This window comes from Hemitrygon akajei, unplaced genomic scaffold (genome assembly GCF_048418815.1).
Source record: "Hemitrygon akajei unplaced genomic scaffold, sHemAka1.3 Scf000127, whole genome shotgun sequence".
Classification (NCBI taxonomy): domain Eukaryota; kingdom Metazoa; phylum Chordata; class Chondrichthyes; order Myliobatiformes; family Dasyatidae; genus Hemitrygon; species Hemitrygon akajei.
The window spans coordinates 1,410,827-1,555,005 of record NW_027332013.1 but is presented as its reverse complement, the minus strand read 5'-3'; the positions used below and the strand labels follow the sequence as shown (position 1 = coordinate 1,555,005).

General features: G+C 44.6%; 1 protein-coding gene across 1 annotated transcript; it reads right to left on the bottom strand.

Annotated features, from left to right (window-relative positions):
• Window positions 1-50,812: 50,812 nt before the first annotated feature.
• On the bottom strand, window positions 50,813-107,294 carry LOC140723703 (zinc-binding protein A33-like). Its single transcript, XM_073038260.1, has 6 exons — window positions 107,253-107,294; window positions 102,958-103,185; window positions 101,278-101,300; window positions 101,072-101,190; window positions 92,220-92,538; window positions 50,813-50,894 (listed from the first exon to the last, which is right to left on the bottom strand). Exons 1-6 carry the CDS (start codon window positions 107,292-107,294, stop codon window positions 50,813-50,815), a joined length of 813 nt encoding a protein of 270 aa, XP_072894361.1.
• Between the last annotated feature and the right edge of the window lie 36,885 nt (window positions 107,295-144,179).

The following is a 144,179-nucleotide window of genomic DNA, read 5'->3' as shown; positions in this document are numbered from 1 at the left end:
ACCACTCTCTCTCTCTCTCTCTCTCTCTCCTCTCTCTCTCTCTCTCTCTCTCTCTCTCTCTCTCTCTCTCTCTCTCTCTCTCTCTCTACTCTCTCTCTGTCTGTCTCTCTCTCTCTCTCTCTCTCTCTCTCTGTCTGTCTCTCTCTCTCTCTCTCTCTCTCACCTCTCTCTCTCTCTCTCTCTCTCTCTCTCTCTCTTCTCTCTCTCTCTCTCTCTCTCTCTCACGATACATCAGCAACTGCCTCGACCTAGACTAAACTGAACTGAACTCTGCACCATCGTAAGACTATCCATTTACCCCTAGACTTTGAAAGAGCTTGGTTTTGATTCCTATTTTCACATTTCAGTATAGATCATTGCTAAACTGTTTCATATATTTGCATTTTACAGTACTGTATTACTTAGTTTACTAATAAACACTATTAGTTGAAGTAATTCCAGACTCCAACGTGTATTCCATTTCTGCTGGGTCGCTAACCCAGTCACGGGGTACATGACAGCTGGTTGATCGTCTAGCAACAAAAGCTGTTACAATTTCAACAGAGGATAGAGACATTCCACTTATCAAATCAGAAGCAGAGAGGTTGCTGGGGTTAAGAATTAGGGGTCTAGGCAAGACTTGAGAGATAATCGGCGTTAGGGCAGACACCTTCTCAGAAAACAGAAAACTGCTGGGTTCATGGCAAAAGGAGGTAAAACGAGAAGGGAAGGAGTTCTATTGACACGACTTAGAATTGGGCATACTGTGCTTTTTCATTCCTTATGTCTTGTTGGGTAACATCATTCTAGATTGTGCATTATTATGAAAAAATTCAACACATACTATTACAAGGTGAGGCATATAAATCTGTAAGAAATCCAAAGCAGGTTTCAGTACAATCTTTGGGGGCTGAGTATTTTCAAGTAAAAATACTATTAAATTGTGGATGTTAGTTTAATTTAATTTACAGTATCGTGCTTCATTATAAACAGATCTTAGGGCTTCTTGGGGTAATTCCATTTGTGAAAAGAAGTAGTACATGTTTTATTCCAGTTACCTGCACCACACTACATTACATTAAGTCGCGCCTTTAAGTTGTTGTGTGTACACCCATTTATCCAGCCCCCGTCCCTATTTCTTCACATTAGCTAATCAATCAAGAGGGTGGCTGACACTAGTGTGATTGACATTGGATTAGCTAACCAGCATCAGACTAAAAACCTGCCGCCCATTGCAAACGTCGGACTGAAAGGTTAGTGGGACTGAACGGTAACAGTGGACTGAATGGTATTCTGGAGTAGTTCTATGACTGATATCTGGGGGGGGGGGCATTGAGTGCCAGGACGGTGCTTTCTACATCAACCACCCACTCCGCCCGGACGTCTGCCCAAATACAAACACTCAGCTGCTTCCGGAGCAGACGGTCGATAGTATAGTACTCTCGCGAATAACACCTGGGAGATCAGGCGCTGGATCCCGGACTGACACTACGGCCAATTATGACTCAGGAACGTCTTTATTAATGAACTGAAGCACCGAGGTGACCGGATATTTCACCGCGCTGATCACCTGCTCCCTGAATTTCGACTGAGTCACTGCGTAATAAATGTGTTCGTGCAGCAGCTGAAATTTCTCATCAAAAACCCGACGAGGTGAAAGATCCATTCAGAATTACTGAAATAGAACCCTTCTCCAGATACAGATAATATATGACATTTACTACGTATGTCATCCACAGGAGGATGAAGCTGCCGGAGAGGGTGAAGAGTAAAACCACAGGACCTCCTCCTGCTCTCCATCTCCGGGTCACTGCGGTTCTCCCCCTTGCTCTGACCCTTCAGCCCCTTACGACCCGACTGCCCACTAATATGTGCCTGACTGTCAGAGCGTTGAGCAGCAGGATCCCAGCGAAAGGGAGGAATGGAGTTAAAACCGTATCTAACCAGTCATATCCTACCCCAGCCGGGGTCAGTGAAATAATTGTCGATGAGTTTACAGAACCATGGTATTCTGTCGATTATCTCTCCGGGTTCCCGTGTGAAGTAACGAGGAACGTTTTTCAGACAGAACAGTACGCCGGTTGTTGTTAGAACCACAGCTGCAGTTCTCCCGGTGCAATATTTTGTTTTCAGCTTCTGCAGCAAATGGCGACAAACCGATCAAAGGTGAAAGCGACGGTGAACCAGACAGAGCAGTCTGTGGCTGTGAACCTCAATACAGCGATAACACTGCACACATGGGGTGATGTCCAGAAAACTCCACGGGAAGTAAGTACCAATTGATTCGATACAAAAATGACGCTGGTGACAACGGTCAGTAGATCCGCCACTGCCATGGCCACCAGGTAGCGAGTGGTACAGGTAGAGAGGCCGCACTTTCCCCGTGACAGGATCACAATCGCCACTACATTCACTGGAGAGAGAAGGAGAAAGATGAGACACTGGGCTTTACTGAACAGATTCTCCAGGAATTAACGCGGGATCCGGTTTCAGATAGATCTCATGAGCGCTCGAGTCTATGAACTGCGGCTGATCTAACATCAGACATGGGCCACATTATCTCTGACCTGCCTTCTTCAGTGTCCAGAAAAGATGATGTGTGGCGAACCGTCATCGATGAAAACGAGCTACATGAAAAATAACGATCGGTGCTGATCGCCGTTCAGTGGCTGATGGGGCGGTTACACTGATTGAACCGTGACTGACCAGGCGTCTGGAAACTCAGAATCTGACGCGGGTTGGAAAAGATACAGAAGGAAACAACTCGCAAAAATACCGGAGGAACACAAAAGGTCCGCAGCATCCATGGAATTGAACAAATTCTCGTTTCGGGCCGAGACCCTTCATCAGGACGAAGTGGTGCCCCAGTTTACGACGCGTCTCAGTGGGGCCGCAGGGACAATTTAGTAACCCGAGATTGAGTGGCTCCGTTAATGGATTAATTCCACAGCACAGTTCAATACAAAATGGGAATGAGAGTGGAACACAGAAAGTACTGGAGGAACCCAACAAGTCAGACAGCATTCATGGAAATAAACAAACTCTCGTTTCTTTCCGAGACACTTCTTCCGGAGAAGCGGTGCCCCGATTTATGACGGGACTCAGAGGGAAAGCGGGAACAATGCAGTAACCCGAGACTAAGCGGATCTGTTACTGGATTAATTCTACAGCGCAGTCCAATTCGATAAGTCTTGTGAGCAGATCCGTGGACACTGGTTCAGGCGATCAGAACCAATTATTGACCGACAGGCGGTGGGATCCGACTGTGACAGTCTGTAGACAGGGAGACGTGAAACACGGGACCAGGGGTTCTCTCTGATTATTATATCTCAGCAACAGTGAACTTCAAAATATAAAATCCTCCCAGTCTCACCTTCCCGGAATGATGCCTGTCTCCAGGAGTGGTCTAACTCTGGAGAAGACCCGTTAAAACAATCCCAGTCTCATTTTCCGAAGAACCCGCTGTCCCCAGCACTGGGACAGCTCTGGACAGGGTTTCATTAAAGGCAAGAACAACGTTCTAGTCTCTCCCGTGAGTTAGAGGAGAGGCAGAGTATAAGTTTCGTTTGTCATTAAATATGAGAAATCAGATTATTGAATTTATAGGATCGATATCTCTGACGGATATTTTTACAATGACCATCAAGTTAGAATCTTGAAAAATGATCATAAACAGGTTCACAGCGGTTAACACACAGAAATACTAAACATGAATTGCTCTGTTCACTCACCAGCAACTCCAATCACGGCAATGAACACGTATAGTATTTTCTCCACACTCAAGTACACATCCAACATTGGAGACATTTTCTGTGTCCAGTAAACTACCCTTCCGTGTTACACGCGATCTATCTGAATGAAATGTTAAGGCAGCACATGCCTGCGGTTTTAAATACCATTTAGCGACTCCACAGAGACAGATTTCAACAGATTTAAAAATAAAGATTTTTTAAGTATTTAAGAAGCGATTGCGTCAAACAAGGGCAGTCCCCGTGGTATCAGATTGTGATTAATTTAGTGAATTAATTTTTAGGCCGTTTGTGGGAAGTTATTTGTCCCAACAACGGTGACTGGACCTTCCAAGGTGTCCAATCAATTAAATGTGCTCCCTCTGTAAACATGCACTTCAATGGAGCCATTTGAGAGACACAGAATATTGAAGTAAATTATGTTACTGTAGCTTCTAAATTTGTACTGAATCACTTACTGCTACCATTCTCCTGAAGAGTATAAATTCTTGATGTCGATTTTCTTTTGGGGAATCCACCGAGAGGATCGCCAGAAAACTGTTTGTGATGATGAATAAACGGTTTCATATCCACGAACCACTCCAATATCTTCAGCGCCTTACTCACAGTCAGAATATCTGGGGGCTTGTCTGGACCCCCCCGTAACCCTAATGCATGTCCATCAAGCTTAGTAGCCCCTGTAAAGCAACATAGCAAAGTGTTGTTGTCGTTGTGTGTGTGTATATGTGTGTGAATGTGTGTGTGTGTGTGTGTGTGTGTGTGTGTGTGTGTGTGTGTGCGTGTGTGTGTGTGTGTGTGCGTGCGTGCGTGTGTGTGTGTGTGTGTGTGTGTGTGCTGTGTCTGTACTTTTTGTGTATTTGAGTGTGTTTTTGTTCCAGCTCAGGTATCAGACAGCGCTCAGTCTTTGTCGAGATGACGGGGCTACTGAGAACCCTTGACCAGCGTGGAAGAAACCCTTGGACACCAGAGGGATGAGTGTACACTGGTTTGGAGAACTATACAGCATTGGTTTGTTTGTACGGGATACAGCAATATCATAGGTTTAATTCTGAAGAGAGGAGAGCTGAGAGAGTGTCTGATCAATACATTGGAGGAAGTTGAAAAGGAAATGAAACAGTGAACCTGTGACGAGTGTTTGATGTCTCCGGGCCTGAACTTGTTGAGGTTAGACAAATGAGGGAGAAATTGAATGTAAAACGACCGAATATTGAATGTACACAGAACACAGTGGAGACCTGGGGAGGCAGATGTGAAAATATAGCTGCATTTTGTGTGTGCGTGTGTGTTTCCGTCTGTTTCTACGTGGGAGTCTGTGTCTGTATGTTATTGTGTGTGTGTGTGTGTGTGTGTGTGTGTGTGTGTGTGTGTGTGTGTGTGTGTGTGTGTGTGTGTGTGTGTGTGTGTGTGTGTGTGTGTGTGTGTGTGTGTGTGTGGGTAGACCCAATGTCTCTGCCGGGCCTGGTCCAACTGAACTCATGTCCGTGTACATCGAATTTAGTTTATCGACCTTGATTCAGTCCCTTCGTATCACCATTCGGGAACTTCCCATGCTCACGAACTCTTCAACAACCTTAATATTCCCGGCCCTGAGCTCCTCATTATGACCATGGATGTCCAGTACCTATACACTTCTATCCACCTCCTCAAGAAGGCCTCAGAACATTCCATTACTTTCCCGACAACAAACCCGGCCAGTTCTCCATTGCCTGCATTTTATTTGGAGTCAGGGAGCATCTAATACAGAAACAGACCACTCTGCCCAATTGGTCGGTACGGAACTGTTATTATGCCGAATTCCGTAACAGCACCTGGACCACAGGCCTCAATAACCCTTCCACCCATGTACTTATCCAAACTTCTCTGCAATGCAATGAAACCCACATCCACCAGTCTGATACTCGCACCACACCACCCTCTGAGTGGAGGAATTCCCACTCAGATTCTCCTTTCATATTTCACTTTCCACTCTGAAACTGCAATTTCTAGTTCCAGTCCAACCCAAAACGCCTGCCTGCATTTACCCTATCTATAACATACATAATGTTGTCTACCTCTGAAATTTCCCAATGTTTTCCTACTTTCAAGGGAATAAAGTCCTAACCTATTCAATCTTTTCCGACTCCTCACCGTGTCTGTGCGCATCCACTACCCGCTGAAATCCCTACCCGCAAATTATATTGCCCCAGAGCAAGAATCATTGCGAACAGTTCACAAAATAACTTCCTCCATCTTAAACAATAGCATGAGCAAAGTTCAGAGTGCATTTATTATTAAGGTATCGATAAATGAAACAAGCTTAAAATTCGACAAACCTCCAATTCCACAGACACCCCGAAATCCAACGACACCTCAAATTTTCGCAACCCTAAATCCGCGTGCACGCCACATTAGCCGGCAATGGCTGTCCCATCACTATAGAACAAGAATGCGTTTGAAATTTCAAAATTTAATGGAAGGGTCTATGAATAAAAGAACGTTGAGACACGTCACAAATCCAAATCTGTAGACACCAGGAATCTGTGTCAATGCCGAAATTCTTAAATTCTTAAACCTACACACCCCTAAATCAATGCGCATCCCCGAATCAGTATACACCTCTATATGCGACCAGATACCGCTAATTCTGCACACAACACCAGATCCATGTGCACCATCGAATCCGCACACCTCCACAGATAGGATAGATATATAGGAGCGCACACAAAAAGCCATGTGCACCCCAATCCCGCAGACAACCCCACATGCACAAAAGATTATCACAGACTGAGAATAAACAGTTCAATAAACCCATTGTCTCGACATTAAAAACCCGCACATAGCCCAAATTCCGTGTGCAATTTCAAATCCGCAGACACACCCATAATCGAGAACACATCCCTAAATCCATGTGCACCACCCAAAACCGTGAGAACCTTCATACTGGCCGACACACATCGAAATCTGCGCAATCCGCAAATCAGTGCCCAGCCCCATATTCAGAAACATACCCCTAAATCTGTTAAGTTAAAGTCTGTCCCGAGCCTTATCGGCTCGTCAGGCCGGTGCTTACGCCGGTTTCTGTGGCGTGAAGTGACTCACTTCTCCCACCAATAGGACGCCAGTTTATCTCGAGGTTAACCCCCAGCATTTTGCCGGTAACCATTTTTCAGCTGGGTGGATTGGAGCAGAGTGTGGTTAAGTGCCTTGCTCAAGATTTCAAATCGCTGACTCGGCCTGGGCTCGAATTCACGACCAACGGATTGCTAGTCCAACGCCTTAACCACTTGGCCACGCGCCACACAAACCTGTGCTAAACCTGTGCTCATCCTAGAATCCATGTGCAACCCCAAAACCGTGTGTACCACCATTTTCTACGATACACCCCAACATCTGCGCAATCCCCAATGCAATCCGCACCTCAACCCCTTTGACACATGCACATGCTCATAAATAAGAGCACAGCTGAAAATGCATGTGCACCCCAAAAATGCGTGCACCCCCACGTGCACATTAGTTTATCCCAGACCAAGTATAATTTTAAACAGAACACAAAACGTATCATTAAATATCGTGTGCAAGTTCAAATCCGGTAACACAGACAGATCTGTGCGCATCCCACACACAACTAAATCTGCGCGGAAATCAAATCCATGAGCATCAGCCGAAACCTCAAAATCCGTCTACATCCCAAGATATACCGACACAGCCAAATCTCTGAGCAATATCATTCGCAGTGCACCAAAATATTCGGCACGTCCTCAAATCTGGGCGCATCATTAAATAATTGTGCACCTCGTATTTGGCTTCCATGCCCCCAATCTGTGCGCGCCTTCAAATATGCAAACAATCCCTCAAAGACATGCACACCCAATTCCACTGATATCCCAAATCCAAATGCAACCCCAAATCCATCTGCCCACTAGCCCCCACAAAACCCCCACATGCGCGTTCGAGCTCACAAAGAACCTGCCTCAATAAAGCCACCTTACAATTCGTCATACTTCCAAAATGACCTAACCTTGATATTCGTCACAGCCCCCAATCTTAACTTCAACACCCCAACTTCGCATGCACACCCAAATTGGTGTTGAACCACAAATCCGCTCTGACACCGGAATCTCTGGTCAACCACAAATCTATGTGCACCCCAAACCCGCCACCACCAGTAGCAAAAAGCAAGAATCATTTGAGCAAAATGGCTGCCTACACTATTAAATAACAAGAATACTTTTGAAAGTTTAAAGTATTATGAAAGTATCTGTACCTGAAACAACCTTGAAATACGTCACTAGTTCAAATCCGCAGACACCAGATATCTGTGAGACGCTGAAATCCGTAAACCACGATATTGGTCTACACGCCCGTACATCAATGCGCATCCGCAAATCAGTGTGCACATCGATATACAAAAGCACACCGCTAATTCTGCACATATCACCAAATCCGTGAGCACCCCAAATTCGCGCAGTCCTCAAATAGAACGCACCCCAAAATCCATGTACATCCCAAATGCGCCGATAACCCAAGATGCACACTAGATTATCCCAGCCAAAGCACAATTTCAAACAGTTCACAAAATGGTTGCCACGACATTCAAAATTCGTTTGCAATTTCAAATCTACCAGCCGTGTGCACCCCATATTCGGCAACAAACATCAAATCTGCGCACATCACCAAATCAGTGCGCACTCAGACACTTTGACATCCCCACATGTTCATTAGATTATCTCTGAGCGAATAATTTTAAACAGATTTGGAAATGTCTGCTTTGACATTAAAATTCCGCACGCAGCCCAAAATTCGGGTGCAAATCTTCATCCGCCGACAAACCCAAATCTTTGTGCAGCCCCATATCCTTGTGCGCCCCCATATTCGAAAACGAACCCCAAAATCTGCGAACATCGCCAAATCTGAGCGCACCCCAATATTCGACAACACACGCCTAAATTTGTGCGCATCCCAAATCCCATGAACACATCTTCAAAGAAGAGCGCACCCCGACATCCATGTGCACCACAAACACAGTGACAATCGCACCGGCACAAGGAAACCATTTAGTTTCGCCCCAGAGTAAGGACCATTTCAAATTATTCTCACAATGGCTGTCTAAACCATAAAACTGACCACTGTTGGTCCGATATATCGGCCTCCACACTACACGACTGCTTTGATGACGTTGACCGGAATGTATTCCATGATGTCTCCGAGTTCAGGGAGGGGTTTCTGCTTTCCTCCGGAAGTGCATCGAGGATGTTGCCCTCCAGAAATCGGTCAGACTCTATCCAAACCAGAAACCATGGATCAACATTTCAGTGCAAGCAGAACTTACCGTGTGTCACAGAGCTTATGTTGCTGGTGTAGGGCTCTCAGTACCTGTAACTGCGGTGCGACTGTTCAGGCTAACAAAATGGCTTCTCTGTATTGTTATAATGAAATGGCTTCTCTGCAGTGTTACTTAATGCTGTAATGGGTTTCTGCATCCAGAATGTTTGGGTTATAACTGCAGATAAGGGGGGAAATAACCAATGGAGAATTGTTATGCTATCCTGTATGTGTAAGCTGAGCGGGAGTTCGCGGTCTTTTTCGGGAAGCGAGCGAGGAGGATGGATGTGTGAGGAGAGGACAGCCGTTCCAGAGCGGCGGATACTGGACGTCGCCGGTTTGGACGGTGGCGGAAGGCTCGGAAGGTCGTTGTGGATGGAACCGGAGGCGTGAGCTCCAACGTATTAAAACATTACGTGCACAAACTGATAAACGTACTGATTTGGCGCCTTTAGGTTATCTGTTTCTCCAAACCCATCACTAGGAAATTACTAAGGAATGACTATAATGTTGCAATTATTTACTCGCCATTGGTGTATTGTCTGTAATCGGGGAGAGGCATAACGCCGTATTTACACCAAAGTATTGTACTATTGATGGGGCGACGGCGGTTCACCCTGGACGAAAGGGATGCCCGGATTGGAGGCCCGCATGCTACATTTGTGGGGGCTTGTCCCGGATTTGAATTTGTCAGATAGGGTGTAATTCGCCCCGGGTTAAGCGAGGAGAGATGGATTCGGATAAGGCTAAACTCTGGTGTAAGATCGAGGAAGTACCGGTTAGATATGCCTGCATATTAAGTGGGGTGAACATGCGTATCTCGGACGGAGTGTTAATTCGACGTTACTACGGTTACACCTATCGGTAAGGTCGACATCGTAAGCAGAAAGATTGGCAAAATGGGGGGTGGGGGGTGGTTTAGGCTTCGTGCTCGCGCAGACTCGTGCTGACATCACAGCGGTGGGACTGCCACCGTCTATTGGTGACCTCAGTGAGGCGGGACCATGGGGCGTGCACCTTGTCATGGAGGAAAGGTTTGACGTGTCTGGTGGGGCGCCAGAGGGGTTGCCAGCCGCTGGGGGCGGAGATTTCCGAGAGCGGGTCCTATCGTTTTTGAAGGCTGAAGGAAGGGAGTGGTCAGATTTGCAAAATTTTTATTAGTTCTTCTCTCTCACGGTAGGCGGAATGTTTGGAGTTGGCCTCAGCCTTGGTGAACCAGGCGGCGGGTCCTCAGCGGAAGTTAAGAATTTTCTCAGGGAGGACTACCCCCCCCCCCCCGAAGGGGAGGATGATTTTTAGACTTGAATGGAACATGTCTCTCGGCTGCTGGGTCAGTGGCAGAGTTCGGAGGAAGAGAAGCGGCAGAGATTGGTTGACAGTTTGAGAGGGGTGGCTGCTGAGGTACTAAACGGCGTGAAAGGTATTCCTTGGCTCACTGAAAGGATTATCTAGAAGCATTGGAGGAGGCTTTTGGTCGGAATGAGGGCACGGTGGAGCTTTTAGGGGGGCTTCGGACACGGGGGGCTTACGTCAAGAGAAAGGGGAAAAGCTTTCTGAGTATCTTTTCCGGGTAGAGAGAAGGCTAAATTTTTAAGGCGACGTGGGGTCATTTCGGACACGGAGGTGAATCAGATTAGGATAGACCAGGCAGCCCGGGGCGCCCAGACGCATGAAGTGATTGCTACGGGTCTCCGGCAGTCCCGTAGATCGCGCCCCCACTTTTGTTCCGTTGCTCAGAGAGGTGAGGGAGGAGGTGGACGCATTGGAGCCGAAAGAGGGCTCCGTCAGTACGGTGCAGTCCTCCCTAGTAGCCCCTTGTGGTGAAGTAACAGGGGCCAGCTCCAATCGGGAGATAGTGAGGGGGGTCGCGAAAGGCGGGGTCCATCAGCGTGTGGGGACTGGCAGAGAGGGACCCTCCCTGAAGGGACGGAATGCACAGAGGCCCGGAAGACGCCGAGGTCTCGGGGAGCCGAGGTGTGTGTGTGATAACTGTGGGGAAGAGGGCCACTTCAGGCGGGAATGTGACCGGAGGGAGACTCCACGGGTGTCCCAGCAGGAAGGGTGGTCGGGAATCTTAGAGGAGACCCAGTGAGAGAACAGCCTGGAGTCTCTGGGATAACATGTTCCCAGTAATGTGCCAGAAGGATTGGTGGGACGCCGATCCAGTGTGTCGATCCGGATAGAGGGAATAGATGCAAAAGCCATACTCGACACTGGGTCGCAGGTCACGCTATTGTACCGGTCGCTCTACGGTCAGTATTTGTCGTATTTACCCTTGACGCCTTTCAGTGCCCTGGAGATTTGGGGTATCACTGCTGGTGATTACCCATACGATGGTTATTTGTCCCTGAGGCTGGAGTTCCTCGAGGCCGAGGTGGGAGTGTCTGAGGCTCATGAGGCCTTGGTGCCGGTTTGCCCGGACCCAGTTGCGACTGGAGGTGTGTCAGTTCTGATAGGGACCAACACCCCTATTGTGCGGAGACTCCTGGGCGCCTGCATGTATAAGGCTGTTGAGGACCTTCTGGAGACCCAGAGTTTCAAGCTGCCTTTGAGGAGGTGTGTGTGGTGGCATGAAGCGGGACACGGCATTGGAAGGAGGAACTGTGTGGTGTGCCCAGTCGAAGCCCAGGCTGGTACGACCCGGTGAAGTAGCGAGAGTGATGGGGATCCCCAGATACTCCGGAGTGCCGGAGGGTGAAGCCTTTTTAGTGGACACCCCAGAGGATCCCGAGGGGGAATCGAGATTCCCGGCTGGGTTGCTGGTGAGACCGGAGATGCAGAAGCTCCCGGTGGTAGGGACACGCCGGGTGGCGGTGAACATCAGGAACACCACGCAACGGGAGGTCACTTTTAAACGAGGGATTCCCCGGCGGATTTGTTCCCGATGACATAGTTCTCCCGTGAGGCTTGCTGGGGGAGGGCCATTGGAAAACAGGGATAAGTTGACCGCTGGGGCGTTTAACTTTGGGGCCTCGCCTGTGCCGGCGGGTTGGAGGCTGAGGATGGTGGAGAAGATAGTAATGCTGAAAGATCTTTTTTTCCTATAGGAGTTTAACGTGGTCTGTTCCAGGAGCACTCGCCACACTATCCGGGTGAGTGAAGATACCCCGTTTTGAGAAAGGTCGCGGCGACTGGCCCTGGCAGACGTGGAGGATGTGCGGCAGCATTTGTGTAGGTTGAAGGAAGATGGGATCATTACGGAGTTCCACAGCCCTTATGTGTCCCCGATAGTCGTGGCCAGGAAGAAAATTAGGAAGATTCGTATGGGTGTGGGCTATAGGACCCCGAATAGCGACCAGTGTGCGGTCCGCAGGGTCGAAGACTCGCTGGCCTGTCTGAGTGGGGCGAAGTGGTTCAGTGTGTTTAATTTGAGGAGTGGATAGTACCAGATCCCGATGAGAGAGGCGGGCCTTTATATGCCCCCTGGGGTTTTACCAGTTCGGATGGATGCCCCAGAGGGTTCATGGAGAAGACCGTGAGGGCTATGAACCTGCTTGAAGTGCTGGTATAAAACCTTCCCTGGACAAGTGCCAGTTTTGCCAGACGTCTGTTAGCTATGCTGGATATATAATCTCGCGGAACGGAGAAGCTACAGACCCGGCTAAGATCGAAGCAGTGACCACCTGGCCGAGGCCCCAGTCTGTGAGCGCTCTGCGCTCGTTCTTGGGGTTCTGTGGATACTACCCGAGAGTCGTGAAGGGCTACGCCAAGGTGAGCCATCCCTTGAACCTGCTTCTGCGTGGCGACCCTCCTCTGGGACAGAAAGGGAAAAGGAGAAGAGGAAGGGAGGCTGGAGAATATTTGGACCCGGCAGAGCCCTTCGGACAGAGATGGGATGACCAATGTGAAGCGGCTTTTCAGTCCCTGACGGAGATGCCGACTCGGGCGCCGTGTCTGGCTTCTGCGGACCCCCGATTGTCCTCTGTGGTACACATCGATGCCAGTCAGTGGGGTTAGCGGCCGTCTTGTATCAGGATCAGGGCGCCGGGCTGAGGCCGGTAGCGTTTGCCAGCCGGAGTTTGTCACCCTTCCGAGGGGAACTGTCCCACCCACAATTTGGAGTTTCTGGCGTTGAAATGGGCGGTGGTGCATAAGCTGAGTGACTATCTCTACGGGGCCAAGTTTGAGGTGCGGACGGACAACAACCCGCTTACCTACAGCCTGACCTCGGCGAAACTGAACGCCACCGGTCATCGGTGGTTGGCCGCACTGTCTGCATATGATTTTAGCCTGAAGTGCCGGCCGGGGAGACGGAGTGACGATAAGACACTTCGTCTCGACGGCGGCATGAGGACCTGGAGAGGGACGAGGAGTGGGAGAGCGTTCCTGCATCCGGGGTGAAGGGCATGTGTCAGTTTTCTATCACCCCGCAGGCCGAGGAAAAGGAGAGGCCAGACCGTGCAGTGGACCCATCTGGGTTGCCTCCAACCTGACGTCATGCTTTAATTCAGAATATTAGTAGACATAGTACATTCGATTCAACGTTTCTGTGCATTTCGCGTTTTAATGACGGGGAAAAGTAACACAAAAAGAAAGTCTACAGCTGCATTTCTGATACAAACTCCTCTCAGTAGCCTTTGACAACATTACCGGCGAAGCGTTGGGAAGAATTGTTTTGCACGCCACAGCTGCCTTTCTGATACCATCCCCTCTCAGTCTGAGGGGATGCTACACATCTCCATTGATGGGACAGACTGGGGCGTCGTGCAGTTTTAACTTCCCATTTAGGAAGAGACCGCCTGCTTTTTGAATGAAAAGGCAGTAGTCACATATTTTGCTCTGTTTCAATGGAAATTGTAGGTAACCGAGCTCACTGTATCGTACACCAGTTTTCCAGGTTTCAGGAATATTCCTCCAGTTGCCACACAGATCCCTGGAATGATCTATAGTCCAGTGAATTAGAATAGAATTCTACCAGTGTAAGGAAAATCATTGGCCCATATTGTCATTGATGCAAAATTCTGAATACAATTTCTGTCAGTGTCGCGATCACATCTCTGAGTTTTGGTGTTCCTTGCGCCGCACAATTGAATTATTTTTTCTGGCTTCAATGAAAGCCGCAAACTACCAACATTCGCTCACCTGGCTGCAGGAAATTTTATCAGACATATATGTGACATGGAAATGCTTTTGAACTTCCTTCAAAGCTTACAACTCGATTTCGTTTCATCTGCAGAGCCGAACACATACCGTAACCAGATATTTGACTCCACATTTCAGCTCCTGCCTGAATTTTCTCTGTGACAGAGTGTAGATACACGTGTTGGTGCAGGTGGAGAGAAACTGCAACATGAACCCAGACTGTTGTAAGATGTACGTCGGGGTGTTCAAATATCTGTCAGTGTAAGAGTAATTCTGAGCTTGCCAGTTCATAATATATACAATATAGGGGATCCACAACAATATGAAATTGGCCGATAGAGCGAACAACAAAATTATTGACTTTCTCCGGTTCGACACCTCTGGATCATTCTTTTTCTCTCTGCTGTTCCTGAGCCCCCGGCGAACTCTGTTTGCCGCGATAATATGACTGACTGTTAAAGCGTTAAAAAGTAGAATCAAACCGATCGGCAATAAAGGTGTATTGATAGTGTTAAACAACTGGAATGCTTTCCACGCTGGTAAAGTTCGGTAATCCATTGTCAAAATGCACCGCCAGGGTATGTTGTCAATGATAAGGTAAGGTTCTACTACAAAGTAGAATGGAACACTTTTCGCACAACATCCTAAACACACAATGGCTAACACAATAGTCGTTGTCCTCTCGGTGCAGTATCGTTCCCGCAGCTTCTGACTGCAGATTGCAATACAGCGATCGAACGTGAAAGCCACCGTGAGCCAAACAGAACAGCCCACGGTTGCGGCCCTCAGGACTAGCGTCATGGCACAAACCGGCGTAATGTGCAAAGGAAGGGCATAAACATAAATATTATTGATCCGATCGATTATAACAGAAATAATAACAACCAGTAAGTCAGCTGCTGCCATTCCCACCAGGTAACGGGAGATGCATTTAGAGAGTCCGCAGTTTCTCAGAGACAGGATCACAATCGCCATTAAATTAACTGCAAGGAAGCAAAGAAAAGGTTAGGTTTATCGATCCACTCATCTAGACAAATCCATCATTGTAGCGGAGAATGCCGAGGATTTTATATATTGCGGGAATAAAATGGACTCAGAGAGACTGTTTCTTCGGCGATAACATTTTGGAGTGGAAGATCGGCAGAGCTAAACGAATGTTTCGATGTACAGGTGGCAAATAAACTTGAATCTTGTACATTGCGACGGAAACGCAACATAAAGGCTTTTACCCTCTCATGTCGTGAGATGGATGTACGAGTTAAAATAAATCTCACCTTATCTGATCTTATCTCAATTAAAACTGTCCAACGAAGAAGAACACGCTAAAACGGAAAAGTTCCACGCGGTACTGTGGCAAATTCAGAGACATTTCGACAAATAAGTACAGAAAAACAAGTATCTTCAGTTGCATTAAGACGGAGCGGAAAGAACTGTTTGTTGCCGAGAAACCGGGGAGCAGCAGCGATACTAAAGATTTTGTTTTCATTTTAGTAAACATTTGAGTTCCACATTGATGCAGAATCAAATTTGGAACAATGTCTGATGGAAGGCCGAGTAAGGTAAAATGCTAGAACAGTATCGATCTTAACACTCAGTCAATTGATTATATTGACAAAATTGGTAGGACATGAGAACGAATTAATAATTCCAGAGAAAATGGAAGAATAAAATAAACTATATACTTAAACCTGAACAGTTTTAAAACACTCATCAGATGAAGCACCATCTGTAACAAATGCTACAAGAACAGAACTCACACATACAGCAGTAACCAATTCCAGTTACTTACCAGGGATACCAATCGCTGCCAGTACAGGATAGTAAATACTCGTGATGTAGAAAACTGCTGGATATCCCATGTTCTGTCTAAATTGGTGATCAGTTCAAAATAGTCTAACTGCTGGTATCTACTGTTGATTGATTTGCAAGCTCTTATACAGAAGAGGAATGGGCACTCTGACAATCAATCATATGACATGTTTAGCCACATTAGTGACAGCCAGCTAAACAAACAGTTCAGGATTATTTTCATTTATATTAATTGAGTCATCGTGCAATTAAAATCTCTCCCTCGAAGGAATAACAAAAATAACAATTATTTTACTCTCAAATAATCATCAATTATAACAATAGGCGAAGCGCATTAAGATTCTAAGGTTAAGGAAGGGGAATTAGTTTGATTGTTCAATTCAATAATCTATTCCCGGAAGGGGAATGTTCACACCTCCTCCTTGCTTTCAGATTGGTTTGGTGCAACAATAGTTGTCAATCTGGATGAGAACTAATTTCGTAAACGATTAGATTAGTTGCGTATCTCTAAGGTCATCTTAACATCTAACCTGATATGGGAGTAGCGGGTCATCTATCATTTATGTAAGAGGTCTGTTTCATGAAACTACCTTTAAAAATGGAGAGATTGAATATCATTTTTTTTGCACAGAACTGTATTGTTTAACACGAAGTAGTTGCAACATACATCCATTTCTCCATTGATATTTTTTGCCAATTCTTGTAGGTGTGATATTTTCATACATTGTTCACTGCATTCTGTTTTTTTAACTTGTAAATTGTACACAGCTCGAGGTGTCTCTTGTGGGAAGGCAAATAACATCTCAGACTGTGCTTTATGCATAGGTGACGCGCGCTCCATATTTCCCTCACTGGATTCAGACACGTTGCATTTAAGTCTAATGATTTAATATCCGCCACAACAAAGTGACTAAAATGACAATAAGTTATACTCGCGATGTACCTGTGTGTATAGAGGTCCCATTCTTTCATTATATATCCAATAAATCATGTCGGAACGGTTTTGTTGTCTCCATTCCCACGCCTTGATTATATCTAAGCAATGATAGAACGATTACCGTAGATAGTGTCTATGTCGCAGATTGCATCTTTCGAACAATTTGGGGCTGTATAACATCAACGACAACTCTACAAGTTTTTTTCTCGGTGAACTCTGCTTTTGACTTCGGACAGGCAGGTCTGTCCATCGCAAATGAGAACTCGTGTCCAAACCTCACCTCAAATTCGTTGTTGATAATGAAATTTTCCCCTCTCGGGTTCTTTCACGAGTTTCAATATTCAGACCAAAAGACATGGGATTTAGGGGCAGGATTTGGCCATTTGTCCCATCGCGTCTTCTCCGCCATTTCAGCAAGGCTGATCCAATTTTCCTCTCAGCGCCAACCTCCTGCCCTGAGCAATCAAACTGAGCTTCTCATAAACCAAACGAGTTGACTTCAACAACTGCATGAGGCAAAGAAGCCCACAGATTTGGCCAGAGAAATACATTTTCACCTCCGTTCAAAAGGATGCCCTTCTATCCTGAGGCTGTGCCCTCTGGACGTAGACTGTCCCACCACAGGGGACTTCCTATTGAACGTCTCACGCCTTGATTATATCCACATGAAACACCGTACGGCCGGTCATGTTCTCCAAAGAACAGCATGAGTACATGAGAAATAGCAGCAGGAGTAGGACTCCTGGCCGTCCGAGCCTGCTTCGTCATTCAATAAGATCGTCACTGATCTGACCCTGTATTCACGTCCAACTACCCGCCCTTCCACCACAACCCTTAACTCCAACTACTACGCAAAAATCGATCGAACCGACTCTTAACTCTATTTACTGAGGTAGCCTCCACTCCACTCTATCCGGTTCATAATTTTATATGTTTCTATACGATTTCCCCTCATCGTTCTGAATTCCAGAGACTGAATCTCTCCTCATAGTTTAACCCCCTCGTGTCTGGAATCAAACTGGTGAAACTCCTCCGCCAGTATATCTTTCCTCAAGTAAGGAGACGAGAACTTCACACAGTGCTGCAGGTCGGGCCTCAACAGTACCCTGTACAGTTGCAGCATAACCTCTCTGTTCTTTAATTCAATCCCTCTAGCAATGAAGAACAACATTCCATTTGTCTTCTCGATTGCCTTCTGCAGCTGCAAGCTAACATGTTGTGATTCATGCACAAGCATTCACAAGTTCTCCTCCACAGCGGCAGGCTACAACCTTTTACCACTTAAACAATAGACTGAACTTCCTCTTTTCCTTCTAAAGTTAGCGATCTCGTATTTACTGCCATTGTACTCCATCTGCCAGACCCTTGCCCACTCGATTAACCCATCTATATCGCTTTTCGGACTCTCCGTATCCTTTGCACAACTTGCTTTCCCACTCAATTTAGTGTCATCAGCAACCTTAGATACACTACACTCAGTCCCCTCTTCCAGACCGTTCATGTATATCGTGAACAGTTGTGGCCTCAGCTCCGACCTCGGGGCAAACCGCTCACTGCTGTTTGACAACCACAGTAACACCCATGTATCCCAATCCTCTATCCATGCTAATAAGTCACCCCAAATCTATGCATCCATGTCTTACGGAAACGAGTTGTTTATGTGACACATTATCGAACGCCCTCCGAAAGTAAAAGTAAATAACACCTGTCTGTTCCCCTGTAAACTCTCCGCTCGTTGTAGCCTCAAATAACTCTTGTAACTTTGTCAAACAGGGCTTGCTTAAGCCGGATCCCGGCAGCATCTGCATGATGGATCCATTTGTTTCGAGACGCTTTGCTATTTCTTCTTTACCGATAGCTTCATGCATTTTCCCATTACAGATGTTAAACTAATTGGCCTGTAGCTACCGACTCATTGTCTACAGCTTTTCTTCAAAGATGACTTGACATTTACTTACTTCCAATCCGCCGGGATCTGCCGAAAGACCAGAGAATTTTCGTAAGTTATCACGAATGAAAGATGGACCCGCAATTCTACGCATTTCCGAAATATTTCAGGCCCAAACGGGAAGTTTAACAATTATCAATTCTGGAACGCTTGGATTCTAAACTAACCACTGACAACATGAAATCAGAGGAACTGGAACCATTCTGAATTATACAGCCATTTGTTCAAGTCAATTTGTTAAGCTTTGTCTCTGCTGGAATAACTTTTCATTTCTTAGTGTCTAACTTAACTGCAATTATCTCGGGGAACATGAGGAATTTCGAAATGCATCACCCGGACCAGGTGGAAATGTCTTTGATGCGATTATTTAAGCATATTCGATCTTTTCTTTCCTTTCTTTTTAAATCTTTTTATTAATTTTTAAGCAAACATAAATGAAACATGAATACAGAGAGTTTGAGACCTCCCAAACCCATGGTATTTATGAACAAAAGAAGTAAAAAAAAACCAAAAATAAGAAAAAAAATAACTAACCAACATGGGCCATAGCATTATGGCAAATATATACAGTAGTGCCAATAACTCCGAACCTCCATCCAAATAATTAAGGATAATAAAAGTGAGGTTTAGGAAAAGACAATTTAACTCATATGAAAATGTTGAATAAATGTTCTCCAAGTTTCTTCAAATTTAACTGAAGGATCAAAGACAACACTTCTATTTTTTTTTTCTATGCTCAAACAAGAGATAGTTTGAGAAAACCAATGAAACATAGTTGGAGGATTAATTTCTTTCCAATTCAATAAAATCGATATTCCAGCCATTAATGTAACAAATGCAATCATCCGTCGAGATGAGGGGGATAAACGACTATTATCCGCCATTGGTAAACCGAAAATTGCAGTAATAGGATGCGGTTGGAAATTGATATTCAGAACTGTTGAAATAATACTGAAAATGTCTTTCCAGTAATTTTGCAAACAAGGGCAAGACCAAAACCTATGGGTCAATGAAGCAACATCAGAATGACATCTATCACAGGTTGGATTAACATAACAAATAAAATCGAGCAAGTTTATCCTTAGACATATGAGCTCTATGTACAACCTTAAATTGTATTAGGGCATGTTTAGCACAAATAGAAGAAGAATTGACTAATTGTAAAATTTTCTCCCATTGCTCAGTGGGTATAAGACAATGAAGTTCTTTTTCCCATTCCTTCTTAATTTTTTCTGATATTTCTGGCTGTATTTTCATGATCATAACAGCTACTAAACCCTTCTGACAAGGATTCAGAGCTAATTTTTTTTTCTGTAATGTCTGATGGACATAGTTTCGGAAAAGACTGCAACTCATTATTCAAAAAATTTCTAACTTGCAAATATCTAAAAATGAGTTTTAGGTAAATTATATTTATTAGATAGCTGTTCAAAGGACATAAAGCTATCATCTAAAAATAAATCACGAAATCTTTATTCAATCATAGATCTTATTCAATTTAGATAAAGAAAAAGGAAGTGAAAATCCTAAAATTGAAAACAATGAAAAGTCCTGTACAGATTTACATTCCAAATTTACCCATTGTGGGCAAGTTGCTATAGTCGATTCTTGTGTCCAAAATATTAAATATCGTATATTAACTGCCTAATAGTAAAATCTCAAGTTTGGCAAAGCCAAACCGCCCTCCTTCTTAGGCTTCTGTAAATATGTTTTGCTCAGTCTAGGATTTTTATTCTGCCACAGGTAGGAAGATATTTTGGAGTCAATGATATCAAAAAAAGATTTAGGAATAAAAATTGGTAATGTTTGAAATAAATACAAGAATTTGGGTAATACCATCATCTTAATAGCATTAATTCGACCGACCAATGACAAAGATAATGGACACCACCTGGTAACAAGTTGCTTAATTTGGTCAGTTAAAGGTAAGAAATTAACTTTAAATAAATCTTTAAGTTTTCTGGTAATTTTAATACCCAAACAATTAAAATAATCTGTGACAACTTTAAATGGTAAATGTTTATAAATTGGAACTTGCATATTTAATGGAAATAATTCGCTCTTATTAAACTTCAATTTATAAGCAGAAAAGTTATTAAACTGAGCAAGCAAGGACGAAATAGCAGGAATAGATCTCTCAGGGTCGGATATGTATAGTAACAAATTATCCGCATATAATGATAACTTATACGTCCCTTCCCCACAAGTAATACCCAACATATGAGGTGGTTCACAAACGGCTATAGCTAAAGGTTCCAAAACAATGTCAATTAGTAAAGGACTTAAAGGACAGCCTTGCATTGTACCACGGAATAACTAAAAAAAAAGGAGATCTTTGATTATTGGTAAAGACCGAAGCCAAGGGTTTATAGTATATTAATTTAATCCATGATATAAATTTCGAACTAAAATTAAAATGCTGCAACGTATTAAATAATTATGGCCATTCAACTCTATCAATTGCTTTTTCAGCATCTAAGGAAATGACACATTCTGGTAGTTTTGGTGAAGGAGTATAAATAATATTAATTAATTTTCTAGTGTTAAAAGATGAGTAGCGGTTTTTAATAAATCCAGTCTGATCTTCAGAAATAATTCGAGGTAATATATTTTCTAATCTAGGGGCCAAAATTTTACTAAAAATCTTAAAATCCGTAATCAGAAAGGATATAGGCCGATAGGATGCACAATCAGTAGGGTCTTTATCTTTTTTAAGAATTAAAGAAATAGAGGCTTCATAAAAAGATTGTGGCAATTTACTTACAGTTAACGCATCTTTAAAAATTTTACAAAGCCAAGGAGAAAGTATAGAGGAAAAGGATTTTAAAAAATCTACAGTATAACCATCCGGACCAGGAGCATTACCGGAATTCATTGTAAAAATAGCCTTTTTTATTTCAGTTTCCGTAATAGGTGTATCTAGTAATACACTATCCTCGACTGTTAATTTTGGGATATTCAATTTTCTTAAAAATTCATCTATTATAGAAGAATCCTCAACAAATTCTGATTGATATAAAGAATTAAAAAATCTTGAAAGGCTTTATTTATCTCCTTATGGTCGATCGTCAGAGTGTCATCTTGTTTACGAATCCTAGTAATCTGTCGTTTAACTGAAGCAGTTTTCAATTGATTAGCCAATAATTTGCCAGACTTATCTCCATGTACATAAAACTGGGTTCTAGATTTAATTAACTGATTTTCAATTGAAGAGGATAATAACAAACTATGCTCCATCTGAAGTTCCACTCTTTCTTTATAAAGTTCTTTGCTGGGGGGTCACTGAATAAATCTTATCAATTGCTTCGATTTTATCAATCAATGTTAATATTTTAGAATTAGTTCGTTTCCTAACTCCAGCAGAGTATGAAATAATCTGTCCACGAATAAATGCTTTAAAAGTGTCCCATAAAATTCGACTATAGATCTCTGCTGTAGAATTTGTTGAGAAAAACAAATCAATTTGTTTCGATCTTTTATGATTGCTTATATTTTCGCTCAGGCCATTGCACCAAGAGTTGTAAGTAGGGACAGTGCCGTTTGAGTAACAGTGGGCTTCACTTTCAATTGCTCTATCGCAGCTTGTCGACAAACGCTGTGGGAATGAAACTGCACCCGGAGAACAACCACTGTGGTTATAATGATGATGTCGTTCGTTCTGTCAGCCAATTTCAACAAATCTTGTTAGTATCTTCCATCATCTGGCAGTTATCAAACAACAGCTCGCATGTATGTTGCAAATGATGAGTATGGGGGCCAACACGTGTATCTTTGGGCTAATGCAGGCAAAGTTCAGGGAAGAGTTGAAGAATGGAATGAAGTACATGTTTACATTCAGTCGGCTGTTGTACAGATAACACGCGACTCCTGTCGCACGGTGGCAGAGTGTGGGGTCAAAAGCTGTGAAGCATTAGTGCATTTGGCAGGTCTGCCATTTACTCATTGATTCAGAGATTCATAGGATTATAGAGACAGAAATAAACACTTCCGCCCAATTGGTCTTTATGGTCAAGACGCCAATTTTCGCTAATCCCATGCTTGCTTGTCAGCCATAGGCAGCAAAACTGTCTAAATGCTTGTTAATCATTTCAATTTTACATTTCTTTATCGGTTCGTTCAATACATCCAACAACTTTTGTGTGAAAATAATTTTCTTTTCAACATGTTAACTCGTAGTGTTGGCATATTTCAGAGCATCGCTATATGCGGAACGCACCATATTTCCTGTCTTAATACAAAGTAAATAAATTATTCATGAATGTATCCACTTGGCCTTTGGGAAACACTTAGATCCGACGGAGGTTTCATCATTACTTCAGTTAGAATACTGTCTCGCAGGTCTGCCATTTATTCATGAATCATAGATTTGTGGTTTATAAAGACTGAAATAGGCATTTTCTCCCAACTGGTCTTTATAGCCAAAACATCTGTTTACACTAATATCAAGGCGGCTTGTCTGCCTTATCTAGATAAACCTATTCTATCGATATAATTATCCAAATGTCTGTTAATGATGACAGTTTTACTTATCTCTACCGCTTCTGTCAGTTCGTTTCATCAATTCACCAATGCTTCTTTGAAAATACTTGTCTTCTTCACATGATAAATCGTAGTGTTGACATATTTCCGGGCATCGCTATAAGCTGAACGCACCATATTTCCTCTCCATTTCCAACGTAAATATACAAATTCATGAAGGCATCTCTTGTCCATTGCCGTCCTCTTCCATCCGCCGAAGGTTGCATCTTTAGTTTAATTCGGATCGGAAACTGGAACAAACAGCGATGTATTGCCGATATTATTACTGCGTTCACAGAAGCTTATTACAGGAAGGACTTGTCAACTTTAGAGAGGGTGCAGAAGGGATTTACCAGGATGCTGTTTCGACTTTGAAGCTCAGTTAACCGAGCTAAAACTTTTCTTTTCGAACAAAGGAGGATAAGGGGTGAATTGTTACAGATATACTAGATAATGACAGCCATTTATAGAATATATACCCAGTTATTTTTCCCGTTGCGGAAATAACCAATATAAGAGGGCATTATTTTAAGGTAAGGGGAATTAAGTATAATAATGGGTGTCAGAGAAAAGCAGTTTGTGCAGAGTAGTGTCTGCGTGGAACATTCTCCAATGGACGGTGATAGGTCAAGATACTTTCGGGACATTTATCAAAGTGTCCACACGTAAATAGATGATAGCAAAATGGAGTCTATGTAGAAGTGATCCCTTACTGTGCTGTAATCTCCATTCTCTTCATGGTATCCATTCTTCTGCGGCTTTCTGCCTCCTCCAACTTAACTGGCCCTCCTTCTATCTTTCTAAAGTCTCCCTACTTGACCACAAAACCATCAGTGACTTCATCCACATTATTGACATATACTGTGAAAAGAAACGATCGTAACACGAACCCGTGTCGGATACCAACAGTCACCGGCATCAGCCAGAAATGCTCCCTGTGTTCCTGCTATTTGATTCCTGCAAATCAGCCACTGCTTACCCATGCTATTGTACTTCATGTAACAACTTGCGCTCAAAACTTGTTAGGTTTCAAAAGTGTTTTTATTTTCATTCAATCGAGAGTATAATACTTGATTGGAGATATTCGCTCTGCATGTCTGTGACTTGCATGGAGATATGGGTGGTTGCACTTCTGTCCTGACAGAAACGTTAAATGTTTTCTCTTTTCCGTGGACACTGCCTGGCCTGCTGAGTTCCCCCAGCATTGTGTGTGTGTGTTGGTTGGATTTCCAGCATCAGCAGATGTTCTCCTGCCCTGTGTGTGGGTGGAATGCTCTGTCTGTGGATGATACAAAGACTGGTGGCATTATGGATTGTTTAGAAGGGATACAGCAGGATATATTTCCTTTGCGGATATGGAGAGAGAATCACCAGATGGGTTTATTGAGAACACGTCTGTGTCATTGCATCTTTGAAAACCAAATGATAAGAGACAAAACACCGCTGATGATACGACTTTAAACAAATTGACGGACAGAGAAACCTTCGCGTCCAACTCTGTATCCGACTGAAATTGACTCCCATGTTGATGGAGTGACTGAGAAAGCACATACCATGACGGGCTCTGGAGCAGGGAAAGCTGAGGAAAACTCTTGAAACCAGTTTCTGAGACCCGGAGAGTCATAGATTGGGGAGCGGATAGCTGTCATTCTCAGAGAGCTAAAGGGTATCATATCGCAGGCCATGAGCTTGAGGTCAGACGGGTAACTTCAAAGGACATGTGTTGGGCACTAATGTAGTCCCAGGGAAAATGAAAGTCGCCACTGCGGCTACTCTGTTGCTTTTATGTCTTTCCATGCACTGTCTGCATGCAAGTGTTATGCAGTTGCTCCACTGACCCTCGTTGACATTTGGGAGACCTCTGGTACAACCCGATCATTGTCATGACTTACTGCTCGTTCCCCTTCTCTGTTTGTCCTTGGTAACACACAGGTATAGAAATATTCTGCATTGATGCTTTTACCACTCATGCTTGCTAACCCTGAGATGAACTCCGTACCTGGAGTACGGGTTGGCCACTCTTGGTCTGGCCTCTACCGTTTGACGTGTTTGGCAAGGGTGATTATACCCAGAGTCCAAGCACATGTTCCTGACTCCAGCCAGCACAGCTCTCAGCCACACTGAAGCCCGTAACTCTCCAAACCCCTTGTGGTCCTCTTGAAGGTTCACAGATATTTCAGCTTCCGTATCGCTGAACACAAGAAATTCAGTGGATCATCCTGATGTGGTTTTCGGCCGAAACACTCACCATTTATTTCACTCCATAGTCACTGCCTGAACCTGTGGAATTCCTCCAGGAATGCGTGTGTGTGACGTTCCGTATTACAATGCTCCACCGTACGGTGTCATATTGAATGAACCCTCCAGCCTGTCCTCGGTGCCACGTAGAAGATCATGAATAATCCCTGTTGCGCTCCACAAGTTACATCTCTCTCGCTGGAAAACCTATTACAACTCCGTTTTTTTCGCGAGTAGAACAGCCCTCAATCCATGGTAAAACACGTCTAATATTTACATTTATTTTCCTTTTAGTTTATAACCATATATCTCAAGTGGAGACTTGAAATCTACCTTTTGTGAATTGGAGTTCAAGTCAAGAGCTTCAATATAAGAGTTATCTCATGTTCACGCTGCAAGATACCCAGGAGGCAGGAGATTGCTCATGTCTCCTGTCAGTGTTTTACTGATTTCTGTCCTTGAAGTGCTGGTTTTGTACTCGGTTCTAACAGTGGACAAGAGTGCCGAGTGCGAGCTAGTTAGATTGTTGACTGCACAGCGCGTTGCGTTATTTACAGTATGTGTGTGTCTTCATTTGTAGCGTTCATTGCCCTCACAGAAAACCTCTGACTATTTCTGTACTGTTCAGTTTCTGTATGTACGGGTTGGGCGGACTGGGGGGGGGGGGGGGGTGTTGGGTTGGGCGGACTGGGGGGAGGGCTGGGTGTTGGGGTGGGAGGGAGTGGCGGGACGGTGGGAGTTGGGTTTGGCGGACTGGGGGGGTGGTTGTTGGGGTGGGGGAAGTGGCGGGACGGTGGGTGTTGGGAGGACTGTGGGGAGGGGTGGGTGTTGGGGTGGGGGGAGTGGGGGGAGTGGGGGGAGTGGTGGGTGTTGGGTTGGGAGGACTGAGGGAGGGGTGGGTGTTGGACTGGGGGGAGTGGGGGGAGATGTGGGTGTAGGACGGATTGGGGGGAGGGGTAGGTGTTGGACTGGGGGGAGTGGGGTCTTTCTCCTGTTGAAATATTCCGGTGTAAAGCTCCCTGTCCACACTGGGTAGAGAGTGGTCTGTGTTGGGTTGGGACTCCACAATGTAGATTTCGTTTTCCATGTCTTATCTGCACAGCCGAGTGGTTGGTGCTGTGAACGCGCTCTGTGGTGTATCGCTACAGAAATAAACAAACAATTCAGTACTTCCGTCCACCATTATTCTGGCCCCGCTGCAATTCCGTTCAGCGTGACTCGATCGCCCCTTCACCGGCCACTAAATGGTATCTGCTGAGCTGCAGCATCGGTGTGAGACCTGGCCGCACAACTGTAAAATACCAAGTGTTGCCAGCGAGCCCACTGGTTAGGGTTGCTGCGCCCCTTCATCTTAGATGATGCCCCTCGTTATTGTAACGGACCCGCCTGCCTTGGAAGTGAGCCCAATGATCCCCAAAACAGAAAGTATCTCACTGAACCGACTACTCAGCCACACATTTAACTGCAGCACCTTCCCAGGTCTCAGCCCGCTTTCACGCAGAACAGGGGGTAATCCTGGGAACAACACAATAAAGGACATTCTCACTGTGTCTGCTCGGACTTAATCTTAGCACTGGCATCAGTGAAGTAACGCTTCATTCTCAAGGATTACTCATGGCCGCAGTTAAAGCTATGTGTGCCTTTGACTGACTCAGCAACAACACAGAACATCATTGCACATGAAGAGCCCCTCAGCTCACGATGTCTGTCCTGTGCCAAATAAAACTAAATCTCCTCTGCTTGTGTGTCAATATCTCCCAGGTTCCTACATATTCATGTGCCCATCTGAAAGTTCTTAATCACAGTATCGGAAATACTTCCACCAGCGCGTACCGGGCACCGTCTCATCTCAACGTAAAGAAATGATCTCGCACACACACCTTTGAAATTACCCTCTCTCTCAGCTTAATGCTGTGACTTCTGGTAATGGACATTTTCCTAATGCTGAATGTCTACTCCACTGAGGTCTCCAATATTTTATTAAATTCCGTCAAGCTTCTCCTCAAAAGGCTAACCTGCGAGGAAAACAGTCCCCGCCAGTTTAACTGAAACCCTCTCGCCCGGAAAATATCCACGCGAAATATTTGCAGCATGTTCAGATAAATTACATCCCTCCTACGGTGTGGCGACTGGAAATGCACAAGGTGATCCAAGTGCGACCGAATTAATAATTTCGACAACTATAAGACGATATTCCAGCACCGCTGACGCCTCTGTGATGACGACAAGCTTGCTGCGCACTTCCTTCTCCATCCGGTCTGCATGGACCAGAACAGAGGCACGTCCATTCACAAGAGAGATGACCAGGAATTTCTTCAGGCTGAGGGTTGTGAATCTGTGGTATTCATTGCCTCCGGCTTCTACAGGACCTTATATTTTTCGGCTTCTTTGAAATCATGAGATATACGGGCATGCAATCAGTATTTGTTTGAAAATTTGCTGGTTAATGCTGTCGCCAGGGGCATTAGCAGCACCGGACTGACAAGACAGCGGCTAAACTGTCCCCTCCAAGGAAGGCACATCGCTCATTTTACCCATATTGAACTCAGTTCGTGACACTGGCAATGCTATATTGATCACAACTGAAGGAGATAGTGTTTATTATAAAGAAATGACAATGTATAATGATAAAATGTATGTTTAACGATTCGAGCATTGCAAAACAGAGCTGCACTAACCCTCTCCACGGAATATGTTTCGAAACAGCTTTAAATGAATGTCATTCTAATTCTCTTTGAAGAGCTAAATATAAACGACAATGACACAATAAGTAGTTACACTGCGTGTTTGTTCATTGGATTGTGTCTAATCAGACGAATGGGAGCACTAAGTGATTTAAGCGCGGTTCCGACTGGTGTATAAGAACTCATTGAATCAGAGCATGCAGGCATTTGGGACATTTGGTGCAAACAATCGCTGCTTCATGTAGAAAATGGGATACTCCGCAATTTACAACGTCATCAGAATTTGCTACCCGGTGGTTGCTGCACTCGGAATTCCGGGTAATGTTATGTGTTTGTGTTACTCTCGGGGTATCGTAGACTGAAAGAATCTCGATTCATTTGCGGTCCAGTGCACTGGACGGTGAAAAGAAACCTTCAGTCTAATTTATATGTTAATTGTAATTCTCGTTAATTAATATGTCTAATCTTACACTGATATATTATTTGGGTGTTTGATACTGTTTTATACTATCGTGGACACAACTGTATGCCAGAAATGTTTAAGTGTGCTTACAAAACGCGCAGACCGAGACTACCGCACCCACAATGCCGGCGAAACTCAGTCCAACAAGCAGCATTTATGTAGATGAAGAAATGTTCGAGGAAACCCTTCAGTAGGACTTCATCTGATCAGTTTGCAAAGATATCACTTCGCGTAACATCCTGATAGCGACAGTACTGACTTACCAGATCCGGTCAACGCTGAGCCTGCCCTGTGACGTAATATCTTCCTCTGACGTCCGGCTTTCCCGGCACGATTCCTCTCATAAAATCCTCAAAGTTCACTGTAGGGACGAGGAAACGCGATGCACGTCAGTTATTAAATCCCAAAGTATTATTAGCTGTTCCCGCATCTCCCCATGTTAAATTACTTCTTCCTCCCCTGTCATCATAAGCTGAAGGAATTTTATATATATCGTCTATTTGTGCTCCACATGGTTTAGGTTTAAAATCCAAATTAATACATAACCTCTGCAGTATTATTCAGTGAAATAATTAAATGGTTTAACGGTCCCGCGCCCTTGTCTATTTGTTCTGAAACTACATTAAATGTGGCCAACCCTCCGAGGTACCTCGATCCTGAATGTTTCAGTGGAGTTACCTTGGTATCTGCCATTGATGTTCAATCAGCGAACGTGACACTTTCTCATGAGTCCTCCCCGATAGCGGAGAAAACGCAGCCATGCAGATGAAATATGATTTTTCAGAGTAGTCTGTCGGACAATTATTTATCTGTTTCTCCAGACAAGAATAGGATTCTCCTCAAACCAGCGGCTGCGGCCATTACTCCATCACTTTGTCCTTTCCAGCGCGACTGTCTGCTGAAGTGAGGAGTATCATGTGTGTCCTGTTGTATTAACCTCCCGTTCAGTGGCTTCCCCCTTTTTCATTTTCTTTTTAACGATACCACCAATTATTATTGAATGTGCGGTATTTAATGTTCGGGCATTGCTTTCAAATTCATTTTGATTTTTATGAGCATGCGCATTGCCCACGATTAATTCATTGATCACAACTGTCTCGGCAAAGCTCTGTTTAGCTCACCCGTGGTGCCCATTCGCAAGTTTGGCATCTCTCTTCTCGTGGGCATCTAGTATTCAGGACACATCGCTGGTACGTCCCTTGTTCTGACAGAGAGCGTAGCGTGTGAATCTGGATTTAAAATGCATTCATGATCTTTATTCGATGTAATTATGAAAAAAAACATTTTAAATAGAAGCCAATTAAATAATCGCTTTTAAAGAATTGTAATTGCGACATACCGTCTGAAATTAAAATCAATCTGTCCACTATCCGTGCTGCTCTCCGCAAGACGCTTTCCTATTAGGGACAGCTCTTGATAACCTCGCCTGCCCTGACTGGGACACGGCCCGTTACTAACTACATAACAGAGCCGCCTCAGGTTTAACTGCTGGATGTGAAACTGGCGAGATGTAAATCGTGTATTAAGTGGACTGATACCCTGACACCAAACTATGGCCCGTTCGACTATTACTCACAGTAGGCAAATAAAGTCACACGAATCATTCTGCGGTTACCGATGGTATGTTTTAATAATTTATTTCAGTTAATTTAACGGCGATTGTGATTCTGTCCCGCGGGAAGTGCGGTCTGTCCAAATGCATCACTCTCTACCTTGTGGCCATGGCGGTGGCCGATCTGATGGTGGTTATCATTGTTATTATACTACAGAGGATAAATTATATCTATTTATTTGCTAATTTCTTGTTCGTAACTCCGACGTGTTCTCTGCTACTGATCCTGAGTCTCGCAAGCTTGGACTGTTCTGTTTGGTTGACGGTGGCTTTCACTTTTGATCGGTGCGTCGCCATTTGCTGTGAGAAGCTGCGGAACCGATATTGCACCGAGAGAACAGCGGCTGTGGTGGTAGCAACAGTGAGTGCGGCGTGTTGTGCCCCAGCCATTCCATATTACTTTGCAATGGATCGATGGCGTTGTGTTGCTACAGCTGATTACTCCACATCAGCCTTCTGGAGAGCCTACGAGGTATTTGACATCATCTTATCACCGTTACTACCAATATGTTTAATCGTGCTCTTTAATGTTTCAACCGTCAAACGTATCATAGCGACAAACAGAGTTCGCCAGGTACTTCGAAAAAGCAGTGAGAATTGTAATGATCCGGAGATAGCAAACCGGAGAAAGTCAATGATACTGTTGTTCGCACTTTCAGCCAATTTCATATTATTTTGGATGCCCTATGCTGTGCATTCTGTGAACTGGCAATCCGAAAACTATGTCTTCACCGACAGATATTTCAGCTCTCCGACATACATCCTGCAGGTATGTGGGTCGATGTTGTCTTCTCTCAGTTGCTGCACCAACACGTGTATCTATGGCCTGACACAGAGAAAATTCAGGGAGGAGCTGAAGAATAGCGTAAAGTATCTGCTTGTAGCAACGGGAAAGATTTGCAAATAAAATGCAAACACGATTATTCCTTCTTGCAACTTCAAAATGATTAATTAGAATAGTATTTCATTTCAGATTCAGGCGAACGTGTTTTGGTATCTCACTGTTCAAAAGATTTGCGGAAATTAGGCAACAGGGTTTAAATTATTATTATCATCAAGGAAGTTAATTCACTCGGATATCATGAAATTTCAGTCCATTATATTTTATTGCACCGTATTTAAGCATACGAACGGGAATTAATCTCACCCATTTGGAAGAGTATTTAATTTGAGCGCTTCTAAAGTCACAGCACTACATCCTTTCTTTTATATTCTAGTGCTCCTGAAATGAAGGTTAACATCCCGTTTGCCTACTTCATCACAGGCATATTAACCCTTAAAAAAGTGACGGAGGATGCTGCCTTGCCTCCCAGGTTCAAGGGTCTAGATGTACTCGAGCGGCTGCAAGGTGTTCCGAAGGGGAAGAGTGAACAGCCAGAGGTCGTGGTGCATATTGGCACCAATGTCGTCGTAATAAATGGGGAAGGGGTTCTACAGACTGAGTATATAGAGTTTGGAAACAGGGTGAAGAGAAGGACATACAAGGTCATAATTTGTGGATTACTCCCAGTGCCGTGGGCTAGTGTAGCTAGGAATGGGATGACAGTACAACTGAATGAGAAACAGAGGAGATGGTAAAGGGGGCGGTGGTTTAAGCTTCGATCAATGGAACATATTTCTGGGCAAGTTGTGACCTGTAGAAGAGGGTCGGTTTGCAGTTGATCTGGAAGGGAACTAATATGCTGGCTAATGCTACTCGGGAGGATTAAACTGGTACTGCAGGGGGCCGGGAATCGGAACACCAGGTCACTTAGCGAAGGACTGGACACAAAGGTAGTTATCGGTGAATGTACGGTCAGGCAAAATCAAATAAATAGGTATGATGAGATATATAGTTTGTGTAATACACTCCTGGGCAAGGTGTGTATTTGAATGCAGGGAATATTATGGGTAAAGTTGATGAACATAGAACATGGAGCTACAATGCTGTGGCCATTACAGAGATTTGGTTGATAGATGGGCAGGGATGCGTGATTAATCTACCAGGCTTTTGAAGTTTTTCAAAAGGAAGAAGTAAAACAGATGTGAGTTGCACTACGAATCAGAGAGAATATCACAGCCGCACTCAGGGAAGTCATAGTGGAAGGTTCAAACTCTGAGTCCATTAGAGTAGAACTCAGGAACGGAAAGGGTGCAATCAAGCTAATGGGGTTGTAGCACTACCTGCTGTTGGATAATGAGTCTATTCAGATGCCGTCTCAGTGGGTGAGCAGTACGGTGACAGAGACCACAACTCCCTCACTTCCAAGATAGCGACAGATAAAGATCAGATATTTGTAAACTGAGAAACGGCAAATTACGAGGGTATTAGGCAGGAACTAAGAAGATTTAATTGGAAATAGCTTTTCTTCTGGCAAATCCACATCGGACATGTGGAGAGTGTTTAAAGATTAATTGCACACAGTACAGGAAAGGTATGTTCCTGTTAGAGGGATGGACAGCGATGGAAATAGAACAGAATCTTGGATGGCCACAGAAGTGAAGAATTTAGTCAAGAAGAAAAAGGAAAATATGTCAAGTTTTGGAAGTTAGGATCAAATGGAGTAGCTGAACATAGAACATAGAACATAGAACAATACAGCACAGTACAGGCCCGTCGGCCCACAATGTTGTGCCGACCCTTAAACTCTGCCTCCCTAAGCTTAAATTCCTCCATATACCTGTCTAGTAGTCTCTTAAAATTCACTAGTGTATCTGCCTCCACCACTGACTCGGGCAGTGCATTCCACGCACAAACCACCTTCCCTGGAACAAGGCCCAATTGTCCAGAAACATGAAACCCTCCCTCCTGCACCAACTCCTTAGCCACGTATTTAGCTGCATTATCTTCCTAATTCTAGCCGGGGAAGTACCTCTCTTCGGCCATCTGCGGGGTTACTTCGTCCTGTAGCTGTCCCTGGTCGCACATCGCCCTGGACTTCGTCACCGGTCTACCCTTTTCACATTGGAACACCACTGTACTCACCGTGGTAGACCGGTTCTCCAAGGTGGTGAACTTCGTTGTCTTCCCTAAACTCCGTTCCTCTCAAGAAACCGCAGATCTTCTTGTCCGCCACGTCTTCCGCCTCCACGGAATCCCCGCAGACGTCGTCTCCGATCGTGGTCCCCTGTTCGTCTCACGGGTATCGAAGGCCTTCTGTCAAGTCATAGGTGCATCGGTCAGCCTGTCATCCGGCTTCCTCCCCTAGACGGAACGGGCCAAGCAAGACCTGGAGGCGACGCTACGTTGTATAACGGCAAACAACCCGTCGACCTCGACCGACCACCACAACTCTCTGGTGAGCTCTGCCATTGGAACGTCTCAATTCGAGTGTTCCCTGGGCTACCAACCCCCGCTGTTCCCCGCACAAGAAGAGAAGATTGCGGTGCCGTCTGTTCAGGACCATATTGATCGGTGGTTTAAGGTGTTGGAGGAGACACGCACGACCCTGCTCAGATCAGCAAAACGCAATAGGAAGACGGCCGACCGACACCGGACTCCGGCGCCCGAGTACCCACCTGGGCCGATGTTGTGACTTTCATCCAAGGACATCCCTCTCAAGAACGAGCATAGGAAACTCGCCCCTTGCTCCCTGGGACCATTCAAGGTCAAAAGTGTTATCAATCCCGCAGCGGTCCGCCTAAAACTGCCAAGATCTATGCGCATCCATCCGACTTCCCATGTTTCCCAGTTAAAGCCAGTTTCCATCAGCCCCTTGTGTCCCCCAGCTGAGATTCCCCCACCTGCCGGTATCATCGACAACCATCCGGCATACACCGTCCGAAGACTACTGGATGTGTGCTGTAGGGGCAGGGGTCTCCAGGGCAGTCTGGTATACTGGAAAGGGTACGGTCCAGAAGAGCATTCCTGGGTCCCTGCTCCTTCATCCTAGACCCAAAATCCAAGATTTTTATCAGGACCATCCACACAGGCCTGGAGGATCGCCGGGAGGCTCCCATTGAGGGAGGGATAGGGTCATGGTCCCTCCTGGCAATCCCCCACCTGGCTATTCACCTCAGGAATTGGGCCTCAATTACCTCGTTCAGTTCCAATCATTCCCAGGTTCCACTAACTACACAAACCTGCTTTCCATCCGCAAATGCAGTGTAAAATCCCTGTGATCACAACATGGAGCTGCCAGTTCTTTGGTCGACTCCGGTGAGAGTAACTTCGCTTCATGTTTCATAGGGCTGCCAGTTCTAAGTCCAGCATCGCTCCTGGATACCGTCTCTACGCTCGATAAGTCAATAACGCCTCCTGACTCTGTCTCCACACCGTGTTCTGCACTTGATTCGTCCACCGCCATGTTCGTGTAACACATACAAGACATCCAGAAGGTGATTTTATTAGCTGAGTCTGTGGTAAAGAAGGTAAATGCAATGTTGGCATTTATCTCGAGGGGAATAGTGTCAGGGGTAGGTTTTTCACACTCAGAGTGCTGGCTGCGTGAAATGCACTGCTGGCGGTGATGGTGCAACCGGATACAATAGGGTCTTTTAGGGAAATTCTCGGCAGTCTCTAGAGCAGGCTACAGCATTGTGATGGCATAACATTGTGGGCCGAAGGGCTGTAAATTTCTATGTTCTCTGTTCGATGAGACTGCTCCGCCATTCCTGGCCTTCTTGCATCTGGCAAGTCCAGCTGCTGTTGAGACAGTGTCCTGGCAAAAGCTACATCATGAAGACAAAGGAACACTCCAAGCAACTCAGTGAAAAAGGTTATTGAAAAGTAAGTAAATTGGCGCAGCACCAGGACAACAGCTGTTCTCTGTGCAGTTTTGGCTCATCTCAGCCACTGAGGCATTTAACTCTCCCCGAGGTCTCATATATCTCTTGGTGGCCTCCATCACATGTACCTTTCCGGCACGATCTCTCACTTATTGAGGACAGCCTGCTCTTGGCAGATTTACAGCTGTGTCATATTCTTTCCAACAACTTATATCCCTGAACTGAACCCTGTGACGCATCACAAAACATAACCGTCCAGTCTGAGAAACAAATTATCCGGTTATTTCTCCTGGTGTTCATTTCATATAATTTGCAATCAGGTGTGCGGTGGCTTATCTACATAGAATCCAGACCAGATGCACGTTAACAATTTGCAGTCTATTGGCATCGTTTGCACATTTAAGATAAAGGCCGATGTACGAGTTTTAGGCGGTGGTCCTGCACTTGAGGTTAGCGATGAAGCGGCAGGACAGCAGCATCTGGACTAATTCTCCGCCTGAGTTGTTAGTTACGGGATCAAATGGAGCAGAAAGGTGCACCATTTATAGGTGCCTTTGAGCTCGATAATCGCGATCAGCTGACTGCAGGGAACTCTCATTTGATAATCCTCACATTGAATTCCACACAGAGAGGAGCAATTTAAAATATGGATGTCTTGGGAATGACTGTAGACCGGTGATCCTCAACCGTATTTTGGTCACGGCCCCCTCAGGAGCTCTTCTCAGGTTCCAGGGCCCCCCTTTCAAACGGGGATACAACACGAACAGATAGACTGAAAATCATTTACTATTGAACACCAATAAAACTTGAACATTCTGACATTCTGGACAAGATTTCAAAAAGACTGTATGAAATTAAACATCTATCAGGCCTAATGCGATTGTTGAGTGTGGTGCCTTTCTGCAAGTTTCATGGTATCGGGCTCCCAATCAGACGATGACCGTCGGAGGTCTCCTCTGGATTGTGTTCCTGAACTTTGTGGCTGGATTTTGTGAAGGAAACTACCTGGCAGAATCCGCTCTCAACCAAATATGCTGAGGGAAAGGCAATAAAAAAAAAATTTCGGCTTCTTCCCACAGTGTTGTAAATTTATTCGACAGATCATTCTTGATTCAAAAATCTTCTTGAAAGTGACTGATTAAATTGTGCAGCCGAATAAATGCATAGTAATACATATTTCAAATTTCCTTGTCAGATGCATTCGCTAAAATCTACCAAAAATGAAACAAAATTTATTTTGCGTTTTTTTTTCTAGCTAAATTGACAACATTGGCTGGGAAATGGTTTAGGAAGGCTGCCTAAAAGTTTTTGACTTCGGAATGAGAGCACGAAATACAGATATATTACTGACAAAAAATACTGTCACCCGGAGCCAGGAATTTTCTTTTTCGGTGACGTTATATGCAGTATTAAACAAATTTCACAAGCTACATTAACGCATGATATATCCAAACACATATACTTTAAAGTTACTAGGCACAAAAATAGGCCTAGCAAGATACGCTGATCTTCGGAGAATGAATTATGGGATAATGAATGCGAGAACCCTTGATTGAATACATTGACCCGGTGCAGTCTGATTCGTGACTGACTCTGAAGTGAGGCTGTGTGGGAGAAGCTTAAACAATGAATGTACCAGTTGTGCCGAATTCAAACGGTGTGTTGGAAAGATATTATAAATATTGACTCCAGTGAAGTTTGCTGCTTCGGTATTTCATCAGTTCAGTTACCAGGGCCCCCATAAACCCTCGGGGCTCCCCTTCTCACAGTTTTCAGTCGGTGGCCCCCTTCAAATGTGCCAGGGCCCCAAAGGGAGCCATATGGCCCTCATTGAGAATAGATGATGTACACCATTTATAGGTGCCTTTGAGCTAGATAATTGCGATCAGCTGACTGCAGGGAACTCTCATTGGATAATTCTCACATTGAATTCTATGCAGAGGGGAGGAATTTCAAATATTGGTGTCTTGGGAATGATCAAGACACACTAACGTTACTACTGTGGTCAGGGTTAAGGCTCCAGAGGCAACATTATCATCATGGTCAACGGTGCGCGTGGAATAGTAATGACTTCGGCAGCTTGGCCTGCAGTGATATCATCATCTCAGTTCAGTGAGCTGAGATCCAGAGAAGCAATGACGACATCAGAGTGGTCAGTCACGTGCTTTGAAAGTACAGACCATTTTGCATATTGAATGCAAGAGCCCGTAACCGTTCTGCCGTTCCCGCTTCACACTCAATGTGTCTGTTCGTGTCCGCTATCTTGCAGCTCCAATCCAGGAAGTGATTCTCCAGGAGGTCAGAGAGAAGAATCTGAGTGTGACTAGTGGAGATTTTGGGCAGATTCATCAAGTCTGTGTTTCACATCCTTCCCCTTCTGCAGAGAAATCATCGAAGGATGTTTACGCCTATCAGAGCAACAAATAAAATTATTACAAAACCTTTAATAATAATGTGTCCTATTTTCATTTTATACCAACATGTGGTGTATCCCGTATTTCTGCATGCGCTGAACTACAAGGGGTTAACAACATCTATTTCTGACTGATATTCATCTGATTTGTGATGCGCAATAATTCTCTTTGTTGTGCACAGCCTGCTTGGAACAACATAAACCTGAACGTTTGTTTGCAGCATTATTCACAATATTTTTGAGTGTTTAACTACGTTATAAGTATGTTTGCCTCAATGCGCGATGTTTTAACAATTATATTTATTTATTCTGTTCTTGGCAGTCTGCGAGATCAGAAAAAGAAGCAGATGCGTAAAGCTGTAAGTGATGGAGACTCGATATTTTTATGTTCCCCAGTGTGTTTCATTATCCGCATCATTGAACACAAGCTGCACCTCTTTTCATATTGTAGGTTCCTTTTCCACTCCTCCACGGACAATGTCCGGAATTATTTCTGTGTAGGTAGACCTAATAAAATAGACGTAAGGCTCCCCCTCCCACCACTAGCCTGCAGGTTACACCTGAGCATGCTGTAGCCCCTGCTTACTGATGTACACTGGATATGGTGGAAGATCTTTTAGCAGAGTCACAGACTGACTGTGTTGCCTGTCTATGCCCGGGTTCGGGTCGCCTTATCTGCCCTGCAGAGGAACTTGCAGTGAGAGGTGCATGTGGCCACCGGCAACATAGGTCGAACGAGGAAAGAGGATCTTTGCATTACCACCTGAGCGACATGCAAATTGGCATAGGGTCCGGTAGATTAGAGAGTTAAATACCAGTTCATGAAGGCGATTATAGATTACAGGGATACCCTGACCATTTGGGGAAGAGGGACACAGAGTGGCAAATGGATTACAATACAGATATGCACTTTCTGATGAGGCTGATGAGAGCTGGACTGTGCACATCTCTACTCACATCATTCTACAGGGACACAGTCGGCTACACCGAGCCTCAGTGTGTCCCTCAGCATGTACTGCCGCAGCCTGAAATGTGGTAGTAGGAGACAGGGGGGAAATGGCTGGTTTGATGTTTCACGGGATATTAACACAGAACAGTTAAAGGTGCCTGCTCCACCTTTTCCCAGTCCTTTGCCTTCTTTCCCTCCACCGGACATGACGCTGCTTCACTCAGATGGCTGCTCAGTGACAAACTGACTGCTGCTGTCTCCTGTTATACCCAGAGCCTCGACCTGCCCGAGGAAGGTACGGAGAGACAGACTTGGGAGGAGGATGAGACAGAGTCAGAGTGACGGACTGCATAGAGCTGCCCCTCATCTTCCAGCTCCACCTGATCTTTAACCCATCCCCCAGTTTCCAACGGTACATGCACAACAGAACTGAAAGACAGCGCTCTCGTCAAACTCTCTCACACTCCGGGTCCACACTGAAGGATTCCCTGGTTTTACTGATCCCGGCTCCGATCCAGAATTTTAAGAAATAATTTCCCACTCTGCAAAGAAACACTTGAGGGGTCGGTAAAAGTGATGGCAATCCTTCCCTGGGACCGAGAACAGTGCAGCGCGTCCTCCTCAGACACAGCAGCCGGAGGGCGAGGGTACAGCTGGTCTCAGTGTAAAACCAGATTGCGAGGAGAAAATGAAATATGGTCGCAGGAAGGAGCTGCATATACAAGCAGATCTGTGATATTAGAGCCTTATACAGCACAATTGAAGGGATTCAGGAAGCTAAATCGGACTGGAGCCTAATCGAATATAAAGAGAGCAGAAAGACTGGCACAGCACAGAGAACTCGGGGCAGTGGTCTGTGCCCCAGTGGGCATGATGTGCGAAACTGACCACCGTCTGACTGAGAAACATAGAGCAACAGATTCCTGTTTAATCTCTGCCCTCTCGCAATCTCGTGCCCTGTAGTTGCGGATTCCACATCCCTGTTACAAAAGTCTCTATTCATCCACACTATCTGCGAACTTCCTTGTTTCTTACACCACTATAATATTGACCCCATTCTCCCATATTCCAAGGAAAACAATCCTAAACCGCTCATAACTCAGTCATTTGTGACACAACAATGACCTTGTAAACTTCCCCTGATTATTTCCAACTTAATGACATCTTTCCTGTACCTAAACACGATATTTAGTGTTTAATATGTGTTTAAGATGTGATGTAAACTCACATCTTATACAACTGCAACATAACACCCCGACCTCTGTCCTCTGTGCATTGACTGATGAAGGCCAGTGTCCAAACGTTTCATCATCAACTTCCGAGTCTTTGACTCAATTTGAGACCCTGTCAGCTCATTGAGTGAAAGGCCACTCATGTTTGATTAACATGAAAAAGGTTTGTCTAGCTGCTAGAAAAGAACCTATAGATGTGGTTGGATTTTCAGAATGCATCTAACAAGGTGCCACATGAAAGGCTTTTGCGCAACACCAGAAATCACAAGACCAGTTCACAAGAATAGAAGACTGGTTTTTACATAGAAGACAGAGACTCGGTTAACAGGTTTGTTTCAGGATTGGAGGATGTAACCACTGGAATATCCACGGATCAAATCCACCCTCAATTACATACAATCAATATTAAAATTTTGTTGTAGTGGGTGGAGATTTGGTTGGTAAAGGGGTTTCTAAGGGAGTGGGGTAAGTTCAGGGCCGGCAATTATTTACAATCGATATCAATCACCGGACGAGGGGGCAGAGTGTGAGGTGTCCAAGGCTGTCTGTCAATGACATAGGATGTGGTGGGGGTAATGTTGTCATTGGACATTTGGTCTCTGCCACAGGATATAGAGACGCTGGGTAAAAGACAGAATAGTTGGAAAATGGAGTTTAATGTGGTAAACAGCGATGGCGTGTTCAGTGATGGAAAGAATCAAAACGCGGACTATTATTTATATGGATAGAAACAGCACATAATTCAAGTACAGAGGGGTCCAGGTGTTCTCTTGTACAAGTTACACACAAACAGCAGACAGGTGCATAGAACTGTTGATGGACATTTATCTCTGTGTGATTGGTGCAGAGAGACGGAGAAGTGTTGTTACAGTGTCAGACAAATACACAGCGATGGAGTTTGGGAAGGTAAAGCAGGCCAGGACATACACAATGTCATGTGAATTGTTAGTGAACAGAGATCTTGGGATACAGGCACATAGTTCCGGAAAAGTCACAACACAGATTGTCATGGTTGTGAAGTAGGTAAACAGCATGCCTCCCTTTGGCAGCAGAGGAGTTGCATTACAGTTGCACAAAATATTAATTAAATCACAGCTGCAGTAACCTGTGCAATTCTGGTCATCAACATAAGGAAGAAGTGATTAAGCTGGAAAGGTGAAGAAAAGATTCACGGAAATGTTGCCTGGACTGGGGTCTTGTGTTACAGGTAAAGATCAGACACTCTGGGGCTGCTTTCGCTGGAGTGAAGGAGGCTGAGGGGGGACGTGACCGAAGTTTATAAAACTATGCTGTTGTAGATAAGGGAAACAGTCAGAGTCACTTTCCCAGGGTGGAAATGTCAAATTCAAGAAGGCTGCCTTTACAGTGACAGGGTGATCATTTAAAGATGGAGAACATGGCAAGTGGTAGATCGGTTTTATTTACAGAGTGGTGGGGCCCGGTATGGGCTGCCATGGGAAATGATGGAAGCAGAGATGATAGTGACATTGAAGGGAGAGAAGTGATTCCGTTTAATGTGGCATTGTGTTCAGCACAGACATGGTGGGAAGAAGGATCTGTTCCTATACCGCACTGTTCAGTGTTCTGAGTGAGCCTCAGTGATAGAAAACTATTTAACAGGAAGCACCGACAGGGGTATCTGTGGCATCTAGTCGGATCATCAAGAGTGCTAGAGAACAGACAGACCAAGGATTACAAGTACATAGTGCTCTGGAAGTGTAGGTAGGGTGGTGAAGAAGACATTCATCAGTTAGAGTTTGGAGTACAGGACATGGGACTTCATGTTGTGACAGTACAGGTCATTGATGAGACCACAATGTATTGTGGGCAGTTCTGGTGATGCATTTATGGGATGAAAGTCACTAAGCTGGGAAAGGGCAGAATGTTTTGAAAGGGGAAAGATCAAAAGGCAACCTCTTCTACTTAGTTGTGGGTATATAGTACGAGCTGCAAGAAAACGTTGCAGAGAAGACACAGTCACAACATTCGGGCAGGTGAATGGTTAAATGGAATTCTAGGATACACACCGTGGTCAATATGGCCGCGTTTTTGCCCTGTACATTTCTGTAACTGAGGGCAAGATGGACAGCACTAGAGATTCCTCACTCTAGGAGTAGATGGTTCACATGTGACTAAGGGGGAATGTAAAAGATGAGAAGAGGAATGTGCAAAAAACGTTTCTCCCCACGTCCTTTAAATCATTCTCGCCTCACCACGAATCTACTCTATCTAGTATTAGATGATCTTTGTTGTGAAAAAGTCTGCAGCCATTCACTTTATCAGCCATGTCCCTCAGAGTTTATCCACTTCTATACGCTCAACACTCAGCTTTCTACATTCCGGGAGCACAGACCGAGGCTTTCCAGTCTCTCCTTGTAATCAGTCCCAGTCGCTCCTTCTGAATCTTTACTGCACCCTCTCGAACTGAATCACATTCTTTCTGTTGCAGAGCAACAATCCAACTACAGTCTCAACAAAATATTGTATAGTTGTGAGGATACATCCGAACTCTTGTATTCAATGCCCTGACTGATGAAGGATTCTTGCCAGAGGATTTCTTCACCACCCTGTTTACACTGTCACCAGTTTCAAAGACCCACAGACACTGAAACAATAAATGAACAAGTATAATGTTTTGGGTGTTATTGATTTAATTGGATACTCTTTATCTAGATTTAGGATATTGGTGAAGATCTGATCACATTTCGAACATATTCATGCAGAAATAGAGAAGATCCTGCAGAATTCACAAATTTCTCTCACATCTGTATCTGTGTTGTGAGGCATTTGCCACTCTCGCCCTCTTCCCTAACTGATCAGGATCTCTATGCGAATATTATTCACTATCAACAACATGTCCGAACTTACTGATGAAGTCTTTTGCATTTGCATGCAAATACATTGTTAAAATAATGAACAACAAGACTCACAGCTCTGCCCTCTGGAGCAGATCACTAATCCCCAGCCTGCATTCTCAGAAACAGCTTTATTCACCTCTGTTAATAAGATTTTGTTAATCTACAAAAACCTCTGTAGATCCATCAACCACAACCTCCCGCAAACAAAGCCACGCTGACACCTGCTAATCAGACACTGTCCATCCAAATACAGGTGATTCCTGTCCCCCAGAATCCCCTCCAGTAGTGTCCGAACTACTGAAGTCAGGCTGACTGACCTGCAGTTCCCAGGCTTGTCCTTGACAGCTCTTTAAACAGTAAAACAACATTAGCCACTCTTCAGTCATTGAAGCAACCTTCAGTGGACCTCAACAATTTTCTCTCTCCTTCCACTAAGCACTGCGTCAGGCCCTGAGGATTCCTCCACGTTAATGCAGTGTAGGCTGCTCATAACTACTCACTGGTAATATGAATGTCCTCCAAATCAAGTCCACGGGTTTGCATTATCCATTGAGCAACCATGATATTGTACTCAGTAAACACAAAGTAGAAAGCATTGATTGATTCATGATTCCACCCATTCCCTGTGGCTCAAGACATGGAGACCCTGCTGTCCTCTATGGGGCCTCTCTCTCCCAAGCCACACTGTTACTCCTAACATAGCTACAGAACATCTTGGTATTTTCCTGACCTACCTGATCAATCACATAACATTGGCTTGTCCTCCTGGTTTCTCTCTTAAGAGCATTCTTAATAAATTTTATTTTTATCAGGTGATTTGCCCGAATCTGACCTGCTACACCTAGTGTATGCTTCCTTTATTTCTTGGCCCGACCTTTATATCTCTCATTGGCCAAGGTTCCCTCAACTTGCCAGGTTATCCTTCACTCTAAAAGGAACATGCTTCTTCTGCACAGCTGCAATCACACTCATATAAACAAAACTCCCACTTGCCATCTGTTCATTTTCTGTCATACAGATTCTCTCACTCCCCCTCTACTAGATCCAGTCAAATCCACTAAAATTCACCGCTTCTCCAGAATAGATCCCTAAACTGTAAACTTGACCATGCATTCCCATCACTATCTTCAAACCAATAGAAAGAATGAAGAAGGTATTAACAAATACAAGGGTAAGACGCGGGAACACGAAACAATCCTCATAGAGGAATCCGAATAGGAGAGAGTGAGCAGTTTCAAGTTCCTGGGAGTTAGGATCTCTGAGGATCTATCCTTGTCCCAAAATAACAATGTAACTGTAAAGAAGACAAGACAGCAGCTATATTGCATTAGAGTTTGAAAAGATGTGATTTCTCAATGTGCTGTGCAAAATGCCCACCAGCCGCAGCCCTGAAGACCTTCGCGCCATGCTGCTTTCAGCTTATGAGAGACGGCGCGCCACACGATCAAATTTATCTGTGCCTGCTCATGCCTTTTCTGTGCCCAATCCGAGAATCTGCACACTGGATAGAAACTTCCTTCACTGTGCTATCAGAATTGGGATCCGCCTTCCAGATGCCGTGATTGGAAACATCTCCGACGATGGGGTCCAAGCCTTCAAGAGTTGAGTGCACAAACACCTGTCATCTCTGGGAGGGAAGTCACATGCTTCTTCATAAGCTATCATGAAAGGGACCAAGATGGCAATGCTTGGTTGTTAGTAGGTAGGGGTTAATACTTGACTTTCAAGAACACTTGTGAGTTATGTTCCGACTGGACTCAATCCTTAAACTGCTGGAGAACAGTGCTGAAAGAACAGGTGCAGTTTTCTCCCGGTCGGGATTTGTTTTTTCTTTCCAAGAGCTCCTGCCACGTTTTGTCACCCTGCAACCTTGTCCTTCAATCTCTTTGAATTATGAAGGACAGCATGTGTATAAACGTCTCTATCCAGCAGACATCATCATGATCATTATGACTCCAGTATTTCTACTATTCTTTAATGATTCTGAATCGTGCACAGGAATTTTTTGTATTTTATCACTGAGCAGCAGTGAACCATCTGATTGGCCTATCAGAGTTCTCTTTGAGAACCAGGAATGGAAGTCGCTCAAAAACCTCTCTCAATGTACAGTGAAGAGTATTCTAACAGGCAGATTCACCCTTTGGTGTGGATGGGGGCTGTTACTGCGCAGGACCAAAATCAGCTTCCAGAAGTTGTAAAATTAGTCAACTCCATCTTGGGTCCGAGCCTCCGTAGTATCCAAGACATCGTCAGGTAGTGGTGCATCAGAAAATCGACGTCAATAATGCAGGACTTCCATCACCCAGGACATGCCCTCTTCTCATTGTTAAAGGCAAGAAAGAAATACAGAAGCCTGAAGGCTCACACTCAGTGATTCAGGAACAGCTTCTTCCCTTCTGCCATACGATTCCTAAATGGACATTGTATCCATGAACACCACCTCACTTTTATAATATATATATAATATTTGTATTTGCAGCATATTTCAACATTTAAATATGCATATATACTTACTGTTATTGTTTTACTTGTTTTGTTTTTTCCCTTTTTATGTTTTCATGTATTGGATGAAACTGCTGCTGGTAAGTTAACAAATCAGAATCAGGTTTATTAACGCTGGCATGTGTCGTGGAATTTGTTAGCTTAGCAGCAGCAGTTCACTGCGATACATAGTATGGAAGGAGAAAACAAAATAAAATAATAATAACAATTACAGTGTCCAAGGTTTCAATGCCCGTTCAGGAATCGGATTGCAGAGGGTAAGAAGCCGTTCCTGAATCGATGAGTGTTTGCCTTCAGGCTTCTGTACCTCCTATCTGATGGTAACAGTTTCCAAATTTCACAACACATACAGGTGATTAAAAAAACCCCGATTCTGATTCTGATACAAGTGATTCTTGATCAGCTTGTTGAGTAGGCTGAGGAATGGCAAATGGTGTTCAGTCCAGATGAGTGAGGTGTGGCAATTTGTGAAGTCATATCAGAGAAGGACTTTGTGATCTCAGCACTGTCTGTCACAGAAACATTCCTCCCCTCCATTGACTCCAGCTGCATTTCTAGCTGCCCCTGGAAAGCAGTTAACATAAACAAATACCCTTTCCGCCCCGTCATTCTGTCTTCTCACACCTTCCATTGGGCAGCAGACATAAAGGATTGAGAACACACAGCACCAGGATCAAGGACAACATCGGTCCTAATGTTTCTTAATTGTACGCAGGATATTTTGTATTTTACAGCATTTTTAAAAGTATTCATACCCACTTTCAAAGTTTTCACGTTTTATCGTTTTACAACATTAATTCACAATGGTTTCATTTGGCTTTTTGACACCGAATAACAGAAAGACAATTTCGTGTCAAAATTGAAGTGATGTCTAAAAAGTGATATTCACCCCTTGAATATGACAAACCAAATAGTCACTGGTGCAATCAATTTGTTTTAGAATTCATATAATTAGTTAAATGGAAATCACGGTGTGCAGTCTGGATGCTTCAATCAACTGTCGTAAAATGCCAATTGCTGTTGCGTCAGTGTCTTGTGTTCTCTTCCATTTTTATACTCCATGAGCACCTCATTTGTTCCGGCCTGCTTATACCTGCAGTGAACCTCCTTTTATATCTTCACCAGGGCCTCAACATCTAAAAGGACCTAAGATGCCTACATCTTTCAACTTTACCTTTTATTCAGTCAGACATATATAAGAATTTTACTCCCAAAGTTACACTTTTTGAAGCTTCCCACTTCCCAAGTTCACATTTGCCAGAAAACAGCCTTCCCTAATCCACACTTGACAGATAACTTCTGATTCCATTAAAATTGACCTTTCTCCAAGTTAGAATCTCACCCCGCACACCAGACCTAACTTTATGCGTATTTACCGTGAAACAAATGATCTTGTGGTCACTATATGCAATGTGTTCTCTGCACAAACTTTTGCCACTGCCCGCTCTCATTCTCTAATCGCAGATCAATTATCGCACTCTTTCCAGTTGCAGTTATTTCCATGTTCATAACAAAATTGAATCTAACTCAGTTCCTCAATGGCCTGCCAAATGTCAGTCAAAGAACTATTTCGGAATGCCACCGAATACTTGGTCTCTGGATATGTCCATCTATTGCCATTCACGCACAGTGACCTCACAGTCTGACGATTCTGGCCACAAACCCATCCAATGCGTCATCTAAATCACTGAGAGAGAGGTTAAAAAGAAATGATCCCAGCACAGTCACTTCTGGAAAACCACGAGTTACTGGAAGTCAACCAGAAAGGTTTTACATTGTTCCCAATCTCTGTGATAGACAGCAGCTGATAGATGTGTGTAAGGGAACATTTTGGGACCTGCACAGAAGGGACGATTTGCATCTGAACTGTAAGGGAACTAATATCCCACTATAACACCAACCTTATGTTTCTTGCGATCTACGATCTCTCTGCAAATTTGTTCCTCTAAATCCGTCGGGGTGTTGAGTTCTCTGTAATACAGCCCCATGAACGAGGTCGTAGCTTTTTTTACTCATCAGTTCCACGCAAAACGCATCATGGGACGATTTTTCCAGTCTGGCCTGACTGCATTGCCATGGACTCCAATCTTGCTAGGAATTTCCAAATACACCATATCTACTGCACCTCTTTTGTCTATGAGCTTGTAAGTACCTCAGAAATTGTAGTAGGTCTTTATCAGGCTGGATTTTCCTTTCAGGAACCCATGTTACCTTTGGCCTATCTCGTCATGTGCTTCCAGGTACTCCATGATCTTATCCCTAACAATCGTTCCCAACAGGTTTCTAAACACTGGTGTCAGGCTAACGGGTCTATAGTTTCATTTGTGCCACCTTCCACCCTTCTTAAATAGCAGAGTAACATTTGCAATTTTCCAGTCATCTGGTACTTCGCCAGAACCTACCGATTCTGGAAAGATCATTATTAAAGCCTCCGCAATCTCTCAGCTACTTGGTTCAGATCCCGAGCGGGACAAGTTGCCGGACATGAGGCTGCTGAACAAACAGGGAAGATTCCAGCATTGTCTGACTAGCAGAATGCAAAGTGTCTGAAGTAAGGGAGCCTTTTCTCGTTTGGCTGGCGTGCCTGGTGTTGTCCCACAGACGTCTGTGTTGGGACCGATCGCTGTTACATTATATGTCAGTGAATTGGATGATGGCTTTGTCGCAGGGTTTGCGGACGATATGAAGGTCGGTGAAGGGGCAGGTAGCTTTGTCGCAGGGTTTGCGGACGATATGAAGGTCGGTGAAGGGGCAGGTAGCTTTGTCGCAGGGTTTGCGGACGATATGAAGGTCGGTGAAGGGGCAGGTAGCTTTGTCGCAGGGTTTGCGGACGATATGAAGGTCGGTGAAGGGGCAGGTAGCTTTGTTGCAGGGTTTGCTGACGGTATGAAGGTTGATGAAGGGACAGGTTGCTTTGTCGCAGTGTTTGCGGACGATATGAAGGTCGGTGAAGGGGCAGGTAGCTTTGTCGCAGGGTTTGCGGACGATATGAAGGTCGGTGAAGGGGCAGGTAGCTTTGAAGAAGCAGGGAAGCTGAAAAGGTACTCAGCCACATGAGGAAAAAGAGGAAAAAAATGGCAGATGGAATACAGTGCCAAGACGTGTATCATTTTTCAATGATCCAAAAATCTGAAGCTCTCCCACCTGCACCAGCTCCATCGCCACACGTTAAACTGTATACTCTTCATACTTCTGATTTCACTGGTACTGTGGCATGGGTAGCAATCCTAAGGACACAGCCCTGTAAATCCCGCCATTTAACTTTGCACACATCTCCCTGAACTCACTTTGAATAACATCGTCCCTCTTCCTACCCATGGCATTGGTACCTATATGGACCACAGCATCCAGCTGTTCAGCCTTCACAAGACCATAAGATTCTGGAGCAGAATCGGGAAATTTGACCCATGAAATCCGCGTTTTCATCATGGCTGTTCCATTTTCCATTTCAGCCCCCATCTCCTGCCCTCTCACCGTCGCCCTTCCTGCCCTGATTAAACAAGAATTTATAAACCTCTGCCTAGATATACCGAATGACGTCTCTGGCAAAGAATAACACAGATTGACAACCGTGGCTGACAAGAGAAGTCGAAGCCAGCATCAGAGAGGGAATAAAATACAACAAAAATAATTCCAGCAGTAGCTGACTAGCAGGCGACGAAGAATGGGAAGAGAGGGTCCTTTTCCGGCTGGCTGCCAGTGAGAAGTGTTGTTCGACAGACGACTGTGTTGTGATAATTCTTTCACGTTATATGTCAATGATTTGGATGATCTAATTGATGGCATTCTTGCAACGTTTGCAGACAATACGGAGATGGGTGGAGCGACAGATAGTTTTAAGGACGGAGCGAGGCTGCAGAAAGACTGACAGATGAGGAAAATGGACAAAGAAGTGGCAGATGGAACGTAGTGCCAGGAAGTGTATGGTCATTCACACTTGTAGAGGAAATGAAAGGGTTGAGTACTTTCTAAGTGGAGAGAACATGCAAAACACGGACAAGCACAGAGAACTGGGACTCGTTGTGCAGGATTCCCTCAAGGTTATTTCAGAGTTCTAGTGTGTGATGAGGAAAGAAAAGGCGATATTAGCATTTATTTGAAGGTAGATACAATGCAAGAGCAAGGATGTAATGTAGCGGCTTTATAAAGTGCTGGTGTGGCCTCAAACGGAGTATTGTGAACAGGTTTAGACCGCTTATCTTCAGAAGAATGTGCTGAAATTGGAGAGGGTTCAACGAGGTTCACGAACATGATTCCAGGTTCGATGGCTTTCGGTCTGCATTCACTGGGATTAAGAAGAATGAGGGGTGACCCGATTGAAACCTGTCGAATGGTGAAAGTCTCTGACAGAGTTCTTGTGGAGAGGATCATACCTCTGCTGGGAGAGTGTAAGACTAGAGGACAGTCTCAGATTGGAGGGGCATCCATTTAGAATGAGAGCAAGAGGAATATCTTTAGCTGGAGAATGGCGAATCTGTGGAATTCGCTCGTTGTCACGGGCAGCAGTGGGTGCAGTCCTTACGTATATCAAAGGGAGAGGTTGACAGATTCTCGACTGCTCAGGGCATGAACGGATATGGAGAGAAGGATGGAGATGGGGGCCAGTAGCGTACAGTAAATGGATCAACCATGATGAAATGGCGGAGCAGACGCGATGGGACAAATGGCCTAATTGTGCTCCTGTATCTTATAGTTTAATGGTCTCAATCAGGACAGATCAATTTTCAATCATTGACAAAGCATCGCATCGACCCTTGTGGAAGTCGAATCCGGAAACTGCAGGGACCTTAGCCTGTCTCCAGGAGTATTTAAAATGTCTTTCGACACTTGCGAGGTGCTGTAGATCAGCTTCCATTGTTCAAGAAAGGCTCTGACGATGAGCCGGGAAAGTAGAGGCGGATGAGCCTGACACCAGCGGTTAACTTATTGCCAGACATTCTAAGGGAGAGGATATACAAATATTTCAAATGTATCAAATGTGTAGTTAATATAAGAGAAATATATACAATATACATCCTGAAATTCTTCTCTTCGCAACCATCCACGAAAACAGGAGAGACCCAACGAATGAATGACAGTTAAATGCTCGTACCTCAAATTCCCCCCAGTTCACCCCACCCAGGCATAAGCAGTAGCAAAGCAACCATCTCCCCGCCCCCCCCCCCCCACCATTTAAAGAAAGCATCGGCGCCCTCCACCGGGCACTGAAACTTGCAGCAAAGCGTCAATAGGGACACAGACTTGCAGAACCCCAAAGACTACACGTTCACCCGGTAATTCAACATATCACAGCCTCTCCCCCATCTCTCTCTCTCTCTCTCTCTCTCTCTCTCTCTCTCTCTCTCTCTCTCTCTCTCTCTCTCTCTCTCTCTCTCTCTCTCTCTCTCTCTCTCTCTCTCTCTCTCTCTCTCTCTCTCTAATAAGTGAAAAATGGATGCCCCCCGTTTCACAGCGACAGGATGGACATAACAAACAGCTCGCTGATTTAAGATGTTAAATGTCTGTTGTGTTGCTTGTTCCGAGCTCTGTGCCCGAGGAACTCGAGTCTCCGGGCACACAGCCAGCAGCCAGCTCGCTGATTTCGATCTTCCGTCTCCCACGACGGACCGATTTCCTGCAACGGCACCGACCTCGACTCCACCCGCCTCCAGAGCCACGAAGTCCCGGAATACTGAAGGCGCGCTGGTGTTTTAGCCCTCGTCCTTGGTATATCGAATAACGGCCAGTCGTCAGACTCCGAGAACGAGTCCCATTTCCGCAAAGAACCAAAGTCCGTTTGTGATTCCAGGTCCGGGTCTTCAAAAGCAACATGAGAAGGAAAGATAGAGATATTAAATTAGAACGAGAGCTCTTTCCGAAGTTGCAAACAAGGAGTTGCCGTTTGGCGCCATCGTCCTCCTCAGCTCCACGTAACTGTGGATTTCAATGGGAATATGTTAAACTGGATTTGCAGCTGTCACCTGGATACAGAGCATGAGTGGCAGTGAAGCAGATTATCGAATCTTGGAGATGAGTTTAGCAGCTGGATAAATGGGCTGACGGTTTTGCAGCTGGAATGTAATGAGGACCGATGTGAGGTGTTGCGCTTTGCCGGGAACAACAGGGTCGGACTCAGACAGTGACTGGTCGGGGATTGTGGTCTGCGGAGAGCCGAAGGATCCGGGAATACAGTTCCATAGTTCAGGGCAGGGTCATGAAGAGAGCCTTTGGCACATTGGCCTTCATGAATCAAAGTACCGAGTTACACGAATTGCAATGTTATGTTGAAGTTGTAAAGGACGTTACTGAGGACAATCCTGGAGTATTGTGCGCAGTTTGGATCATAGAAAGTAGTTGTGTAGAACTGCCTAGGCTTACCCATTGCCCGCTATTTTTTCTAAGCTCCGTGTATAAATCCAGTGTCACCAATCAACACGAAAAAATATCAAGAACCTTGAACGATTAGAGCGAATATTTATAATGATGTTTCCAGGAGTTGAGGACCTGAGTTGGAGAGAAAGATTCAAAGGGTTTTGTCGCACCGAAGCTGAGGCTTTTCCCCCTCAGTTTGAGTGAGGCCTGAATAAGAGGTCATCAGTCGTAAGTTCGGGGTAAAAGGCAAAATGTTTAAGGGTAAAATGTGAGAAAAATTGTTTACTGAGAGGACAGTGTGAGTGTGGAATGAGACGCCAGTGGAAGTGGAGAAATGAGGTTCCATTGAGACACTTGGACAGGTACATGGACGGGAGGGATGGTCCTGGTGCCGGCCGAAAGGGCCGTCGGGAAACAGACTATCACACTCTGGAGGAGACGGTGGGTATGTTGAAGTGTCAGGAGTTTGATAGCTCTACATCCAATCCCTAAGAATCTTCTCCAGAAACGTGTCTACCCCTAACGTGAGTCTATATTTTCCAGCATTATCCATCCCCCTTCTTAAATAACAGAATAAGATCGATGAGCGCTTTTCTGAGATCTTACTCGTGGCTACAGAGAACACAAATATATTGGTCAAGTCACTAGTGATGTCATTTCTGCCTCTCTCAATAATCTGCAGTATATCCTACCAGGCTCTGAGTAAATAATCCACCTTACTGCCCGATAAGAGACTAAACACTACCTCCTTTGTGGTCCTGTACTGATACAAATTTAAAAGGCTTTGTGATTAAGTACAGGATAGGAAAGGATGAGTCAAAGACTCCTGCTGAAGGGAAAATAACCTTTCAGCACCTGTGCCCATGTGACTATTCAAGCTAACTCATGCCCAGAGGAAATGGCTCACACGCAGGCAGATGGGACAATTTTGGTGGGCACCAGTGCAGCCTGGAAGGGCCACTCTCAATGCTGAAACTGGAGGGTTTCATCCGAAACTTCGACAGTATTCCTCTCAGGAGATTGTGCATGACCTGGTATGTTTCTTAAACTGTTGCATTCTTAGCAAAGTATATTTTGTGCAGGAGGTCTCCAGAGGAGATTCACCAGGGGGGTGGAGGATCGTAGTTCATAACTCCCAGAGTGCCTGCTGCCGGCTGGTGGCGCAATTTTCTCTGCATCGACGGAGGCTGAGGGAGGTCTGGCAAACATCGCCGGAACAGACACTCGGAGGTGTGGACGGAGAGCCACGCCGGTCCCTGTAGATGCCGCGGCCGACGACCACCGACAGCAGTATCGCTGAACTCCGCCATAGCGATAGAGCAGACAGGGAGGGTCTGAGTTTGGGGCAGATTTCCACCAGGCCTATCGTAGTTCAGACCCTTCACTGTCCCTGCTGTCATTGGCAGAGGAACCTGTCGGTCAAATGAGATGATTAGTTGATGTGAATTTCAGTCATGGAGAGAGGTGGGAATGTGCAAACAGCAACTATGTTGCCTTGGGAAAATAGAGGCGGATCAGTTCAACAGGTTAAAGTACAGTTGGGTGTGTCTTATGCAGAGACCTTGCGAAAAGTTAAACCTGACTCTGACTGCTAAACTTAATAAGTCAGAGAATAGACTCTGTACTGGTGGATACAATGGAGTTTGTGATGTCAATAATGGATGTCGTGAATTGTACTGATCAGACATTTCTTCCTACTGGCAAAAACATAAAATGATTGTGAAAGCTGCAGAAAGGTATCTCGGTGTAACCGGTGTTATGTTGGAAGCAGTAAATGAAGATCTGATGGGTGGAGTATCTGCATCCTAGTCTATCCCAGCCTGATTTTTCATCCTCAACACATTAAGAAGTCTGTTTCTCATTTGTCAGAATCCCCCGATGTTTTGAGTAATCGGGAAGAGAGATTATTTTCACAGTTAAGTTATTCTGTGCAGGATTATATTGTCGTTTGGCGTGCATGATCATTTGATAGAGAGGTAGTGCTGACAGTTTTATAAGGAAGGAGGCAGGGTGTAGAGTTGTGAATGTGAATGAACCGTATGTGGGTTTTGCTGTAGAAATATTTGATTCAGCACGTAGTTGTATAAAACTGATTATGGTTTACAACGCTTGTGGAAAACTTTCTACTGAGTTCTCGCTCACGAACAGTTGTCTGCTGCTGAGATTTTAACGCAGTTCACCGAGGGTTTGTTTGCGGATTGATGGTAATGGTTTGATTAAAGAACAGTTTTTCAACTTCTGTGTCTGAATGGGTACGAGATTTAATATTCACAGTAGTTCTAGAACCGCTGCAGAATATTGACGAAGATGTGTATTTTTACAATGAAAGGTTATGTCACTTTATTCAGCAAACTGCGATGGAAGTGATTCCCATTACAAACGGAATTAATAGGAGAAAGGCTGTATCACTGTGGACTGAGGAGTGTGCAGAGGCGATTAGGGAGTGGGACAAGGTGTTTAGGAAAGTGAAGAAGTATCAGTGTCCCAGTAACCTTATTAAGTATAAAAGGGCAGAAGCCGTGGTGAGGAAAGTGGTGAAGATTGCGAAAAGGATTTTCTGTGGACATACTGTGACAATATTGCAGGGGATTGGTAGGTCAGACGTCACCAGGACAGGATGATACATGTTATTGTTTGGTCAGATAAATGGGGATGCAGGCATATTTCCGGATTTGCCAGTGAATCTAGTGGTGCGGATGGGTTTGGCGGAGCATTCAGCCTTGCGGATGTGCTCAGCTTTAGGGGTATGTCAGCGAATGTGTGAGTGCACAAGGATTTCGTGGTGTCGGATGCTTTGGGATGGACACTGATTTGAAGGTTCATTTGGGGGTTTTCTGGTGAGCACAGTTTTGTGGATGCTGACAGATTTGCACAAAATTGGGTGTGTTGGTGGATTTGGGGGTGAACACTAACCTGGGTGAGCCGGGGCATCTGGAGGTGTGTCGAATCTCAATGTGTTTCCGTTTATCCATACTTTAATAAAAATGCAATGTCAACTTTGACCTTTGTTCTTCCTATGTTTTAAATGGAGACAACTTTTTTGTGAACTGTTTGAAATGATTCTTGCCCTGGGAAAATCGAATGTGCATGTGGGGAATCCTCTTAATTTGGAGCTGCGACGGGTCTCAAAATTATTTCATTTGTACATTCATTACTAATAAATGCAATTTGAATTATGCCCTCTGTTCTTGTTTTTTCATTGTTCAGGCAGCCATTTTGTGAAGATTTGGAACTGTGCAGTTTGCGGAGACAGATGAGAAGGGACTAAACCAAGGGGATATAATGAATTGGAGATGGACACGTGTATAGTCCGGCAGGGTCAGGCAGAGACAGTTGGTCTACCCACACACCGACACACAAAGGTTTTTTTGGAGTCGGCTGGAATCGAACTCGGGAACGTTCGCTCCGAAGTCCGGCGCTGATCCCACGACAACACCAGCCGGTGCAGTGTTCGTGATTCAATACAATTTCACAAGCTACAATGGCATAATTTACTTCAATATTTTGAGTCTGATAAATGGTTACTTTAAAGTGCATATTTACACTGGAAGCACATTTAATTGATTAAATAACTCGGACGGTTCAGTCACCTGCGTTGGGACAAATTAGCTCCCAATGGTCTTCATATTAATTGAATAGTTTAATCGCGATCCGTCACCGCGGGAATTTCACGTGTCTGATGTAATCAATTTGGAAATAATATAAAATCTTTATTTTCAAATCTGTTGAAATCTGTCCCTGTGGAGTCACTGAATTGTATTAAAACCCCGAGGCATGTGCTGCCTCAGCATTTCATTCCGAGAGATCGCGTGTAACACAGGGGGGCCAAATCACTGGACGGAGAAAATGTCTGCATTGCTGGATATGTACAGGAGTGTGGAGAAAATATTGTACGTGTTCATTGCCGTTGTTGGAGTTTCCGGTGAGTGAGCAGAGGGATTCATGTTTGGAATTTCTGATTGTTACCGGTGTAAACCTATTCATGATCATTTTACAAACTTCCAACTTGATGATCATTGTACAGATATTCGTCAGAGTTTTCGATCCTGTCAATTCCACCTTCCGATTTTTCATATTCAATGACAAAGGGAACTGAACCTCTGTCTCTCCTCTAACTCACGGGATAGACTCAAACGCTGTTCTTGCCTCTGATGATACCTTGTCCAGATTTGTCCCAGTGCTGAGGACAGGTAGCTCTCCGAGAAGGTGTGACTGGAGGTGGGGGGTTCATTGTCAGGTTCATTGTTTCTGAGTTATTGATCAAAGAGAGCCCCTGGCGCTGTGTTTCGCGTCTCCCTGTCGAGTCTGTCACAATCGTAACCTGCTGCCTTTTGGTCAATAATTTGGTCTGATCACCCGATCCGGTATCCAGGGATCTGCTCACGAGTGTTATCGAATTGAACTGCGATGAAGAATTAATCCGTTAACTGAGCCACTCAGTCTCTGTTTGCTAATACTGTTTCCAGTGTTTTCAATGTGTTTCTCCCCTCTGTGTCTCATCTTGGAAACATCAGATGCTGATTTTCCAGAGTCCTGGTCAGTCACGGTTAAGTCAGTGAAAACGGCCCCATCAGCGACTGGAATCAGGATCAGCAGCGATCGTTGTTGCTCATTCAGCTCGTTTATATCGCCGACGATTGCCCACACATTGCTTTATCTCCACACTGAAGAAAACAGTTCAGAGATAGTGTGACCCGTGTCTGGTGCTAGATTAGCAGCCGTTCACAGACATCTTTAGCTGCAACTCGATCCGGTATTAATTCCCGGAGAATGTGTCAAGCAATGCCCAGAGTCTGTTTCTCTCCCTCTCTCTCTCTCTCCAGTGAATGTAATGGCGATTGTGATCCTGTCCCGGGGAAAGTGCGGCCTCTCTACCTGCACCAATCGCTACCTGGTGGCCATGGCAGCGGCGGATCTACTGACCATTGTCACCGGGGTCATTCTGACTCGAATCAGATGGTATTACTTCCCGTGGAGTTTTCTGGGTATCACCCCTGTGTGCAGTGTTATCGATGTACTGAGCTACACAGCCACACGCTGTTCTGTCTGGTTCACCGTCACTTTCACCTTTGGCCGGTTTGTCGCCATTTGCTGTCGGAAGCTGAAAACAAAATATTGCACGGGGAAAACTGCGACTGTGGTTCTGACAACAACCGGTATACTGTCCTGCCTGAAAAACGATCCCCGGTACTTCATACGGGAACCCCGGGTGATCATCAACAATGTACCGTGGCTCTGTAAACTCAGGGACAATTATTTCACTGACCCCTGGTGGGTGGGATATGACTGGCTCGATACGGTTTTAACTCCATCCCTCCCTTTCGCTGGGATCCTGCTGCTCAACGCTCTGACGGTCAGACACATTTTAGTGGCCAGTCGGGTCCGTAAGGGGCTGAAGGGTCAGAGCCAGGGGGAGAACCGCAGTGACCCGGAGATGGAGAGCAGGAGGAGGTCTGTGGTTTTACTCTTCACCCTCTCCGGCAGCTTCATCCTCCTGTGGATGACACTGGTTGTAAATTTCATATATTATCAGTTCTTAGGAAAAGGATTCGAATTCATTGATTCTCAGTGGATCTTCTACCACATCGGGGTTTTACTGATGGATTTCAGCTGCTGCACGAACACATTTATTTACGCAGTGACTCAGTCGAAATTCAGGGAGCAGGTGATCAGCGCGGTGAAATATCCCGTCACTTCGATGCTTCAGTTCATTAATAAAGCCGCGTCCTGAGCACAAGCCAAAGGCGGTTGCAGTGAGGGTTCCAGCTCCTCACATTCACCCCCTGATCACCCAGGTGTTATTCCCGGCAAGTTGTCGCATCGACTGGCAGCTCCGGGACATTAGGATAGTCTATGTTTTGTGAGGGGCAAAGCGCCGTCCTGGAGACTCAGTACCGCATTACACCTGCCAGAGGTCAGTCAAATACATACACCGGAACGCTGTCCAGCCATTGGTCTGTGCATATGACCATCTGTTCCTTTTGCGGCCCATCAACCTTACAGCCCACAAAATGGCGGGGATCTAGTCGATTACTGGCTGCCTAATCCAATGTCAATCACTCTACGCTCCGCCTTCCCCTTGAATGATTTGCTAATATAATTCGAAATGGGGCGGGGTTTGGTTAAAAGGCGTTTGACAGATCAAATTAAAGTCGGATTCCCGCCACTAACTGGACTGGAGTGTGCTGCAGAGAATTAGAAAATAAAACCTTCACTACTTCTTTTTTGAATTAAATTTTTCCCTTCTTGTTTTAATCCGTTCCCCCATAAAGCTAACAATTATGCATTCTGCAGTGGTGTTTACTTTATGCTCATTATCCAAACAGTCTTGCCATAAGTAACACACACGAAATGCTGGCGGAACGCAGCAGGTCAGGAAGCATCTATAGGGAGAAGCACTGTCGACGTTTCGGGCCGAGACCCTTCGTCAGGACAATCCCAATCTCAATAATTCTCAATCCCACCAACCCCTTAGCTTCTGATTTGCCGGGTGGAAGGTCTTTATCCACCGCTGGAATTGTATCAGCTTTTGTAACTCAACCCCTCCGTGCAGGTTGAGACCCATAAGAAGACCCATAAAAGTCATAAGAAGTGGGCCAATGAGTTTCTAACAGTAAATCTGACCGACCGCTAGAATAAATTGTTTTAAGAATCATCAAAACCGAAAAGGCATGTGAATAAATTAGAGCTTTACACGGACAAATTTCCTCCACCCAGTGTAAGCTTAAAATGATGGCAACAAATTCTTTTCTATGTACTGATATAATGGTTCGTAAGTTGGTTCTTTGTCGTTACCTGTAATTAAGGCACAGAAACAGCTAGAGGAACATCTTAGTTGTTATCTTTTGATTCTTCTGCAGCAGTTAATATATCATAATATTTTTCCAAAATATACTGATGAGCCAACAGACTCTCGGACATTGCAGAATTCTTAGACTTATTCAACTGTGAGCTAAAATCAGCTAGTCAGAGGCAGAACAAGATGGGGTTTCAAAGAACGTGACATTGGGGAATATTGCACATATTCATCCCACATTCCCATCTTCCCAGCGCGATAAGATCCCAGCCACCTAAACTTGAAAACGCTCTTCGTGTGATGTTGCCAACCGTCCTCGAACACAGCTTCAACAGGATGGTATTTTATTTGTCCCGTCTGATGAATCCAGTTTGTTAATATCAACTGCAATCTCCGCAATTACACTTGGCTCATTTCAACCAGTAAAGCTGAAACAGGGGACCACCTTATTGCGCCAGAACACTTCTAAACACTTTAAAATTGAAGATGACGCTGATCTCCAAGTCACACAGCCATAATCAAGAACAGATCCAATTAAACAAATGCACATGACCCACAATGATATTCATGTAGCTCCCCGGAATACCCATATAGACAATTGAGAATATTTAATGTTATTATTTTCTGATATGGCGCTTCCATGCCAGCTGATTATCCATCCACATGCCTGGAAATCTTCCCGATATCACGACTTGAAGAGTTTGACCATATAATTTCAAATCGACTGCATGCCTGTTAATCACATTTATAAAACACAGAACTTGTTCATGAGCGACTGAAAGCTTAAATTCTCATATATTTGCCGACTGTTCAAAATTATTAGCTGCTAATCGGATCCAATATACAGTATACTTGCAATTTATGCCTCTGAGCCATAGAGCTCCATCATCTGCATATAGTGATTTACACACCTCAGTGCCTCTCAGAGAGAATATTATTAATCATAACATTAGATAATAAAGGGTTACAAATACGGCGTTGTGGGTTCCCACCCGTACCAGCACCGACCGTCCAAATATAAAACTCAGACAAAGTCTCGCAGTCTCCTGCTCAATCCTCATTTCCATAAAGCCATAAGACATGGAAGCAGAGTCAGGCCATCCGACACATCGAGTCTGCTCCACCATTCACTCATGGTTGATCCTTTCTTTCCGTCCTCCTCAACCCCAGCAACCGGCTTTCTCCCCTGAACCTTTGATGCCACATCCCATCAAGAAACTATCAATTTCTGCCTTAAATGCACCCAACGCCGTGGGCTCTGCAGCTGCATGTGGCAAGAAATTCCACAAATTCACCACCCTTTGTCTGAAAGAATTTCTCCACATCTCTGTTTTGAAACGGCGCCCCTCTCTCCTGAGGCTATGCCCTCTTTTCCTAAACTCTCCCACCATGGGAAACATCCTTTCCATAATTCAATCCAAAGTCCTTCCGGACTCCGCCTCCCGCTGCGGGCATGTGAGACTTAGTTGCTTATTGTCCGTCTTTAATCTCTCCCTTTTCCGATTCAAACTTTGAAATCTTAACTTTATTCAGTCGAATTTGTATAACAATAGTTATAATTATGGCTATTTCGAAGAGCACCAGACGAAATCCCGACCCCTCTAACGGAAACTCTAAACAAAGCTGACGAGTTCTCGGAAGAAGCCCCTTAGGTCAAGAGATTGGAATCTCGAATCACCGGTATCTGCACTGAAATAACACAACTAAAAGAGAAATTTGAAGAAAAAATTGACTCTCTGAGCCTCGATCTTAAAGAAGTGAATCGAAATGCGGCTGACCTTTCTTCTCGTTTGGAAAAGGCTCAACAACGTATCGTGGATTTGGAAGCTCGATCGCGTCGGAATAAATTTTCGAATTTTTGGATTACAAGAGAAGTCAGAATCTGCCGATAAAATGGATTATTTTAAAAAAATGTTTCAGTCTTTATTTCCGGAGGTTTGTTCGCAATCCCCGGAGATTGAATCGGCTCACAGAACGGGTGCTTTAAAATCTTTTGATGAAGATAAAAACAGGCATGTCGTTGTGCGTCTTCTCCGTCTTAGAGACAAGGAGCGCATTATTAAACTTGCAAGAAAACAAAGATTATTTCAATTTCAAGGTTCAGAAGTTCGTTTTTTTCCAAGATTTTCCACGTGAAATTGTTATTGAATTTGTCTCTTCTATGAAATTAAGAAAGCTCTTTCCATTATTACAATAGACAGTCAAATTAAGGATTTTTGTAAAAAATTCTGGAGCTCGTATTTTTGATGATCCAGCCGAAGCATTGCGTTTTATTAACTCTTTGTCTGACGAGTCCGATGTCGAATCTGAAGTTTGAATAATTTATAATAATTTGACTGTCTCGTGGTGTAAAGCGATGAAATTGGAAGATTTGATGGTAATAGAAAGTTTTTACCTTAAAATATATTCTTAGCTTCGAAAAAGACTGGTTCGGATGGTTTTAACCTGCGAAGATATAGCGGGAGAACTGTTGAAAGACTCGAGATAATTCTGAACCATCTAGTTTTTATTTCTCTGCAGTATTTAAATGAACCACTGGTTTGTTTTTTTTTTTTGTTCTGTATGCTTTTTAAAAGTTTTTTTGTGAAGTAATTGCTTGGATTTCTTTACGTTTTAAAGAAAGACTGGATATTTCAAAGATGGTGATTGTTTTTCCTTTTGAGCAAATATTTCAACCACGACGAGTCTGAAACCTGAACTTTGAATGATTTATAATGGCTTGCGTGTCTCGCGGTGTAAAGACTGATTAGACTGGAAGATCTGGTGTCACAGGAAGTTTTTAGCTTAAAATTCTTTTTTATTTCTGACAAAGACTGATTTGGTCGGTTTTAACCTCAGAAGATATAGTGGGAGAACTGTTGATAGGCTGTAGTTAAGTTTGTACTTCTAGAACTTTTTAGTTTTTGCAGCATTTAAATGAATTAATTGTTTCTTTTTATTCTGTATGCTTTATTGAAGATCTTTGAAGAAATTATTTGATTTTTCTTGTGTTTTAAAGATAGATCGGATAATTTAAAGATGGCGATTGTTTTTCCTTTGTGCAAATATTTCAAGAATTGTTTTGGATGTGTTTTTCTTCCCTTATCTAATACTATGAAGGTTACTTTCAAATTGAAGGTCGTTTTGTTTTATAGGAAAAACACTATCCTTTCAAGTTAACAAATTGAGATATATGTCCACTGTAATGAGATATATTTCCGGTAGAGGGAGACAGAGATTACTCTCTTTATATTCATGTAGGCGAAGCTATAACAGCATCGATGCTTTTCCTGGGGCTTGCGTCGATAGATATCGACTTTTTTTCCGGGCTTTGTAATTTGGTTGTTTTTTTTTTCTTTTTTTACCCCCATTATGGAATCCCGGATTATTGTTATTGTTGTTCATCTCCGCCATTTTCGATCCCTTGATCCTGAAAATATTTTAATTAAAATCATCTCTATGAATCAAACGGGCTTTATTAAAGGCCGTTTTCTCCTTCCCCCACCACCGCTCTGCAATCCACTCTCTCTCAGATCCCATCGTCAGCTCCCGGGCCCTCTTCCTCTCACCCTAACCCTTCCCTCTCCACTGACACTACCAGTGTCACTCACTCCTCTGATCCCGTCTCTCATCCGTGCCGAGTCTTTACCATTCCCTCCGACCTTCAACTCTCTGAGGCAGAGTGCTCTGTCGTCAGTAAGGGCCTCAGCTTTATCCCTCTTCGCCCATACCTCAGCGAGTTCCGCGTACGCCATGACGCTGAACTCATCTTCCGCCGGCTGCGTCTCCGAGCTTATTTCTTTGGCAATGACTCTCCTACCCCCACCGATGACCCGTTCTCCCGTCTTCAACCCTGCTCCTCTTCATGGACACCCTGCTCTGGTCTTCTGCCTGCACTGGATCTCTTTATTGCTAATTGCCGACGGGACATCAACCGTTTCGACTGCACCACACCCTGCTCCAATTCCAACCTAAATCCTTCCTAACACTCTGCTCTCCGCTCCCTCCGGACCAGTCCCAACCTCACTATAAGACCCTCTAATAAGAGGGGAGCTGTTGTTGTCTGGCGGACTGACCTCTACCTGGCCGAGGTACAGCGACAACTCTCTGATATCTCCTCTTATTTACCCCTTGATCATGACCCCACTAAGGAGCACCAGGCCACTGTCTCCTATACCATCACCAAACTTATCAGCCCTGGGAATCTCCCATCCACTGCCACCAACCTCATAGTTCCCACACCCCGCACTTCCCGTTTCTACCTCCTACCCAACATCCACAAACCTGCCTGTGCAGGTAGACCTATTGTCTCAGCTTGCCCATGCCCCACCGAACTCATTTCTGCATAACTTGATACTGCCTTATCCCCCCTTGTTCAATCTCTTCCCACCTATGTTCGTGACACTTCTCACGCTTTGAATTTTTTTCAATGATTTTAAGTTCCCTGGCCCCCACCGCCTTATTTTCACCATGGACGTCCAGTCCCTATATACCTCCATCCCCCACCAAGACGGTCTCAAAGCTCTTCGCTTCTTTTTGGATTCCAGACATAACCAATTCCCCTCTACACCACTCTCCTCCGTCCAGCGGAATTAGTTCTCACTCTCAATAATTTCTCCTTTGGTTCCTCCCAGTTCCTCCAAACCAAGGGTGTAGCCATGACCACCCGCATGGGTCCCAGTTATGCCTGCCTATATGTTGGCTTTGTGCAACAGTCCATGTTCCAAGTCTATACGGGTATCTGTCCCACTCTTTTCCTTCGCTACATCGACGACTGCATTGGCGCTGCCTCCTGCACGCATGCTGAGCTCGTTGACTTCATTAACTTTGCCTCCAACTTTCACCCTGCCCTCAAATTTACCTGGTCCATTTCCGAAACCTCCCTACCCTTTCTTGATCTTTCTGTCTCCATCTCTGGAGACGGCCTATCTATGATATCTACTATAAGCCTACAGACTCTCACAGCTACCTGGACTATTCCTCTTCCCACCCTGTCTCTCGCAAAAATGCTATCCCCGTCTCATAATTCCTCCGTCTCCGCCGCATCTGCTTATCATTCCAGGACGAAGGAGATGTCTTCCTTTTTTAAACAAAGGGGCTTCAAAGGGGCTTCAAACGCATCTCTCCCATTTCCCGTACATCTGCCGTCACCCCATCCGCCCGCCACCCCACTCGGGATAGGGTTCTCCTTGTACTCACCTACCACCCCACCAGCCTCCAGATCCAACGTATAATTCTCCGTAACTTCGCCACCTCCAACGGGATCCCACTACCAAGCACATCTTTCCCTCCCCCCCCCCCCACTTTCTGCTTTCCGCAGGGTTCGCTCCCTACGCGACTCCCTTGTCTACTCGTCCCACCCGCCCCCCAGCCCTTCCCACCGATTTCCCTCCTGGCACTTATCCTTGCAAGCGGAACAAGTGCATCACCTGCCCTTACACTTCCTCCCTCACTACCATTCAGGGCCCCAGACAGTCCTTCCAGGTGAGGCGACACTTCACCTGTGAGTCGGCTGGTGTGGTATACTGCGTCTGGTGCTCCCGGTGTGGCTTTTTATATATTGGTGAGACCCGACGCAGACTGGGAGACCGTTTCGCTGAACACATATGCTCTGTCCGCCTGAGAAAGCAGGATCTCACAGTGGCCGCACATTTTAATTCCATGTCTCATTCCCATTCTGATATGTCTATCCATGGCCTACTCTACTGTCGAGATGAAGCCATACTCAGGTTGGAGGAACAACACCTTATATACCGGCTGGGTAGCCTCCAACCTGATGGCGTGAACATTGACTTCTCTAACTTCCGTTAATGCCCCTCCTCCCCTTCTTACCCCATCCCTGACATATTTAGTTTTTTTTTCTCTCTCTGTCCATAACTCTGCCTGTTGTCAATCTCCCTCTGGTGCTCCCCTCCCACTTTCTTTCTCCCAAGGCCTCCCGTCCCATGATCCTTTCCCTTTCTCTACCTCTGTATCTCTTTTGCCAATCACCTGTCTGACCTCAGCTTCCCCCCACCCCCTCCGGTCTTCTCCTATCATTTCGCATTTTCCCCTCCCCTCCTACTTTCAAATCTCTTACTATCTTCCCTTTCAGTTAGTCCTGACGAGTGGTCTCGGCCCGAAACGTCGACAGTGCTTCTCCTTATAGATGCTGCCTGACCTGCTGTGCCTACCAGCATTTTGTGGGTGTTGATTAATTTTCTAGCATCTGCAGATTTCCTCGTGTTTGCATACTATTGAGTTTGGCTTTGCAGTAAGTAAACCCTGTCAGAGCTGCTGTACATCCGATGTCGCCTTAATTCTCGTTCGAAATAGTCTCTTCTCGCTCTAAGTAGCCCTGCGCAAGTCATACCCGGTTTTGTGGTACAGACCTGTCTCGGCGGATTTGGGGTGCGCACTGAAATGGGGATAGCACACATTTAGGGATTTGGGGTGCGCACTGAAATGGGGATAGCGCACATTTAGGGATTTGGGGTGCGCACTGAAATGGGGATAGCGCACATTTAGGGATTTGGGGTGCGCACTGAAATGGGGATAGCGCACATTTAGGGATTTGGGGTGCGCACTGAAATGGGGATAGCGCACATTTAGGGATTTGGGGTGCGCACTGAAAATGGGGATAGCGCACATTTAGGGATTTGGGGTGCGCACTGAAAATGGGGATAGCGCACATTTAGGGATTTGGGGTGCGCACTGAAATGGGGATAGCGCACATTTAGGGATTTGGGGTGCGCACTGAAATGGGGATAGCGCACATTTAGGGATTTGGGGTGCGCACTGAAATGGGGATAGCGCACATTTAGGGATTTGGGGTGCGCACTGAAATGGGGATAGCGCACATTTAGGGATTTGGGGTGCGCACTGAAGTGGGGATAGCGCACATTTAGGGATTTGGGGTGCGCACTGAAATGGGGATAGCGCACATTTCGGGATTTGGGGTGCGCACTGAAATGGGAATAGCGCTCATTTAGGGATTTGGGGTGCGCACTGAAATGGGGATAGCGCACATTTAGGGATTTGGGGTGCGCACTGAAATGGGGATAGCGCACATTTAGGGATTTGGGGTGCGCACTGAAATGGGGATAGCGCACATTTAGGGATTTGGGGTGCGCACTGAAATGGGGATAGCGCACATTTAGGGATTTGGGGTGCGCACTGAAATGTGGATAGCGCACATTTAGGGATTTGGGGTGCGCACTGAAATGGGGATAGCGCACATTTAGGGATTTGGGGTTGCACACGGAAACAGGGTGTATTCTCGAATATGACTTTGCGCACTGATTCGCGAATTGTGCTGTGTCGTCTAATATGGAGTTGCACATGTGGCTGTACACGGATTTTGAGTGACACCCAGAATTGGATGTGTCGGCCGATCTGGAGTGGGGATTTTTAATACTGAGACCGCCATTTCCTGAACTGTTTGAAATAATTCGTGCTCTGAGGGTTATGTTTGCGGGGGGTGTCAGCATGTGTGGGTGCGCACTGAGTTGGTGATTGAGCTATGGATTGGTGGTTTGTAGGCACATGACTTTGTGGGATGCATACGGATTTGGGGGTGTGCGCAGAATAAGGGGTTGTGTCGTGTCGTCGAACATGAGGCCTCTCCACTCAGCCTTAGATCTCTCGGACAATAACAATACACAAGTCAGGCTGCTGATTACAGCTCAGCGTTCAACACAATCAGACCCTCAATTGTAATCAACAAGCTCCAAAACCTGGGCCTCTGTACCTCCTTCTGCAACTGGATCCTCACCAGGAGACCACAGTCTGTGTGGATCAGAAATAACATCTCCTCCTTGCTGACAATCAACACTGGCACACCTCAACGATGTGTGCTCAGCCCACTGCTCTACTCTCTCTACACCACGTCTGTGTGTCTAGGCTCATCTATAAACTTGCTGACGACACAACTATTGTTGCTGGAATTTCAGACGGTGACGAGGAGGAGTACAGGAGTGAGATAGATCAGCAAGTTGAGTGGTGTCATAGCAACAACCTTGCACTCAACATCATGAAGACAAATGAATTGATTGTGGATTCAGGAAGGGGAAGTCGAGGGAACACACACCAGTCCTCATCGTGGGATCAGAAGTGAAAAGGGTGAGCAGTTTCCATTTCCTGCCTGTCAACATCTCTGAGGAACCATCCTGGGCCCAACATATTGATGCAGTTACAATGAAGGCAGAACATCGGCTATATTTCATCCGGGGATTGAGGGGAATCGGTCTGTCATTAAATACACTTGCAAACTTCCACAGATGTACTGTGGAGAGCATTCTAACTGGTTGCATCACTGCCTGGTGTGGAGAGGCCACTGCACAGGATCGGAAAATGCTGCAGAAAGTTGTAAACTCAGCCAGCTCCTTCATGGGCACTGGACTCCACAGCACCCAGGACACATTCAAAAGATGATGCCACAAAAAGGTGACATCCATCATTAAGGACCCCCATCACCCAGGACCTGACCTCTTCTCATTGCTACCATCAAGGAGGATGTACAGGACCCTGGAGACACACTCACCGGTTCAGGAACAGCTTCTTCCCCACCATCAGGTTTCTGAATGGACAATGAACCCACGAACATTCCTCAGTATTTTCCCTCTCATTTTGCACTAACATTTCAATTTAATTTTATACATACTTACTGTAATTTATAATTTTTATTACTATGCATTTCAATGTACTGCTGTCACAAAACAACAAATTCCACCACACATGCATGTGATATTAAACCTAATTCTGATACACAAACACACACAGCTGGGCTCAGACAGACAACACTCGCACATTCCTCCCTTTGTGACACCCTGCTTGCTCCGTGGCCCCCGGTGTGAAGCTCAAACTGTTGCAACACCTGCCCTTTAAATTCTTGGCTGAGGCTGTGTTGTGTCTGTTCACTGTTTGAGTTCGATATTAAATGAAGAGCATTGTCAGTTTCTGGAGTAGGTTACATGGTCGGCCCAACATTGTGGCTCGAGGGGCCTGTAATGTGCTGTACATTTCTGTGTTCTACATCAAGGGCAGGCAAAGGGATTAGTTTAAGTAGACACCGGGATAGGTTGGAAAGGTTGGGCCGAAGGGCCTGTGTCTGAGCTGTAAGGGAGTGGTTCTGTCCCAAACATCGGCTCTATTCCCCTCAATAGATGTGGCCTGACTTGCCAACATTCTTGAAAAGTTGCATTCAGTTCTGCTAAGCATTCTATACAAAGGATGTTTTGTGCTAGAAGAGTGCAAATGAGATTCATCATGACTGAGCGGGCTTCTGACCAGAGACCTTCAGTGATAGGAACAGACTCAGCCGATTCAGCCCATCGAGTCTGCCGCCTTTCCATCATGGCTGATCCCGGAATGCACTCAAACCCAGACACCTGCTTTATCGCCATATCTTTTGATGACTTGACTGATTAGGAAACGATCACATTCCACCTTGAATATACCCACACGCTTGGCCTCTGCCGCAGTCTGTGGCAGAGCATTCCACAGATCCATTACTCCCTGGCTAATAATAGAAAAATAAGCTGCTTATCTCTGTTTGAAAAGGTAGCCCTTCAACTGTGTGGGTGTGCCCCACCACAGGAAATACCTTCTCCACATCCACCTTATCCAGTCCTTTCAACACTGTGGGTTTGAATGAGATGCCCCCGCATTTTTCTGAGTCCCAGTAACCCCTTCGTTCCCGATATCATCCTTGTGACCCTCCTCTGGAGTCTCTCCAATGACATCTTTCAGATGACATTTCAGATTTCAGAAAGATGACCTGCCATCTTTCAGCTCACTCTTCTAACTGGCCTAAATCTCTCTGCAATCTTTGAAAACCTACTTCATTATCCACAACGCCACCTATCTTAGTATCATCTGCACACTTACTAATCCAATGTACTACACCATCATCCAGATCATTAATGTATATGACAAACAACATTGGACCCAGTACAGATCCCTGAGGCATACTACTAGTCACCGGCCTCCAACCTGACAAACAGTTATCCACCACTAATCCCTGGCACCTCCCATCCAGCTCCATCCTCCACCACCACGATGCAATCACCTGTCCCTCAGATCCCATCGTCAGATCCTGGGCCCTCAGAGGCTCCATCTTCCTCTCACCACAACCCTTCCCTCTCCACTGACACTACCAGCCTCCCTCCCACTTCTGATCCCATCTCTCATCCGTGCCGAGTCTTTACCTTTCCCTCCGACCTTAAACTCTCTGAGGCAGAGTGCTCTGTCCTCATTAAGGGCCTCAACTTTGTCCCCCTTCGCCCACACCTCAGCGAGTTCCGGGTACGCCATGACGCTGAACTCATTTTCCGCCGGCTCCATCTCCGAGCTTACTTCTTTGACAAGGATTCTCTACTCCCACCGATGACCCCTTCTCTTGTCTTCAACCCTCACCTCCTCATGGACACCCCGCTCTGGCCTTCTGCCTGATCTAATTCCCGACGGGACATCAACCGTCTCGATTTCACTGCACCCTGTTCCAATTCCAACCTAACTCCTTCCGAACGCTCTGCTCTCCACTCCCTCCGCACCTATCCCATCCTCTCTATAAAACCTGCTGATAAGGGGGGAGCTGTTGTTGTCTGGCGTTCTGACCTCTACCTGGCCGAGGCACAGCGACAACTCTCTGATACCTCCTCTTATTTACCCCTTGATCATGACCCCACTAAGGAGCACCAGACCATTGTCTCCTATACCATCAGCAACCTTATCAGCTCTGGGGATCTCCCATCCACTGCCACCAACCTCATAGTTCCCACACCCCGCACTTACCGTTTCTACCTCCTACCCAAGATCCACAAACCTGCCTGTCCATGCAGACCTATTGTCTCAAAATGCTCCTACCCCACTGAACTCATTTCTGCATACCATGGCATTGTCTTATCCCCCCTTGTTCTATCTCTTCCCACCTATGTTCGTGACACTTCTCATGCTTTGAATTTTTTCGATGATTTTAAGTTCCCTGGCCCCCACCGCCTTATTTTCACCATGGATGTCCAGTCCCTATATACCTCCATCCCCCTCCGAGATGGTCTCGAAGCTCTTCGCTTCTTTTTGGATTCCAGACATAACCAATTCCCCTCTACCACCATTCCCCTCCGTCTAGTGGAATTAGTTCTTACTCTCAATAATTCCTCCTTCGGCTCCTCCCACTTCTTCTAAACCAAGGGTGTAGCCATGGGCACCCGTATGGGTTTCAGTTATGCCTGTCTTTTTGTTGGCTTTGTGGAACAGTCCATGTTCCAAGTCTATACGGGTATCCGTCCCCCTCTTTTCCTTCGCTACATCGACGACTGCTTTGGCGCTGCCTCTTGCTCGCAGGCTGAGCTCGTCGACTTCATTAACTTTGCCTCCAACTTTCACCCTGCCCTCAAATTTACCTGGTCCATTTCCAACACCTCCCTCCCCTTTCTTGTTCTTTCTGTCTCCATCTCTGGAGACGGATTACCTACTGATATCTACTATAAACCTATAGACTCTCATAGCTACCTGGACTATTCCTCTTCCCACCCTGTCTCTCACAAAAATGCTATCCACTTCTCACAATTCCTCCCTCTCCGCCGCATCTTCTCTCAGGATGAGGCTTTTCATTCCAGGACGAAGGAGATGTCTTCCTTTTTTAAACAAAGGGGCTTCCCTTCTTCCACCATCAAATCTGCTCTCAAACGCATCTCTCCCATTTCCCGTACATCTGCCCTCCACTCCACTCGTGATAGGGTTCCCCTTGTCCTCACCTACCAGCCCACCAGCCTCCAGGCCCAACGTATAATTCTCTGTAACTTCCGCCACCTCCAACGGGATCCTACGACCAAGCACCCTAACCCCCCCCCCCCTCTTTCTGCTTTTCGCAGGGATCGCTCCCTACGCGGCTCCCTTGTCCACTCGTCCCCCCCATCCCTTCCCACCGATCTCCCTCCTGGCACTTATCCTTGTAAGCGGAACAAGTGCTACACCTGCCCTTACACTTCCTCCCTCACCACCATTCAGAGCCCCAGACAGTCCTTCCAGGTGAGGCGACACTTCACCTGTGAGTCGGCTGGTGTGGTATACTGTGTCCGATGCTCCCGGTGGGGCCTTTCGTATATTGTTGAGACCCGACGCAGACTGGGAGACCGTTTCGCTGAACACCTACGCTCGGTCCGCCAGAGAAAGCAGGATCTCCCAGTGGCCACACATTTTAATTCCACGTCCCATTCCCATTCTGATATGTCTATCCATGGACTCCTCTACTGTCAAAATGAATCCAAACTCAGGTTGGAGGAGCAACACCTTATATACCGGCTGGGTAGCCTCCAACCTGATGGCATGAACATTGACTTCTCTAACTTCCGTTAATGCCCCTCATCTCCTTCTTACCCCATCCCTGACATATTTAGCTGTTTGCCTGTTCTCCATCTCCCTCTGGTGCTTCCCCCCACCTTTCTTTCTCCCGAGGCCTCCTGCCCCATGATCATTTCCCTTCTCCAGCTCGGTATCACTTTCACCAATAACCTTTCCAGCTCTTAGCTTCATCCCACCCCCTCCGGTCTTCTCCTATCATTTCGCATTTCCCCCTCCCCCCCCCACTACTTTCAAATCTCTTACTATCTTTCCTTTCGGTTAGTCCTGACGAATGGTCTCGGCCCGAAACATCGACAGTGCTTCTCCTTATAGATGCTGCCTGGCCTGCTGTGTTCCACCAGCATTTTGTGTGTGTTGTTTGAATTTCCAGCATCTGCGAATTTCCTCGTGTTAGCAGCCACTGTTGCATCCATTTTACTACTTCAATATTAATACCTAACGGTTGAACCTTCCTAACTAACCTTCCGTGCGGAACCTTGTCAAAGGCCTTGCTGAAGTCCATATAGCCAACATCCACTGCTTTACCATCGTCAAATTTCCTAGTAACCTCTTCAAAAAGTTCAATAAGGTTTGTCAAACATCACCTTCCACGCTCAAATCCATGTTGACTTTTCATGATCATGCCCGACATCAGATAACATGGCGAGTCCCGGTAGCTTCTTTACTTGTACAGTTGTAGCAGTGTATGCTCATAAGCCTACTCTCAAAATTCCAACCTGATCACTATGGATCAGCCTGGGGAGGCCATAATAAATGAAATACAGCTCCCATGAAAATTTGTCCACCGTGGACGCCCTCTGATCCTTGGTAGGGAAAGCCTGCGCATATCTGGTGTAGTGGTCCGTGATGACTAATACATTGGCCGCGTTGCTGCATCGGGGTCTATCAACAGGAAATCCATACACACCAGGTCCAGAGGCCCTGCACTCAGCAAATGTGACAAGGGAGCTGCCCGTGTAGACAGTCTCTTCCGTCTTATGGATCGAATGCACCACTTGCTGTATTCTTCGCCCTCCAGCTTCATTAGCGGCCGGTAGAACCAATCTCTGAGCAATCGATTGGTCTTTTCAGCCACTAAAAATATGATTCTAGACACAGTCATTTCCAATGGTTTCATTTATTTTCACTCACATCGTTACAGCAGTTTGTAGACAGTACAATGGCCCCCAAAGTCCAGAGGGACCGTCTGGGGTGTCCTGATATAATACCTGGGTTAGTGGTGTCAGGTGACCCACACCTTGCACAGGTAACACCTCTGGAGGTGAGGGCATTATTACTCTATATTCAACTGAGCATGTGGACACTGATCTATGAGCTTAGCTGAGGCATTTGTTGCGGAATAAAACTGGAGCATGTCAGAATCCCAGTTTAAAATTTTCCGTTTCTGCATCGGAAAAATTATTACTGTCTGGTCACGTGACCCACAACCAACAGTAGAATTTTCTGGTCCTTCTCGGCCAAACGGAGGCAGAGTTAAATCCTCAGCATGCCTTTGCTGGAGATGGTTTAGAGGTTGGATGTGACGGTTGGTCTATGTGTGGCCTCTGTCAGTCGTGGTCGACCATGGGTACTGCGCCTCCGGTAGTCACGGGGTGCTGCCTCTCCAGGGCGCAAGACAGGGCAGAGTTGATATGGAGATCCGCCTGTTTCCCAGGCAGTGGGACCCCCTCTCCACGCTGATGACAGGTCCAAAGGAACGACGAAAGTCGATACTGTTTGGTGACAGCAGCATCGCAGGAGTTGCCGTGCCGGTGCTGGATACAGCAGTCAGCCGCCTTCGGGACTCCGACCCGGGATTTTTCCTCTGAGATTACTCCCAAAGCCTTTCCCGTGAGCGGGTACAGCCGCAAGGCAGCGGAGTTTTGAAATCGGAGTTTTCCCTCTCCTAGATGAGCAACCATCCGTGGTCAACGAGCCCCATCTGCCCGGGGCAACTGGTTTCAAGGCGCCAGTGGCCCTCCTTTGCCTCTTCTCCTGTCAGTGAGAGCAGCTCAGCCACGTGAAGGCCAGGAGTCGGATTTGGTTGTCAGAAGCTGTTTGAAACGCGCGCCATGAAGAGCATTTGTTTAGCAGTGGGAACTCGTCCCCACTACCACCCTTCGGCTGTGACCACTTTGGAGTCTAGAGAATAGTTATATGGGAAAGTTAAAAATAAAACAAAGTTGTTATTGTGGTGCAAGCCACTGTATATTTATAGCTTTTTTCTACATAAGAATGTTTTCATTTGTTTCTTTGTAAATACTTTTCTTCAGTACAACTTTTTGGCAGCTTTTATACTTTTTCCATCTTGCATTAAATAAAACCCCTTGCACTAGCGTGCTGGTGCGGACTAATATCGGTTTGATTTTCAACTGGTGACCCTCGTCGTGTACACTTCCCCTCACCTGATAGCGAGGTGTGACACCCCCAAATACACATGAGATTTTCCCAGTGCAAAAATCATTTCAAACAGTTCACAAATTAGTTGCCTCCACCTTAAAGAATAGCAAAACCAAAGTTCAAAATTCATTCTGTATTTATTAAAGTACCCTGAGATTCATCACACCCCAATCCGTGTGTACCCCAAATCTACCCACACACCCAAATCAATCCACACAATCAAATTCGAGTGCACGCGCTTATTCGACAATGCACACATAAATTTATGCACATCCCCATATCAGTGCACATCTCGATATTAGTCGACACAGCCCTAGATCTGTGCCCATCCCAAAATCCACGTGCAGCCCCAAATCCGAATGCATCCCACAAATGAGTGTGCACCGTCAAATCCACCGACATCCCTAAATCTGTGTGCAAACACAAATCTATCTGCACCCTCAAATCCGTGTGCAGCCCAACCCCGCTGACACCCCCACGTGAAAATTAGATTATCCAGAGCAAGAACAGTATCAAACAGTTCATTTGAATCATTTCAAGGATCAGCGAGAATCATTTCAAACTGCTCAGTAAATAGCTGCCTCCACCTTAAACTAACATCAAGAACAAAGTTCAAAGTGCATCTGTTATTAAGGTATGAAAAATGAAAAGCGTTATTTTTCCTCACGACCCCAAATCTGTGAGCACCCCAAATCGGTGAGCACCCCCAAATCGGTGTGCACCCACTTAACTATGCGCATCCCTCAAATCTGTGTACATTCCCAAATTCCAAACCTTCCAAATGCACGTTAGATCATACCAGAGCAAGAGTCATTTCAAACATTTCCCAAATACCTACCCCACCTTAAAAAAATATCAAGAACAAAGTTCAAACTTCGAAATGTATTTATTATTAAAGTATTTATAAATAACAACCTCACTCTCACGGGACAGGAACGACACGCTGATGGGTCAAAGCGTTTGTTTCTGCACTGCGATTTATTTGACTGTCTCTCGCGTGAGAGGAACAACAGGGTGACGGGCCGAAGGGTAGTCTATGTGCTGCCCTGTTTGTGACTGACTCTAACGTTGGGAAATTATATGCAGAGTTAAAAGGGCAAAAACTAACTGAGTTATTGGCAGCCTGACAAGTCGTGCTGAGAGAATAAAGTATGAACAAAGAAGTGTTTGTTCCATGAGAAGCTGCACAGTGTCCCTTATCAGAGTGTATGTGTGATAAGGAATATTTTTAACAGCTGCGGACTCTGTACTCAGAAACAGACCCTTCGTACATCATCCTGCCTGTGAGAGTCAATTGCAGACACAACACCACATAGACGGTTAGGCCCATTATCCTGCTGTCCATGTCACATTAGAGTCAGGCACAGACGTGAGAGAGAGAGAGAGAGAGAGAGAGAGAGAGAGAGAGAGAGAGAGAGAGAGAGAGAGAGAGAGAGAGAGAGAGAGAGAGAGAGAGAGAGAGAGAGAGAGAGAGAGAGAGAGAGAGAGAGGAGGCCATTAGGCTCATTATCATGCAGATTCTATCCCATTACATTGAAACACAGACACGACAGCACAGAAACACTCTTTCAGCCCATCTCACTGCTCGTTCTATCCCACTGTCCACAGACACTGTAGCGCTGGGAGAGACGCTTCAGCCAATCAAGGTACCCATTCTATCCCATTATCAGTCGAAACTATAGCACAGGAAGAGGCATTTCGGCCCATCCTCCTGCCGCATCTCCCACATTCGAGTCAGTCACGGACACAACGGCATCGAAACAAACTCTCCGGCCCATTTTCCTGTTGTTCCTGTCATGTTAGAGTCAGTCACAGACACAGTACAGCAACGAAACAGACTGTGACTGAACAGGTTGGTAATGATAATTCTCCGCTAAACTTGACCCTTTGCCCGGTTAGTAACTCCCCCTCGTTCTGTCCATGGTTTATTTTCCCCAGTGGTTCACGCCCTTTTCCCTCCCGTGCCGCAGCTCTTGGGAGTTCACCGTTTACACACCCCGCAGTGAAACAATGGCTGGCTTGGCCAATCAAAACGATCCTTTCATTTAACTTGCACTGCTGGTCTCTAACTCATAAAAATAAGGATTCTAGACACAGTCATTCCAAACACTTTCATTTATTTTCACTCATACCGTTACATCAGTTTGTTGACAGCAGAACGGCCCCAAAAGACGAGAAGGACTGTTTGAGGGGTCCTTAAATAAATCCCGGGTTAGTGGGGTCAGGTGCCCCACACCCTGAACAGGTAACACCACTGGTGGGGAGGGCATTATTACTTTATATTCATCTGAGCATATGTACACTGATCTATGGATTTACCTGTGGCAGATGTTGTGAAATAAAACGCTAGCATGTTAGAATCTCAGCCAGGCAGAGGCAGATTTAAACCCCCAGTCTTTCGTTGCGAGGTTGGATTTGACGGTTGGTGAAAGTTAAAAGACAAAGTTTGTCATTGAGAAAGCGTCTGTATATTTGTACTTTTCGTGCATGGGCGTTTGTTTTCATTTGTTTCTTTATAAAAAAAAAAAATTCTCTACACAACTTTTTCACAGCTTTTGTACTTTTCCCTCTGGCACGAAATAAAACTCCTTGCTGTTGCGGCTTGCCGTCCGTCGGTTTGTCTTTCAACAGGTGACCTCGTCGGGTACTCTCCCCACACCTGATAGCGAAGTGTGACGCCCCAAATGCACATCAGATTATCCCAGAGCCGGTATCATTTCACACAGTTCACCAAATAGCTGCCTCCGCCTTACAAAAATAGCAAAAAAAAGAACAAAGTCCAACTTCAAGATTTATTTATTCATAAAGTACCTTGAGAGTCATCACATCCGAAATCGACCTACACCCTCAAATCCGTGTGTGCACTGCAAATATAACGAGGCACACAAATCTGTGCGCTCTCCCACATTCGTGTGCACCCTCACATTTGATAACACACCCCATATCAGTGTGTGCCCACAAACTGGCCGACACACTCCTAGATCTGTGTGCATCCCAAAATCCATATGCACCCCTAAATCCCAATGCACCCACACATCACTGAGCAGAGTGAAATCCACCGACACCCGCAAAACAGTGTGCAGCCCCTGTTTAGGGACACCCCTAAACTTGTGTGCACAAAATCTATCTGCACCCCTAAATCAGTGTGCAGCCCCAACACGCTGACACCCCACCTGCACATTAGATTACACCCCTCCAGCAAGAACAATTTCAACCCGTTTACAAAATACCTGCCTCCACCTAACAAAAACAGCAAGAACAAAGTTCAGAATTCAAACTGTATTTATCAGTAAAGTAACTTTGAATGAAACAACCTTGAGATTCGTCACACCCCGAATGTTTGCTGACACCCCCCTGAACCTGCGCTTATCCCCAAATCTGAGCGCACTCCTCAGCCCAGTAACACCCCTCCTACATGGAATATTATCTCAGAGCAATAATCTTGCCAAACTGTTCAGTAAATAGCGGCCTCCACCTTAAACTAACAGCAGAACAAAGTTCAAGGTGGATTTATCAGTAAATTATTCAAAAATGGAACAATCTTGTGTTTTGTCAAAGTACCAATTCCGCAGACACGCCGAATCCGTGTGCACCCACATATCAGCGAGCACCTCCAAATCTATGTGCACTGCCGAATCCGTGCGCACCCCAAACACGCTGACACTCTCCACATGCCCAGTAGATTATCCCAGAGCAAGAATGATTTCAAACAGTTCACAAATAGCTGCCCCACCCTAAAAAATAGCAAGAACAAAGTTCAAACTTCGAAGTGTATTCATTATTAAGGTATCTATAAATGAAACAACCTGAGATTGGTCATACCCTCAGATGCGCCGACGCTGCCACATTTGCTTTGTGTGAGAAGCCAGAGTGTGGTATTAGATGGTCTCCTCTCTGAATAAAGGCCTGTGACCAGTGGAGTGCCGCAGCGATCGGTGCTGGGTCCGTTGTTGTTTACCATCGATATCAACGATCTGGATGATAATATGATACAGTACATCAGCAAATTTCTGAATGCAACCAGGATTGGGGGTGTAGTGGACAGTGAAGAAGGTTTTCATGTTTTTGCAGCATGATCTGATCCAGCTGGAAAAATGGGCTGAAAAATAGCAGATCGAATTCAGTGCAGACAAGAGAGAGGTGTTGCTCTTCCATAGAACCAAACAGGGTCGGTCTTACAAAGTGAACGGAAGGGCACTGAGGAGTGTAGAAGATCAAACGGATCTGGCAATACAGGTCTATAATTCATTCAAAGTGGCTTCAAAAGTATACAGATTGTTTGGAACATTGGCCTTTATAAATCAATGTATTGATTCTAGGAGTTGGGATGTAACGTGTGAGATACTGATGAGGCCTTGCTACGAGATCTGTGTTCAGTTATCGTCACCGAGCTACAGGAAAGCTGTAACTAAGGTTGAAAGAGCACAGGGGAAATTTACAAAGATGTTGCCAGGTCTGGATTATCTGAGTTAAAAACTGAATAGCTTAAAACTTCATCCTTGCAAAGTGCAAGATTGAGAGTAAATTTGATAGAGGTGTACAGAATTATGGGGGTATAGATCGGCAAGACTTTTCTGCTGACGTTGTGTGGGACTACAACCAAAAGTCATGGGCTAATGGTGAAAGGTGAAAAGCTTAAGCGGAACATGGCAGGTAGCCTCTTCGCTCAATAGTTGAAATAGTTGCCAGCAGCTGGTCATTGTGAGCTCGATTACAAGGTTTAAGCGAAGTGTGGATAGGTACACATATGGTAGAGGTAGAGAAGACTATTTAATAGTTCAGCGTGGCCTGCACGTTGCAAATGGCCTGATTCTTTGCGGTACTTCTCTATGATTCCATTTCTATTTTTTGTCCCTAATTAGGCCATACGTTTCCAAATCATTACAAATGGTTACACATCCTTGAATAGTCTTCCAAGAGAGACGGGGAAGATATTTTAAATGTTTTTGTATCTGTATGTGCTTCAGCAACAGACACATGGACAAAGGAAATGGGACAGAACAGCACTGAGGTCATGGACCATATACGGATCATGGGGAATGTGGTGATGCCGACTTGCGACAAATTATGGTGGATGAATGCCCAGGTCCAGATAGGGTTCATCCCCGGTTCATGTCGGTGGCTAATGCGGAAATTGCAGGGACCTTGGCAGAGGGATTTAAAATGTCCTCAGCCACGGGTGAGGTGCTGGAGATTAGCTTCCGATGACCAAGGAAAGTTCGAAAAATAAGCCTGGAAATTAGAGGTAGGGGAGCCTGACATCACTCGTGGGTAACTTATTGGAAGATGTTTTAAGGGACAGGATATAGAAACTTCTAAATATCAATAGTATTCTGGTAAACTAGTTTTGCAGATAACACTTAAATTCAGAGCGTGAGTAGGTAGCGAAGTAGGCGATTAAAACTTTCAGCATGAATTAAGCAGCTGGAAAGAATTTCTAAAAATGACAGATGGAATTTAATGCAGATTAGTGTGAGGTGTTGCACTTTGGGAAGACCAAGCAGAGAAGGACATGCACAGTGAATGGTAGGCAATTGAGTAGTACGGGAAAATAGAGGAATCTGGGAATACGGGTCCATAATTCCTAGGCAGGTCATTGATTGGGTCATAAATTGAGCTTTTGGCACATTGACCAACATAAGAGCAGATGATTCTACACGTGATAAAACCAAATGAAGATCCACATTGGCTCTTAATACGACAAGGGGATCAATCCAGGAACCATTTATGTGAACATCCTGTGAGCCCTCTCCAACGTCAGCCCATCCTTCCGAAGATAAGGGGCACAAAACTGCTCACAATACTCCAAGTGAGGCCTCGCCAGTTGTTTATAAAGTCTCAACATTCCCTCCTCGCTTTTATATTCACGTCTTCTCGAGGTGAATGCCAACACCGCACTTGCCTTCCTCATCACCGACTCAACCTGCAAATTAGTCTTCATGTCATCCTGAAGAAAGACTCCCAAGACCCTTAGCGCCTCATTAAAAAAAATCTATCACCTAATAAATAGTCTACCTTTTATTTATTCTACCAAAGTACATGACCATACACTTCTTGACAATATATTCCATCTGTTACATTCTGCCCTTTCTTCTAATCTGCCTAACACCTTCTGTAGCCTCTCTACTTCCTCAAATCTCTCTGCGCCTTCACCTGTCTTTGTATCATCCGCAAACTTGGCCACAAATCGCTCAATTCCGCCATCGAAGCCATTGACGTATAATGTAAAAAGAAGAGGTCCCAACACAGCCCGCTGTGGAACAACACGAGTTACCGGCAGCCAACCAGAAAAGGTTCCCTTTATTCCGACGCTTCGTAACCCGCCAAACAGCCAATGTTTTCTACATACCAGCAGCTTTTGTGTAATACCATGTGCTATTAATTTGTTTTGCAGAGTCATGTGTGGCACCTTGTCAAAGTCCTTTTGAAAATCCAAGCAGACAAATTCCTCTGTTTCTCTTTCGTCTACACTGATTGTTATTTCTTCAAAGAATTCCAACAAAATTTCAGGCAAGATTTTCCACTGCCAAAACCATGCTGACTACGGGCTATTCTATCATGTGCCTCCAGGAACCCCAAAACCACCTACTTAATAATCGACTACAAACCACCGAGTAATACGATAATATTTAACCTGACTCGGAATGTTTAAAGGAGATGTGCGATGCAAGTTATTTTCATACTCATAGTGGTGGGTGCCTGGAATGAATGCCTGGGGAGGTGGTGGAGGCAGCAGACGCAATAGAGGCTATTAGATACCACGTGAGTGTGAGGCAAATGGAGGGATGTGGACCTTGTGCAGGAAGGAGGGTTTGGTTTAGTAAGGCATTGAATGACCAGTTCAATTGGTTCAGAACAACACAGTGAGCAGAAGGGCCCGTACTGCTCCATGTTGGTGAGATCACAGCTGGAGGACCGTGCGCACCTCTGGTTGGTCACCTCTAGAAGGACGTGATTAACCCGGAACGGGGGAGTAGGGATTCACGGCTTTTGCCGCCAGGACTACAGGACTCGAGTCAGAAGGAGACTGGACAGTGACTGTCGCAGACAAGAGAAAATCTGCAGTAATCAGGGGAGCTGGAGATGTCAGTCACAGTTTGTTATCAGAATCAAAGGAGTTTCCCGAAACTCAACATTTATTATCAGAGTACAGATAAGTCCAGCCAGGGGAGAGATCATTCCTGCCCCTACCCTGTAAATACCCTATGAGAATGAGTCTGTCCCAGTCAGACCACCTCTTATTTCTCTAATTCTGAGACAGGCCCAGTGCGATAATTGGTTGCGGGAGCATCTCAATGGATGGGCAAGCAAGTGTTTTTCTCCTGTATTGTTCAAAAGCCTGGTGGCTGAGGTTTAATAACTGTTCCTGAACCTGGTGCGAGTCCTGATGCTGTTGTACCTTCTACCTGGTTGCAGAGCCTGGCCTGGGTGGTGAGCATTTCTGATGATGGATGCGGCTTTGCTATGACAGCGTTTCATGCCGATGTACTCGATGTTTGGGAGGGATCCACCCGAGATGTATCGGGCCTTATCCAATACGTTGTGTCGGTTCATAAAACCCGACCCTTTCCTTATAAAGCTGGCAACACCACCCCTCTACCAACTAATCTGTCAAGCCTAACGACAATATAATCCTGCACAAGAATAAACACTTAAAATGTGCTGGTTTCCTGAACAGATATAACATCCGAAGAAACAGAAAATCAGAAATGAACTTCTTAAAGTCTTGACCATTATAAAACAGAGTTCTCGCATTTCATTGCAATATTTTAATCCTATTATGTATGTTGACAAGTAGACTGGGATACAGATACCCCAGCCAACAAAACTTCATTTAAAGCTTCCCACAAAACACCAGTTACAACAAGATACCTTTCTGCAGCTTTCACAATAATTTTAATTTCCTCAGTAGGATGAGATGTCTGAGCAGTACAATTCACCACATTGGTTATAAACATCACAAACTTCATTTTATCCAGCAGTGAAGTATCTTTGGTGAGAGAACTGTGATGCCGGCATATAGCCACTGACGTCACAGTCTGTTCTCTGAGTGGGATCACTTTATCCAGTTTACCTTCTCTGCTTGCTGTACTTGTCCTTGAACAGGCCCTTCTGCTCACTGTGTTGTTCTGAACCAATTGAACTGGTCACTTCATGCCTTACTAAACCAATCCCTTCTGCCTACACAAGGAACACATTCCTCCATTCTCCTCACATTCACGTGGTATCTAATAACCTCTATCACATCTGCCTCCACCACCACCCGATATTCACTCCAGACACCCAGCACGATGGGAATGAAAAACAAAACTTGAAACGCAAATCACCTTTAAACATCCTGAGTCAGGTTTTTAACATCATTGTCTTTTCTAATTGTTTTTTTTTTCCAACAGCAGCTATGCAGAGAAAAGATACAAAATTGCACTAAATTACAAAATTCTTAAATAGTGCAAAAAGGACCAATGAGGATGTGTTCCCCCTTTCTCCTGAAGAGCATGCCCACTAGCATTGGACATTCCCTCCTTAGAGAAAAAATCCCGGCTGTCCACTCTGTCTGTGTCTCTCACCTTCCTGTAAACGTCTGTCAGACCTCCCTCAGCCTCTGCCACTCCAGAGAAAATTACCCTAGATTGTCCAGTCTCACTTTATCCAGGAAGCATCCTGTTAAGCCTCTTTCACTCACCATCCAAAACCTCCGCCTTATTTCTGTCTTCGAATGCAATTCTGCAGATGACGGCGAACTAGAGATTTATACAACTGCAAGATAACTGCCTGACAATGGAACCACTATCTGGGAGTTATGAACTCGGATTCCAAGATCTCCCTGTAGATCAACACAGTCCAAACTCGCTCCATGAATGTAACAGCAACGAGATAATGCTGAGGCTTTATAAGACACTAGTCAGGTCGCATTTGGAGTATTGTCAACAGTGTTGGGCCCCACATCTCAGTCAGGATGTGTTGTCATTGGGGAGAGTCCAGAGGAGGTTCACCAGGATGATTTCGGGAATGAAGGGGTTAAAATATGAGGAGCACTTGGCAGCTTTGACCCTGTGTTCACTGGAAGTCAGAAAAATGCGGGGGCATCTCATTGAAACCTACCTAATGTTGAAAGGACTGGATAAGGTGGATGTGGAGAAGGTATTTCCTGTGGTGGGGCACAGCCACAAAGTTGAGGGGCCACCTTTTCAAACAGAGGTCAGCAGCCTATTTTTTTTTATTAGCCAAGGTGTATTGGATCTGTGGAATGCTCTGCCACAGACTGCGGTGGAGGCCGAGTGTGTGGGTATATTCAAGGCGGAAGTTGATCATCTCCTGATCAGTCAGGGTATCAAAGGATATGGCGGGAGGTCAGATATCTGGAATTGAGTGCGATCTGGGATCAGCTATGATGGAAAGGTGGCTGACTCAATGGGCTGAATAGCCTAATTCTGTTCCTATGCCTTATGGACTTATGAACACAAGCCCCCTCAATCATGATGAATCTCCTCTGCATTCTTCCAGCACAAAACATCCTTTGTACAGAATGCTAAGCGGGACTGAATGTAACTTTTCAAGAACGTTGTCAAGTCAGGCAGCATCTGTTGAGGGGAATAGAGTCGATGGTTGGGACAGAACCCCTCCCTTACGGCAGTAACACAGACCCTTCGGCCCAACCTTTCAATGCTGTCCTCCTGTCCATTTAAACTAATCCCTCTGCCTGTCTTTGACACAGAACACAGAAATCTACAGCACATTACAGGCTCTTCAGCCCACAATGTTGTACCGACCATGTAACCTACTCTAGAGACTGCCTAGGATTTCCTGATCGTATAGCCTTCTATGTTTCTAAGCTCCATGACGCTATCTAAGACAATAGACAATAGGTGCAGAAGTAGACCATTCGGCCCTTCGAGCCTGCACCGCCATTTTGAGATCATGGCTGATCATCTACTATCAATGCCAGGTTGCTGCCTTGTCCCCATATCCCTTGATTCCCCTATCCATAAGATACCTATCTAGCTCCTTCTTGAAAGCATCCAGAGAAGTGGCCTCCAATGCCTTCCGAGGCACTGCATTCAACACCCACACAACTCTCTGGGAGAAGAAGTTTTTCCTTAACTCTGTCCTAAATGACCTACCCCTTATTTTCAAACCATGCCCTCTGGTACTGGACTCTCCCAGCATCTGGAAATTATTTCCTGCCTCTATCTTGTCCAATCCCTTAATAATCTTATATGTTTCAATCAGATCCCCTCTCAATCTCCTTAATTCCAGCGTGTACAAGCCCAATCTCTCTAACATCTCTGCGTAAGACAGTCCTGACATACCAGGAATTAACCTTGTGAATCTACGCTGCACTTCCTCTACAGCCAGGATGTCCTTCCTTAACCCTGGAGACCAAAACTGTACACAATACTCCAGGTGTGGTCTCACCAGGGCTCTGTACAAATGCAAGAGGATTTCCTTGCTCTTGTACTCAATTCCCTTTGTAATAAAGGCCAACATTCCATTAGCCTTCTTCACTGCCTGCTGCACTTCCTTATTCACCTTCAGTGACTGATGAACAAGGACTCCTAGATCTCTTTGTATTTCTCCCTTACCTAACTTTACACCGTTCAGATAATAATCTGCCTTCCTTTTCTTACTCCCAAAGTGGATAACCTCACACTTATTCACATTAAACGTCATCTGCCAAGTATCTGCCCACTCACCCAGCCTATCCAAGTCACCCTGAATTCAACTAACATCCTCATCACATGTCACACTGCCACCCAGCTTAGTATCATCAGCAAACTTGCTGATGTTATTCTCAATGCCTTCATCTAAATCATTGACGTAAATCGTAAACAGCTGTGGTACCAATACCGAGCCCTGTGGCACCCCACTAGTCACCACCTGCCATTCCGAGAAACACCCATTCACCGCTACCCTTGCTTTCTATCTGCTAACCAGTTTTCTATCCATGTCTATAAGAGTCTATTAAAATATCCTATTGTATCCACCTCCACCATCACTGCATGCACCCACCACTCTCTGTGTAAGAAACTCACCCCTGACATTCCCTCAGTACCGACTTCCAAGCAGCTTAAAACTACGTCCCCTCGTGTTAGTCACTTCAAGCCTGGGAAAATCTCTCTGGTTATCCACATGGTCAAAGCCTCTCATCATCTTATTACAAGTACTTATGTACAGGTTAGGAGAAATATAGCTTCAACATCACCTCACAGCTCTTGAACTCAATCCCACGGTTGATGAAGGCCATCACACCAGACGCCTTCCTAACAACACTGCCAACTTCCACAGCAGCTTTGAGTGTCGTATGGACATGGAGCCCAAGATCTCTCTGACCCTCCACACTGCCAAGAGTCTTACCATTAATATTATATTCCGTGTTCAAATTTGACCTGCAGAAATGAACCTATTCATATGTGCTGAACTCCATCTGCCACTTCCCAGTTCTGCATCCGAGGCGAGGAAATAGATTGCTGAGCCTATGGCTAGGATCATTATGTCCTCATTGTACACGAGAATGGTACCGGAGGATTGGAGGGAGGAGAATGTTGTCCCCTTGTTCAGAAAGGGTAGTAGGGATAGTCCGGATAATTAAAGACCATTGAGCCTTACGTCTGTGGTGGGAAAGCTGTTGGAAAAGATTCACAGAGATAGGATCTATTGGCATTTAGAGAATCATGGTCTGATCAGTGACAGTCAGCATGGCTTTCTGAAGGGCAGATCGTGTCTAACAAGCCTGATGGAGTTCTTTTACGAGGTGACCAGGCATATAGATGTGGGTAGTGTAGTAGATGTGATCTACATGGATTTTAGTAATGCATTTGATAAGGTTCCACACGGTAGGCTAATTCAGAAAGTCAGAAGGCATGGGATCCAGGGATGTTTGACCAGGTGGATTTAGAATTGGCTTGCCTGCAGAAAGCAGAGAGTTGTGGTGGAGGGAGTACATTTGGATTGGAGGGTTGTGACTAGTGGTGTCCCACAAGGATCAGTTCTGGGGCTACATGTCCACAGATCCCTGAAAGTTGCCTCACAGGTAGACAGAGTAGTTAAGAAAGCTTATGGGATGTTAGCTTTCATAAGTCGAGGGATAGAGTTTAAGAGTTGCGATGTAATGATGCAGCTCTATAAAACTCTGGTTGGGCCACACTTGGAGTACTTTGTCCAGTTCTAGTCACCTCACTATAAGAAGGATGTGGAAGCATTGGAAAGGGTACAGAGGAGATTCACCAGAATGCTGCCTGGTTTACAGAGTATGGATATGATCGCAGATTAAGGGAGCTAGGGCTTTACTCTCTGGAGAGAAAGAGGATGAGAGTAGAAATGATAGAGGTATAGTTGATATTACTATATCAATAGATAGATAGCCAGGGACTCTTCCCCAGGGCACTACTGCTCAGTACAAGAGGACATGGCTATAAGGTAAGGGGAGGGAAGTTCAAGGGGCTATTAGAGGAAGGTTTTTCCACTCAGAGAAAATGCACGTGGAATGCACTGCCGGAGTCAGTGGTGGAGGAAGATACACTAGTGAAGTTTAAGAGACTACTAGACAGGTATATGGAGTAATTTAAGCTTGGGGGGCAGAGTTTAAGGGTCGGCACAACATTGTCGGCCGAAGGGCCTGTACTGTGCTGTATTATTCTGTGTTCTACCTATTTCTTGATGGAATCATATTTTTTTGAATTTAATTTTTTATTGAAGGCACGACACAGTACAGAAAACTGCATTAGATTTTCCTCCATTTTGCTTTGATACCTTACCCCTAAACAACACCACAATGTCATCAGTGGGGCCTTCTGTGAGTTGTAGCCATTTTCCTCGCTCGCTCCTTGTCAAAGCATGTTTCGTCTGCCACCACAGACGTCACCGAAACAGACCCACCGAGGCGCGAAGGGGAATCACACTCGTCCTTGTGGGCGCCGAGGCCGGCGACACCGACAGAAGCGAATCGCTGATCTCCGCCATGGCGATGGAACGGAACAGGAGGGGCTGATCATGGGCCGATATCCTCCAGCCTATCGTAGCTCAGACTTAACACTGACCCCTGCTGTCATTGGCTGTAGTGCCTATCGCTCAAATGGGAACTCAGAGGGTGATAAGTTTATGTGAACGTCAGTCAGTCTTCCTGTCTTTATGAGTTTGGATTTGGATTTATAAAGGGACAGGAAGCAAATTGGGAGAAATGTGAGTTTTTATGTGATGGTGCATCAGTCTCCGAGTTACATTATTAACAATAAAAGGGCAAAGGCCGTGGTGAGGAAGGAGGTGATTTACTGGAGGTTATATGGAGATAATATTGGAAGGGATATCAAACTTGTTTGGGACATGATTTAGAAAATGGGGAGATTTGTGGGGATCATAACATTCCAGTGTTGATTAATGAGGGCAAAATGATTGTTACTGAAACAGGGAAGGTTGTGTTACTGGCTGGGTCATTTGCTGAGATTCATAATCAGGATAATTTAAGTGAAGAAGTTAAACATTGTAGGGATATGTTTTTCAGTGAATACCCTGATGTGCTGGAAGTCAGCTGTAGCAATGATAGTATCACTGATGGAGAGATTTCTTTGTATGAATTTAAGAAGTCTATTAATAATGCAGGTCTGGTGTCCCCAGGAAAGAGTGATATTTAAAATTGTAATTGTATATAATTCTCTTTGGTGAAAATATTAAATGTTTGAATTGTGCATCTACTTTCCTCATGGGAAATGGAAATAGTAGTGCCTATTCTAAAACCTGGCAGATCCCCATTTGATCCTTCTAGTTAAGGGCCTATATCGTGAATGTCTCATTTATGTAAACTTATGGAATGTATGGTAATCAAGCGCTTGAGTTATATTTTGGAAAGAGTGGTGATAAAGTGTTTTATTAGAGTGTAGTTTGGAAGGGTGAAATGACATTAGATTCAGTTTTAGGTTTGGAAGATGATATTCGGAAAACACAATTATATAAAGATGTTGTAATAGCAGGATTTCTTGATACTGAAAAGGGAAATGATATGGAAGAAAGGACGTTTGATTAAATTAGGAGTGAGAGGGACATTGTATAATTTTTCTGAGATTTTTTTGGATGGACAGTCCAAGTACATGTCGTGTTTGTGTTTCTATGAGATAGACAATGAGATCCCACAAGGCAGTATTTGTAGCCCTTCATTACTTAATATTATGATTAATGATATTTTCTCTGAGATGGGAAAATGGGATACCCTGTGTAAATCACAATATACAGATGACGTAGCTTTATAGATTAGAGTTATTAATTGTAATTTACAATTAATAGGTCAAACAGTGGACAAATTGATGAGGATTTTAAGCTTTCAGTCGTTAAAACACATTACGTGGTTTACAAACAGCATTAATAGACTTGCACTTGATTTTAAATTATGGCATTAATATCTTGAGGAAGTGTCAGTGGTAAGATTTCTCAGTATGTGGATGGATAATAAGCTGACGTGGAAGCACCTATCAGTAAAATAATTCATAAATGTAAAGGAGCTTTAAATCTCCTCAGACATCTATGTGGGTATTCTTGGATGCAACATGAAAATCTTTGTTGAGCAATTATATTTGTTTAATTTGATCTGTTCTTGATTATGTCTGTGTGGCTTATGGATCAGCTTCATCTTCAAATTAAAAATGTTTTTATGTGATACAATTACAGGCTTTAAGATTGTGTTCTGGTGCGGTAATGTTGTCTCCTGTTTTGGCTTTACTGATTGCAATGGGACAATTGCCCTCAAAGTAACAGAGGTTCAAGTTGATGTCAACATACTGGATTAATTTGCGAGGGCAAGGAAATGATCATCCTCTTAAAGGTGTGCTGGAGGACGGTTGGGGACATCACAAGAAGAGTGTTTTTTGTTTTGGATGGCTGGGTTCTTACCACGCTGGGAATATGGGTGTATTTGATGATACAATATGTCCCACTGTAGCTTTCTCTGTAACCCCACCTTGTTTTTTCCAATGACTTCAGTTGATTTTAGGTTACACGATCGGATTCGGTTCTGCATGAGAGTTTGCTGGTTCATCAGTATATTAATGAAAGTTATTATCATACAGTAACCATTTTTACAGATGAATCTAAAGATAAGTTAACTGGGGATGTTGGTGTGGCTGTTTTTGTGTGCCTGAATTGCAGGTAATGGTAAAGAAATGACTTATGCCATTTTTCAGCATAGGAAGCTGAATTCCTTCCCAACACTATCGGCTTATAGTATCAGTCCTTATAATTTGCTCAGAATACATTTCGGTTTTGATGAGTCTTAAACAGGTCATTCTGTCAGTAGGTCAGATTGACTGTTGGAAACTTGTCAAACGGTATTTCATATATAAAGTTTGATTTATATGTCTGCACATTATGGGCCCTGCACATCACACTGTTGAGGGAAATGATGGGGTTGACTGTTTAGCACCAAAAGCTGTTAAATTTTATGCTGTGGATATAGACCTTCCACTTAGCAAATTAGAAGCTAAAGGGTTGTTAATGTTAAGAATTGGGGGCTTATGGCAAGACTTAGGTTAATGGACATAAGGACAGACACCTTTACAGAATACATAAACCTTTTGGGTTTATAGAAGAAGGGCTTACAAAAGGGAAGGAATGATTTTGACCTGACATAGAAATGTCCACACTATGCTTAATTATGCCTTGTAACTAATTGGAAAACTTCATTCTGTGTCATGTACATTTTGTCATTATGAAACTGTCGAAGCACATACTATTTCAATGTGAAGCGTACAAGGCTGAAGAAAAATCAAATGCAGTCTTCAGTCCAATCTTTGCGAGGGTAGATAGTTTTCAGATAAAAACTATTAAATTATGGGACTGACTTTAAATCAATTCACAGTTTGTGCTGGAAAAGGCATGTAATAATTGTGTTAAACCTAAGGAAATGACATATAGGGTAGCAAAGGTGAGTGGGATGTTGGATTATTGGGATGCTCTTAAAATCCAACAAAAGGCAACGAAAAAAGCCATAAGAATGGTAAAGACGAAATATGACGGCAAACTGGCCAATAATATAAATCAGGATACTAAAAGTTTAGTTTTCAGTTACATGAAGAGTGAAAGGGAGATGAGAGTTGATACTGGACCACTGGAAAATGATGCTGGTGAAGTAGTAATGGGGGACAAAGAAATGGCAGATGAACTTAATGAACAATCTTCACTGTCTTTTCCGGTCAGCACCGCCCCCGCTTGTCCCATTTTACCTGTCTCATTACGGGTGGACTTTAGGACCCGGGGGAGCTCAGGACCCGCCGCCCGCAGCTGCTGCTGAATCCCCGGTGTTTCTGTTCGGTTGACGGATGCGGTGAACGAGTTAAAATTAATCAATCGACAATTCTCATGTCGTGTTTATTTCACTCTATAGAACCATAGAACACTATAGCACAGAAAACAGGCCATTTGGAGCTTCTAGTCTGTGCGGAAACTTTATTCCGCTCGTCCCATTGACCTGCACCCAGTCCGTAACCCTCCAGACCTCTCCCATCCATGTATCTATCCAATTTATTCTTAAAACTTAAGAGTGAGCCCGCATTTACCACGTCAGGTGGCAGCTCGTTCCACACTCCCACCACTCTCTGAGTGAAGAAGTTCCTCCTCATGTTACCCCTAAACCTTTCCCCTTTCACCCTAAAACCATGTCCTCTCGTATTTATCGTTCCTAATCTAAATGGAAAGAACCTGCTCGCATTTACTGTATTTACCCCCCATAATTTTGTAAACCTCTATCAAATCTTCCTTCATTCTTCTACGCTTCAAGGAATAAAGTCCTAACCTGTTCAATCTTTCCCTGTAACTCAACTCCTGAAGACCTGGCAACATCCTAGTAAATCTCTGCACTCTTTCAATCTCTCCAACCTCTCCATGGATACCTCATGTCTGAACTTTCTGAACTAACCTCCCATGTGGGACCTTGTCAAAGGCCTTACTAAAGTTCATGTAGACAACATCCACAGCTTTTCCTTCACCTACTTTGTTGGTAACCTCCTCGAAAATCTCTTCAAGATTCATTAAACACGATCTACCATGCACAAAGCCATACTGACTATCCTTAATCAGCCCTTGGCTGTCCAAATACTTGTAAATCCGATTTCTCAGAACATCTTCCAATTATTTACTTACTACTGATGTCAGGCTCACTGACCTATAATTACCTGGTTTACTATTGGAGCCTTTTTTAAACAATGGAATAACAAGAGCTACCCTCCAATCCTCCGGAACTGCACCCGTGGCTGAGCACATTTTAAATATTTCTGTCAGGGCCCCTGCAATTTCTACTCTAGTCTCTCTCAAGGTCCGAGGAAATATCAAGTCAGGTCTGGGGGATTTATCTACCTTTATTCGCTGTAAGGCAGCAAGCACCTCCTCCTCTTTAATCTACAAATGTTGCATGACACTACTGTTTGTTTCCCTTCCTTCCATATACACTATGGCAGTTTCCTGAGTAAATACTGATGCAAAAAAACTGTTTAAGATCTCCCCCATCTCATAAGGCTCCACACATAGACGACCACTCTGATCTTCTAGGGGACCAATTTTGTCCCTTACTGTCCTTTTACTCTTAATATACTTGTAGAAACCGTTCAGGTTTTCCTTCACATTATCTGCCAAAGCCACCTCATGTCTCCTTTTTTTTTTCCTTCCTGATTTCCTTCTTTAGTATTTTCTTACGTTTTCTATACTCTTTAAGTAACTCATTTGCTCTTTGTTGCCTTTACCTGCTGTACACTTCTCTCTTTTTCTTAACCAGATTGCCAATATCCCTTGAAAACCAAGGTTCCCTATGCCTGTTAACTATGTCTTTAATCCTGGCAGGAAAATGCAAACTCTGCACCCTCAAAATTTCACATTTGGAGGCCTTCCACTTACTGAACACATCCTTGTCAGGAAAAAAAAAACTTATCCCAATCCACTCTTCCTAGATCTTTTTTCATTTCCACAAAATTGGCCCTTCTCCTATTTAGAACCTCAACTCGAGGACCAGACCCATCCTTATCCATAATTAACTTGAAACTGATGACATTATGGTCACTGGACCCAAAATGTTCGCCTACACATACTTCTGTCACCTGACTGTCTGGTTTCCTAATAGGAGATCAAGTATTGCATCCTTTCTCGTAGGTACCTATATATATTGATTTAGAAAACTTTCCTGAAAACATTTCACAAACTCCAAGCCATCTAGCCCTATTACAGTGTGGGAGTCCCAGTGAATATGTGGAAAGTTAAAATCCCCTATTACAACTTCCTGTTTCTTACATCGGTCTACTATCTTTATATGGAATTGCTCCTCCAATTCTCTCTGACTATTGGGCGGTCTATAATACACCCCTATTAGTGTGGTCACGCCTTTCCCGTTCCTCAGCTCCACCCATATGACCTCTGTAGACAAGCCCTCCCGACCCGACGCTTCAAAAGTCATCAATCGACCATCACAAAATAAATGAAAATAAAAATAAATAAATCTGCAAAAAGAAAGACAGATCCCCTTAATCACTAAAGATTAAACAGGTTTGGGAGAGAGAACTTAATATGACCTTTGTTAATGAAGAAGGTCAATTCTTCTTTAGTATGTGACAATTAGTGTTTAATTCAATTTAAAATTGTTCACTGTTACTATCTAACAAAGGAGAGACTATCCAAAATAGTTCCTAACATAGACAATTATTGCGATAGTTGTAAAACTGAAGTAGCCACTTTTTCACATATGTTCTGGTCACGTTCTTCATTAAAATCTTTTTTGGAAATCTTTATTCTCTACAATTTCTAAAGCTCTGAAAATTAATTTACAAGCTAATGTACAAACCTTTGATTTCTGTCTATACATGCAGTCCTCGCATGACCTTTATCCTCCTCCACCTCACTATCTGCTCTAACACTCTGGTTCCCCTCCCTCTGCAAATCTAGTTTAAGCCCCCCCCCCCCACCGGAGCAGCACGAGCAAATCTACCCGCAAGAATGTTAGTCCCCCTCCAGTTCAGGGGCAAACCATCCCGTCGGAACAGGTCCCACCTTCCCGGGAACAAAGCCCAATTATCCAGAAACATGAAGCCCTCCCTCCTGCACCATCTCCTTAGCCACGTATTTAGCTGCACTCCCCGCACATTTATATTTACAGGGAATTTACTCCTGACGCCGGTCCCGGGACCCGACCCGTTTACAGACCCGGAGCGGAACCGGAGCAGATTCTCAGCCACTGGTTTACAACCGCAGTCCGGAAGAGAGGATAAAGTTTCCCCGTGAATTTATTCCCAGTGAAGGTGTGGAGATGGGACTTGGTCTCCGCGTTGTAAAATGAAACTGTCCCGGACTCGTAACTGAGATAAACTCCCACCCTCCCGGGGAAGGGACCGGCAGGGAGACGGGACTCGGGGGTTGGTAGACCACCGTACACGTCATAATCCCGATGCAACACGTCATCAAACCGCCCAATGACCCAGAATCCGGTCTCCGGACTCAGACTGAACCATCCCTTCCTCTCCACGGACTCTGCGGCGACTCCCAGCCACCAGAGCCGATTCCCCGTCACCTCCACCTCCCAGTAATGTCTCCCCGAAGTGAATCCCTCCGATCCCAGCACACAAGTCCGGTCTGTGAATCTCTTCCCGGTGTCAGGGAGATTCCTCCGGGTCCTGGTCCATCTCGCACTCTTCCGATCCTCAGACACCCCAAGACACGGATGCGCCGTTTCCACATCCATGGTGACAGAGACTGGGGGGAGAAGCAGAGAATTAGAGAGTCCCCGGCGATCGGGGGGAGACTCGGGCAGTGCGGCCCCGGGGATCGGGGGGGGGGGGGCGGGGGAGACTCGGGCGGCGCTGCCCCGGGGATCGGGGGTTTTTCCGCTGGACGGAGAGCAGAGAGACCCTTGGCCCTTGACTCCTCAGACAGGGGAAACATCCTCCCTCACTCCTGCCTGTTGACCCCTAAAATAATTTTGTGTTTCCATGAGATCTCCTCTCATTCTTCGAAACTGGGAACAGAGAACATAGAGCAGTACAGCACAGGAACAGGCCCTTCATTCAATGTTAACATTCATTTGTGAGTGTGAAGTGGGGGAGTGTGATAGTTTGAGACAGTAAAGGAGGTGATAATGGGAACCAGCAGAGGAGAGATGAATGGCAGATTGAACCAGGAGGGGGGGAGAGGTGGAAAGCCTGTGGGTGAACTGTGTGTGTAGACGTAATGAGAAGCTGGAAGGGGCAAAGATGGCAGATGAGGATCCCTTTGTCCCCTTTCCCACAACCCCATCACCCGCAGCCCCTCATTAGGACAGGGGATGAATTTGCAGGGACCCTTAAGCAACACAGGTCTTGATGAAGTGTTTCAGTCTGAACCGTGAACTGTTTGCTCTTTCCCACAGAAACTTCCCGGCCTGCTGTCCCGCCAACAATTTGTGTGTGTTACTCTGCTTTAAATATTCTCAATTATTTGGCCTCCACAGCTGCCTGTGGCAGATTCACTATCCTGTGGATAAAGGAATTCCTCGTCATCTCTGTCCTAAATGGACATCCCTATAGTCGGAGGCTGTGCTTACCGTTCTCGACCCACCCACATCCTCCCAACATCAGCTCTCTCCAGACAGGTGTCAGAGAGATCTGGCGTGACCCTTCATCAGGAACTGTGTAGCTTGGATTACCAGCATCTGCAGATTTTCTCCTGTTTGATTTTTAAAGCAGAAGTTCATAAGTAAACATCTTGATTAGTCAGAGTCTCAAAAGTTATGGTGAGGAGGCGGGAGAATAGGGTTGAGAGGGATAATAAATCAGCTATTCTTCTAAACTCCCGTGAGTACAGGCCCAGAACCATCAAACACTACTGATATGTTATCTCTTTCATTCCCGGAATTATTCTTGTGAATCTTCTGAACCCCCTCCAATGCCAGTACATGTTTTCTGATAGAAGGGACCAAAACTGTTCACAATACTCCAAGTGTGCTCTGACCAATCCCTTATAAAACCTCAGAATTATATCCTTGCTCTTGTATTCTGATCCTCTCGAAATGAAAGCAAACATTGAGTTTGCCAATCACTGACACAAACTGCAAGTTAACCTTCAGAGAATCCTGCACAAGGACACCCATGTCCCTTTGCACCTCTAATCCTTGAATTTTCGCCCTGTTTACAGAATTGTCTATGCCTTTATTCCTTCAGCCAAAGTCGTACCTGCCTAAGTTTGTACCTGCCAAACTCTACCTGTGCTACAAGATCCTTATTACTGGTGCATTCAAATACGACCATAAGACAAAGCAGCAGAAGCCGGCCATTCGGCCCTTCGAATCTGCCCCGCCATTTTATCATGAGCTAATCCATTCTCCCATTTAGTCCCACTCCCCTACCTTCTCACCATGATCTTTGATGCCCTGGCTACTCAGATACCTATCAATCTCTGCCTTAAATACACCCAATGACCTGGCCTCCACTGCCGCAAGAAGTTCACAGATTCACCACCCTCTGGCTAAAAAAATTGCTTTGAGTCTCCATACAGAATGGGCGCCCTTCAATCCTTAAGTCCTGCTTTCTTGTACTAGACTCCCCCACCATGGGAAACAACTTTGCCACATCCACCCTGTCCATGCCTTTTAACATTCAACATGTTTCTGTGAGGTTCCCCCTCATTCTTCTAAACTCCAAAGAGTACAGTCCAAGAGCGGTCAAATGTTCCTCATATGTTAACCCTCTCATTCCCGGAATCATTCTGGTGAATCTTCTCTGAACCCTCTCCAATGTCAGAACATCCTTTCTTAAATAAGGATCCCAAAACTGCACACAGTATTCCAAGTGAGGTCTTACCAGTTCCTTATAGAGCCCCAAATCACATCCCTGCTCCTATACTCTATTCCTCTAGAAATGAATGCCAACATTGCCTTCACCTTCTTCACCACCGACTCAACCTGGAGGTTAACCTTAAGGGTATCCTGCACGAGCACTCCCAAGTCCCGTTGCATCTCAGAACTATGAATTCTCTCTCCATTTAAATAATAGTCTTCCCAATTATTTCTTCTACCAAAGTGCATGACCATACACTTTTCAACATTGTATTTGATTTGCCACTTCTTTGACTATTCTCCCAATCTATCCAAGTCTCTCTGCAAACTCTCTGTTTCCTCAGCACTACCGTCCCCTCCACCTATCTTTGTATCATCAGCAAACCTAGCCACAAAGCCATTTATTCCATAATTGAAATCGTTGATATACAACGTAAAAAGAAACGGCCCCAACACGGACCCCTGTGGAACACCACTGGTAACTGGCAGACAACCAAAATGTGATCCCTTTATTCCCACTCTCTGTTTCCTGCCAATCTGCCAACGCTCTATCGACGTATGTAACTTTCCCGTAATTGCATGGTCTCTTATCTTGTTTAGTAGCCTCATGTGTGGCACCTTGTCAAAGGCCTTCTGAAAATCCAAATAGACAACATCCACTGCATCTCCCTTGTCTAGCCTACTTGTAAATATCTCAAAAGATTTCTATGGGTTTGTCAGGCAGGATTTTCCTTTAAGGAAACCATGTTGAGTTTGGCCTATCTTGTCATATGCCTCCAGGTACTCCGTAACCTCATCCTTGACAATTGACTCCAGAAACTTCCCAACCATTTCCCAAGCTAACAGGTCTATAATTCACTTTTTCCTTCCTTGCCCCCTTCTTAAATACCAGAGTGGCATTTGCAATCTTCCACTCCTCCGGAACCATGCCAGAGTCTATTGACTTTTGAAAGATCATTGCTCCGCGATCTCCACATCTACTTCCTTCAAAACACAAGGGTGCATTCCATCCGGTCCTGGAGATATATCTACCCTTAGACTATTCAGCTTCCTGAATACTTTCTCTGTCGTAATTGTGACTGCGCACACTTCTCTTCCCTGACACCCTTGAGTGTCCGGTATACTGCTGATATCTTCCTCAGTGAGGACTGATGCAAATACTCGTTCAGTTCCTCAGCCATCTCCTTATCTCCCATTACAATTTCTCCAGCATAATTTTCTATCGGTCCTATATCCACTCTCACCTGTTTTGTATTCTTTATATACTTGAAAAAGCTTTTAGTATCTTCTTTGATATTATTTGCTAGCTTCTTTTTATCCTTTTATAGGTCACCTCTTCCCTCTTAATGGCCTTCTTAGTTTCCTTTTGTAAGCTTTTAAAAACTTCCCAATCCTCTGTCTTCCCACTAATTTTTGCTTCCTTGAATGTCCTCTCCTTTGCTTTTACTTTGGCTTTGACTTTTCTTGTCAGCCACTGTCGCAACCGTTTTCCATTCGAAAATGTCTTCTTTTTTGGAATATATCTGTCTTGCACATTCCTCACATCAGGCATAAACTCCAGCCACTGCTGTTCTGCCGTCCTTCCCGCTAGTGTTCCTTTCCAGTCAAATTTGGCCAGTTCCTCTCTCGTGCCACTGTAATTTCCTATACTCCACTGAAATACCGACACATCTGATTTCGGCTTCTCTTGCAGAGATATATACAACAAATTCCACAGATCTTCCACACACTGACTAAATAAGTTGCTCCGCATCTCATTTCTAAAAGGAAATCCTTCAACCCTCCTGTCCTAGAATAGATGGCATTGTTTACAAGTTTGCAGATGATACAAAGATTGGTGGAGGGGCCAGTAGTATTGAGGAAACAGTCAGGCTGGACAATGTCTTGGATGAGGAGAATGGGAAAGAAATTGGCAAATGATATACAAGTTAGAAAATGCATAGTTATGCACTTTGGTCGTAGAAATAATGTGCAGATTTTTTTCAAATGTGGAGTAAACCCAAAAAGCTGATATGAAAATGGACTTAGCAATCATTCTGCAGAACACCCTAAAGGTTAACTTGCAAGTAGAGTCAGTGGTGAGGAAGGCAAATCCAATGTTAGCATTCAATTCAAGAGCAGGGATGTGATGCTGAGGCTTGATAAGGCACTGGTGAAGCCTCACCTTGAGTGTTGTGAACTTGGGCTCCTCATCTAAGAAAAGATGTGCTGGCATTGCAGAAGGTTAATTTCTTAAGGATGATTCCAGGAATGAAAGGGTTATCATACGAGGAACGTTTGATAGCTCTGTGTCTGTACTCTCTGGAATTTAGAAGGATGACGGGATCTCATTGAAACCTTTCGAATGTTGAAAGGCCTAGACAGAGTAGATGTGGAATGGATTTTTCCCATGGTGGTGGAGTTTAGGACAAGAGGGCATAGCCTTAAGATGGTGGGGCATCTATTTAAAACAAATGTGAACAAATTTGAGCCAGTGGCTGGTGAATTTGTGGAACTTGTTGGGTGTATTTAAGGCAGAACTTGATAGGTTCTAGATTGGACGCAGCATCAAAGGTTACGGGGTGAAGACCAGGTAGTGGGACTGAGGAGGGAAACGAAGGATCAGCCATGTTTAAATGGCGGTCCAGACTCGATAGGCAAATGGCCTAATTCTGCTCCTATGTCTTATGGTTATCAGACCACTACATTGAAGCATTGAGAGATTGAGCTCGGACACACCAACAAGCATTGACATGGGTCAAGATTTCATCTCGGGAGAAGCACACACAGCATAACCGGCCTGGCAAAGCTCCCTCACACCCATACACAGGAAGGATTGGCAGATTGTAGTCAGAGCCTCAGCAATGTACGTTGTTATTTCCCTCAGTAACCTGGAAACCAATCTCTTCAGAGACAGTCATTTATTCATTTAAACAACTCAATCACGTGTGACACATTGAAAACACCAGACATGTGATGACACACTGTAACATACAAATTCTTCAATGTGCACACTCTCCTTCAATGTATATACACACCACACGGATATTTACCACAATCAACATACACACACACACACACACACACACACACACACACACACACACACACACACACACACACACACACACACATTCATCATAAATTACTATAAATTGCACATTGCACATTGTAACAGATGTAATTGCAGATGTAACGTAAAGATTTTTAATCCTCATGTATATGAAGGATGTAAGTAATAAAGTCAATTCAATTCAAATCAATTTATTGTTTTCCCTCCCAATCATTCTTTCAGTTCCTCTCTGTAGATATTTAAAAGCTTCCCAATCCTCTTTCTTCCTGCTAATTTTTGTTTTGTTGTATGCCCTCTCTTTTGCCTTTACATTAACTTGACTTCCCTTGTCAGCCACGGTTTTACTATGTTGCCATTTGAATATTTATATATTTTTGGAATACATCTATCCTTCACCTTTCTCATTTTCCCAGAAACTGACACCATTTCTGCTCTGCTCTCATCCCTGCCAGCATCTCCTTCCAATTTGCTTTGGCCAACTCATCTCTCAGTCCACTGTAATTTCCTTTACTCCTCTGAAATACTACAATGTCAGACTTTACTGTCTCCTTATCAAATTTCAAGTTGAACTCAGTCACGTTGTGAGCACTGCTTCCTAAGGTTTCTTTTAACTACTCACCTCTGGTTCAATACATAACACCCAATCCAATACAGCTGTTCCCCGAGCAGGCTCAACGACAAACTGCTCCAGAAAGCCATCACATTGCATTCAACAAACACACTCTCTTGGGATCATTTACCAACCTGATTTTCCCAATTGTCCTGCATGTTGAAATCTCTCATGATGATCATAGCATTGTCCGTTTCTATTTCCAGTTGTAACCTGTGGGCCTCAACCCACTGACTGTTGGGAGGCCTGTATATGACTGGTGTCAGTGTCACTTTTACTTTTGCAGTTCCTTACCTCAACTCACAAGGATTCAACATCTTCCAATCCTATGTCACATCTTGCTGCTGATTTACCAGCAGAGCCACACCACCCCATCGGCCTTCCTTCCTTCCTCCGATACAATGTGTAATCTTGAACATTCAGCTCCCAACTACAACCATCCTTCAGCCACGATTCCGTGATGGCCACAACATCACACCTGACAATCGGTAATAGTGCAACAAGATCATCCACCTTATTTCTCATACTCCATGCATTGAGATATAACACTCTCACATGGTGGATTGGATAGTGGACTACTTGACAGTTAGACCCCAGTATGTGCGGTTGGGAGACTGTAGGTCTGACACGGTGGTCAGCAGCACAGGAGCGCCGCAGGGGACCGTGCTCTCTCCGGTCCTGTTCACCCTGTACACATCAGACTTCCAATATAACTCGGAGTCCTGCCATGTGCAGATGTTCGCTGACGACACGGCCATAGTGGGGTGTGTCAGGAATGGACAGGAGGAGGCGTATAGGAAACTGATACAGGACTTTGTGATATGGTGCAACTCAAACTACCTCCGTCTCAATATCACCAAGACCAAGGAGATGGTGGTGGACTTTAGGAGATCTAGGCCTCATATGGAGCCAGTGATCATTAATGGAGAATGTGTGGAGCAGGTTAAGACCTACAAGTATCTGGGAGTACAGTTAGACGAGAAGCTAGACTGGACTGCCAACACAGATGCCTTGTGCAGGAAGGCACAGAGTCGACTGTACTTCCTTAGAAGGTTGGCGTCATTCAATGTCTGTAGTGAGATGCTGAAGATGTTCTATAGGTCAGTTGTGGAGAGAGCCCTCTTCTTTGTGGTGGCGTGTTGGGGAGGAAGCATTAAGAAGAGGGACGCCTCACGTCTTAATAAGCTGGTAAGGAAGGCGGGCTCTGTCGTGGGCAAAGTACTGGAGAGTTTAACATCGGTAGCTGAGCGAAGGGCGCTGAGTAGGCTACAGTCAATTATGGAAAACCCTGAACATCCTCTACATAGCACCATCCAGAGACAGAGAAGCAGTTTCAGCGACAGGTTACTATCGATGCAATGCTCCTCAGACAGGATGAAGAGGTCAATACTCCCCAATGCCATTAGGCTTTACAATTCAACCGCCAGGAGTAAGATATGTTAAAGTGCCGGGTTGATTGTATTTAATGTATTTAAGTAAACTACTTAAGAACTTTTTAAAAGCTATTATTAATGCTTTTTGAGAGAGTGATTTAGATGCATATCATATTTTTACTGAGTTAAGTATTGTATGTAATTAGTTTTGCTACAACAAGTGTATGGGACATTGGAAAAAATGTTGAATTTCCCCATAGGGATGAATAAAGTATCTATCTATCTATCTATCTATCTATCTATCTATCTATCTATCTATGTATCTATCTATCTATCTATCTATCTATCTATCTATCTATCTATCTATCTATCTATCTATCTATCTATCTGTGTACTGTATCTGCTCCCCTTATTAATTCTGCATCACTAATGCACTGATACTCACCCTGCTAGCTGCAATTTTCTCCTCGCATCTGTCCGCCCTGTCTGACAGTCTGACTGCACGCTATCTTTGCATTTTACCATCAGTCCTATCTCTTCACTCCAGTTCCCGCGCACCCCCCCCCCCACCAAATTAGTTCAGACCCTCCCCAACAGCTCTATCTACCCTCTTTGTGAGAATATTGTTCTCCCTCGGGTCGAGGTGCGAACCATCCCTTTTGAGCAGGTCATTCCTCCACCAGAACAGATCCCAATGATCCAAGAATCTGAATCCCTGTTCCCAGCTCCATCTTCTCAGCGATGTTTATCTGCCAAATGATCCTGTTTCTACCCTGGCCCTATCCTGGTTCAAAATTTACCAAAATATCTGGCTCTTTTCCCTCCCTCTCTAAAATGCATCAGACACGATTCGAGGCATCCCTGACCCTGGCACCCAGGAGGCAACATACCATTCGGGTGTCCCGTTCACATCAATAGATTTTCCTGTCTGTTCCCCTGGCGATTCAGTCCCCGATCACGACCACTCCCATTTTCTGCCTCTAACAACAGTGAGAGATGCTGATCCGGAAGGGGGAAGACCTGTGTCAGTCAGAGTCTGCACTCACAGGGCACATGAAGGACTTGTATATTTTCCTGACAATCCCTGTCACCACACTGATATCTGCTTTTATTCCCTACAATATTATCGCCAGTATTAAATTCCCAGCTCCTCTGGTATATCCAAACTCATGTCCTGGTATGTTAGAGCATTTTCCTGGGATCAGAACACAGTGGTTTATCTGCTAGTCCCGTGTATTGGTTGTATTGTGACCCTGTGCTGGTCTGTTCAGGGGTCTGACATCTCCAGCTGACCATGTGACAGTGATGCTTCCCAGTCGGTGGGGTTGATGTGGAATAAACTTCAGTTCCCCTTCAGCCCAGTATTACAGACAATCTTTGCCTCAAATTGGAACTAAATTGAGCTTCATAAACAAGGAGAAATGAATCTTTGTAAGTTTTACCTCGATTAATAGCATCAAGCGTTTCTCTCAGCAATGTTTTCAACAAATAGAGATGATCAAATTTTTCAACCGTTAGGGTCTCATCTGTCACTGACAATTCCTGGATATCGTCATTAATCCTGTAAATATTAAACTGCTGGTTATAAATTGCTATTCTGAACTATTTTACAAATCCATTCAGGGTTTCAGTAAAGGGCCTGTCCTACCTTCTGTTCCGACCAGCTTCCTCCTGAAATAAATAAAACACAAATCCAATTAGACTTGGACTTACTGTCCACATCCAGAACTTTATCCAAATCATTACAAGGTGTTGAAAATTCCCACTCCCGCAATCACTCACACACACGGACAATACAGAACCACAGGGTAAATTACAGGGAAAGTTTCTGAATGTCAGACCATTACTGAGAGGATGAAACTTACAGGGAAGACAGGACAGGCTGTGCATTATCATCTGGATATGACGTCAGTGTGATAGGATGGAGGAATTTAAGATCAGTGATGTATGTGATTGTGTGCGGGTGGCGAAAGTACCTCTATTTATGGGGAGACTTGTGGGGAGATGTAATTCCAGATGGATTTTAACAAATTCTTCAAGAAATTTAGTGAGGAGGATGTGGAACTCAGTGCCACAGGAGTGGATGAAATGGAACAGCAGAGATTGAATGTAATGGGGAGGCTGGATAAACACATGAGGGACCAGGGAGTTCGGGGCATAAAGAGACAGTGAAAGATTCCCATTTGATGGAAACCAGATATGGAGGATAAGTCTAATATGTGGGTCGCATTCTTTGTTCTCACTGATTAACAGAGAGACCCTCACACCCACAGCCTCTGACTGGAACTGGGTGTTAATGGGAATTTTAGAGGATATTTAATGCGGTAATTAAGGAAACAGTCAGCAGCTCTGTGTTATGCTCGGAGTAAATAATTTCAGAGAGACTTTCAGTCTGTCCTGGGATGTGCAGAATTTGTGGAAGTCCAGTTTTGGGACAATAGGCAATAGGTGCAGGAGTAGACTACTCGGCCCTTCTAGCCAGCACCGCCATTCACTGTGATCATGGCTGATCATACACAATCAGTTCCCGTTCCAGCCCTCTCTCCAAATCCCTTGACCCCGCTGTCTATAAGAGCTCTATCTAACTCTTGAAGGCATCCAGAGACTTGGCCTCCACTGCCTCTGAGGCAGAGCGTTCCACATATCCACCACTCTCTGGGTGAAAAGTTTATCGGCATCTCTGTTCTAAATGGCCTACCCCTTATTCTTAAACTGTGGCCTCTAGTTCTGGACTCACCCTTCAGCGGGAACATTATTCCTGCCTCCAGCGTGTCCAATCCCTTAATAATCTTATTATTATGGGACAACAACAACCCTGAATAGATGCATGAATTGTCTGGTGAGAAACAGTTTACTGCCATTTGTAAATGCTGTGTGTAGGAGCAACACGTCTGTTTTCTATCTGCATTGTATTCTGTGTTTCGTGTTTATTATGGTAATTCGTCACGTGAGTGGGGACGTGGTAAAAGCGAAGGGAAAAAGTTAAGTATCTGTACTTTGTTCTGGGCAGTTTTGAGCTGGAGACGGGCGGATGTCATTCTGTTCTTGACCGCTGTGTTGCAGCTCACTTTACAATGAATTACCCTGAAGTTTCATCGCTTCAAGATTGTATTTTGCTAATGAAGGACTGAAAGCGTATCTTGGACATTTTGAAATGTCATTATTGGAGTGATGGGAGGGCGCATCATGCAAGTATAACAACTTGTGTGAGGTCGCCAGCAGCGGCAATTGATTTGTTAGAATTGGCTTCGGTGCTGTGTTTATTTCAAATATACCGCTGTTCATTTAGTGCCCTTTGACAGGAACAAATTGAAATATAATCCCTCACCTTGAGAAACATCACACTGTCTTTCTGATCCATCTGTTCCTTTAACTTTGAGATTTCCTCCTGAATAAACCTTATATTCTCTTGAATCTCCCGAAGATTTTTCTCCATTGGATTGAGAATCCTCTTCTCTTCTTCCCTGAGATTCCTGAGTAAGCTCTGCTCTTTCTCAGTGATAATCTGGCGCAGTTCAGCAAACTGGCATGTGATGAGGGACTGAAGGCTGTGTGACTGTTCCTGTCGAAGGAAAGGTGAAGATTAATATACTGTATTGCTGTGCTCTGTTTCCTTTTGTCGTTAAGTTCGGTCTATTAGAGTCAATGCTACTTCTGAGTGCATTCCCGTGAACACCATTCCTTCACGTTTTCCTGAAACCTATTCTCACTTATTGACCCATAAACTCCCATCTGATTCACACACACCCTCCCCACCTTTACAGGGTTAACGGTAATTAGCCATTCATCCGGCATGTCCTTGGGATGTGTCGGAGTCTCTCGTGGTCACAGGGACAGCATGCAACCTCCACACAGACAGCAGCAGAGGTCAGGATCGAACCCAGGTCACTGGAGCTGCGATACTCGGCTATTCTGCATTAAATGGAGCAAAACCCGACTGTAATATCAGAAATTCCGCTCAGGAAGCCTCACCCGAACTCCGGAAATCTTCTCTTTCTGTTGCTGCTCCTTTTCCTGGAAGTCTGATTTCTTTTTTGTGAGAGAGTCTAAGGAAGATTTTAGCTGATCCTGGAAGTCAGAGAGTGAAGGAAATAGAAACAAAGATGCATCAAAAGAAACATGTGATCAAACCCGATTATCATACAAAATGCCGGAGTCAGTGAGTCAGGCAGCATCTATTCAGGGGAAATAAACAGTCGGTTTTTCGGGATGAGACCCTTCATTAGGACTGGGAAGGAATCGGACAGAAGCCAGAATAAAAAGGTTGGGGATGAGAACCAGCTGACAGGTGACGGGTGAGAGACAACGTGAGGGGGAACGTGGGGGCGGGTGATGAAGTGAGAAGCTGACAGGGAGACAGGTGGAAGAGGTAAAGGGCTGGTAAAGAAGGAATCTAATACGAGAGGACAATCGACCATGGAAGAAACGGGAGGAACTGGGCTGTTTGCGGCCCTGAATGGTGAGGAGGGAGGAGGTTAGGAGTCAGATATAGCACTTGTCCCGCTTGCAGATGTCAGTGCCAGAAGGGAGATCAGTCGGGAGGAGCGAGTGGATCAGGGTCATACAGTACGGGGAGTGATCCCTACAGAGAGCGGTGAGTTGCGGGGTGCGGAGGTGGGCTGTGGGACGGAGAGATGCTAGAATCCCGTTGGAGATGGCGGAAGTTGCGAAGAATGATGTGTTAGTTATGTAGGCTCGTGTAATGGTATGTAGGAGAAAGGAAATGTGTTAAGTATTAAATTAATGTTAGTTTTACCGTGTAGATTTTAACAGCTTCTTTAATCGGCATGAAGCGGTGCTCTCTGTGTTCCTGCGCGTCTCTACAGATCACACAGATCAGTGTCTTGTCCGTTTCACAAAACAGCTTAAGTTCTTCCTCATGTTCCTCGCAGTGAAGTTTACTTTCCTTCTCTTTCGGATTCGGGTTTAGATTTCGAGCTTTTTCAGCCAGATTTGCTAAGGCCCGATTCACTCTGAGGGTGCGGTCAGCAAACACCTCTCTACATTCCGGGCAGGAGTTTCTCTCCTCCGTTTCCCAATACTGTGTGATACAAGAGCGACAGAAGTTGTGTCCACACTCCAGTGACACCGGATCGGTGAAGAAATCCAGGCAGATGGGACAAATTGTCTCCTCGGTCCAACTCTCGACCGGTCCTTTCGAAGCCATGTTAACTCCCAGCACTTCCTGATTCAGAATGCTTTCACTTTCGGGGAGCTGCTGATCCCCTGCAGTACCGCAATTGTCCACTACACGCGCTGCAGTCTCAGTGAATGAACATGACGAAGGGTCTCGGCTCGAAACGTCGACAGTGCTTGTCCTTATAGATGCTGTCTGGCCTGCTGTGTTCCACCAGCATTTTGTGTGTGCTGTTTGAATTTCCAGCATCTGCAGATATCCTCGTGAGTGGAAATTCTGGCCATTTCTATGTTTAGTGTGGGATCAAAAACACATTAAACAGGCAACAGATAAGAAAACGCGGCCATGGACTGTCTAAGCCCGGCTACGAGCGGAGGAGGGTTGGCCATATGGCCAGCAACCCCATCTCTTAAAAACCTAGAGCGACAAAAACGTCAGCTGAATCTCCAAAGGCCTCATCCCTGCGGTCGGAAGGACCTTCCCCTGGAAGACGATTGAAGTCCTGCGCTGAAAGGAGAAGCCATGTCCCCCCCTGGGGTGGTTCACTACTACAATAACTGTGAGGCTTCCTCAGACAACCCGGCCACTCCCTGTCCAGTGTAGAGGATCACTGTAGTTCCAATGGTGTCCCTGTAGTCTGGAATGTGTCAGTCGGCAGCATTCCTGTACGACTGGGGTTCCCAATTTTTTTTTATGCCAAAGACCAATACCAGTAATCGTGGACCCCAGGTTGGGAACCGCTGTTCTCCGGACATCTCGATGTGATGGCAGGCCAACAAGTTTTTTCCGTGTTTCCCCGAGTTGATAATCTTCCAGCAGAACTCGCTGTCCGTTTTCCTGCGCGTCCTGGGAACAGCCCGAGGATCAGTGAGCCATCTGTCACGCAGCTGCTGTGGCACAGACCCTTGCATCTTTCTCCACAGATCTTCGCCAGCCCACAGTCCGCAAAGAGGTGAGTGACCGTCTCGTCTCCACTGCAGTAATCTCGGGTCAGCGCGCTGTGGGAGTGATCTCCGGGCATGCAGCAAGGATCAGACTGGGAGGGGCCCTCTCGCCGCCAGACAGGTGAGGTCCTGGTGCCTGTTGGTGAGATCTGGTGATGAGGCATTCTGCCAGATGGTCTGGACTGTCTGCGCAGGGAACCACTCCACTGTGTCCATCCAGTCCTTCTCCTGCAGTAACTGCAGGACATTCCGTGCTGACCACTGTCTGGTGTTCTTGTGGTCACACCTGCTGGTCTGAAAGAACTGTCACCAATTTCATTAACACAAGGTTCACATGGAGAAACTTCCTGATTGAGACAGACACAGTCTCACAGGGTATTTACAGGGTAGGGGCAGGAATAATGATTCCCCTGGCTGGGCAGTGGAACCAGGGATCACAGACTCAAAATCCGAGGTCACCTCAGCAGGACTGAGATGAGGAGAAATTTCCCCAACTCAGGGCAGTGAATATTTGGAGTTTTCTCCACAAGTTTTCTAAATTAAACGGACATATTTAGGGGCTCGGCGATGTTGGGAACGTTGCAGGAAACTGACGCTGAGGTCAAAGATCAGCCATGTTCTGAGTGAGGGGCAGAACAGCGCAACGGGCCGAATGGCAACGCCTGCTGCTGATTCTTATTTTCTAAATGACGAGTTGATCTTTGCGCCTTGTTCTCCCTTGGCCTTCAGCCTGTCGGATTACACAGGGGAGCGGTGAGAGCTCCGGAGATCCATCAGCAGCCGCTGCGGTTATTTCATGCTCTTGTTATTTATCCTGCTTCAACATATTTGCATTTGCACAGTTTGTTACCTTCAGCACTCTGGCTGATCTTTCTCTGCCTGCTTCTGTTATGGTTACTATTCTATACTTTTTCTAAGTGTGTCCGCAGGAAAATGCTTCTCGGGGTTGTATGTGGTGTCTTATCTGTATTCTGATAATAAAATTTACTTTGAAATTTGAGTTTCGGGGAACTTCCTTTGATTCTGAGAACAAACTGTGACTGACATCTCCAGCTCCCAGTAGCAGCCCGTCCTCAGGCACGCTGGGAGAAGGAGGTTACCATTGGCTGAGGGGTGTCAGTGGGCGGGACGCTGAGCCCCGGCCGGGCCGGAGTTTGTAACCGGGACCGAGTGAGGCCGGAGACCGGGAGCTGCGCCCGGGTTTCGGCTGCACCACCGGCGGGTCTTGAATCCTTTCGAAGGCAGAGCTGAAGAGACTGGCAATGATTCCGTGAGATGTTTCAGCTGCACGGAGGGCGCCCGGCCTTTCCCCGCCGAGGATCGGGGCCTGTCGTCTGGAGTTGTCTCCCAGACCCGTCCCTTCCTGCTGGGAGACGGGAGCTGCCTCGCAGCGGCTGCCGATGGATCTCCGGAGCTCTCACCGCTCCCCTGTGCAATCCGAACGGCTGAAAACCAAGGCGCACAGGTAAACTCGTGCTTTAGAAAATATGTATGCGTGGCCATTCGGCCCGTTGCGCCTATTCTACCCTTTCCTCAGAATACCCGATCTTTGACATCAGCGCCACTTTCCTGCGACGTTTCCATCATCGCTGAGCCCCTAAAGTTGACTTTAAATATATAAAACTTGTGGAGAATATTCCAAATATTGACCACAACCTGGGTGAGGAAATTTCTCCGGATCTCAGCCCTGCTGAGGTGACCTCGGATTTCGAGCCTGTAAACCCTTGTTCAACTCCCGCCCCCACCCCGGCCAGGGAAAACATCATTCCTGTCCCTACCCTGTCAACACCATGTGAGTCTGTGCCTGTTTCAGTCAGACCACCTCTTATTTCTCTCGTTTTGAGACAGGCCCAATCACTGTAATCTCTCTGAGGACACTACCACAACCCCAAAATCAATCTGGGAAACTTCTTCATTCCATTTATCCGATAGTCTGCCTCTGGGACGGGGACCAGACCTGTGCACAGTGTTCCATGCAGGCTCTCACCAGGACCCCATATACCTTCAGAGGAGCTTTGTATTCTTGTATTAGACCATAGGACCATTTTCCCTATTATGTCAGCTCAGCCATTTCATCATGGCCGATCCATTTTTCCTCTCTATAGCAATCGCCTGTCTTCCCCAACCTCCCCCGTCCCCGTTATGCCCTGACCAATCAAGAATCAATCAATCTCCGTCTTAAAAATACATGATGAATTGGCCTCGCAAGCTCTCTGAGGCAAAGATTTCCACAGATTCAGTTCTCACTGCTACAGAAATTCTCATCTCCGTTCCAAAAGGACACCCTTCTATTTTGAGGCTGTGTCCTTAGACATGCCCACCAGAGGAAACACCTTCTTCACATTCACTCTATCTAGCTCTCTCAGTATTCTATAGGTTTCAATTAGGTCCCCCCTCATTCTTCTGAATTCCAGTGAATTCAGACCCAGAGCCATCGAAAGATTTTCATATAACAAGCCATTTAATCCTGGAATCATTTTCATGAACACATTTGAAACCTGTCAACTTTCAGCACACCCTTTCCAAGATAAGGGGAACAAAACTGCTCTCAATACTCCAAGTGAGGCCTCACCAGTGCTTTATAAAGACTCAACATCTTTGCGTTTATAGTCTTGTCCTCTTCAAATGAATGGTGACATCGCATATGCCTTCCTCACCACAGACTCCTGCAAATTAACCTTCAGGGAATCCTGCACAAGGACTCCCAAATCCCTTTGCATCTCAATTTTTGAAATTTCTCCCATTTAGAAATTAGTCCATAAGACCATAAGAGCAGAATGAGGTCATCTGGCCCATCGAGTCTACTCCACCATCAATCATGGCTGATCCTTCTTTTAAAATCTCCTCCTCAACCCCAGATCCCGGCGTTCTCCCTGTAACCTTCGATGTCATGTCCAAACAAGAAGCTGTCAATCTCTGCGTTAAATATACCCAACGACCTGGCCTCTACAGCTTCATGAGGCAACAAATTCCACAAGTTCACCACCCTTTGGCTAAAGAAATTTCTTTGCATCTCTTTTTTGAAAGAACGCCCCTATATTCTGAGGTTGTGCCCTCTTGTCCTAGACTCTCCCACCATGGGAAACATCCTTTCTATATCTACACTGTCTAGGCCTTTCAACATTCGAAAGGTTTCAATGAAATCCCCCCCCCCCCCATCCTTCCGAATTTCAGTGAGTACAGACCCAGAGTCATCAAACTTTCCTCGTATGATAACCCTTTCATTCCTGGAGTCATCCCTGTGAATCTCCTCTGGACCCTTTCCAATGCCAGCGCATCTTTTCTCAGATGAGGGGGCCAAAACTGTTCACAATACTCAAGGTGAGGCCTCACCAATGCCTTATCAAGTCTCAGTATCACCTACTTGCTCTTGTATTCTAGACCTCTTGAAATGAATGCTAGCATGCATTTGCCTTCCTCACCACCAAAATGACTCAACCTACAAGTTAACCTTCAGGGTGTTCTGCACAAGGACCCCCAAGTCCCTCTGCATCTCATATCCCTGGATTTTCTCCTAGTTTAGAAAATATTCCACACATTTATTTCTACCACCAAAGTGCCTGACCAGGTATTTCCCAACATTGTATTTAATTTAACGCTCTCTTACCCATTTTCCTAATCTGTCTCAGTACTTCTGAATCTTAACTGATTCCTCAACAGTACAGCCCCTCCACCAATCTTTGTATCATCTGCAGACTTGGAAACAAAGCCATCTATTCCATCATCTAAATCATTAAAATAGAGCATAGAAATAACTGGTCCCAATCCAGACCCCTGCGGAACACCACTAGTCACTGGCAGCTAACCAGAAAACAATCCTTTTATTCCCACTCGCTGCCTCCTACCAATCAGCCAATGCTCCAACCATGTTTGTAACCTTCCTGTAATACCATAGGCTCTTAACGGGTAAGCAGTCTCATGTGTGGCACCTTGTCAAAGGCCAAATACACAATACGCACTGCATCCCCTTTATCTATCCTACTTGTAATCTCCTCAAAGAGTTCCAACAGATTTGTCAGGTAAGATTTCTCCTAAAAGAAACCATTCTGACTTTGTACTATCTTATCCTATGTCACCAAGTACTCCATCACTTCCTCCTTAATAATCGACTCTAACATCTTCCCAACCACTGAGGTCAGGCTAACTGGTCAATCATTTCCTTTCTGCTGCCTTCCTCCTTTCTTAAAGAGTGGAGTGTCATTTGCAATGTTCCAGTCATCTGGCACCATGCCAGAGTCCATTGATTTTAGAAACAACATTTCTAATTCCACAACAATCTCTGATGCCACCTCTTTCAGAACTCTAGGGTGCAGTCCCTCTGGTCCGGGTGACTTGTGTACCTTCAGGTCTTTCATCTTTTTGAGCACCTTTTCTTTTGAAACAGTAACTGCACTCACTTATCTTCCTTCAAGCATACTGCTAGTGTCTTCTACAGTGAAAACTGACACAAAATACTTATTTAGTTCATCAGCCATCTCCTTGTCCCCTGTTATTATTTTTCCTGCCTCATTTGCTAGCGGCCCTATATTCGCTGTCATTTCTATTTCATTTTTAACATACTTCAGAAAACTGTTACTATCCACTTCGATATTATTTGCTAGTTTGGTTTCAGCTTTCATCTTTTTCCCTTCTGATGATTTTTTTAGTTGCTCTCTGTAGGTTTTTAAAAATGTCCCAATCATCTATCTTCCCACTAATTTTTGCTTTGTTGGGAGACCTGTATATGACTGCCATCAACATGCTGTTACCTTTGCAGTTTCTTAACTCAACCCACAACGATTCAACATCTTCTGACTCTATGTCACATCTTTCCACTGATTTGATGCCATTCATTACCGGTAGAGCCACATCACCCCTTCTGCCTACATTCCAAAATAACGTGTAAACTTGGACACTCCACTCCCAACTATAACCATCCTTCAGCCACGATTCAGTGATGGCCACAACATCATACGTGGCCATCTGTAATATTGCAACAAGATCATCCACCTTATTTCTTATATAACGCGCATTTAGATACAATACTTTGAGTTCCGTATTGACCATCCTTTCTGGTTTTGCATCCCTGATGATTTGATACTCAGCCTGTTGGCTGCAACTAAGTCCCATCACCTGCCTGCCCTTCCTGACAATCTTACTGCATGCTATCTTTACTTTTTTACCATCCATCCTATTCTGAGTCCCTTCACTCCGATTCCCAGTCTGCCCTGCCAAGTTAGTTTACACCCTCCCCAACGGCTCTAACAAACCTGCCTGTGATAATATTGGTCCCCCTCGGTTGCAGGTACAACCCGTCACTTTTGAACAGGTCATACCCTCAGAAGTGATCCCAGTTATCGAAGAACCTGAAGCCCTGCCTTCTGCACCAGCTTCTCAGCCATGTATTTATGTGCCAAATCATCCTGTTTCTGCCCTTACTGACACGTGGCACAAGTAGCAATCCAGAAATTACTACCTGGGAGTTCCTGCTTCTCAACTTTCTACTGGGCTCTTGAGATTCTTTTTTCAGGACCTCATTGCTTTTCCTTCCTATGTCATTGGTACCAATATGTATCACGACAACTGGCTGCTAGCCCTCCCTCTCCAAAATATTGTGGATGCGATTTGAGACATCCCTGGCCCTAGCACCTGGGAGGCAACATACCACCCGGGTGTCCCGTTCACGTCCACAGAATCTCCTGTCTGTTCCCTCACTATCGAAACCCCATCACTACTGCTCTCTTCTTCTGTCGCTTTACCTTTCAGTCAACCCTTTTATTTCTTAAACCAAAGGGCATTACCATACACTTCCCAACACTCTTTCCCATCTGCCACTTCATTCCTAATTCTCCTAATCTGTCTTCAGTCCTTCTGTAGCCCTTCTATTTCTCAAAACTTCCTGCCCCACCACCTACCTTCGTATCGTCTGCAAACTTTGCTGCAAAGCTATTAATTCTGTCATCCAAATCATTGACATGTAACGTAAATGAATTGGCCCCACAGAGACCCCCGTGGAACACTACTAGTCACCGGCAGCCGACCAGGAAAGGCTCCCTTTATTCCCCCTCTGCCTTCCAGCAGTCAGCCTCTGCTTTTCCATGCTAGAATCTTTCTATAATACCGTGGTCTCGTACTTTGCTAAGCAGCCTTGTGTTTGACAACTTGTCAGCACATTAACCGAGTCTCCTTTGTCTATTCTGCTTGTTATTTCTTCAACGCATTCCAGCAAATTTGGGAGGCAAGATTTTATCTTGAGTAAACCGTGTTGACTACATCTTATTTTATCATGTGCCTCAAAGTACCCTGAAAGCACATCCTTAGCAATCGACCCAATGTCTTCCCAACGACTGAGATCAGATTAAATAGCCTATTAAACTTCCTTTCTACTGCCTTTCTCCTTTCTTGAAGAGCGGAGTGACATTTGCTACTTTCCAATCTTCGGGAACCATTCCAGAATCTAGCAATTTTTGAAAAATGATTACAAATGTCTCCAAATCTCTGCAGTCACATCTTTCAGAACCCTGGGGTGTACAACAACTGGTCCCGGTGACATCTCCCCTCAGTTTTCCAAGAACTTTCTCCCTACATGTTGGTTACTTTACACACTTCATGATCGTTGACACCAGCAACTTCCACCATTCTGTTAGTGTCTTTCACAGTGCAGAATGATGCAAAATACTTTTTCAGTTCATTTGACATTTCATTGTTCCGCATTACTAACTCTCCAGCATTGTTCTCCAGCGATCTGATATCCCCTCTCAGCTCTCTTTATGTATCTGAAAAAACTTTGGTATCCTCTTGAATATTATTGTCTAGTTTACTTTCATATTCCATCTTTACTTCTTTAATGATTTTTAGTTGCCTTCGTTGGTTGGTGTTTAAAAATTTCCCAACTCACTAATTTCTGCTCTATTACATACCCTCTCTTTCTCTTGACATGCACGGCTGTGTTATCTAGCGATTAGAATACTTCTTCTTCGATGTGTATATCTCCTGTGCCTTCCAAATAGTTTCCGGAAATTCCAGCCATTGCTGCTCTGCCATCCTCCCTGCCAGTGTTCTTTTCCAATCCCTTCTGGCCAAATCCTCTCTCATGCCTCTGCCATTCCCTTTACACCACTGTAAAACTGATACATCTGACTTTACCTTCTCCTTCTCAAATTTCAGGGTGAATTCAATCACATTTTACCCTAAGTATTATTTTGACATTAAGCTCTCTAATCAATTCCAGGGTTCATTGCAGAATACCTCTCGTGGGCTTGTCATGGTTACTTAAAATGACCAGGAGACGCAGATAATACTTCGAGAAGTTTAAATCTTTATTTGCAAACAAAGGCTGAGGCAATCAATGAAGTGTCACTTGAAAGCCCACCGAGCTCTGGTGTACAGCATTCTTTATAGTAATTTCTTATCTCAGATGCTTTTCGGTTTTATCAGCGTACCCAATCAATTTTAGTTGCATATCATCTATACATTAGCTAATCAATGGCTCTAGCCTAGCTCTCGGTGCGCCACCAGTATTTCTTTCCAATTCATATCTTGGGCCTCATTCCTCGCCACGGTTGTTTCTCAATCAGCCTCCCTTAAACTCCCTCACATTACATTTCCTGTTCCTACCATCCTGTCTGCCACCGTTATCTCTTCATAAACCATGCTGTTATATGGAGTACATTTCAGCTAATTAGTGCTGCTAATGCTAAACGGATGTTCTTTAACTGCCATAATATGTAGCTAAGAGAATACAAGGTATCTGGTAAAGCATTACATAGTAAAATGTCTCTAGTAAAATAATACACAGTAATATTCAGTACATAGGAGTGATTACATAGTATAGTAAATAGCCAGTACATAGTGATTACATTTCAGGTATATATTTCTCAATAGGCTCAGCCACAATGAGCCATCTTGAGGGCATTCTAGAAATTCCCCCCTTTTCCCAATCTGCCTGCCTATTGAAATCCCCCATGACTATTGTCACTTTGCCCTTTTGACATACATTTTCTACTTCCCATTGGAACTTGTAGACCACATCCTTACTACTGTTTGGTGTTCTGTACATTCCTCCCATTAGGGTCTTTTTAACCTTGCAGTGCCTCAGCTCTCTCCACAATGATTCCACACCTTATGCCCCATTGTTACCTCTTTCTAATGATTTAATTTCATTTTGACCTACAGAGCCATGTCACCCTCCCAGCCTTTCTGCCTGTCCTTTCAATGCAATGAGTGTCCTTGGACATTGAGTTCCCAGTTATAATCTTCTTTTAGCCATGATTCAGTGATAACTGCCAATCTGTAACTGTACTACAAGTTCATCAGCCTTACTCAGCATACTGTGTGTATTCAAATATAACACCTTTCCCAATTCTGTCCACCTTTTATGTTGGCAACTCCTCCTGTTGATTGCAATGTTACCCCGTCATCAGCCCCTCTCGCTAGGAATCTCACTACACATTGCTTCTAATTGTAAACGAACTACCCCATCTTCAGCACGATCACTCCCGTCCCCATCACCCTGCCACCCACACGAACAACACAAAGATCACATTGTTTCTCCAACATGGGTAGAAGTTCACCACAACGGTGAGATGTCAGAGCTCACCATGGGGACTGAAATGCTGTCCTTCACCCATTGATATCTTCTGCAAATCTTTCTACAGGTTACAAGTGACAAAGAATTTGTGAACGGGAATCCGAAACACAACAACACGTCATTTTTAATGTCTCTGACCAGATTCTTCCTTTGTGACACCAACATGTCAGAAGTCTATCCTTGGAGATGAAGAAGTAGCTCATCCCAGCTGGAAACATGCTTTGTGTCTGAAATGCATTTTGTTCCTCAACTGCATTGATTGTAAGAGGGATTCACTATGTCTGACATACAACTTTGTGAAGCACTACCGAGTTCACAATGTGGAGAGACCATTCACCTGCTCAGAATTCAGGAAGGAGTTTACTTGGTCATCTGGTTTACAGAGGCATCAGAAAGTTCACACTGGAGAGAGATCGTTCACCTGTTCCATTTGTGGGATCAATTCATTGGATCATTTGACCGACTGGCACACCAGTCAGTTCACAGCAATGCTTTCTATAATTACCCATGCCCTTCCAGCATCAATTTAGCTTTACTCTTCTTATCCCAGTAAAATTATACGTTCATAGTTTTTAAAGGCTTAAAAGAATGAATTTCTTCTATCATTTACAGCTTTTACTTGATGTTTTCAGATCTATCCCCTTACGTTTAATTAATTTGTGACGAGATGCATTTTTATCTCACTGCATTGTTTTTTGTTTAATAAACAACAATTGACTTTGGTTCCTGCTTAGTTCTCCACTACCTGATAACATACAAGCATAAATGCAAATTAGAAGCAGGAGTAAGATACTTGGGTCTTCTCTGCCAGTTATTAATGTTAACGGTGGTACAGATGTAACCTCAATTTTCCATTCTCCATCGCTCTGTTGTTTATTATAAATGTAATTTTGGCTTAAAGTTATTCAGAGACTGTTGAACATCCTTAGATGAAGGAAGTTCCAGGGAACAACAACTCTCTGAAAGAGAAAAACTTTGTCTAATTAATTTCAAATGAATAACCTTCATACAGCAACCTGAGTTATGAAATGCAATGTCATTTCCACATTTACTCTGTCATCTCCTCTCTCGCTTCTAAATCCAAAAGATACAAGTCTAGATTGTCCAGCATTCCCCATAAGACAATCTGCCCATTCCATTCAATAGCCCAGTAAACCTACTCTGAACTACTGCTAAAAAAAAAGAGAATAAATGCAGTAACAGAAATGATGAAAGGGAGCTGAGCTTCATTTGTCACAAGTACATCGGAACATTGATTGACAGTGAAATGCGTTGTTTGAGTCAATGACCGACACAGCCCGTAGATGAGCTGTGGGCACCGAACCAGTGCTGCCATGTTTCCAGCGCCAACATAACATGCCCACAGTTTACTAACCCGAACCCTTCTGTCTTTTGGAATGTGGGAGGAAACCGGGTCATCCAGAGGAAACCCACGTCCTCACGGGGAGAACAGCGGCATGAATTGTAACCCAGACTTCCGATTGCTGGAGCTGTGAAGTGTGAAGGTAACTGTGATATTACCATGCTCCCCGGGATTGCATCCTTCTCTTTGGCAATCGTCTCCGAGAAAACCAAAGTATTCTTAAATACTGGTGACACAATTACAGTTTCAGAATGGATATCATCTTGTTGCTAAGGAAACTTAATTTGCCCTTTGCAATGAGTATATTTTGCTGAAACCTTAACTCATGCCTTGCTTCTCACTGAGTTTGACTGTCCCAATGTATTTCTGGGTGGACATTGTTCTTTCATCTCGTCTGAAGGAACATCATCGAGTTCACACTGGGGAGAAGCCGTTCACCTGCTCAGACTGTGGGAAGGGATTCAGACACTTATTCATTCTGAGGAAGCTGGAGAGAGGCCATTCACCTGTTCTGTTTGTCAGAAAGTAGTCATTCAAACATCCCACCTACAGGAAAACCAGTCAGTTCACACTGGGAAGAGGCTGTTCACCTGATCTGAATGTGGGAATAGATTCAATCAGTCATCCAATCTTGTCATGCACAAGCGACTTCACACTGGGGAAACATTTTAAATCAGCTGCATCCTGGATATTTCTCCATCACAGTTACTGAATCCAGAAGCAAGTTCAAAATTGACTGTTGGTGCCGAACTCAGCAAATATTGCAGCTGTTTATCACGCCCAGAAACTTATACAACAGCAAGGCTGTGACTCTGAGGCTTTATAAGGCACTGGTGAGGCCTCGCCTTGCGAATTGTGAACAGTTTTGGGCAGCACATCTTATAAAAAATGTTCTGGCATTGGAAAGATTCCAGCAGGAGCTTCACAAAGATGATTCCAGGAGTGAAAGGGTTATTATACGAGGGACGTTTGATGGCTCTGGGACATTACTCGCGGGAATTCAGAAGGATGAGGGGGATACCATTGAAACTTCTCGAATGTTCAATGCCCCAGACAGAGTAGATGTGGAAAGGTTGTTTACCATGGTGGGACAACAGGGCTCAGCCCCAGGATAGAGGAGCGCCCTTTCAAAACAGGGCTGTGGAGTGTTTTTTTTTTAGTCAAAGGGTGGCGAATTTGTTGCCAGATGCAGCTGTGGAGGCCAGAGCGTTGGGTCTGTTTAAGGTAAAGGTTGATACGTTCGATGTTAGACATGGCATCAAAGGTTACGGGGAGAAGGCCGGAAACTGTGGTTGAGGAGGAGAAAGAAAAGGAACAGCCATGATTTAACGGGGGACCAGACTCGATGGGCCTGATGGCCCAATTCTGCTCCTATGTCTTATGGTCTTATGAAAGGGCATCGGCCACCGTTAGGTAAGTTGCAAAGATTTTGAGGAAATTTTGCTGGAGGTCATATTGTAATAATATTGGAAAGGAAATTAAACTTACAGATGTTTGAGGAAAGATTAAGGCAATGGGGTGTTCGTAGGGAGCGGAATATTCCAATATTGATTGAAGAGGGTAAACTGATTGTACCTAAAAAAAAAGGAAGGTTTAGTTCCGGTTGTGTCACCTGCTGCGATTCATAATCAAGATAAATTGAGTAAACAGATTCAATAATACCGGGATGAGGTTGTCACTGAAAACTGGAGGTAAAGGAATGATCATTGAAGCTTCCAGTTGCTAAATAACACTTCATGTGTGTTACAATTAACATTAATAGACCGGCACCGGAATTGATCTTCTCAGCTCAAACCCTTGAAGAAGTGTTGCTGGTCGGATTTCTCACCATGTGGATGGAAAATAAGCTGCCATAGAAGCAGCATATCACTAATATTATTGATAAATGCAAAGGAGCATTAAATACACTCAGGTGTCTTTGTGGATATTTCTGGGGTGCTGCACGAAAATATTTATTGACCATTTTGATTTGTGTCGTCAAATCTGTTATTGATAATGGCTGTGTGGTTGACGGATCAGCTTCATTCATCTTCAGTTTTAAAATGTTTGGATGTGATAAAGGCACAGGCTTTAAAATTGTGGTGCAGTAAGATCGTCCCCTGTTTCGGATTTACGGGTTGAAATCGGAAGTACCTTTTCAATTGCGGAGGTTGAAGTTGACACATTGAACGTGAGGGGGCGGAAAAATGATCATCCTGATAAAGGTATGTTGGAGGACTGTTGGGAACATCACAATGAGAGTGTTTTTAGTTTTGGGCATCACGCTTGGAATATGGGTCAGTTAGATTATGCAGAATGCCCCACGGCAGCTTTCTCGGCAAACCCAACTTGTTTATTCAAATACATTTTCTTGATTTTAGGTTACTGGATTTAATAAAAAATCTAAGGATGTTAAGAAGTTGGTGTGGCTGCTTTTGTGCTCGAGTTATAGGTAACGATAAAGAAAATACCCACCAACCATTTAGCAGCATCTTCAGCGGAATGGGTTGCGATCATTTTCGGCCTTCAGTGGGTGGAGCAAATTTGTCCGTGTAAAGTTGTAATTTGTTCAGCTTCCTTTTCGGATTTGATGTGCCTTAAACAGGTCATTCCTGCAGTAGATCAGATTTAATGTTGGAAACTCATCAAACTTTATTTCACATACTGAGTATTGGTTTCCAGGTCTACATTGTAAGGGTCCCTGCACATTGAGTGTTGAGGGGGATGAGCGGTTTGACCGTTCAGCGACAAAAGCAATTCAAATTTTACCTGTGGATGTAGACCGTTCGCGAAGCAAATCAGAAACTAAGCGATTTATTTGTGTGGATTTGTCTAGATGTTTGGGGCAGGGCATGTCGGCAAATATGGTCTGTACACTGACTTGGCGTCTCACCGTGGCCGATGTGAGAAGAACCCTGTGCAGTGTCAACCCACGGAAGGCTGATGGACCAGACAACATCCCAGGTAGAGTGCTCAGAGGATGTGCAGTCCAGCTGGGAGATGTTCTCGCTGACATCTTCAACATCTCCCTGAGCAGCGCCACCGTTCCAACGTGCTTCAAGGCCGCCACCATCGTCCCCGTGCCGAAGAAGTCTTCAGTGTCCTGCCTGAATGACCAACGTCCCGTTGCCCTCACACCTATCATCATGAAGTGTTTCGAAAGGCTCGTCATGAGGCATATCAGGACCCTGCTGCCCCCCCACTGGACCCCCTGCAGTTTGCGTACCATCCCAACCGCTCAACAGACGACGCCACTGACATCATCCTCCACCTGGACAAAAAAAAAAGACACATACGTTCGGATGCTGTTCATAGACCAGTTCAGCATTCAACGCAATCATCCCTCAGAATCTGATTGGAAAGCTGAGCCTACTGGGTCAGAACACCTCCCTCTGCAACTGGATCCTAGACTTCCTGACTGGGAGACCTCAGTCAGTCCGGATCGAGAACAGCACGCCCCCCCCCCCCCAGGGCTGTGTGCTCAGTCCACTGCTGTTCACTCTGCTGACCCACGACTGTGCTGCAACACACAGCTCGAACCATTTCATCAAGTTCGCCGATGACACCACCGTGGTGGGTCTCATCAGCAAGAACGACGAGTCAGCTTACAGAGAGGAGGTGCAGCGGCTAACGGACTGGTGCAGAGCCAACAACCTGTCTCTGAATGTGAACAAGACAAAACAGATGGTTGTTGACTTCAGGAGGGCAAGGAGCGACCACTCCCCGCTGAACATCGACGGCTCCTTGGTAGAGATCGTAAAGAGCACCAACTTTCTTGGTGTTCACCTGACGGAGAATCTCACCTGGTCCCTCAACACCAGCTTCATAGCAAAGAAAGCCCAGCAGCGTCTCCACTTTCTGCAAAGGCTGAGGAAAGTCCATCTCCCACCCCCATCCTCATCACATTCTACAGAGTTTGTGTTGAGAGCATCCTGAGCAGCTGCATCACTGCCTGGTTCGGTCTTGCACCATCTCGGATCGCAAGACCCTGCAGCGGAGAGTGAGGTCAGCTGAGAAGATCATCGGGGTCTCTCTAACCGCCATTACCGACATTTACACTACAAGCTGCATCCGCAAAGCAAACAGCATTATGAAGGACCCCACGCACCCCTCATACAAACTCTTCTCCCTCCTGCCGTCTCGGAAAAGGCACCGAAGCATTCGGGCTCTCACGACCAGACTATGTAACAGTTTCTTCCCCCAAGCTATCAGACTCCTCAATACCCAAAGCCTGGACTGACGCCTCATTGCCCTATTGTCCTGTTTATTACTTATTGTAATGCCTTCACTGTTTTGTGCACTTCATGCAGTCCTGGGGTAAGTCTGTAGTCTAGTGTAGTTTTTTTTCCTGTGTGTTTTTTTTTACCGTAGTTCAGTCTAGTTTTTGTACTGTGTCATGTAACGCCATGGCCCTGAAAAAACGTTGTCTCATTTTTACTATGTACTGTACCAGCATTTATGGTCGAAATGACAATAAAAATGACTTGACTTGACTTGACTTGAGATTCGTGGGTGCACACAGATTTGTGGTGTGACGACAGACATGACGGTGCACACAGATTTGGGCGAGTCGAGGATTTGGGGATGCACATGGATTTTCGGGGTGTCGATGTATTTGGGGCGTGACGAATGTCAAAGTTGTTTCATTTGAAAATACTTTAAATGTACTTTAAACATTGAATTTTGTTCCTGCTATTTTGTAAGGTGGAGACAGCCATCTTGTGAACTGTTTGAAATCCATCCTACTCTGGGATAATCTGATTGGAATGTAGAAGTTTCTGCGGTCTGGTTTGCGCCCAGCAAGGGGGTGCATGAGCACACGGTGAGCAGTCAGGCTCCGAGGAGTCGGTAGAACAGAGGAATCTGGGAACACAGATTCATAACTAGTTCAAAGTTGCGTTACGGGTAGAGAGGCTCGTACAGAAAGATTTAGGCACATTGGCCTTCATAAATCAAAGTATTGAATACAGGAGATGGGATTATATGTTGAAGTTGTATAAGACGTTTATGAAGGTTAATCTTGTGCAGTTTCTGTTACCTGTCTACAGGAAAAATATCAATAAAAATGAAAGAGTGCCGAGAATATTCACGCTTGCTGCCACTTGAGCTCAGAGTTGTAAGGAATAGTTAAATAGGTAGGTGGGAGTGGAGGATGCTATCACGTATTTGCTGCACAAATCCCTCTCTCACCTAGATGGGGTCAGTGGTGCTGTGAGGATTACATTCCTGGAATTCTCTAGTGCCTTTAACACCATCCAGCCCAAGATCTTAAGGCACAAACTAACGGAGATGGGAGTAGACTCACACATGGTGGATTGGATAGTGGACTACTTGACGGATAGACCTCAGTATGTGCGGTTGGGAGACTGTAGGTCTGACACGGTGGTAATTCTGCACACAACACCAGATCCAAGTGCACCATCAAATCCGCACTCCTCCACAGATAGGATAGATATATAGGAGCGCACACAAAAAGCCATGTGCACCCCAATCCAGCAGACAGCCCCACATGCACAAAAGATTATCACAGACTGAGAATAAACAGTTCAATAAACCCATTGTCTCGACATTAAAAACCCGCATATAGCCCAAATTCCGTGTGCAATTTCAAATCCGCAGACACACCCATAATCGAGAACACATCCCTAAATCCATGTGCACCTCCCAAAACCGTGAGAACCTTCATACTGGCCGACACACATCGAAATCTGCGCAATCCGCAAATCAGTGCCCTGCCCCATATTCAGAAACATACCTCTAAATCTGTTAAGTTAAAGTCTGTCCCGAGCCTTATCGGCTCGTCAGGCCGGTGCTTATGCCGGTTTCTGTGGCATGAAGTGACTCACTTCTCCCACCAATAGGACGCCAGTTTATCTCGAGGTTAACCCCCAGCATTTTGCCGGTAACCATTTTTCAGCTGGGTGGATTGGAGCAGAGTGTGGTTAAGTGCCTTGCTCAAGATTACAAATCGCTGACTCGGCCTGGGCTCGAATTCACGACCAACGGATTGCTAGTCCAACGCCTTAACCACTTGGCCACGCGCCACACAAGCCTGTGCTAAACCTGTGCTCATCCTAGAGTCCATGTGCAACCCCAAAACCGTGTGTACCACCATTTTCTACGATACACCCCAACATCTGCGCAATCCCCAATGCAATGCGCACCTCAACCCCTTTGACACATCCACATGCTCATAAATAAGAGCACACCTGAAAATGCATGTGCATCCCAAACCTGCATGCACCCCCACGTACACATTAGTTTATCCCAGACCAAGTATAATTTTAAACAGAACACAAAACGTATCATTAAATATCGTGTGCAAGTTCAAATCCGGTTACACAGACAGATCTGTGCGCATCCCACACACAACTAAATCTGCGCGGAAATCAAATCCATGGGCATCAGCCGAAACCTCAAAATCCGTCTGCATCCCAAGATATACCGACACAGCCAAATCTCTGAGCAATATCATTCGCAGTGCACCAAAATATTCGGCACGTCCTCAAATCTGGGCGCATCATTAAATAATTGTGCACCTCGTATTTGGCTTCCATACCCCCAATCTGTGCGCGCCTTCAAATATGCAAACAATCCCACAAAGACATGCACACCCAATTCCACTGATATCCCAAATCCAAATGCAACCCCAAATCCATCTGCCCACTAGCCCCCACAAAACCCCCACATGCGCGTTCGAGCTCACAAAGAACCTGCCTCAATAAAGCCACCTTACAATTCGTCATACTTCCAAAATGACCTAACCTTGATATTCGTCACAGCCCCCAATCTTAACTTCAACACCCCAACTTCGCATGCACACCCAAATTGGTGTTGAACCACAAATCCGCTCTGACACCGGAATCTCTGGTCAACCACAAATCTATGTGCACCCCAAACCCGCCACCACCAGTAGCAAAAAGCAAGAATCATTTGAGCAAAATGGCTGCCTACACTATTAAATAACAAGAATACTTTTGAAAGTTTAAAGTATTATGAAAGTATCTGTACCTGAAACAACCTTGAAATACGTCACTAGTTCAAATCCGCAGACACCAGATATCTGTGAGACGCTGAAATCCGTAAACCACGATATTGGTCTACACGCCCGTACATCAATGCGCATCCGCAAATCAGTGTGCACATCGATATACAAAAGCACACCGCTAATTCTGCACATATCACCAAATCCGTGAGCACCCCAAATTCGCGCAGTCCTCAAATAGAACGCACCCCAAAATCCATGTACATCCCAAATGCGCCGATAACCCAAGATGCACACTAGATTATCCCAGGCAAAGCACAATTTCAAACAGTTCACAAAATGGTTGCCACGACATTCAAAATTCGTTTGCAATTTCAAATCTACCAGCCGTGTGCACCCCATATTCGACAACAAACATCAAATCTGCGCACATCACCAAATCAGTGCGCACTCAGACACTTTGACATCCCCACATGTTCATTAGATTATCTCTGAGCGAATAATTTTAAACAGATTTGGAAATGTCTGCTTTGACATTAAAATTCCGCACGCAGCCCAAAATTCGGGTGCAAATCTTCATCCGCCGACAAACCCAAATCTTTGTGCAGCCCCATATCCTTGTGCGCCCCATATTCGAAAACGAACCCCAAAATCTGCGAACATCGCCAAATCTGAGCGCACCCCAATATTCGACAACACACGCCTAAATTTGTGCGCATCCCAAATCCCATGAACACATCTTCAAAGAAGAGCGCACCCCGACATCCATGTGCACCACAAACACAGTGACAATCGCACCGGCACAAGGAAACCATTTAGTTTCGCCCCAGAGTAAGGACCATTTCAAATTATTCTCACAATGGCTGTCTAAACCATAAAACTGACCACTGTTGGTCCGATATATCGGCCTCCACACTACACGACTGCTTTGATGACGTTGACCGGAATGTATTCCATGATGTCTCCGAGTTCAGGGAGGGGTTTCTGCTTTCCTCCGGAAGTGCATCGAGGATGTTGCCCTCCAGAAATCGGTCAGACTCTATCCAAACCAGAAACCATGGATCAACATTTCAGTGCAAGCAGAACTTACCGTGTGTCACAGAGCTTATGTTGCTGGTGTAGGGCTCTCAGTACCTGTAACTGCGGTGCGACTGTTCAGGCTAACAAAATGGCTTCTCTGTATTGTTATAATGAAATGGCTTCTCTGCAGTGTTACTTAATGCTGCAATGGGTTTCTGCATCCAGAATGTTTGGGTTATAACTGCAGATAAGGGGGGAAATAACCAATGGAGAATTGTTATGCTATCTTGTATGTGTAAGCTGAGCGGGAGTTCGCGGTCTTTTTCGGGAAGAGAGCGAGGAGGATGGATGTGTGAGGAGCGGACAGCCGTTCCAGAGCGGCGGATACTGGACGTCGCCGGTTTGGACGGTGGCGGAAGGCTCGGCAGGTCGTTGTGGATGGAACCGGAGGCGTGAGCTCCAACGTATTAAAACATTACGTGCACAAACTGATAAACGTACTGATTTGGCGCCTTTAGGTTATCTGTTTCTCCAAACCCATCACTAGGAAATTACTAAGGAATAACTGTAATGTTGCAATTATTTACTCGCCATTGGTGTATTGTCCGATATTTGTGTTGCGAGCGTGTAATCGGGGAGAGGCATAACGCCGTATTTACACCAAAGTATTGTACAATTGGTGGGGCGACGGCGGTTCACCCTAGACGAAAGGGATGCCCGGATTGGAGGCCCGCATGCTACATTTGTGGGGGCTTGTCCCGGATTTGAATTTGTCAGATAGGGTGTAATTCGCCCCGGGTTAAGCGAGGAGAGATGGATTCGGATAAGGCTAAACTCTGGTGTAAGATCGAGGAAGTACCGGTTAGACATGCCTGCATATTAAGTAGGGTGAACATGCGTATCTCGGACGGAGTGTTAATTCGACGTTAGTACGGTTAGAGCTATCGGTAAGGTCGACATCGTAAGCAGAAAGATTGCCAAAATGGGGGGGGGGGGGGTGATTTAGGCTTCGTGCTCGCGCAGACTCGTGCTGACATCACAGCGGTGGGACTGCCACCGTCTATTGGTGACCTCAGTGAGGCGGGGCCATGGGGCGTGCACCTTGTCATGGAGGAAAGGTTTGACGTGTCTGGTGGGGCGCCAGAGGGGTTGCCAGCCGCTGGGGGCGGAGATTTCCGAGAGCGGGTCCTATCGTTTTTGAAGGCTGAAGGAAGGGAGTGGTCAGATTTGCAAAATGTAATTAGTTCTCCTCTCTCACGGTAGGCGGAATGTTTGGAGTTGGCCTCAGCCATTAACTCGTTGGTGAACGGGGCGGCGGGTCCTCGGCGGAAGTTAAGAATTTTCTCACGGAGGACTCCCACCCCCGAAGGGGAGCATGATTTTTAGACTTGAATAGAACATGTCTCTCGGCTGCCTGTTCGGAGGAAGAGAAGCGGCAGAGATTGGTTAACAGTTTGAGAGGGGTGGTTGCTGAGGTACTAAAAGGCGTGAAAGGTATCCCTTGGCTACCTGGAAGGATTATCTAGAAACATTGGAAGATGCTTTTGGTCGGAAGGGGGTCACGGTAGAGCTTTTAGGGGGGCTTCGGGCCTACGTCAAGAGAAAGGGGAAAAGCTTTCTGAGTATCTTTTCCGGGTAGAGAGAAGGCTAAATTTTTAAGGCGACGAGGGGTCATTTCGGACACGGAGGTGAATCAGATTAGGATAGACCAGCAGCCCGGGGCGCCCAGACGCATGAAGTGATTGCTACGGGTCTCCGGCAGTCCCGTAGATCGCGCCCCCACTTTTGTTCCGTTGCTCAGAGAGGTGAGGGAGGAGGAGGACGCTTTGGAGCCGAAAGAGGGCTCCGTCAGTACGGTGCAGTCCTCCCTAGTAGCCCCTTGTGGTGAAGTAACAGGGGCCAGCTCCAATCGGGAGATAGTGAGGGGGGTCGCGAAAGGCGGGGTCCAGCCGTTTGAGGGGACTGGCAGAAAGGGCCCCTCGCTGAAGGGACGGAATGCAAAGAGGCCCGGAAGACGCCGAGGTCTCGGGAGCCGAGGTGTGTGTGTGTGATAACTGTGGGGAAGAGGACCACTTCAGGCGGGAATGTAACCGGAGGGAGACTCCACGGTTGTCCCAGCAGGAAGGGTGGTCGGGAATCTTAGAGAGAACCAGTGAGGGAACGGCCTGGAGTCTCAGGGAAATATGTTCCCAGCAATGTGCCAGAAGGATTGGTAGGACCCCGATCCTGTTTATCGATCCGGATAGAGGGAATAGATGCAAAAGCAATACTGAACACTGGTCGCAGGTCACGCTATTGTACGATCAGTATTTGTCGCAATTACCCTTGACGCCCTTCAGTGCCCTGGAAATTTGGGGTATCACTGCTGGTGATTACCCATACGATGGTTATTTGTCCCTGAGGCTGGAGTTCCTCGAGGCCGAGGTGGGAGTGTCTGAGGCTCATGAGGCCTTCGTGCTGGTTTGCCCGGACCCAGTTGCGACTGGAGGTGTGTCAATTCAGGTGGGGACCAACACCCCTATTGTGCGGATACTCCGGGGGACCTGCAAGGAGAAAGCGGGTGAGGACTTCGTGGGGACCCTGTCGGTGCACCCAGTGTTTCAAGCTGCCTTTAAGGAGGTGTGTGTGGTGGCATGAAGCGGGATACGGCATTGGAAGGAGGAACTGTGATAGATAGATAGATAGATAGATAGATAGATAGATGGATAGATAGATAGATAGATAGATAGATAGATAGATAGATAGATAGATAGATAGATAGATAGATAGATAGATAGATAGATAGATAGATAGATAGATAGATAGATAGATACTTTATTCATCCCCATGGGGAAATTCAACTTTTTTTCCAATGTCCCATACACTTGTTGTAGCAAAACTAATTACATACAATACTTAACTCAGTAAAAAATATGATATGCATCTAAATCACTATCTCAAAAACCATTAATAATAGCTTTTAAAAAGTTCTTAAGTCCTGGCGGTAGAATTGTAAAGCCTAATGGCATTGGGGAGTATTGAACTCTTCATCCTGTCTGAGGAGCATTGCATCGATAGTAACCTGTCGCTGAAGCTGCTTCTCTGTCTCTGGATGGTGCTATGTAGAGGATGTTCAGAGTTATCCATAATTGACCGTAGCCTACTCAGCGCCCTTCGCTCAGCTACCGATGTTAAACCCTCCAGTACTTTGCCCACGACAGAGCCCGCCTTCCTTACCAGCTTATTAAGACGTGAGGCGTCCCTCTTCTTAATGCTTCCTCCCCAACACGCCACCACAAAGAAGAGGGCGCTCTCCACAACTGACCTATAGAACATCTTCAGCATCTCACTACAGACATTGAATGACGCCAACATTCTTAGGAAGTACAGTCGACTCTGTGCCTTCCTGCACAAGGCATCTGTGTTGGCAGTCCAGTTCTAGCTTCTCGTCTAACTGTACTCCTAGATACTTGTAGGTCTTAACCTGCTCCACACATTCTCCATTAATGATCACTGGCTCCATATGAGGCCTAGATCTCCTAAAGTCCACCACCATCTCCTTGGTCTTGGTGATATTGAGACGCAGGTAGTTTGAGTTGCACCATATCACAAAGTCCTGTATCAGTTTCCTATACTCCTCCTCCTGTCCATTCCTGACACACCCCACTATGGCCGTGTCATCAGCGAACTTCTGCACATGGCAGGACTCCGAGTTATATTGGAAGTCTGATGTGTACAGGGTGAACAGGACCGGAGAGAGTACGGTTCCCTGCGGCGCCCCTGTGCTGCTGACCACCGTGTCAGACCTACAGTCTCCCAACCGCACATACTGAGGTCTATCTGTCAAGTAGTCTACTATCCAATCCACCATGTGAGAGTCTACTCCCATCTCCGTTAGTTTGTGCCCAGTCGAAGCCCAGGGTGGTACGACCCGGTGAAGTAGCGAGAGTGATGGGGATCCCCAGGTACTCCGGAGTGCCTGAGGGTGAAGCCTTTTTAGTGGACACCCCAGAGGATCCCGAGGGGGAATCGAGATTCCCGGCTGGGTTACTGGTGAGACCGGAGCTGCAGAAGCTCTCGGTGGTAGGGACACGCCGGGTGGTGGTGAGACCGGAGCTGCAGAAGTTCTCGGTGGTGGGGACACGCCGGGTGGTGGTGAACATCAGGAACACCACGCAATGGGAGGTCACTTTTAAACGAGGGATGCCCCGGCGCATTTTATCCCGATGACATCGTGCCCCCGTGAGGCTCGCTGGGGAACGGCAGTTATAAAATAGGGATAAGTTGACCGCTGGGGCGTTGAACTCTGAGGCATCGCCTGTGCCGGCGGGTTGGAAGCGGAGGATTGTGGAGAAGATGTTGATGCTGAAAGATATTTTTTTCCCTAAACGAGTTTGACGTGGGCTGTTCCAGGAGCACTCGCCACACGATCAAGATGACTGAAGACACCCCGTTTCGAGAAAGGTCGCGGCAAATGGCCCCTGAAGAAATGGAGGATGTGCGGCAGCATTTGTGTAAGGAGAAGAAAGCTGGGATCATTACGGAGTCCCACAGCCCTTATGCGTCCCCGATAGTCGTGGCCAGGAAGAAAAATGTGAAGATTCGTATGGGTGTGGACTATAGGACCCCGAATAGCGACCAGTGTGCGGTCCGCAAGGTCGAAGACTCGCTGGCCTGTCTGAGTGGGGCGAAGTGGTTCAACGTGTTGGATTTGAGGAGTGGATATTACCAGATCCCGATGAGTGAGGCGGGCCTTTATATGCCCCCTGGGGTTTTACCAGTTCGGATGGATGCCCCAGAGGGTTCATGGAGAAGACCGTGAGGGCTATGAACCTGCTTGAAGTGCTGGTATAATTAGACGACCTGAGTGTTTGGACCCACCTTGGAAGAACACGAAGCGAGTCTAACGAAGGTGTTCAACCGGCTGAAGGATGAAGGGTTAAAACTTTCCCTGGACAAGTGCCAGTTTTGCCAGACGTCTGTTAGCTGTGCTGGATATATAATCTCGCGGAACGGAGTAGGTACAGACCCGGCTAAGATCGAAGCGGTGGCCACCTGGCCGAGGCCCCAGACTGTGAGCGCTCTGCGCTCGTTCTTGGGGTTCTGTGGATACTACCCGAGAGTCGTGAAGGGCTACGCCAAGGTGAGCCATCCCTTGAACCAGCTTCTGCGTGGCGACCCTCCTCTGGGACAGAAAGGGAAAAGGAGAAGAAGAAGGGAGGCTGGAGAATATTTGGACCCGGCAGAGCCCTTCGGACAGAGATGGGATGACCAATGTGAAGCGGCTTTTCAGTCCCTGACGGAGATGCTGACTCGGGCGCCGTGTCTGGCTTCTGCGGACCCCCGATTGTCCTCTGTGGTACACATCGATGCCAGTCAGTGGGGTTAGCGGCCGTCTTGTATCAGGATCAGGGCGCCGGGCTGAGGCCGGTAGCGTTTGCCAGCCGGAGTTTGTCACCCTTCCGAGGGGAACTGTCCCACCCACAATTTGGAGTTTCTGGCGTTGAAATGGGCGGTGGTGCATAAGCTGAGTGACTATCTCTACGGGGCCAAGTTTGAGGTGCGGACGGACAACAACCCGCTTACCTACAGCCTGACCTCGGCGAAACTGAACGCCACCGGTCATCGGTGGTTGGCCGCACTGTCTGCATATGATTTTAGCCTGAAGTGCCGGCCGGGGAGACGGAGTGACGATAAGACACTTCGTCTCGACGGAGGCATGAGGACCTGGAGAGGGACGAGGAGTGGGAGAGCGTTCCTGCATCCGGGGTGAAGGGCATGTGTCAGTTTTCTATCACCGCGCAGGCCGAGGGAAAGGAGAGGCCAGACCGTGCAGTGGACCCATCTGGGTTGCCTCCAACCTGACGTCATGCTTTAATTCAGAATATTAGTAGACATAATACATTCGATTCAACGCTTCTGTGCAGTTCGCGTTTTAATGACGGGGAAAAGTAACACAAAAAGAAAGTCTACAGCTGCATTTCTGATACAAACTCCTCTCAGTAGCCTTTGACAACATTACCGGCGAAGGGTTGGGAAGAATTGTTTTGCACGCCACAGCTGCCTTTCTGATACCATCCCCTCTCAGTCTGAGGGGATGCTACACATCTCCATTGATGGGACAGACTGGGGCGTCGTGCAGTTTTAACTTCCCATTTAGGAAGGGACCGCGTGCTTTTTGAATGAAAAGGCAGTAGTCACATATTTTGCACAGTTACAATGGAAATTGTAGGTAACCGAGCTCACTTTATCGGACACCAGTTTTCCAGGTTTCAGGAATATTTCTCCAGTTGTCACATAAATCCCTGGAATGATCTATAGTCCAGTGAATTAGAATAGATTTTCTACCAGTGTAAGGAAAATCGTTGGACCGTATTCTGGCATCGATGTAAATTCTGAATACAATTTCTGTCGGAATAGCGATCACATCTCTGATTTTTGTTGTTTCTTGCGCCGCACAATTGAATTACCTTTTCTGAGTTCAATGAACGCCGCAAATTTCTAACATTGGTTCACCTGGCTGCATGAAATTTTACCAGACATACAAGTGACGTGGAAATGGTTTTGAACTTCCTTCAATGCTTACAACTAGATTTCGTTTCATCTGCAGAGTCGAACACATACCGTAACCAGATGTTTGACTCCACATTTCAGCTCCTGCCTGAATTTCCTCTGTGACAGAGTGTAGATACACGTGTTGGTGCAGGTGGAGAGAAACTGCAACATGAACCCAAACTGTTGCAGGTTATACGTCGGGGTGTTCAAATATCTGTCAGTGTAAGAGTAATTCTCAACTTGCCAGTTCATAGTGTATACGATATAGGGGATCCACAACAATATGAAATTGGCCGACAGAGCGAACAACAAAGTTATTGACTTTCTGCGGTTCTCCACCTCTGGGTCATTCTTTTTCTCTCCGCTGTTCCTGAGCCCCCGGCGAACTCTGTTTGCCGCGATAATATGACTGACTGTTAAAGCATTAAACAGTAGAATCAAACCGATCGGCAATAAAGGTGTATTGATAATGTTAAACAACTGGAATGCTTTCCACGCTGGTAAAGTTAGGTAATCCATTGTCAAAATGCATCGCCAGGGTATGTTGTCAATGATACGGTAAGGTTCTACCACAAAGTAGAATGGAACACTTTTCGCACAACTTCCTAAACACACAATAGCTATCACAATAGTTGCTGTCCTCTCGGTGCAGTATCGTTTCCGCAGCTTTTGACTGCAAATTGCAATAAAGCGATCGAACGTGAAAGCCACCGTAAACCAAACAGAGCAGTCCACCGTTGCGGCCCTCAGGACAAGCGTCACGGCGCAAACTGGTGTAATGTGCAAAGGAAGGGCATAAACATAAATATTATTGATCTGATCGATTACAACAGAAATAATAACAACCAGTAAGTCAGCTGCTGCCATTCCCACCAGGTAACGGGAGATGCATTTAGAGAGTCCGCAGTTTCTCAGAGACAGGATCACAATCGCCATTAAATTAACTGCAAGGAAGCAAAGAAAAGGTTAGGCTTATCGATCCACTCATCTAGACAGACCCATCACTGTAGCGGAGAATGCTGAGGATTTTATATATTGAGAAAATAAAAAAGACTCAGGGAAACTGTTTCTTCGGTGAAGACATTTTGGAGTGGAGGATCGGCAGAGCTAAATGAATGTTTCGATGTACAGGTGGCAAATAAACGAATCTTGTACATTGCCAGGGAAACGCAACATAAAGGCTTTTACCCTCTCATGTCGCGAGATGGATGTAAGAGTTAAAATAAATCTCACCTTATCTGATCTTATCTCAATTAAAACTGTCCAAAAAAGAAGAACGCGCTAAAACGGATAAGTTTCGTGCGGGACTGTGGCAAATTCAAAGACATTTTGACAAAGAGGTACAGAAAAACAAGTCTCTTTAGTTGCATTAAGACGGAGCGGAAAGGACTGTTTGTTGCCGAGAAACCGGGGAGCTCGCAGAGAGAGCAGCAGCGATACTAAAGATTTTGTTTTCATTTTAGTAAACATTTGAGTTCCACAGTGATGCAGAATCAGATTTGGAACAATGTGTGATGGACGGCCGAGCAAGGAAAAATGCTAGAACAGTATCAATCTTAATACTCAATCAATTGATTATATTGACAAAATATACTTAAACCTGAACAGTCTTAAAACACTCATCAGATGAGGCACCATCTGTAACAAATGCTACAAGAACAGAACAGACACATACAGTAGTAACCAATTCCAGTTACTTACCAGGGATACCAATCGCTGCCAGTACAGGATAGTAAATACTCGCGATGTAGAAAATTGTTGGATATCCCATTTTCTGTGTGAATCGGTGATCAGTTCAAAATAGTCTAACTGCTGATATCTACTGTTGATTGCTTTGCAAGCTCTTATACAGGAGTGGACAGTGCCCTTTGACATTTAATCATACCACGTGTTTAGCCACATTAGTGACAGCTCGCTAAACAAACAGTTCAGGATTATTTTCATTTATATTAATAGCGTCATCGTGCAATTATAATCTCTCCCGCGAATGAATCACAAAAATAACAATTATTTTACTCTCAAATCATCATCAATTATAACAACAGGTGAAGCGCATTGAGATTCTGAGGTTAAGGAAGGGGATTTAGTTTGATTGTTCAATTCAATAATCTATTCCCGGAAGGGGAATGTTCACACCTCCTTCTTGCTTTCAGATTGGTTTGGTGCAGCAATAGTTGTCAATCTGGATGAGGACTAATTTACTTAACGATTAGATTAGTTACATGTCTCTAAGGTCATCTTAACATCTAACCTGATATGGGAGTAGTGGGGTCATCTATCATTTATGTAAGAGGTCTGTTTCATGAAACTATCTTTAAACATGGAGAGACTGAATATCATTTTTGTCTGTACAGAACTGCATTGTTTAACATAAAGTAGTTTTAACATACATCAATTTCTCCGCTGATATTTTGTGCCAATTCTTGTAGGTGTGCAATTTTCTTACATTGTTCACTGCATTCTTTTTTTTTTAACTTGTAAATTGTCCACAGCTCGAGGTGTCTCTTGTGGGAAGGCAAATAACATCTCAGACTGTGCTTTATGCACAGGTGACGCGGGCTCCATATTTCCCTCACTGGATTCAGACACGTGGCATTTAAGTCTAATGATTTAATATCCGCCACAACAAAGTGACTAAAATGACAATAACTTATAATCCCGCTGTGCCTATGTGTATGGAAGTCGAATTCTTTCATTGTATAGCCAATAAATCATGTCGGGACAGTTTTGTTGCCTCCATTCCCACGCCTTGATTATATCTAAATGAAACACTGTACGGCCAGTCATTCTGTGCAATGAAAGAACGATTATCGTAGATAGTGTTTATGTCGCAGCTTGCATCGTTCGAACAATTTGGGGCTGTATAGCATCAACGACAACTCTACAAGTTTTTTTTTCTCGGTGAACTCTGCTTTTGACGTCGGACAGGCAGGTCTTTCCATCGCAAATGAGAACTCGTGTCCAAACCTCACTTCAAATTCGCTGTTGATAATTAAGTTTTCCCCTCTCGGGTTTTTTCACAAGTTTCAAAGTTCAGACCAAAAGACATGAGATTTAGGGGCAGGATTTGGCCGTTTGTCCCATCGCCTCTTCTCCGCCATTTCAGCAAGGCTGATCCAATTTTCCTCTCAGCGCCAACCTCCTGCCCTGAGCAATCAAACTGAGCTTCTCATATACCAAACGAATTGACTTCAACAACTGCATGAGGCAAAGAAGCCCATAGATTTGGCCAAAGAAATACATTTTCCCCTCCGTTCAAAAGGACGCCCTTCTATCCTGAGGCTGTGCCCTCTGGACGTAGACTGTCTCACCACTGTCTTCCTATTGAAAGTCTCACGCCTTGATTATATCCACATGAAACACCGTACGGCCTGTCATGTTCTCCAAGGAACAGCAAGAGTACATGGGAAATAGCAGCAGAAGTAGGACTCCTGGCCGTCCGAGCCTGCTTCGTCATTCAATAAGATCCTGACTGATCTGACCCTGTATTCATGTCCAACTACCCACGCTTCTCCCATAACCCTTAACTCCCCTACTACGCAAAAATCTATCCAACCCACTCTTAACTCTATTTAATGAGGTAGCCTCCACTGCTTCATTGGACAGAAAATTGCACAGATACTCTACTCTGCGATAAGTAGTTCCTCCTATCTCCGCCCTGCAACTACTGCCCCGAATCTTGTGGTTAAGTCTCCTAGTTCTAGTCTCAACAACTAGGGGGAGCAACCTTCCTGCTCTATCTTATCTGTCCCGTTCATAATTTTATATGTTTCGATAAGATTTCCTCTCATCGTTCTGAATTCCACCGAATATAGTCCCAGCGACTTAATCTCTCCTCATAGTTTAACCCCCTCGTGTCTGGAATCAAACTGGGGAAACTCCTCCGCCAGTATATCTTTCCTCAAGTAAGGAGATGAGAACTTCACACAGTGCTCCAGGTGCGGCCTCACCAGTACCCTGTACAGTTGCAGCATAAACTCTCCGTTCTTTAATTCAATCCCTCTAGCATTGAAGGACAACAATCCATTTGTCTTCTCGATTGCTTTTTGCAGCTGCAAGCTAACATTTGTGATTCATGCACAAGCGCTCACAAGTTCTCCTCCACAGCGGCATGCTGCAATCCTTTACCATTTAAACAATAGACTGAACTTCCTCTTTTCCTTCTAAAGTTGGCGACCTCGTATTTGCTGCCATTGTACCCCATCTGTCACTCCCATGTCCACTCAATTAACCCATCTATATCGCTTTTCAGACTCTCCGTATCCTCTGCACAACTTGCTTTCCCACTCCATTTAGTGTCATCAGCAACCTTAGATACACTACACTCAGTCTCCTCTTCCAGACCGTTCATGTATATCGTGAACAGTTGTGGCCTCAGCTCCGACCTCGGGGCAAACCGCTCACTGCTGATTGACAACCACAGTAACAGCCATGTATCTCAATCTTCTATCCATGCTAATAAGTCACCCCAAATCTATGCATCCTTATCTTACGGAAACAAGTTTTTTACGTGACACATTATCGAACGCCTTCTGAAAGTAAAAAGTAAATAACACCTGTCTGTTCCCCTGTAAACTCTCCGCTCGTTGTAGCCTCAAATAACTCTTGTAACTTTGTCAAACAGGGCTTGCTTAATCCGGATCCCGGCAGCATCTGCATGATGGATCCATTTGTTTCCAGACGCTTTGCTGTTTCTTCTTTACCGATAGCTTCATGCATTTTCCTATTACAGATGTTAAACTAATTGACCTGTAGTTACCTACCCATTGTCTACAGCATTTCTTCAATTTACTTGACATTTTCTTGACATTTACTTTCTTCCAATCCGCCGGGATCTGCCGAAAGACCAGAGAATTTTCGTAAGTTATCACGAATGAAAGATGGACCTGCAATTCTACGCATTTCCTAAATATTTCAGGCCCGAACGGGAAGTTTAACAATTATCAATTCTGGAACGCTTGGATTCTAAACTAACCACTGACAACATGAAATCAGAGGAACTGGAACCATTCTGAATTATACAGCCATTTGTTCAAGTCAATTTGTTAAGCTTTGTCTCTGCTGGAATAACTTTTCATTTCTTAGTGTCTAACTTAACTGCAATTGTCTCGGGGAACATGAGAAATTTCGAAATGCATCACCCGGACCAGGTGGAAATGTCTTTGATGCGATTATTTAGGCATATTCGATCTTTTCTTTCCTTTGTTTTTAAATCTTTTTATTAATTTTTAAGCAACATAAATGAAACATGAATACAGAGAGTTTGAAACCTCCCAAACTCATGCTATTTATGAACAAAAGAAGTTTAAAAAAACCGAAAAATAAGAAAAAAATAACTAACCAACATGGGCCATAGCATTATGTCAAATATATAATAACCCCGAACCTCCATCCAAATAATTAAGGATAATAAAAGTGAGGTTTAGGAAAAGACAATTTAACTCATATAAAAATGTTGAATAAATGGTCTCCAAGTTTCTTCAAATTTAACTGAAGGATCAAAGACAACACTTCTAATTTTTTTCTAAGCTCAAACAAGAGATAGTTTGAGAAAACCAATGAAATATAGTTGGAGGATTAATTTCTTTCCAATTCAATAAAATAGATATTCCAGCCATTAATGTAACAAATGCAATCATCCGTCGAGATGAGGAGGATAAACGACTATTATCCGCCATTGGTAAACCGAAAATTGCAGTAATAGGATGCGGTTGGAAATTGATATTCAGAACTGTTGAAATAATACTGAAAATGTCTTTCCAGTAATTTTGCAAACAAGGGAAAGACCAAAAAATATGGGTCAATGAAGCAACATCAGAATGACATCTATCACAGGTTGGATTAACATAAGAATAAAATCGAGCAAATTTATCCTTAGACATATGAGCTCTATGTACAACCTTAAATTGTATTAGGGCATGCTTAGCACAAATAGAAGAAGAATTGACTAATTGTAAAATTTCTCCCATTGCTCAGTGGGTACAAGACAATGAAGTTCTTTTTCCCATTCCTTCTTAATTTTTTCTGATACTTCCGGCTGTATTTTCATGATCATAACAGCTACTAAACCCTTCTGACAAGGATTCAGAGCTAATTTTTTTTTCTGTAATGTCTGATGGACATAGTTTCGGAAAAAACTGCAACTCATTATTCAAAAAATTTCTAACTTGCAAATATCTAAAAAAATGAGTTTTAGGTAAATTATATTTACTAGATAGCTGTTCAAAGGACATAAAGCTATCATCTAAAAATAGATCACGAAAACATGTTATACCTTTTGTTTTCCATAGAACAAAGGCTTGATCCATAAAAGAGGGCCGCAAAAGAAAGTTAGATATTGTAGGGCTTGATAAGATGAACTTATTCAAGCCAAAAAATTTACGAAATTGAAACCAAATTCGCAATGTATGTTTAACTATGGGATTAATTATTTATTCAATTTAGATAAAGAAAAAGGAAGTGAAAATCCTAAAATTGAATACAATGAAAAGTCTTGTACAGATTTACATTCCAAATTTACCCATTGTGGGCAAGCTGCTATAGTCGATTCTTGTGTCCAAAATATTAAATATCGTATATTAACTACCCAATAGTAAAATCTCAAGTTTGGCAAAGCCAAACTGCCCCCCTTCTTAGGCTTCTGTAAATATGTTTTGCTTAGTCTAGGATTTTTATTCTGCCACAGGTAGGAAGATATTTTGGAGTCAATGATATCAAAAAAAGACTTAGGAATAAAAATTGGTAATGTTTGAAATAAATACAAGAATTTGGGTAATACCATCATCTTAATAGCATTAATTCGACCGACCAATGACAAAGATAATGGGCACCACCTGGTAACAAGTTGCTTAATTTGGTCAATTATAGGTAAGAAATTAACTTTAAATAAATCTTTTTTTTTGGTAATTTTAATACCCAATAATTAAAATAATCTGTGACAACTTTAAATGGTAAATGTTTATAAATTGGAACTTGCATATTTAATGGAAATAATTCGCTCTTAATAAAATTCAATTTATAACCAGAAAAGTTACTAAACTGAGCAAGCAATGACGAAATAGCAGGAATAGATCTCTCCGGGTCATATATGTATAGTAACAAATCATCAGCATATAATGATAACTTATACGTCCCTTCCCCACAAGTAATACCCAAAATATGAGGTGATTCACAAACGGCTATAGCTAAAGGTTCCAAAACAATGTCAATTAGTAAAGGACTTAAAGCATATATGTCAAACTCAAGGCCCGCGGGCCAAATTCGGCCCGCGGTGGAATTATCTTTGTCCCGCGAGATAATATCTAATTACTATTAAAGCTGGCCCCAGTAATCTAAGCGCCTATGGCGTATGATATGGCTAATGCTGAGTTTATTCAGGTACCTGGTTTTCAGGGTTTTTAGTGTTCATTCGGCAGTCTTCTTCATAAGAAACGAAATTTGTAAAGTGAAACACTTTGTAGTTATAGCAGAGACTGAGACACATGAGAGCAGGCTGAAAAAACGGAGGCAACGAAAGCTGCGTTCACACGCGTCCGACTGATCCGGCCCGCATGAAGCTGCATTTTGCTCAATCCGGCCCGTGACCTAAAATGAGTTTGACACCCCTGACTTAAAGGACAGCCTTGCATTGTACCACGGAATAACTGAAAAAAAGGAGATCTTTGATTATTGGTAAAGACTGAACCCAAGGGTTTATAGTATATTAATTTATTCCATGATATAAATTTCGAACTAAAATTAAAATGCTGCAACGTATTAAATAATTATGGCCATTCAACTCTATCAAATGCTTTTTCAGCATCTAAGGAAATGACACATTCTGGTATTTTGGGTGAAGGAGTATAAATAATATTAATTAATTTTCTAATGTTAAAAGATGAGTAGCGGTTTTTAATAAATCCAGTCTGATCTTCAGAAATAATTCGAGGTAATATATTTTCTAATCTAGGGGCCAAAATTTTACGAAAAATCTTAAAATCTGTAATCAGCAAGGATATAGGCCGATAGGATGCACAATCAGTAGGGTCTTTATCTTTTTTAAGAATTAAAGAAATAGAGGCTTCATAAAAAGATTGTGGCAATTTACTTACAGTTAACGCATCTTTAAAAATTTTACAAATCCAAGGAGAAAGTATAGAGGAAAAGGATTTTTAAATCCTTTATCTCCTTATGGTCGATCGTCAGAGTGTCATCTTGTTTACGAATTCTAGTAATCTGTCGTTTAACCGAAGCAGTTTTCAATTGATTAGCCAATAATTTGCCAGACTTGTCTCCATGTACATAAAACTGGGTTCTAGATTTAATTAACTGATTTTCAATTGAAGATGATAATAACAAACTATGCTCCATCTGAAGTTCCACTCTTTCTTTATAAAGTTCTTTGCTGGGGGTCACTGAATAAATCTTATCAATTGCTTTGATTTTATCAACCAATGTTAATATTTTAGAATTAGTTCGCTTCCTAACTCCAGCAGAGTATGAAATAATCTGTCCACGAATAAATGCTTTAAAAGTGTCCCATAAAATTCCACTAGAGATCTCTGCTGTAGAATTTGTTGAGAAAAACAAATCAATTTGTTTCGATCTGTTATGATTGTTTATATCTTCGCTCAGGCCATTGCACCAAGAGTTGTAAGTAGGGACAGTGCCGTTTGAGTAACAGTGGGCTTCACTTTCAATTGCTCTATCGCAGCTTGTTGACAAACGCTGCGGGAACGAAACTGCACCAGGAGAACAAACACTGTGGTTATAATGATGATGTCGTTCGTTCTGTCAGCCAATTTCAACAAATCTAGTTAGTATCTTCCATCATCTGACAGTTATCAAACAACAGCTCGCATGTATGTTGCAAATGTTGAGTATGGGGGCCAACACGTGTATCTTTGGGCTAATGCAGACAAAGTTCAGGGAAGAGTTGAAGAATGGAATGAAGTATATGTTTGCATTCAGTCGGCTGTTGTACAGATAACGCGCGACTCCTGTCGCACGGTGGCAGAGTGTGGGGTCAAAAGCTGTGAAACATTAGTGCATTTGGCAGATCTGCCATTTACTCATTGATTCAGAGATTCATAGGATTATAGAGACAGAAATAAACACTTCCGCCCAATTGGTCTTTATGGTCAAGACGCAGGTCTTCGTTAATCCCATGCTTGCTTGTCAGCCATAGGCAGCAAAACTGTCTAAATGTTTGTTAATCATTTCAATTTTACATTTCTTTACCGGTTCGTTCAATACATCCAACAACGTTTGTGTGAAAATAATTTTCTTTTCAACATGTTAACTCGTAGTGTTGACATATTTCAGAGCATCGCTATAAGCGGAACGCGCCATATTTCCTGTCTCAATCCAAAGTAAATAAATTATTCATGAATGTATCCACTTGGCCTTTGGGAAACACTTAGATCCGACGAAGGTTTCATCATTACTTCAGTTAGAATACCGTCTCGCAGGTCTGCCATTTATTCATGAATCATAGATTTGTGGTTTATAAAGACTGAAATAGGCACTTTCGCCCAACTGGTCTTCATAGCCAAAACATCTGTTTACACTAATCTCAAGGTTGTTTGCTGACTTATCTAGATAAACCTATTCTATCGATATAATTATCCAAATGTCTATTAATGATTACAGTTTTACTTATCTCTACCGGTTCTGTCAGTTCGTTTCATCAATTCACCAATGCCTCTTTGAAAATACTTACCTTCTTAACATGATAAATCGTAGTGTTGACATATTTCCGGGCATCGCTATAAGCTGAACGCACCATATTTCCTGTCCATTTCCAACGTAAACATACAAATTCATGAAGGCATCTCTTGTCCATTGCCGTCCTGTTACATCCGCCGAAGGTTGCATCTTTAGTTTAATTAGGATCGGAAACTGGAACAAACAGCGATGTATTGCCGATATTATTACTGCGTTCACAGAAGCTTATTACAGGAAGGACTTGTCAACTTTAGAGAGGGTGCAGAAGGGATTTACCAGGATGCTGTTTCGACTTTGAAGTTCAGTTAACCGAGCTAAAACTTTTCTTTTCGAGCAAAGGAGGATGAGGGGTGAATTGTTACAGATATACTAGATAATGACAGCCATTGATAGAATATATACCCAATTATTTTTCCCATTGCGGAAATAGATAGATAGATAGATAGATAGATAGATAGATAGATAGATAGATAGATAGATAGATAGATAGATAGATAGATAGATAGATACTTTATTCATCCCCATGGGGAAATTCAACATTTTTTCCAATGTCCCATATACTTGTTGTAGCAAAAACTCATTACATACAATACTTAACTCAGTAATAATATGATATGCATCTAAATCACTAACTCAAAAAGCATTAATAATAGCTTTAAAAAAAAGTTCTTAAGTCCTGGCCAATATAAGTTCTTATAGCCAATATAAGAGGGCATTATTTTAAGGTAATGGGAATTATGTATAATAATGGGTGTCAGTGTAAAGCAGTTTGTGCAGAGTAGTGTCTGCGTGGAACATTCTCCAACGGACGGTGATAGGTCAAGATACTTTCGGGACATTTATCACACTTAGCACACGGAAATAGATGATAGCAAAATGGATCTATGTAGGAGTGATCCCTTACTGTGCTGTAATCTCCATTCTCTTCATGGTATCCATTCTTCCGCGGCTTTCTGCCTCCTCCAACTTACCTGGTCCTCCTTCTATCTTTCTAAAGTCTCCCTACTTGACCACAAAACCATCAATGACTTCATCCACATTATTGACATATACTGTAAAAAGAAACAATCGTAACACGAGCCCGTGTCGGATACCAACAGTCACCGGCGTCAGCCAGAAATGCTCCCTGTGTTCCTGCTCTTTGATTCCTGCAAATCAGCCATTGCTTCACCCATGCTATTGTACTTCATGTAACAACTTGCGCTCAAAACTTGTTAGGTTTCAAAAATGTCTTTTTTTTCATTCAATCGAGAGTATAATACTTGATTGGAGATATTCGCTCTGCATGTCTGTGACTTGCATGGAGATATGGATGGTTGCACTTCTGTCCTGACAGTAACGTTCAATGTTTTCTCTTTTCTGTAGACACTGCCTGGCCTGCTGAGTTCCTCCAGCATTGTGTGTGTGTGTTGGTTGGATTTCCAGAAGCTGCAGATGTTCTCCTGCCCTGTGTGTGGGTGGAATGCTCTGTCTGTGGATGATACAAAGATTGGTGGCATTATGGATTGTTTAGAAGGGATACAGCGGGATATATTTCCCTTGCGGATGTGGAGAGAGAATCACCAGATGGGTTTATTGAGAACAAGCCTGTGTCATTGCATCTTTGAAAACCAAATGATAAGAGACAAAACACCGCTAATGATACGACTTTAAACAATTTGACGTACAGAGAAACCTTCGGGTCCAACTCTGTATCTTACTGAAACTGACTCCCATGTTGATGGAGTGACTGAGAAAGTACATGCCATGACGGGCTCTGGAGCAGGGAAAGCTGAGGGAAGCTCCTGATACCAGTTTATGAGACCCTGAGAGTCATATATTGGGGAGCGAATAGCTGTCATTCTCCGAGAGATAAAGGGTTTCATATCACAGGCCATGAGTTTGAGGTCAGACCGGTAAATTCAAAGGACATGTGTTGGGCACTAATGTAGTCCCAGGGAAAATGAAAGTCGCCACTGCGGTTACTCCGTTGTTTTTATGTCTTTCCATGCACGATTCGAGCATTGCAAACCAGAGCTGCACTGACCCTCTCCACGGAATATGTTTCGAAACAGGATTAAATGAATTCATTCTAATTCTCTTTGAAGAGCTAAATATAAACGGCAATGACTCAATAAGAGTCATAACACTGTGTGTTTGTTCATTGGATTGTGTCTAATCAGCCGAATGGGAGCACTAAGTGATTTAAGCGCGGTTACGACTGGTGTATAAGAACTCTTTGAATCAGAGCATGCAGACATTTGGGACATTTTGTGCAACCGATCGCTGCTTCACGTAGAAAATGGGATACACCGCAATTTACAACATCGTCAGAATTTACTGCCCGGTGGTTGCTGCACTCGGAATTCCGGGTAATGTTTTGTGTTTGTGTTACTCTCGGGGTATCGTAGACTAAACGAATCTTGATTCTTGATTCATTGTTGCATTTGCAGTCCAGTGCATTTTATCTATGACGGTGAAAAGAAACCTTCACTCTAATTATAATTCTACTTGTAATTCTCGTTAATTAATATGTTTAATCTTACACTGATATATTATTTAGGTGTTTGATACAGTTTTATACTATCGTGGACACAACTGTATGCCAGAAATATTTAAGCATGCTTACAAAACGCGCAGACCGGAAGTACCGCACCCACAATGCCGGCGAAACTCAGTCGAACAAGCAGTATTTATGTAGAGGAAGAAATGTTCGAGGAAACCCTTCAGCAGGACTTCATCAGATCAGTTTGCAAAGATACCACTTCGCGTAACATCCTGATAGCGACAGTACTGACTTACCAGATCCGGTCAACGCTGAGCCTGCCCTGTGACGTAATATCTTCCTCTGACGTCCGGCTTTCCCGGCACGATTCCTCTCATAAAATCCTCAAAGTTCACTGTAGGGACGAGGAGACGCGATGCACCTCAGTTATTAAATCCCAAAGTATTATCAGCTGTTCCCGCATCTCCCCGTGTTAAATTACTTCTTCCTCCCCTGTCATCATAAGCTGAAGGAATGTTATATATATATCGTCTATTTATGCTCCACATGGTTTAGGTTTAAAATCCAAATTAATTCATAACCTCTGCAGTATTATTCAGTGAAATAATTAAATGGTAGAATGGTCCCGCGCCCTTTTCTATTTGTTCTGAAATTACATTAAATGTGGCCAACCCTCCGAGGTACCTCGATCCTGAATGTTTCAGTGGAGTTACCTTGGTATCTGCCATTGATGTTCAATCAGCGAACGTGAGTCTTTCTCATGGGTCCCCCCCTCGATAGCGGAGAAAAGGCAGCCATGCAGATGAAATATGATTTTTCAGAGTAGTCCGTCGGACAATTATTTATCTGTTTCTCCAAAGAAGAATAGGATTCTCCTCAAACCAGCGGCTGCGGCCATTACTCCATCACTTTGTCCTTTCCAGCGCGACTGTCTGCTGAAGTGAGGAGGATCATGTCTGTCCTGTTGTATTAAGCTCCCGTTCAGTGGCTTCCCCCTTTCTCATTTTCTTTTTAACGATCCCACCGATTATTATTGAATGTGCCGAATTTAATTTTCGGGCATTGCTTTCAAAATCATTTTGTTTTTTTATGAGCATGCGCATTGCCCACGATTAATTCACTGATCACAACTGTCTCGGCAAAGCTCTGTTTAGCTCATCCGTGGGGCCCATTCGCAAGTTTGGCATCTCTCTTTTCCTGGGTATCCAGTATTCAGGACACATCGGGTACGTCCCTTGTTCTGACAGAGAGCGTAGCGTGTGAATGTGGATTTAAAATGCATTCTTGATCTTTATTCGATGTAATTATGAAGCCAATTAAATGATCGCTTTTAAAGAATTGTAATTACGTCATATCGTCTGAAATTAAAATCAATCTGTCCGCCATCCGTGCCGCTCTCCGCAAGACGCTCTCCTATTAGGGACAGCTCTTGATAACCTCGCCTGCCCTGACTGGGATACGGCCCGTTACTAACTACATAACAGATCCGCCTGAGGATTAACTGCTGGATGCGAAACTGGCGAGATGTAAATCGTGTATTAAGTGGAATGTTACCCTGACACCAAACTATGGCCCATTCGACTATTACTCACAGTAGGCAAATAAAGTCACACGAATCATTCTGCGGTTACCGATGGTATGTTTTAATAATTTGTTTCAGTTAATTTAACGGCGATTGTGATCCTGTCCCGCGGGAAGTACGGTCTGTCCAAATGCATCACGCTCTACCTTGTGGCCATGGCGGTGGCTGATCTGATGGTGGTTATCATTGTTATTATACTACAGAGGATAAATTATATGTATTTATTTGCTAATTTCTTGCTCGTAAC

Excerpts from the sequence above, each read along its gene's own strand:
- LOC140723703 (XM_073038260.1), bottom strand. The coding sequence starts at position 107,294 with ATGGAAACGTCGCAGGAAAGTGGCGCTGATGTCAAAGATCGG. Across the intron at positions 101,191-101,277 it reads GAAGCTGGTCGGAACAGAAG|GATTAATGACGATATCCAGG; the intron begins GTAGGACAGGCC and ends TAATATTTACAG. Across the intron at positions 50,895-92,219 it reads TTGCATCGGGATTATGACGT|TTACGTGGAGCTGAGGAGGA; the intron begins GTACGGTGGTCT and ends TGAAATCCACAG.